Source organism: Indicator indicator, chromosome 12, assembly GCF_027791375.1.
Source record: "Indicator indicator isolate 239-I01 chromosome 12, UM_Iind_1.1, whole genome shotgun sequence".
In the NCBI taxonomy this organism is placed as follows: Eukaryota; Metazoa; Chordata; class Aves; order Piciformes; family Indicatoridae; genus Indicator; species Indicator indicator.
The window spans coordinates 7,989,635-8,132,161 of record NC_072021.1 but is presented as its reverse complement, the minus strand read 5'-3'; the positions used below and the strand labels follow the sequence as shown (position 1 = coordinate 8,132,161).

The following is a 142,527-nucleotide window of genomic DNA, read 5'->3' as shown; positions in this document are numbered from 1 at the left end:
AATAATACAACAAGGCAGGAGGGATTTGGAAAACAAAAAAGATTTATTTTGAAATACACTTTGAAGAAATCCTTTGCCTCCCCGATTTGTTATCGATGTGCATCTGACACGACGATATGAAACAAACAAAGGAAGAAAACCCACGTTCTGTACAGAGCTCTAAAATGAGCTGCAAGTATCTACAGGATGAGCTTGACAGCCTAGGTGTGGGGTGGAGAGGGGCCCGATCCTGCAGCCCTCACTCTCTAAACGAGTTTTGCAGATGTGGTAGGAAAGCTTGGCCCCGAGTCTGCCTGTGTGTCTCTGCGCGTGTGCATGTGCGTGAGCGTGTCTGTGAGCTCCTACAGCACAGTCCTTGAGTAAAATGGGCAAGTGGGAGCTGCCGGAGCGGGTGCGGGTGCCTGGCTGCTCTAGAAGTCCTGCCGCGGGGTGTGAGTTAGACTGTGCCGCCGTAGATCACAGTTTCGCCTGAACACTTTGCCGCACTGCTCACAGTTGTAGGGCTTGATGTCTGTATGGGTAAGAAGGTGAGTTTTCAGATTACTTCTTTGATTAAAGGTTCTTCCACATGTGGGGCATTTGTGTGGAGATTCCTGTTCAGATTTGAAGCAAGCAAAGGATTAATCCTTCACAAACTACCTGGGTTAACGTATTTACTGCACTTTTTTTTCTTATCGCAACGCACAACTTGAAATATCGGGCTTGGACACGAACGAGAGAAGCCCCGGGTGGACAAGAGACCGCCTACCTCGTCCCGTCCTGCCCCAAAAGGCTTCTTTTTTATAGTTCTCGATTCGTGGCATTTCGCGCTGCTGGGGCGCACGAAAAGCGGCTGCCGCGCCGCCCTCCCGCTCTGGGGCTCCACTGTCCGCCGGCGGCCGCAGCGGTCCCGACGGGCAGGCGGGACGCTCCGCACCGCTCCACGCCACTAGGCTGTCCCCCTGTCCCCGCCGCCGCCGCCGCCGAGGCAGGGCCGGGGTCCTCAACGAAAAACGGCTCGGAGCGGCAACTTGGGCAAAACTGAACCCAGGGCTCGCTCCGCGCCGCCAGCCGCATCCACGCTGGCGTTAAGGCCGTCTCCCGCGGCCGCCGTTTTTACGCAGGTCTCCTGCGGCCGGGGAGGTTACAGCCGGCCGCTTCCCTCCTCCGAGGAAGCACGGAACCGTCAAGTGCTGGAACCTCCTCGCTCCCCTCGACAGCCCCTTCCCCGCCGACAGCCACTGCCCCTTTCCCCGCGGCGGGCCCGACCGGGTCCGCGCCGGCGGTGCTTGCGCGGAGGAGGCCGGGGAACGCTGGGCTCACCTGCATGTGGAGGGTTTTGTGGACCGCCAGGGTCCTGGACTGGCAGAAGCCCTTCCCGCACTCCTGGCACTTGAAGGGTTTCTCTTTGGAATGGATGTACCTAGAAGGCAAGCCGAGGGGTGAGCGACGCTGCCGGGAGCGCTGAGCCCCCGGGTCCCCAGGACCCACTCCCCTACGCCCGGCTCCCCCTAAATGCCCCGCGTTGCTCCTTCCTCCCTCTCCTTTCCCTTCCCTTCCCTCCCCCTTCCTTTCCCCCCTGCTCCCCCACCCGTATAATTCTGTTTATGGTTAAACTGCTCTATAGGTTCAAACTATTTGCGGTCACTCGTATCGAGGGGTGATTGTCCTCCCTGGGTACAGATCGGGACATATCTGCTTCTCTAGCGGGACCCGAGCCCACTCTCCCCTGAAGGAAACGCAGGTGTGGAGGTGGAGGGGGGTGAGCCCGGGAGCGCCCCTGTGCCCCGTCCTCCTTCCCGCAGTCCCCTAGGACGCGCTTCAGAAACGCGACAGCCCCGGGGAATTCACCCCAGCCCCGCTAGCGAGGGTGCCTGCCCCAGGCAGAATGCAAGTTTTGACTGCCCGGGCCCCTCCGCGGCGTCGGAGCGGAAATTTCTCCTGCTGCGTTCCCGGCTCAGCCCAGAGCTCCTGCAGCGGCTCAGCGTCACCCCCCTGAGCGGCTCCCCACAGCTTGTCTCCTCACGGCCCGACCCGGTCACGGTGGTCCCTCACCGGTGGTCTCGCAGGTGGTCCTGCCTCCGGAAAGCCTTGTGGCAGATGTCGCAGGTGTAGGGCCGCTCGTCCGTGTGGGTCCGCTCGTGGATGAGGAGGTTGTAGGACTTGGTGAAGTGCCTTCCACAGAACTTGCAGATGAATTCCTTTTTCGTCTTGGAGGGTAGGCGGCCGCGGGAGGGCTTCCTGTCCGGGGACAGCTTGCTGATGCCCGACAGAGGAGAGGCTAGTCCGGGGCTCAGCTTGGCGAGCTCCCCCACCTTTGGGGGGTCTTCCTGCGTGGCGGCCACGGCCAAGTTGGCAAAGTCAAAGCGTGGTCTGTCCTTGTGCAAGGCTGGGAGGACGTGGGCGATGGCCCCTTGCTTGGGGTGAAAGAGGTGCGTGGCGAAGGGAAGCGCAGGGAAAGGAAAGCGGGAGTCCACCAAGCCTTGGGCGGCCGCCATCTCCGTGATGGTGGAGCGGGTGATTTCATGCACATTGGGGTAGCCCAGTGTCCAGTGGTTCATGTGCATAGTTTGCACTGCGCTGAGTCCATACAGGCCTTGCAACTGGTCCACAGCTGCAGGAAAGGTGTTCACAGCCTGGAGGAAGGAGTAGTTGGTGAGTTGGAGGGACGGGTGCAGTGGGATGGGGGCTGGCAGAGCTTTGCTTCCCATCTTCTTGGGGTGGGCGCAGTCTGGTGACGCAGCTGGTGTCTCTGCTGGGCTTTTGAGACGGGGAGAAAATCCTAGGAGGAAAGAGGAAGAAAGGGGATGAAAGACACTTTTACTGAGAGCAGCGTGGTTCCGTTTAGCCGAGACGAACGCAGTGGCGGAGCCCAGGACAAGCCAAGCACGGCTCCGGTGAGCTGCCTTGTTGCGGCCCCAGCGCCCCAGTGCAGTCCCGGCTCCCGTCCTCCGCCAGGGCCGGCGGCTGCCACCGACCCACCGAAGCCATCGCTTCGAGAAAAACGAAAGCGTAAAAAACTTACTACGAAATATCGTTTGCAGAAGCACCTACCCCAAGTTAAAATACAGGTGAAAACGAAAACCCCAGCGCCAAGACAACCGAAAGTACCGCAGGTTCGAATTAAACGAATCGGGGAAAAAGAGACCGGGAACAGAGCCGGGGCTGTCCCGCTCCTCTCTCCCCGCTATCGCCCCCCCCTCCTCCAGCGCCCACTGCGAGGACCCCCAAGGCTGCCTCCTTCCTGCCCCCCGGCACCGACCTGGCCCCCGGCGTCGCTCTCACCCTCCGCCCGGCCTCCCGCGGAGGCCCCGACCCCGACCCTTCCTGGCTAGGGCCTCCCCGGGAAGGAGCAGGGTGCTCACGGAGAGCCGAGGCAGGCCCGGGGGAAGGCGGAGTGGCGGGGGAATAAACCCCGCGCTTCTCTCAGCTAGAGTGCTTATTTTTCTTCCTTCAACAACAACTCATTTATCAAGATAACCGAGGAAAGAAAAGGAGCTCCTGCCCCGCATGCACACCTCCTACCCTGCCCCCCGCGCCGCAGGTCCTAAATAAATCCACTTTGCGCCGAGATCCCTTCCAGATGGCCGGGGCCGCCCCACGCAAGCCCTCCCTGGCCCGGCCGATCCCATCGGCGGCGAGGAAAGCAGCCGGTCCGGAGGCCTCCCCGGCCCGCCGCGGGCTGCCCCGCAGCTGGCTCCTTCGATTCCGCAGGGCCGGGAAGAGCGAGCGCTGCCCCGGCGGGACGGAGCCTTCCAGCCCAGTCCCCCCTTCCCCCTCTCCCCGCACCCCCTCTGCTGTCCCAGGACCGGGAGCTCCGGCGGAGCGGCGGGGCCGGGCCCTAATGAGCAGTGTGTGACTGTCAGAGGGTTTCACTCAGCCCATTCAACTGAAACCGCCGGGCCCGCTTCTCCCGTCGCCCAGGGGACCCCTTGGCGTTCCCGGGAAGGCGCTCTCGTCCCGCGGGGCAAGGGGTATCGGCGCGGGGGGGAAGCCCTTGCTCTCTCTGGTTTTTGGTTTCGGTGAGGGTCCACTTCCAGCAGCCAGGCAGCTGCTGTGATCCAGAAAAGCGGTGAAAGCGAGCGCAGGGGTCTCTACAGGCCTATAAACAAGAGGCAGGGCCGAGGGTGCTCCAGCACCTCCTGGGATTCGGGTGGAGGGACTGGTAACGTTTGGTCTCCAAATTAAACAGGAGAGTCTGTCCCTAAAATCCTAAACCGAAGCCCCCAAATCAATAACAAACATTCGAGAAACTCTCGGGGCTCGGAGCCTGTCCACAGGAGCAGCGCCCTTGCCCCTCCGTGCGCTGCCGCCTTCACCGCTGCAACACGGCTTGGGCCGCTCCTCTGGCATTCCGCAGCCCCTGGGGAAAATCGAGCTCTCCATTTTTTCTCCTAAAATATCTTTTCTCCCCGTTTGTACTACCGCATTGAACTGGCCCTCCGGGGGAAAAAAAGTGGGGCAACAAGGTCGGGTGTGAATGGCAGCGCCACCCGCCACTGTTTTCGTTTTCCTTGAAACCTGCCTCTCCCGGATTTCCTCCGTTGCTGCTCAGTTTTTCTTATTTGTGATTGTATCGAGACCGGGGACAGTGTTATCGATACGATCCTATTGCATATGGAGATTTTTTTTTTTTTTGAGCGCGGGTGGTAATATATAGAAACTTATTTTTAAAGAAATCGTAGTGTGAGTTCCTATTCTCTTTCCGCCAGGAACCGACACGAAGGCAATAAAATCGCTTTTCGCTGGCTGCTACCGCGGCTCCTGCCTTCATCCCGGCTGTCTGCGGCGGCGTTTCGGAGCCACCACCGCTGAGCTATGACCGAGGTAGGTACGGTATTTCAGTAGGGCAGAGCTTCGTCTGTTACAGCCGCGTTTGGTGACTGTGTGTGAGGATGTCATCGCACGGCGCTTGTTTTCATGTGCAAGAACCAAATCCGAAACACTACTCCGAAAACGAAATCCGTATCTCAGTGCAGAAACCTTTAAAGTGACACTGCTATCTGAACGACGGCACAGCTGTTACTATGGGTACTCAGAGGTAACTTCATTTAAACCGATCGAAAAATGCCAGAAATGCCAGATGCCTTTGTGCGTGATTTTAAAGGCTACTTATAATAAAGTACGGGGGAAAGCCAACCAAAAACGGATGTTACCTAAACCTTGGCACTTCCTTTTCCCTCTCCATTCAGAGCGCTTAATTAAATTAAGCCCGATGCCTCAGCAGTGCACCCTTCTCTACCTGCCTGCTTGCTGCCGACCTGCTGGCCCGGTGGGCGCTTCTCTTCCTCTCGCCATGGGGCCAGGGCCGCTTCCCGAGGGCGCTGCTGTCGTTCCCGGGGAGCGGGAAGGCCCTGGGGCGCTTCTGTTCCCCGCCGGCTGCCTGCGCAGCCAGGTACAGGTCCGCTCTCAAGAGCAATCCGCGGGTCAGCTACGTGTTCCGCGCTCGGACCGGCGCCCACTCGCAATGAACTCCGCGGGAAGGACACCGACCGCGCACCCCGTCCGCCGCCGAGCTGTAAACTGAAAGTAAACCCGGCGGTACCACGCTCCCCGCAGCCGACGGGACGCTCCGCTCCAGGGGCCCAAACGCGTCCCTGTCGCCCCGGTCCCGCCGACGGCAGCGGGCAGGGAGAGCTGGGGAGAGCCACTTACCTACCGCAGCCGGATGCTCCTCCCGGGGCAAAGCCGAAGCGGCGGCGGCAGCACCTTCACGGAGACCACATTAGATCCACAGCCGGGGCGCTCAGCGGGGCCAGGGCCCGGCGGCGGCCGGCATGTTGCGGAGGGCTGGGCGGTGGCTGAGAGTTCTGGCTGCAGCAGTCCCGGGGCCCGGCATAGACCGCCGCCCGCCACCCGCCCGCAGCCTCCCGCCTTCGACCCCGGCGAGGCTCGGCGCGCGTCTGAGCCGCCCCCTGCCCGGTCCATCACATTTCAGCGGTGAGTGGCGTGGAGCACTGTCCCCGCCCGCCCGCCGCCGCCGCCGGCCCACCCCGCGGCGCGTACAGCCCCGCGCTCGGGGCCGCGCCGCTCCGCCCCGACGGGACGGAACCGCCCCCGGCCCGCCCCGCCGCGACGGTCCCACTGTTTACTTGTGTTTGGGTAGCAACTGGGTTTTAAAGGGGCAGGACGCCCCCCCGCAACCCCCACCCCTCCACGTCACCTAAGGTGACATTTCTCTCCGAGAGCGGCCCGCCGGCCGCGGTCGCGAGGACTTGAGCCGCACCGCCCGTCTCGGCCGCCCGCCGTGACACACGCAGTGAACCTTCCCTAAATATTTAAATAAGCCCCCCAAACCCACATCGTGGGAATTTTGTGGGCGCCCACGTCTCCGAGGGGCCCTGTAGGTGCAGGTACAGCTCACATCTGAATGGCTCCGCGGCTGTCGCGATCGGTCGCCCTATAGACCGACAACTGAGCGATCCGGCTCTGCCCTTTCGTTGTTATTTGGGCTCCTCCAGGCAGAGCCAGGAGAATCTTTGTGGAGGCATCCCCATGAGCGGTGACTAAGCACACAATCCCTACCTGGAACAAACAGCTTCGAGAGCAGTTTCGATTTATTACCAGGGAATTTACTGCTACATGGGGCCTTTATGACCTCTTCAAATTTCTCGATTAAAGCGCTGTATTCAGTTTCGTCGTTAGCTGCAATACCCATGGTTACATATAACAATTTGGATTTAATTTTTATCTGTAACGTTACCCTTGCTTTTTTTGTGCATTACTTAAATCACAGGTATGGGGAATTTATTGTATAATTCGGACTGGAGATTTGAGGTAGGCTTTGAAAAGTATAAAAAGACGTTAGAATAAATGGCATTTGAAAAAGACTTTGAAAAACTGTCAAGGTGTGCCGTAGAAGAGAGGTGGACATAAGTAACGGCTGCATTGGGATTCTCCCTCCCCCCCCCCCTTTTTTTTTTTTAGTATATAGTGAAAAAAGAAAGAAAGAAAGAAAAAGAAAATAAATAAAAGGATGGAGCAGGAGTCGGCAGAAGAAGGTACGGAAAGTGTCCCTTTGCAGGGCAGCGCAGTCAAGATTGACACTCGTTGCAGTCCGCGGGTCGTTCGAACTGTTTTTCGTTTCTTTTCAGAAAGTCCCGCTTCAAAAATGCCCTATTTTAAATCCCAGTCGCCCAAAATAAATCGTGTTTCATCTCCTGGGCAGTAAGGACACCCAGGTTCACAGTTCCCGGGAGTAGGGTGATTCCTCCGGGCTCCCCGGGAGCGAGGTTGCTGAGAGCGGCCGCAAGAGCTTGCGAGGGGCGAGAGCTCGGCGGCCGCGGCGGTGCTGAGGGGTTCGGGCACGGCGCGGAGAAGGCCCCCTCATGCCCTCGTTGTTTTGTCTTCTCGAGTGAGGCCAGTTGCTTCAAGAACGAAGAGGAAAGGGGACTTTACAGGAGCATTTTCCTCCCCGCACTGCTGTCTTGTGAATGCCAAGGAGGATCCTCCTCCGGCCACAAGGATCGGAGGGAGATTGTTTCGGGAGAACCATTATTTCTTCCCTTTACAGCAAGGAAAAATTACTCGAAATTGCTGTGGGAAAAACCAAAAACCAACAAAACAAGAACAACAAAAAAGAAGAAATAGAAGAAACAAATAAAAAGAAAGAAAATAAAAATAAAATCAGCTCACAATAAAAATCAAGAAACAAAAAACCCCAACAAACAACAGCCTCCCCAAAACCCTAACCAATCACTCCACATGAAAGTCTCAAAGCGGCGGGACTGTGGAGGGGAGCGGAGCGGTGCGGTGCGGAGGCGCTGCCTGAGCTGTTTGCGCCCCGGCAGCTCGTGGCAAGTTTTGGGTACGCCGGGAGAGAGGAAAGACGCTGCAGGCGGCGCGGTGGCCGGTAGCGGCCGGTGACCCCGGAGTGCCGCCGCCCCGCCCGGCCAGCAGGTGCGCGATGAGAGCTGGCGGCGAGACTCGAGGTGGCTCGCACGTCGTGGGGATCCAGGGCAGCGGACGCTCGTTGAGCAAGGGAGACACCACGGGGGACGCGGGCAGCTGGATACGACCGGAGCCCCGCGCTTCCGCGTCACCTTTCCGCTCCCCCCGGCCTGTCACGTCCCCACCGGCCTTCCTCTGCCGATCGGTGCGCTGGGCCGCCACCGACGGCCACTCCGCGGCCTGTGGAGCACGGGCGCTCCCGCCCCGGCAGGTGCTCTGCTCCAACTCTGCTGAGCCCTTCGCTCCGCTGTTCCGCGACGGGAGCGGAGCACGACCAGGGCTGAGCCGAGGGACCGGGGGCAGCGACCGGAGCCCCGCGTCAGGCGGCGGCGGCGGCCCGCGGTGCTGCAGCGACTCCTGGAGGCCGCGTGGAGCCCTGTCCGCTCCTCCTGCCACCGGCGCTTACTTCGGTCCCCGGCAGCCCGGCGGCGGCGGCACCCGGCGGGGCGGGCGTCCCGGCGGCACCCAGCGTGGAGCCCCCTCCGCACCGCCCGGGAGACGGGGGCCGCGGTGCCCTGAGGATGGCAAGAGACAGCGCCGCTCTCCGCGGGTACCCAACCGCGCACCTCACGCCGCCGGCTCCAAGATGCAGTTCCCGCTGCTGCCGACACCGCTGCGGTCACCTCAGCCTCCCCTCGCTCTCTCCCCTCCTCCCCCCGCAAAAATCTCCGGAGCGCTGGACTTCGTCCAGGGCAGCAGGGAGATGAGCAGCGTTTGTTCCCGCGGTGAGGGACAGAGTCCCTTTGCTGGAAGGGCAGCCTGACCCTGACCACCCGCTCCGTCCTGAGCACAGAAACGCATTCGGGAGGGGAAACGGGGATGGGACCGCGGCTCGGCAGCAGCAAGGCCCCGCGGCGGGGCTTGGCGGGAGCTCCTGCGGAGCGCCGTGCGCGGCCGCTGTTCGCGCTGCTCCACGGAGCGGCTCCGGCCTTCGCAAACCGCCGCTGTCAGCAGTGGGTGGCTGCGGTCGCAGGGGATTCTCCCCCGCTGAAAAGAACGGGACAAAATCTTCCGTGGGAGCCAGGGGTGCTCCTACAGAGGCAGAGTGGCGTCTGGTGGCGGAACAACGGGCCGGTGCTGCTGCATCACCGACCCGCGGGGATACCTGGGCCAGCTCCGGCTCACGTCAGGGATTCTGCCGAGGGAAAGGGCCGACGGTGCAGCTTGGTGCAGAGCACTCCGCGCACCCTGGTTCGGGAGGCGCTCCGACAGCTCCCGGGGGCCGCTGTGAGCGCTGCCTGGGCGCGCACAGCAGAGGCGCCGCTCGGCAGCCAGAGCACCCGCGGGCCAGATCCCAGTCCCGGTTTGCCTCCCGCCGACTGACAATAGGTGCTGTGAAGGACTCGGGATGCACACCGAGGACTTAGTTAAAATTCTATCTTTCTTTTGAGGAAAGCAGTGAGAGGCCGCCGATCTGGCACACGATTCCGTCTTTCTTGGTGACTAGATCGTCACCGACTTAACTCACATTTACTTGGGTGGGATTTTTTGTGTTGTTTTTAACGTCCCAGTCAGGAAACGCCAAGGTTTGACAAACGGCGGAGGCGGCCGGAGGCGAGGCGCTAGGCAGGCTCCGGGGTACACCGCCGATGCAATTCCCGCTCAGTATCTCCCTTTTTCCCCTGAGAATCGAATCCCCGTAAAACATCTCCGCGACTGATTTCCGTACAAGAAGAAATCGATTAAGCATACAACGGCCGCAGCGGGTTCCATCTCCCCGCATCTTCCACAGGAGCGCAACCCCCGCTACCCGTTTGCCCGTCGCCCGTGCCCGCGGGGCTGTCCCCGGGCAACAAGGAGCGGGCCGAGCCGCCCTGCTCGCGGCACCGCCAGCTGCCTGCCCCGACGGGCAGCACCGCTGAAACCAGCCCGACCGGGTGCCTGTTTCCTCGCCTTCCCCTCGCTAGGGAACACCAAGCCCTGGGGAGGGGGATTTTGCTCTTCAGCCACCGCCGTGTCCCGGCTCCCCGTTCCCAGAATCTCCTGGCCCCACGTCAGGGGACTGCGGAGCTCGCAGGCACGCAGGGAAAAGTGTCAAAATGTCCTTGGCCGAGGCCAGCTTTGCCATCTATACGGCGGTGGGGTTCCCTAGTCCGGAGGAACTTGCACGCCGTGCCGTGGTGTAATTGCACGGTGGGGATGAGGCCGACACGGCAGGGAACGAAGAGAGGACCTCGCCCGCTGCCGTGCTGCCACCTTGCCCCGAAGGCAGGCACCTAGCCCGTGAGAGCTCCGTGGGCTTCTGTGCAGCAAAAGCTCCGCGGCGGGGGCAGGGGCGGGCACAGCCCACCTGCTCCAGCGAGAATGATCTGCCCCGGCCCAGAGGCCAGGGATGTTCGTCTCCTGCCGGGAGAACCTTGCCCTTTGCAGCAGTCCTGTCCTGAGGTGAGCCCACCCGGCACAGCACAAAGCCGGCAAACTCTCCCGAACACCCCAGCCTGCTGCCTGCTGATCTCCTCAAGGAAGAGGGGTAGAAAAGTCCTTGATAAATGGGCTTTTCCAGCACCACGAGCCCCCACCCCAAAAAAAAAAAAAAAAAAAAAAAGATGTTTTTTGTGGTGCCTGAAATGAGCAGTTGTCAAGACATAAAGAAATACAACGTGCTGTGCCTTATTATAGTTTGGTTTAAGCAACCATTTGGCTAAAGTCTTTCCTGCCGTCAGCACTAAAACACTGAGCAGGGCTGTTGCCTACAGCCGCGGCTGGAAGCCCAGACACCCATCGCACACAAGTGGGCCCCTTTCTCATTGCTCCCTACCTCACTGTCCCTCCCGAGCTGAGCTCAGGGATTGCAGAGGGACTCCGGGCTGGCAAGCTTTGCTTACTCTCTGGTGGTGACATTTTACCTGTTTTGGCAGATGCGCCAAGTAGCAGCCTGCAAGGTAGGGGTCAGCAGGGCTTCAGGGCTACCTGTCTGCTGCACAGACCTGGGCTTGTATGCTTCTCTCCTGAGGAAAGGGGGATTTCAGGCACCAGTGAAGTTCTGCAGCTGCCTCTGGCTGGAAGGTTCATGAAGACTTCAATCTCCAAGCCAACCATTAGGGGGAAAATCTAAGAGAAATATTGTACAAAAGCAATAAATTGGTTTAAGAAATGCAGTTGTACATTTGGTTGCATGCCTCATAACTCACCTAGGACATGAGAACTCCAAGGCAACAGAAAAGGGGGCCCGTACATCTTGTCCTATGATGTATATTAAATAATTCAATTTCCTTTCAAGAACTTTCTATATCCCAGTGAGTAACTTGCTTTTCACAGATAAAATTAATACTGTAGGGTGAAAGTCAGCAAACAATAAAGGAGCTCAGAGGGGGTTTTCCAGTTGTAAACATGCAGAATCCATATGGTCATTAGATACATCTGTGGGTTAAGCACTGATTTGTTTATGCAAGCCTGATGCTTATGATACTCTGAAATGGGGACTATTCTGTCCAATATATGTGTTTGCTTTAATCCCCCTTTACCTACCCTCTGCCTGTGTGTTTCCTGTTTTCAGCATGCATTCTCCATGTGTAAACTGTGGTGAAGAGTATGTTATAAACCAGGATACTACAGAGCACTTCAGACGTTTTCAGAGCTCTACAAGCATGGTGCAAGCATATGCAAATCATCACTTACAGATGTGCACAATGTCCATGTTAATCTCTGCGTGTTTTTTGGGGCGTTTGTGGCATCTAATTCAAAGAAAGGGACAATAATGGCTGTTATGAAAAAGTACCAATTGTTCCCAGGCAGACTCGGCCCTAGAATGCCCAGACAAACCTTATTGATGAAACCCTGCATTGCTTATTAAGATCAGGGTCTTAAAATGCTGATTCCCTCACCTTTTCCTCTTGCCACCTCATAGCACCACTGTGGTCACCATTCTGTTGGGTGAAGGACAGTTGCTACCATACAAAATCTGTGGATGTGGTGCTATTGGAGATTTTTCAGAGTGGACCAGTTTGGACCTTGTGGCAGGGCAAAAAGAGGCCTTTTTCTCTATGAACTCCCCATAGCTACTGTGGAGAAAGATGAGGGCAAGATCCCTCTGGAGTACAGAAAGGCTGCATAGGGCACAGGAACAGGTACAGCTGGGTACAGGAACGGAGCAAGTCAAGAATGCATCTGTATCCCTTTCCTGTTCTTTCTCCTTTTTTTCTCTTTTTCTTTTTCTTTTTCTTTTTCTTTTTCTTTTTCTTTTTCTTTTTCTTTTTCTTTTTCTTTTTCTTTTTCTTTTTCTTTTTCTTTTTCTTTTTCTCTCTTTTTCTTTTCCTTTTTTTCTTTTTCCGTTTCCTTTTTTTCTTTTTCTTTTTCTCTTTTTCTTTTTCTTTTTCTTTTTCTTTTCCTTCTTTTTCTTTTTCTTTCTTTTTCTTTTCCTTTTTCTTTTTCTTCTTTTTCTTTTTCTTTTTCTTTTTCTTCTTTTTCTTTTTCTTTTTCTTTTCTTTTTCTTTTTCTTTTTCTTTTTCTTTTTCTTTTTCTTTTTCTTTTTCTTTTTCTTTTTCTTTTTCTTTTTCTTTTTCTTTTTCTTTTTCTTTTTCTTTTTCTTTTTCTTTTTCTTTTTCTTTCCTTTTTCTCTTTTTCTTTTTCTTTTTCTTTTTCTTTTTCTTTTTTTTTCTTTTTCTTTCCTTTTTCTCTTTTTCTTTTCTTTTTCTTTCCTTTTTCTTTTTCTTTTTCTTTTTCTTTTTCTTTTTCTTTTTCTTTTTCTTTTTTCCTTTTCTTTTTTCTTTTTCTTTTTCTTTTTCTTTCCTTTTTCTCTTTTTCTTTTTTCTTTTTCTTTTTCTTTTTCTTTTTCTTTTTCTTTTTCTTTTTCTTTTTCTTTTTCTTTTTTCTTTTTCTTTTTCTTTTTCTTTTTCTTTTTCTTTTTCTTTTTCTTTTTCTTTTTTCTTTTTCTTTTTCTTCTTCTTTTTCTTTTTCTTTCTCTTTTTCTTTTTCTTTTTCTTTCCTTTTTCTCTTTTTCTTTTTCTTTTTCTTTTTCTTTTTCTTTTTCTTTTCTTTTTCTTTTTCTTTTTCTTTTTCTTTTTCTTTTTCTTTTTCTTTTTCTTTTTCTTTTTCTTTTTATTTTTATTTTTCTTTTTCTTTTTCATTTTCTTTTTCATTTTCTTTTTCTTTCTTTTTATTTTTTGTTCCTTTTCCTTTTTCCTTTTCCTTTTCCTTTTCCTTTTTCCTTTTCCTTTCCCTTTTTCTTTTTCTTTTTCCTTTTTCCTTTTCCCTTTCCCCTTTTCCTTTTTCCTTTTCCCTTTCCCTTTCCCTTTCCCTTTCCCTTTCCCTTTCCCTTTCCCTTTCCCTTTCCCTTTCCCTTTCCCTTTCCCTTTCCCTTTCCCTTTCCCTTTCCCTTTCCCTTTCCCTTTCCCTTTCCCTTTCCCTTTCCCTTCCTGCTGAGCTCTTCAGCTGACAAAGAGAACAGCCAGTGCACACTGGTGACAGTGTCTGGTCCCTGGGTATCCTGTACCAGCAACGGAGTGAAAGCATGCAAAACTAGGGTGAATGTAGCAGTGGATTTCCACCTTCTTTGCTCATGGACTTCTGTTGTCTGCTCACATGGTGATACAGGTCCCTGCTCAGAGGCCTGGCATTCTGCTTGCTCTCTTTAGTTCCCTTCTGCAGACCCCTCAGAAGTATGTGAGAGATCTACACAGACCTAAACAGTAGGATGAAAACCAGTAAATAGATGTTTCCCCTGGTTTGTCCACACTAGATGGCATGGCCCACCTCATAGAGAGGATCAATGATTACTGCAGATCTGCCCTGTCTGCATGAACTATTTCATGTGTTTGATCTGATTACCTGTGATAGGCTGGTGCAAATTATTTGTTGGTTATGCTGCTCTTTCACATGCCCCTTTGGGAACTGTTTCCGAGTACAAATTTCAGCATTAGAACTCATTTTAGCACCAGAGGTGCTGAAAGCTGAGGGCTCTGCAGCAGAAATGGAACTGCCTCAAGGCCTCTTATTTTCAGTTTTTGTGATCAGTGGAGAAAGAGACACTGCCAGCCACACTGAAAACTTTGAAGTGTAACACGTATTCCTCTTTCCCATTTCATTTGCCCTGCTGATTCCTGGCTGTTCAAATGCAAGCCTGAGCTTTTGAACTTCTCTGTTCTTGTGAGCCTGCCTGTCTCTGAACTGCTGGACGGAGCCCACCTGTGCAGGTTCAGCACTCTTCTGTGCCAGGAGGTAACAGTGTACATGGAAAGCAGCAGCAGAGACCCTGGGACAAGGAATGCTCTGGATTGACAACTTTCTGAGCTGTGATGGAAGCAAGGATCAATGGTTTCTGCAAGAGTAGGGGCCTTCAGGGAGCCTAGGACAGTGCCTATGAAGAGTTGTGAGGAAGCCTCCATCACTGATAGAAATTCTCAGGACAGAGAAGTCAAAGCTGATTGTAATAAGTGAATAAGTATTTTCTGAGCCCAAGAAAGGCTGCACAAAAAGACTCATGAAGCCACCAGAAAGGGTTCTTGAACAAAACCCATCTTGTAATCGATCTCTATCTGAAACCTGAAAATAGAGAGTCTCCACGACTTTGTCCAGAGGTCTTTGACCAGCGTGGTGTGGTGTGGTGGTTTGAAACTGTCTTTTTAATTTTTCCTTGCAAAGTTCAGAACAGAGAAAGTGAAAGAATGTAAATAAGTCACTATTGGGTGTAAGAAAGCAAAATACTGATTGTTCTAAACACTTCCATTGGATAGATAGAAATGTTTAAGAACTATTACCCAAAACAAAGTAGGCACTCTGCACATTCTGCGTTCGGCAGTGGGGGCAGTTGCTGGGCTGTCTGGCTGCTGTTTCTTCTTCTCTTCTGGCTGAAGATAACACACTGACCTTGGCAGCTAAGTTAACAACTTTCTGCTTAACTAACTCTGCTTCTCTGTCCAGGGGGGTCTGGGGGGAAGCTCCTGGGAGAGAGAGAGGCCCCTTTGGGAGGGTCCCCTTGGGGGGAAGCAAAGGGAGATCGGTTGTGCTTTTTCTGTTGATTGTATATATTTGTGAATGTTGTGAATTTTGTATATTTGTACATATTCATTGCATTTCATTGTAGATTTTAGACTCTGCTTGTAAATACAGCTTTTCATTTGCTTCCAGACTGAGCTAGCCTGGTTATTGTTGGTGGGGGGGGAATTTCAGCTCACACCGACACACTTTTTATTTTTGGCACTCCAACTCGGGGCTCGATTGCTTGTGATTTATTTCTGCTCAGATTAGGAAGCAAAATGAAGCTGTTTTGGATTTTGAGTAATTTTATTTCATCTATTATCGGTGCAATTGTCTACAGATGGGCCATTTCTTGCATGATAGACAAGATTGTGAGATATGTGGCATATAAGTCATTTCTTTGGGTTAAGAACAAGTTACTGAATGTTGGTGAATTCTGTTGTGGTCTTATTGGGCTAAGAAGCTATGGTAACTCAACTATGGATGTGCTAGCAGACACATTTGAGTTTGTTACTCCTCTTACAACTACAGAGGGTCTTTGGAACCAGTGGTACCCTAGATATCTTGTACTAGCCTTAATCTTAATTTTGTTGCTTCTTGGAATAATCATATGGCTACTGATAGCACTGTGTCAAGAAAGACATAAGGCTACTTGCTCTTCCAACTCTGCTGTGAATGTGAAAACCAAGCCAGTAAATTTGGTGGCCACTGTAACCAGAAAGCGTAAAGGAGATGCAGATGCTGCAGGAGATGGTGCAGATGGAGATGAGGGTCCTTCTACTCAGGGTCCCTCTCTTAAGAAAGATCCTTCTGATGAGGAAGAGAGGGTTAGCCTTAAAACTCTGGTAGACCTCTTGAGACCCCACATGGATGATGGAGATGTAGGTCAGGATGTAGACCCTGGTAGATTAGCAACTGCTGGCAGAGCCTCTGAACTCAAGGAAATTCAACGGAGGATTACAACAGGATTATGGGGACAGCGACCTCAGGATGATGATGATGATGATGATGATGATGAGGATGACATACAGTCAGCTAATGCACCCAGACAGGAAATTAGACATGTGAGGAAGGATTACATCAGAGGAGATAATGAGCCAGTCCTGTCTTGGCTAGCCAGGTGTTTTGATATGGGAGCCCCAGCATTGGTGGTAGGCGACAAGTCGGCCTCTCAGTTGGGGATGCTCTCAAAGGATACAGGCATAGACAGGCACCTAGGCAAGTGCATTGGTAAAGTTTCTCTGTGGGCACGCCTCCTACTGGCAGTCTCGCTGAGGTACCCCAGCAGAGATGATTTACCATGGAACCCTAAGCCTTGGACCACAATAGCTGAGGGAATCAAGCGTCTGAGAGAGTTTGCTGTGAGAGAAGTAATGTATGGAGATCATAAGACTCTGAATCCTGATGAAATTCCTGTTGGAACAGGCCTTGCCAAAAAGCTCATTAAGCTTGCTCCTCCTAATTATGCTACTATTCTGGCAAGCAGGATTGTGGCAAGAAATTATGGTGGAGCACCTCCTACTGTTGGCCATTTCACTGACCAAATGAGGCAATTGGAGGATAGTCTTGCACGTACTTCTTTGGTTTCAGCCAGAAGGGGTTCTTGAACAAAACCCATCTTGTAATCGATCTCTATCTGAAACCTGAAAATAGAGAGTCTCCACGACTTTGTCCCGAGGTCTTTGACCAGCGTGGCATGGTAAGAACTGCTGTTGGGAAGAGCACCAAGTAAATCTAATACAGTCTGTTTATTTCAGTGGGAGCTGGTATGAGAGTCAGTCTGTGGCCACAACAGCATCAGTGACACTCCTGAGATCTGAAAAGGAGACCACCGACAAAGGTCATTAGCTAAGGTTAAGGAGGGTTAACCCTGACCTTTCTCCAGTCTCCAAGCAGACAGCTCCTGAGCAAATACAAACCCACAAAAGAAGCCTTACACAACTACAATAACAAAATAAGTGGAGTCAAAACTGCAGATCTGTTTTATTCAAAGCATAATATTTATAGATGACAGATACTGAAAGGCAGCAGAGCTGTTTGAAGGGCTATCCCTGAAGCCAGAGAGAGAAGGCACACTTGAAAGCATTATGTCTTTTGAACCACAGTGAGACATGATTTTGAGCTTTTGGAAATAGTATTTGCATCCCTAGAGCTTGGCAATTCTTATATGCTTGGGAAAGAAGAATATTAGAAATACCTGACCTTCTGTTAGAGCTACAGGTGGAGCCTGAAATGCCAAAAGGCTGTTCAAAGCATCACTTAAGTCTGATCTAGTTCAGAATTAGTCTCATGTTATCTTCCCCTTCCCCAATGGTTTCAAGAAGATACATAAAACCAGACCAGAGCTTATGTTTACTTTTACAGCTAATGGTTCCTCAAATCTACAAGAACTTCTAAGCAGTAGATAAAAGCAGCTGCAAAAGTGATCTAGAAATAAACATCCAGAAAAAAACAGAACTGCAATCAAAGTTCCAGCTGTTCTTGTCTTAATTCTTATCAGTATTCTTTTTAATCAGGCACATTTTGAAGTCAAAGGCTTATTTCCAACAGCTTTTGTCCATCCATACATATGTATGTATGGAAGTCCCTTGAAATACTACAGAAGTTCTGTTTCACATCAAAACAGTGCACATTGTCACTGAAATTATTAATTTTCTTTTCCTCATCCCCCATGTTCTCTCTGGGCCCCTCTTTTGCATCTGGCATGTGTACTGATACTCAAGATGACAAATACTGATAACTGCAAAGCTGCAATGCTGCATACTTCCAGAAGGCAAAGCTTAGCCAAAGTTAGTCACTGATTTATGTCCTGTGTTCTGTTCAACAGCACAAGGTTGTTCTTTTTTTTTTCCCCTAATTCCATACCTTTAATCCTTGCCACCTTCAGCCTAGTGTGTGTCAAATTTCCATCTTATTGTTGCAGCTGTGGTTTCTTAAAAAGAAAGTGTGCTTCTCGAAGGCAGTGACACATTCTTCAGTTTATTCACAGATTTAAATGCTCTGTTGTTCCAAAGTGCCTGAACTCATTAAAATGTGATGGTGTGGGTTGGTTTTTTTTTTTTTCCCTTATTGAATGGTTGATGCTGAGGTTTTAAAACACAAAGCAGGGATCTTGGGATGACTATTTCTATTCAGTCCAAATCTATAGAACGTGTGGGTAAGGATCATAAGGATCATGGTGGTGTTGCTTTTTTTTTTAGCAAAGAGGTTATTTACAAAATACACCAAGCAGAAAAAAGGTTTCCCACCCCAAAAATGCCTCCCACAGGTGCAGAGGTGAAAGGAAACAAACTTTGCACCATCTAGGTACCATGTTACTTAGGATGACTTTGTGACCCACAGTTGCAGCCAGCCCACAAAGCAGATTGGTTTTGGAAGAATCTGGATGCTTACAGAAAAGAGCTGCAGAGGTTGAGTGTTTTCAGTGTTTTAAGAGAACCCCCAGCTTCCCTCTGCTCTCCCATATTGCCCTCCCAACCCCTTCACATCACCCTTCCAACCCCTTGGACAGCTGTCTGTGAAGGGTTACTCTTCCTCTGAGGGAACTGGTGAGAAGGACCATACCTTTGCTTCAGCCTTCTCAGTTCAAAGTCCAGTGCAGTAATTCAAGCCCACTTTTATTGTCTTTAAAAGCTCAGAGGTTAGTGTTTTCCACCAGAGCAGCTGAGACATGTCCCGTTCCTGGAAAAGGCCAAGAAAATAGCTGAGAGCTGTACAGCTTAAACCACTGCAAAAAATCTGCCAGAGGACATCTGTCAAAGCCCAAAGAGTTCCAGTTACGTATGATTTCATTTGATCCCAGAGGCTAAATAATGTACAGGAAAGATTTAATAATGTTATGTAGCTTATGTGTGGAAATGTGAAAAAGGAACGGGATACAATGCCAGGCTGAAAAACCTTCCTGTGCTCAGAGCACTGTTATTGCTACACAGTCAGAAAACACAGCTTGAGCAGTGGGCTATGATAATAAAATTAAAACCTGGAATTGCTAGAGTGTTTACTCAGGTGAGACTATTTGATTAAAAGAAAAAAAGAAAGATGACTTCATGTTTTCCAGGAAACTGCCAGGAAATTATCAGTGGAGAGAGCCCCATTCCTCTTCCTTCCACATCAGTTCCACTGCCACATGAAACCCTGATAGTGAAAACAGGGTAACCGAGGATGGCTGCTCACAACACTTCCAAACAGCAGTGCAAAGGAGGCTTTGGCTACTAAAAGAACCACCCCAAATGGCCCTCAGCTACACCTTGCTGGTAAGTTTGAGTTACTGCACCTGCTGAACTGCAGGCATGGTCCCTGGTGCCAGGTGACTTCCAGAAACACTCATTTCTGGCAGAGAGGGTGAAGAGGAAGCTGGAAGGGTGATGTGAAGGGCCACTGCAGGGTCTGTCAAATGACATCTGTCAGGTCTTCTGATAGTGTCATGCTCCAATGCCATGTGACACAACTTAAATACTGGCAAAGGAGGGATGATTAAACAGGATTCATAGCTAGGATGGTCATGGGCTGAAAGCAGAAGCAAATGGATCCTATCCAGTAATACCTAAAAATTTCTGTGCAGAGTCTCACAAAGGAAGCAAGTGTAATGTTTCCTAGATTTCTTGAGGCTGGCACTTGTGGTAGTTTTTCTCTGGCTGGTGCTTTTATCTCCCTTGGGGTAGCTGTAACTGTTTTAGCAGCTGAAAACTTCTGCTCACCGGTTTTTCTTTCACTGGAAGGGTCTAAGACTTTTTCTTCCAAGGTTGGGTCTTTATTTGCAGGGAGTTCCAGCAGGTTTCTTAGGTTTCTCATTTCCTCTTGTTATTTCTGCTCTCATCTGTTTTGCAAATGGCCACCATAATGTTAAGCTTATCTAATGGCCAGGCCTCTGGCTGGAATAGTGCCAGCAGTATTCTGAAAATCAGTCATCTGAAAGCATTCAGAGGAGATGGCCATCACCTTCTCCCTGAACCTCAAACATAAAACTTCCCTGATAAGCATATACTCCAATGCCATGAAAAGCAAGAGGTTTCTCTTACATTCAGAATATCATTTTAACCAGCTTCCTCAGGTGACTCAATGTCACTCAGACACTCTGCTGAGTGAATTTCACTCTACAAATAGTTTTCAGTGTTTGGAAAACATACGAGTTGTACACACACACAGTGAGGAGTGAGTGTCTCCAGGGTGGCTTCACAGTGAAAGCAAGCTTCATTGTACAGTTGGCTCTCCTTATTTCATTAATTGAGACCTTCTTTTCCTTCACTGGCAGGATGTTGTTCAGGTCTGCCTACTCCTGGCTTTTGACATCAGGTGTGGCCATGGCAGCTCCTAATGTCAGTGAGGCTTAGGGGCTTTGCCACAAGTCCCGCTGAGAAGAGTGGCAAGGGCAGAACGATTTTCTTTCCCATGTTCGGGGGAAGTCTGCAAAAATGCAAGATTTGTTGCAGGTCTTTTTTGTGCAGACATACACAGAGGACAAAAATCTCATTAATTTTACTATTCACCTCAGTGAGTTCTGGATTCTATTCAAAAGGAGGAGTTCAGTAGGAGTACTGGGTCTCCAATTTAGAAACTTGAGAAGCCCAAAAGCCTGACCAAGGTCTGCATGAGTCACTCTGAGGATACAACATGTAGCAATAAAGATTGATGTAAGAGCTAAGGAGCTTAACCTTGAGAAGAGAAAACCAGAAGTCTGTTATTGTAACATTTATTTAGCTAAGACCTGAGAAGGAAGAACTGAGAGTAGCTCCTAGACGCACCCCGGGAGAATCAGCTTTGCAGGAATGGGGTCTGTGTGGAAAAAACATTCCTCATTTGGACTTCCCATTCCCCAAAGAGAAGGAATTCTGACCTTGTGGGAGATAGAAAAAACAGGCCCAGAGGAGGAAACTGCAGCATGAAGACACCTACACAAGCCTCCAGAGTTACCTTATTTTGGAAACAGGGCTGGATACACAGAGAGAAAGATCTGCTGGTCACTGCCATATCTGCCCGAAGGGCTGATTCAGTCACTACCACCAGAGAGCCCTCCTGAGAGCCCACTGGGAAAGAAGCATTTCCCAGCTTCAAGGGATCCTGCTGCCTCAGCACTGAGGGGTCTGCTACTGGCCACAGTGGCAAGGCTGCTGAGTCAGCCACTGAGCATCAGTCAGACACTTCCCACTCTGATCTAGGAGAGGGCACAGGAAGCAGAGGCAGGAATGCATGACAAAGCCAGAGAAGGTATAGCAGTATGTGAGGCAGAGGCTCTTCTGGAAGGGCCAATCAGACATTTCACAGTGGCTTGGGTTACTTAAGTATGTCAGAACATATTTAGGAGAAAGCTGTATTTCAGTGGCTCTACTGAAAAATTAAGCTTAAATCAATAGCTATTTATGCATAGACTGGCATAGCTCTAGGGCTATCAACTGATGACTTGCATGGGCTGTGGGTCTGCCTTGGCACAGTCATTTATCGATTAAACAAACATTCCTCAGGCTGAGCAGTCTGCATAACAGCAATGAGGCTCCCTCCAGCTTCTGACTTGTGTGATAAGGTCCTGTGCCAGCCTTCCTGTCCTAGGACTGAGACAAACAAACACAGATAGGGTTTCTGGCATGTATTGCAATTTTGAAGAGTATTATTTAAAAACTAGACCGTCAGAGATGATTATCACAGGCCCACCACTCTAGAACAGACTCCCTAAAAGCAAAGCAAGTTTGGGGAAAAGCCTCTCACACACACAATCCCCCTTACTGTAAGACACCTGTTCTCCTTAAACCACTTTTTTTTTTCTTCTTCTTCTTTTTTTTTTTTTTTTTTAGTGGAAGTCACCCCAGCTGAATTAAATTTGTTTCCCTTGGGCCTGCATTTTCTTTAGCCAACACAACAGCTGCAGCATGTGGAGATGAGCCACGAGAAGTGTAACAACACATGTTTGTGATTGCTGTATCAACTCTGGCAGATTTAAGTGCAGAGGTCTTTAGCTGCCTTCTATTAGAGAGCCAGGCTTTACAATACGCACAACATCTTGCAAAGTAGTAGCAATAATAGAGAGTTTTATGCATTTCTTGTACATGCTGGTACAGTAAAACCAGAAAGGATCTGACTATTACTTATAGCCATAAATATTGGATTAAGCACAAACATTTTCTTTTGCATGTAAAAGCAGAAACAGGACTGGAGGATGGGTTAACCACAATGAAACCCCCTGAGACCCTGTGCTAGCTGTTATCCAGTCCTGCAAAGACACTTAGGCATTCAGAATGTGCAGTAACCCTGTTATTTCAAAGCTGCAGTAAATTTAATCTCTCCAAGAAATTGCTGAATTCCTGGAAAATAATGCATAATCTTGGGTCAGAGTGCCCCACCCCCCCCCCCCACCCCCTTTTTTTTTTCCTTCTTTTTTTCCTCATTTCAAGAACAGGTGCCAAAAACTGGTCTTGTGGAGCCTAATTCAATGTATGTTAGTTTAGCAGTTTTAAAGCCTGCTTTTGAGGCATTCAGTTAAAAGCTGTTGAGTATTCCACACCCATTATAATGAGGTACTTGTTTTTGAAAGACTATTTTGAAAGGCCAAGACAGACTCGATGATCTTTGAGGTCTCTTCCAACCTTCTTGAAATGAAATGAAATGCCAACAGCACAGCCCAGAATCAAGCAGTGTTGTTCCTGTTGCTTTGTGCATAATTAGTGCTGTCTGTGTTTGTGGGGATTCTAACACAATTGTGTGACTTTAACCTGCCTGCACCTTTTCTCCTTTAAAATTGCAGTCCCATTGCAGATGGCACAATGTGCATCTCCTATTCTCCACTGATATTGTTCTGCATGATGCACCATGCATTAACATGCAATGCACATTATACAACATTGCCTAAGTGTTCCTGTGACTCCCAACAGCAAATTTTCCCACTGGATTAAATTTCAGATGCTTAGTATCTGTTCCACAAGGAAGGGACCACTTCTACACTGTTTATCTTTCCTGACTGCATCATTTCTAATCAACTGAACCTATAACATATTATTAAAAGGTTGTCAAATAAATGGTAGTGTCTAATATGATCTGCTTCCAGTTTTGACCTTTCCTCCATCCTCCTGGGAGGTGAATTGGGCTGAGGATGGAAACGCTAGTCAGGCAAAAATCCACATTTATATTCACACTTCCATGAGCAAATTAGATAGGACTCTCCTTTGAGAACTGATCCCCCACATAACAAATATGAAAGAAAGACCCTGTAGATGTTAACAGACTTTGTATCAGGTCCTAGAGACATCCTGCCTAGTCTGAACTGCACAGAGCAGGGATTTCCTATCTGTTAATCTTTCTGAAGGAGAGATGCAGTGTGTATTAAAATATGTAGTTTGGCTTTTTTCTTGTTTCAGTTTTTCCTTGTTTTCCCTAGTATTCAAATGAGCACATTAATTTTAAACTTAAGTTTTAAGGAATTTAAACTGTGTCTTGCTAAGTGGATAAGAGCAGCTTGACACAACTGGTGTCACAAATTAGATTATGGAACTACAGAAGGGCTCAAGGATGAAGCAATAAAAGTTGTGTACCGGCCGTTTCAAGGTTACACAAAAACATTCAGCTTTCTCTTGCTTAGAAGACATTGAAATGTGATATATGAACACAGAAGAAGCAATGTCTTTAAATCTTAACGTGATTAGCAGCTTTACTCTGTAGGGATCTTCGGGAGGGGATGGACTCCACCCTGAGGAAGATAAAAGACTTCAGTTTTCTCAACTGGAAGGAGTGATTCATTTTAGGTGGAAGTGGTATGCATGTGATATTCCTCATGTGGTAAATTAACTGTTTCCATTGAGAAAGCTCCTAGCATATGGAGTTGCTCTATTTTCCCCTGCTCTGCACGGAAAACTATACCACCAGAACACATTCTTTTTGCTAAACCCAGCCTGAGTAAAAATGGTCAGTCTTGATGGCTGGTGGTAAACTCTTTTACTCTTTTTTTTTTTTTTTTTCTAAATAAATCCATTAACCTTCCACTGGTGTTCTGCTTGCAATTGAGAAAATTTATTTTTAGTGAAGGAATAGTGAAAAAAGCTCAGGTCTCGAATGTACTGAGGTTCATTAGCTCTCTAGCTCTTGCTTTATGTTTTGCTATGTTTTTCTAGCCTGACCTATGAACACTCAGTCACTTCAACGTTTTATTTTCAGCAGAAAGTTCCCTTGCTTGGTAGTGACAATAGTTCCTGCACTCATCCTGAGCAGCAGTGAGGACGCCATAAAACTCTCCCCTACTGATACCAAACCGAACCTGACTAGACTCAGATCAGGGCACCCTACAAAGCCATTTCTCTGAAACTTTATTATTTGCTGCTTTTCTGTTTCTTTAGAAGGCAGGCTGCTGGGGGGAAGGCTTCCCACTGCTTTTAAGAGCAGAATGGGAACCTAAGTGCAAAACTTAATCTTTTTCTTGTTTTGAAAACATTTCTCCTTTCCACAGGATCTTATCTTGTAATCAGAGCCACTGCTTTACGGTCAGTCATGAAATGGCTGTTATGCCACTGAACCTTTTTTGTGCAGTTTTAAGACCAGAATTGTATTTAAGTCTCCCCCCCCCCACCCTCCAAGTGTGACTGTACATGTTATACGAGTAGCTTATTTGGAATTGAATTATGATCTTCTGGCATGTTTTGATTGGGAAATGTTGGAAAATAGGAAACTGAAATTTTGTGGTTTCTGGATGCGAAAGCATCTAGGATGACTGATTCTTCCACACACAAAACACTCGCTTTGTAATATCTATGAAGTAAGCTGCAGATGTGCTTCAGAAATAAATAGGAAGGGTTTTAACAACAACAACAAAATAAAACAAAACCAAAAAAAAAAAAGAGAGAAAAAATATTTTAAAAGAAAAAAGAGTAACCAGAAAGGGAACAAACAAACAATCAAACAAAAAGCAGCTCCATAACCAAATAAGCTGCAAGCATTTCATGGCATTGCTTTTGTAGTGCTCAGCATTCACAACGTGCTTTCCAGTTGTCTTGGGCTCTCTATATTTGTCTTTTGCTATTCTGTACTTGTGTTTCCCACTTTTTATACTTCTTTTCAAGCACTTCTGTGAAAGGCCCACAGGGCAAGGAAACTTCCCTTCTTCAAATCTGAAAAATGGGTCTTGTAGCCTCTCAAAAGCTGAAGTTTGTTTCCTGTAGTACTGGCCTAACCCAGTAACGACTGAATCATTTTTGAGTTGTTATTGATAGCAGTTTTCACTCCTAAGGCAGGAACTAAGCCTTGCTAGTTAAGTGTTACTTACTTGTTCTCCGGGGTGTGAGCACACCCCTTTGCAGACTGGAGAACAGATGGTCCCCCAGAAAGACAGAGCAGATTTCTGTGTAGAAGGGAGTCCAGTGTAACCCTCAGTATTACCACAACAACAGTAATTGTTTTACAAACCAAAATGAGGTTGGTTGGGTTTTTTCTCTCTTTGTCAAATTGATGGCAATCTGTAGATCCCCATGAGCATAATCAATGCAGCTGTAGCACAGACTGGAATATCTTCTGTGCTTAACTGTAAATAGCAACTCTGTATCCATGGTTTATTTTTACCATGGTGTGCTATAATAGGAAAAATAGCAAATGGTAAGTCTATATTTAGCCTGTTACTAAGAGTGTGAGCTAAAGGGTTAGTCAACAGAAAAATCCTACCCTAATCAACAAATGTAATAATATTTGGGATGCCAAAATGATGTATCCTGGGTGGTGAGAGGAACTGCAGCAGTACTGCTAATATTTCACTATTGCAGGTTTTTGCTGCTCTTTGTAATGTGAAGTGGGGATTTTGTGAATCAGGGTGATTTTGACAGAGGATATCAATGGCAGGTTCTGTACCTGTATTTCCTGATGATTGATTTTCCACATCTTTCTCTCACAGGACCAGCAAATAGTCAATTTCCTTTTGCATGACACTAACTCACCACTAAGTTGTGATTAGTTCAGGAAAAGAAATAAAGCCCCAGTTGTTCTTTATTCCTAAATTTGATCAAAAACTCACCTAAAAAAAAATCTAAATTTTAGTGCAAACTTGAGAATATGCTGCTTTGATATTTTATTTATAACTATTTCATGACTGACAGGGTTAGGAAAGTATATAACAAATTCTTAGATAAGCCTTCAAGGTTACTTCACATTAGACATGATAGGTAGGAAAAAATGCAGGCAGAAGTCAGTTTTTCTTATCTTCTGTATAAACAAGCTGGTATTTCATTCAAGGCCTTTTCTTTAACTTTCAGCATACCAGATTGCTATCAGGCAATCACAAGGAGAGACATGCAAACATGTTGTTGTTGACTATTTGTCTACTGAATTTTTGAATTGGTTTCCAAGGAAATCAGGGGCCTGAATTAATTCTGTCCTTGTGCTTCCTTACCTTTCTCCCCTTCACAGTCATTCGTGCTTTAGCTGGCTAGAACACACAATCATGTCTGACAAAAAGCTAGAGGTCTGTAACTATACTAAGTTGCTCTCTTTTTTTCAGAACTCATAGGTGATGGGTAGAGGAGGTAATGCCTTGTTTACACAGGCTGTCCACCATCCCTGGGCAAGAAAAAAGTAAGGCAAACTCTCTCCTCACGTGCTAGGTTTGAGACCATGCTGTTGACTGACCTGCAGCCTTCTGTGAGCTAAACGCCTTCTGCATGCCAAACAGCAGGATGTGGTGCAGATCTAAGATACTTGAGATTCCACGGGGTAATGACAGGGTGGGCCAAGACACAGTGAGATATCAATGATGCAGAGGGGTCTTAAGGAGTACAGAGCTGGGGGCATGCCTGGGGGTCTATGCAGGCACAAGGACATTGAGGGGTTTGGGACAAGGCAGGGAACGGAGCTATTACAGAACGAAGAGGACACTGAGGGAGAAAGCTCTGAGGACCCTATGAAAGAACTGCGTGCTACCATGGTTAAAGGGTAGAAAGCATAGAGGGGAAAGAGTTAGGCTGTGTAAAGCACCATGGAAGATGATGAAGGACTAGGGAGTATTTTATTTGAAGAGTGCAAGGTGTTTGTGAGATACCTGTTGGAAAAGGTATGCTGATAATCCTGCTGTGTTCTTGTAGCCCCTATTAGTCGCACTGCATCTTGTTCCAATGAGCCTGATCAAATCTCTTTGGAAGGAAATGCTGCTTTTATTTGCTACCAGAGGAACTAGATAAGGTCCCTGCTAGAACACACACAATTTATTTGCATGACATTTAGGAATGACTTTGAAGTATGTATTTGGAATTTAAATCTTACCATTAGTACTACCTGATAGAAACTCAGATGTGAGTTTCTCAATCAATTTTTATCCTTCCCAGGTTTATTATGAATTATGTGCAACTGAGGCAAGATTGACATCTTGCAACTTTTTGATTCTTATATTTAGGGGCTTGGGGACTGTCTTAGTTTGTGGTTATACAGCACCTAATACTTGTCCATGCCATCATGATTCCTGATCCCATTGCAGTATAAGTAATTATACCATCAATTATTTTACCTGTTTACAAACCTACATTATAATATTCTAGTACTCAAAAACTAAGTATGGTCTTCACTCATACTTTTGTCTAAGGAATTATACTTGATGTCGTTGCCAGTTCTGCAGAGAAGGGAATCTTAATGAATGCTGGTAAATGGTGAAGTTGACGAAATATTTTTGAAGAAAGAGAGTAATTTGGTTAGTTTTCTTCTAAATTTTTAAGACCAGGCTACATTAAACTATTTCTTACTCACCTGCTTTCTTAGCAGTGTTGTACAGTTCCACTGTTGGAAGAAATCATGGGAATATTCATGCAGATTGTCTGCAGTTCCCTCATCTCCATGTTGTCTAGACACAAGCAATCTCGTAATATATTCATGCCTCCAGAACACCTAGACTTCCCTTGATAGAAAGCCTAAATGAGGTAGTAGAACAGAGGAAGTGTTTTCCCTTTCAAAGTTCCTTCTTTGCTGGTGGCTAGGTACAGTATTGTAGGGAATACCAAAGCAGGGTAATACTTCACAGCATGGTTCCCCAATTGCAGGGAAAGGTGATGTTGCAGGGGAAAGGTGAGATGGTGTTATTTATACCAGATCATTGGCTAAAAGTTCTATTTTAGATTATAAGAGATGAATAAAGTCATCTTGAAAAATATTATCTTCTTGTTGGTATTTTATTTTCAGCACAAGTGTACTTAGAAAGCATTCTGGCAGTTGCATTAAGCACAACTGAAACTTCTGTGAGAAGGGGATGGAATTAGTCCATGTTCTTTGGCACTGTCTGCTTGACTATGTTAAAAAGCCAGATTATGTAACTTTTTCTGTTTGGGGGCATCTTGGGTGTTTCCACAATTTTCTTTCTTCAGTGGCATAGATGGAGGACACTCCTGCCCTCTTCTTCCTCAATTATCAGGTAGTTCAGGGTATTTTCTGGGAGTGGGGACCATGGTATTAAATAATTTTGTATGAGGAGAGTGAATATCAAAATCTGCTCTTCTTGGACAAGTCTGGTTTGGATTTGTCCTCGTCAACTGTTGTGAAAAGCAGAAGGGAAGAGTAGCAGGTTAGTTTTCCAGAGAGACAAATATATGTCTTAAGGGGGAGAGGGAATACTTGTTGGATCCCTTTCTTTGTCTTGCTGTTCAAACTGTAATATAGTACCTGTAGTTTTTCTAAGAATCCTTTTCCTTGCTTGAACGTGTAATTTGTCGCAGCTTTGGCTTAAGAAACGGAGCTGGAAAAAAACTGTCTCGTCTGAAATAACCCAGCAAAATATTGCCTTAAAGGATGTGGGGACAGCCTTTGCATTCCAGGAGTATCACAGCCAAATAGGGATGCCAGGCTTCCTTTCATTAGGTGAAACTGCTGAAATACAAGTAATAAGTGGTCAGTGGGTATAGCCAAATACCCTGTTGGTGGGTATTGTGAAGCTGGACACCAGTCACATGGCATTTTCTACCTGCCTGGCCTCACTTGTCCTAGAACTGGGAGACAGGAATTCTTGTGGGGTTCTTCCCCACCACTTTCTCATGCACTCATACCACGCTGCATCTGAGGCATCTGCTGGCTGCTTCTCCTGGGTAGTTTTTTTTGGCATCTCCTACAAACAGTTGTCTATGGTATGAACACATCTGGCAGTACGGCTAGTGAGCTACTCTGGCTTGTGGGATGATAGTTGGAAGAGCTCTGCATTAATCTATTGTGCAAAGGAAGATGTTCTATTGCAGTTTTTCCATGACTCAGAAAAACAAAGAAACATAAAAGGTTATATGGTGGTGTGTTTTATGGGTTCATTCAATATTGCCATTGTGCATTTAGCCAGACCACAGTGAGTCAACTGGGTTGGAGTGACTCAGCCAAGGACTGAGGATGGGTACAGCAGCAGGACTTCAGTCATTCAAAACTCCCTTGTTAATGCATATCAAAGAGATGAAATTAGGTGTGGATTTTTCTTAGGGGGAACTGCTGTTGTACATCTAAAATTAAAGTGGAACTCGGGCACCTCAGCAGATGGTATGGATCTTGCTGAAATTCTATTAGGCAAATAAACATACTTTCAGGGAAGGATACAGAAACTGGCTTTAACATTTAAGCCTTTCTCATATTGATGTGGCTGGATCTACTTGGATGCTTTGCCAGTATCTTGAACTTCTACGGCAGAAATTCAGAAGTTGTCTGGTGTAGGATTTGCAGATAATGGTCATATGGTACTCAGCAGCCTAAAATCTGCTGTGTGAGTAGTTTACATGACAGCTTTCTATGGCATTACAGGGTACCTTAAATGTTTTTGCATCAAAAAGTGCCAAGTGCCAGCGTTTTACACCTCAAAGCTGTACTGTCACCTGAGCCATCCTCCCTGTCCTGCCTAACTTCGGACTTCTCTACCATGCTCTGCAGCCAGTTGTCCGTGAAGGTTTAGCTCTTCACGGAAGGGCTGGATGCAGCTTAGCACCAGGCGCGACTGTCCCTTGGAGGGCGCAGACAGGCGGATGAAAGGCGCAGGCCGCCCGGCAGCGTTGCCCTCCGGCGACAAGGCCTGGGGGAGGCAGCTGGAGAAGAGCGGTTCTCAGCCGCCGCCTCGGGCCACGGCTCTGCCCCAGGCCTTCTCCTGCCCGAAGGCTTAGCTCCAAAAGTCGGGGGCTGAGGTGAGCGCGTAGGAGAGGGACAGCTGTGAGCCCCGGCCTCGGGGCCCCGCGTCACTGTTTCTTCGCCTCCCGGCTGGCCTCGCCCGGCCATGCCGCCCCGGGCGCCGCTCCTGCAGGAACGGGCAGGGGCAGTTCGTCGGCAGGACTACACCTCCCGGCGTGCCCTGCGGGCCGCGGCCGCGCCGAGCATCCCGGGAGAGCAGCGCCTCTGCCCCGACGGCGCGGCACCTCCCGCTCTTCCCGTGGGGAGCGGGTAGAACCTCGTGCCTCCTGCCGCTCTGAGCGACTTCCGCGCCGCCCAATCAACGCTTGCGATGGCGCGGGTGGTGACCAGTGAGTGGCGCAGAGGCGGGCCCCGGGCGGCAGGCGGGGTGGTAGCGGTAGTGGCGGCTGCCTGAGAGAGGCCGGGAACGGCAGCGGCCGAGGGAGGGCGCGAGCTCCGCTTAAAGGGCCAGCGAGCTAGCACGAAAGTTGTGAGGAGTTTAGTGGCTACCGGCCGGTGGTGCCTAGGGAGTCGGCTGGAAGCCCCCCGCTTTGGACCCTGGGGCCGGGGGGGCCAGCAGCGGCATGGAGCAGACAGCGCCCAAGAGGTAACGACCCTCCCTGGCGGCCCCTTCCCCTCCCGGAAGCGCTCGCGGCGGCACGGCCAGGATGAGGCCTTGGGCCCGGGGGGGGGAGCCCGCCCTCTCCCCGACCCCGACCCTACTCCGACCTCGGGAGGCTCCGATCTTGGGGGCTGTGAGGGAGGCGGTGGGACGACGACGGGAGCTGAGACTTGCCTGGCGGCCGGAGGGGTTTTGTTGCGGAAAGTCTTCCGTAGGGGGGACATCTCCGAAATAATCGTCGTGGGTAACCGGCCAGGTGCAGGCAAGCCCCTCGGGGCTGGCTGAGTTACAGGAGGAACGTTTTAATGTGAAATGAAAGCTTCATCGCCGAGCAGATTTTGTGGTCGGGGAAGTCTCTGCATTTTAGTTAAGGTTTCTGGAAGCACCCGACAGAAGTTGTTATCCTTCCGCATTAGAAAGTGCCCTTGTGTCCTGCTGGTGGAGGGATGCTTGCGGGGGTAGGGGTTGCATAGTTGCAATTACAAATCAGGGAGTGGGAAGAGGCAGAAATCAAGTGTTCCCACAGTATGCACATTATACAGGTTATCTGGTCATGTTAATTAGGTTGGGGGGAAAGGAGGGGGAGCATTTGTCATTTGACTTCTTGTGTGCATGTGTAATGAGGTGAAACCATGGGCTTTCGTTTTAAATGCAACACCGTCAGCTCGGTGCACAGGATAATTTTGCTTTAGTCGTATTTAATAATATTAAATGCAATCTTACTTAACTTGGAACAATTCTTTCTTGGCTGTAGCTATGCGTTACGTAGAATGTAGCTGTGTGGCATACAGAATGTATTTAGGCATTTTACATAGGTACTTACTGTCTAAGACCTCCTGTCTAAGACTGTCTGGCTTCCTGTTAGTTAAATGAAAAATCTAGGGACTCTACAATATTAAGTCAGTAGTAGAAGATAATAAACCGAATTTTTAATTCTATTTTAAAATATTTCTGCTTTACATTAAATACTTTTAAAATAGCTTTCCGCAGGACCTGAAGAAGAACACAGTTTTGAACTCCACTCTTTGCTCTAATAATTCATCAATATCAGGATGTTCTGCATGAAAGCTTTGGTCAAATATTGATTAGTAGTTGTTATTTAGAGTGTTTTCAGCAGGCAGTGGAACAGTATCTACTGCTGAAAACTCTGACCAAGAGCTGGTTTGTAGTTGTGATGCAGTGGGGCAAGGAGGGCCAGGCCTACAGTGTAGTTTCAGGCTGACAGTGCTACATGTCTCAAATAAAGGAAGTAGGGCAGGCACCAGCAGGGGATTTGTCAGGAGAAATATGAATGTATGAGGAATAATCCATGTTGCCAGTGCAAAGCTTGGGATATCAAAGGATTGAAAATAAAGTTAGCATAAGATTTTTTTTTAAATTATTATTAATTTTTTTTTAAAGATCTAGGATTTGCTCTAACTTTGTTACCTAGATGGAGGTGTGTGTCTGGCCTAACTGAAAGTAAGGAATTGTTTAAATCTTCAGATTCAGTCAGGAAGAACTGGAAAGCTGATGAGAGAACTCCTAAATTCCTTGGCACTATTTTTTTATATTTTTTGTGGGTTTTTTGAAGCTTGTTTCTAGAAATTTGAATGCAGTGAGAACTTGATGGATTTGTTTCTTTCATGGGAGGGAAGATTTGAACTGAATTTTACATGAAAGAATTAACTCAGGTTTTTGTGAGATTTGAACTAAGTTTCCCATAAATGTGCATATATATCCCCTGTTACAGTTTTCTGATTGTTCCCCATTCTCAGCTAATCTACTAGACCATCCCTTTCTCCTGCAAGTCCGGAAGGAGTACAGATTATTTTCTGTGGGCTGAATTGTTTTGATGCCTGCTTTGGATGTAGTAGTGACTTGGAAAGGTCATACCATGTTTTCCTGGCAAAGAGCTGTAAGCCCTAGGCTTCCATGGTGCCTGTTGGTCAAGCATTTCCAATGCCTTGTCCTCAACCCTGCTGGAACCCTTTTGGTATGGATTTTTAAAAATGTAATGTTGATTTTTTTTTTTTTCCTTGTCATTTTAGAAGGTATTGCTCTTCTGAGCAGGTGCAAGTATTCTCAAACATCTGTGGCTGAGGTTAGTGAGTGTAACCATTCTCCTGCAGTTAGTAAAAAGTCAAGTCCCTCCACTCTTCACTTGGGCATCCCTTCTGTTATGTAGCTCTTTGATGAAGTGAAAGATTCAGCTAATGGTCATACCTTCTGCTTTTGAGGCTCTGCTGGTCTCCTAAGCATACTGTGCATGCCTTGTGTTGGTGGCAGGCAAAGAATGTTTACAGTAACCTATTCTGTGAACGGTGCCTTTAAGACTGCAGATAACTTGATAAGAGGGGAAAAAAGAATTTGAAACAAGCAAAATGAATTGTTTCTTTAATACCTACCTACAAAACCCCTCTTCCCCCTCCCTCATCTTCTTTTTCTTAAGTATCTTAAGTGGGTCTACAAGAAAGCTGGGGAGGGACTTATTAGGGTGTCAGCTAATGATAGGATGAGGGGGAATGGAACAAAAGTAGAAATGAGTAGATTCAGATTGGATGTTAGGAAGAAGTTTTTCACAATGAGGGTGGTGAGACACTGGAACAGGTTGCCCAGGGAGGTGGTAGAAGCCTCATCCCTGGAGGTTTTTAAGGCCAGGATGGATGTGGCTGAGAGCAACCTGCTCTAGTGTGAGGTGTCCCTGCCCACGGCAGGGGAGTTGGAACTGGATGATCCTTGAGGTCCCTTCCAACCCTGACAATTCTGTGATTCTTTGCCTCAACAATTGTTTAGTAATGAACTATGTGCTTCCCTGCAAGATTTAAGTTCCATCTTTCTGCTTTCTTGTCTCTTAAGAAGCAGAAAGAGGTAAAAAAAAACCCAAAACAGTAAAACCCAAATCAGAGCTGTGTGTTCCTGTGTTTGATTTGTAGGCTGCTTTTGCAGCTCTCATGAGTTTTCTGGTATTTTTCTTTGTGTTCATGTTGTGCCTTTTCTTTGCTGTGGAGATTTTTATTCTCCCATAAATGCCTGTGCTTTCCAGCTTGTTCCCTGTTTGCTGTAGCAAACTGCATGCCGTTTATAGCAGTTTGTGTACCTTTCCTTGCTGATTGTAGGTGTGTTTTATATTAATGTAATTGCTTTATCTGTGAAATAGACCTTTGATATAAATGTGTAGACCCTTCCCCAGCTCTTGCTTTCCTTGTCTAATGCCAATCCATACAACCTGTGCTTTTGTGCAGTTACTTGAAATTTATTGTCCTTACTTTGATGGTTGGCAGTAACAAGTCTCTTCTGACTCAGGAATTCCTTCATCAGCCATTTAACTTTATTTTTTATTAGTTCTGTTCATCACAGAACGGAGTCTCTTAATGTGAGGAAGTCTCTTTTCATCACTGTTCTTCCAATACTAGGTTTGAGAGTCTTTGCTCTCTGTGCCCTCCTCCCTTCCCCTATTTTGGCTTCATTTCGAGGAAAGTGTCACAAGATACCGTATTTTCCATAATGTGCTTCACAGTTTCTTTCCCTTCTTCCTCCTCCTGCATATGGAATACATTGTCTGTAGCTATCATTATAGCACCAGCTATTCTTCAGCTCATCTTTTACTTCAGTAGTACTCTTGGCTATCATACAGAGTTGTTATTTCAGTCTTGCAGCACAATTCCCTGTAACTTCTAGGCTGAAGGATTTACAGGTTGCAGCCACCCAGCCTCATCACAATGTGTGTGCACTTCTACTTTGCTGTGCCATGTTCAGTGTCAGCTCTGTTGTGAGTCTGTAGCCAAGCTGTGTTCTGACAACCTCCCAGGAGTCTGGGGGGTCTGGATGGATGGGAATGCTGGAGAATGAGGAAAGGCTTGGATTGCTTGAAAAGGAGAAATGATTGTGGTAAGAGTAGATTGAGGATGCTGGGAGAAGCAGTGTGTAATCAGAGATTTTGTTGCCCCTGTCCTTATGTACCTTCACAAAGATGCAAAGGAACTGGCCCAACAACTCTTAGAGTACTCAGCTCCTGGAAGTTTGGTTTTCTGCTACCACCTCTGTAGGTGAAGTGCTGCCATGTGCTCCCAGACTCATCTTGATTCTGGGTTCTACTTTTAGCTTGATGTAACTTGCTGATTTATGAGTGGTGTAGTTCAATGAGTAGATCTGTCACACGAGTGAAGGATTGGTTCCTGCTTTCCTGGGTAACAGCATGATGTACTCTAGGCAGTAATGAGCACGTTGCTTTTGTGCTGCCTGCTTTTTGATGAGAGGTGAGCGTGAGCCTCACTGTATCCTTTGGCTGTTTCTGCTTTAGCAAGGGAAGTAATTTGGATAGTGAATTGGTCTCATGCTGCTTTGAATTAAGCAAACATGAGTGAGATAGTGGTAATGACAAAAATTGTCATAACTTTCTCCATCATAATTGATGGTTGATTAACATTTGTATTACTGCATTTTAATTAGGTATTTTATTTTAATTTGAATTAAAAAAAAAAATCCCATTCTGACTGCTGCTTTTGTGTCTTTTTGTCCCCCCAAAGAACCAAATAGCTTTTGTCTTTCTTTCAGCAAACTGAAGAAGCTGAGTGAAGACAGTTTAACTAAGCAGCCTGAAGAAGTTTTTGATGTTCTGGAGAAACTTGGTGAAGGGTAAGTGCAGATAATTCCACAGGGATGGGATCAGAGGGAAGCTATAACATGTATTGGAATATTCAGTTAGAGGCAGCGACTTCCAATGTCCTAAGCAATGTTTCTCTAGACAAGTGTTAATAATAAAGCAAATACCTCAGTAGGCTTCCATGCTTCCCCAAAGGCATGGTGGAATTCCAGAGTGTGCCTCATGAATCTGGTGGCATTCTATGATGGAGTGGCACTTTTGGCAGGTAAGGGAAAAGCAGCTGCTGTCATCTACCTGGACTTGCACAAAGCATTGACACTGTCCCACACGACATCCTTGTCTCTCAACTGGAGAGACATGAATTCTATGGATGGACCACTTGGTAGACAAGGAATTGGCTGGATGGTTGCACTCAAGAGTTGTGATTAACAGCTCGATGTCCCAGTGGAGACAAGTGACGAGTGGTGTTCCTCAGGGGTTGCTATTGGGACTTAACCTCTTTAACCTCTTTGTCAGCGATGTGGACAGTGGGATTGAGGCACCCTCAGCAAGATTGCTGATGACACCAAGCTGTGTGGTGTGGGAAGGGATGCCATCCAGAGGGACCTTGACAGGCTTGAGGGGTGGGCCTGTGCAAACCTCATGAAGTTTAGCAAGAACAAGCACAAGCTTCTGCACATGGGTTGGGACAGTCCCAAGCACAAATACATGCTGGGTGATGAGTGGATTGAGAACAGCCCTGCAGAGAAGGGGGTGTTGGTGTGTGAAAAATGGAATATGAGTTGGCAATGTGCACTTATTAGCCCAGAAAGCCAATTGTATCTTGGGCTGCATCAAGAGAAGCATGGCCAGCAGGTCAAGGGAGGTGATTCTCTCCCTCTCTTTCCCTCTTGTAATACGTCACCTAGAGTATGCATTCAGCCCTGGGGCCCTCAGAATAAGAAGGACATCAACCTGCTCAAGCAGGGCCAGAGGAGTGCCTCATTGATGATCAGGGCACTGGAACATCTCTGCTGTGAGGACAGGCTAAGAGAATTGGAGTTGATCAGCCTGGAGAAGAGAAGGCTTTGGGAGACCTTGTAGTGTCCTCCTGGTACCTAAAGGGAACACGCGTCCCTGGAACTGTACAAGGCCAGGTTGGATGGTGCTTCGAGCACCCTGATCTAGTGGAAGGTGTCCCTGCCCATGGCAGGGGGTTGGAACTAGATGATTTTTAAGGTCCCTTCCAATCAAAACCCATTCTGTGATATGATGCTTACATATTTTTGATGTCCCTTGTTTATTAAAGTAGCAAAGGTGCTTGCACCTGTGCTGGAGTTAGATACTCTACATTTTGAGGCATGTCTTTCTTCAGGTTCTGATGGAACTGATGTTTTCTCAGCCTGAAAAACCTCTAAAACTTCTGTACAAACACAGCTTTTGTGACTTTTGGAAGTTTCTGTGTAATGGAAATGAGCAGCAGATTATCTTGTTAAAAAAAATCAATTTATCTTTTATTTGTAGGTCTTATGGTAGTGTCTTTAAAGCAATACACAAAGAATCTGGTCAAGTTGTGGCAATTAAACAGGTCCCTGTGGAATCAGATCTTCAAGAAATAATTAAGGAAATCTCTATAATGCAGCAATGTGACAGGTGGGTATGACATTTCTGCTGCCTTTCTGAGAGGCTCTGTGGAAATGGATTTGTGCTTGTGCATACAGCTGAAATATGCTGCTGCAGACTTTTATGTGGAAAATGAAGGCAGTCTGTTTGACAGTTTACCATTTTGTGGAGCTTCTCCAAGAGGAGTGTGGCCAGCAGGGTAAGAGAAGGGATTCTGCCCTTTGACTCTGCTCTGCTGAGACCCCACCTCCAATACTGCCTCCAGTTCTGGTATCCCCAGCATGAGAAGGACACAGAACTGCTGGAGAGAGTCCAGAGGAGACCACAGAGATGATCCAAGGGCTGGAGCAGCTCTGCTCTGAGGATAGGCTGAGGGAGCTGGGGGTGTTCAGCCTGGAGAAGAGAAGGCTCCAGGAGGACCTTAGAGCTGCCTTCCAACAGCTGAAGGGATCCTACCAGAAGGCTGCAGAGGGACTTTTCATGAGGGTGTCTAGAGACAGGACAAGGGGGAATGGTTTGAAGGTGAGGGACAGCAGGATTAGACTGGAACTAAGGAATTTTTTCAGTCTGAAGGTGGTGAAACTCTGGAATAGACTGCCCAGGGAGGTTGTGGCTGCCTCCTTTGTTCAAGGCCAGGCTGGATGAGGCCTTGAGCAGCTGAGTCTGGTTGAGAGGTGTCCCTCCCCATGGTGGGGAGGTTGGAGGAGGTGAGCTCTGAGGTCCCTTCCAACCTGAGCTATGATAGGATAACTGCAACTGTTGAAAGAGCAAGTACTTGTTTCTGCTTTGAATTGTCCTTGTGTGCTTCACTTTGCTTGCACTGGCAAGCCCAAAATTAATATTTCCTGTAAATGTCTTGGGCCTTGTGAATTCTGAGTAACCTATTCCATATTTAAAGATCACTGAAAGCTTTTGGGTTTTGTATGTATATAGAGTAATGCCTTCAGAATTTTATTAAGCAGTCAGACTTTATTCTACCAGAGCACTGGTTAAGTTAATTGCAATTGTAAAATGGATTTGGTTACTCTTGCTCTTTAGCTGTGTCAGCGTGTGTCAAAGTCAGATATTTTTTTTTTTAACAGCACTTGTGATTAATTTTTTTTCTTACTAATAATTAATCTACTTATAAATTATTTTTTTTCCATCTAGTCCCTATGTTGTCAAGTACTATGGCAGCTACTTTAAGAACACAGATCTATGGATTGTTATGGAATATTGTGGGGCTGGCTCTGTTTCAGACATAATTAGACTTCGTAATAAAACGGTGAGTTGTTGTTTTTGTTTTAATCAAAAAATGTATAACACCTATTAAAATTAAACCGTGAATTAAGACTGGAAGCCAGAATAAAAGTCAGAGTTGCAAGACAAGGTCTTTGCTGATGCTGAGGGGCCTGTCTGTGCCATGGTGCCTCAGGAAACACCTGTTCAGTTATTCTGACTATCTCTTTGTCCTTTCCTCTGTGGAGTGATCACCAGCGGAAGCAAATGCATTTTGAAATGTGAAGATGCCATCACTTTATTGAAAAATCACTGCTTTGTACAGGCAAAATGTGTGTGGCTTCTTTCCTCTTCCCCTTTCACCATGCAGTCTGTCAGCAGGCCCTGGTTTGGAGACAGGCATAGAACTCTCACTCAGTAATTAGGGAGTTCCAATCAGAAGTAGCTGTTTAAATGAATGTTTAATAGATCAGTCCTCCCCTGGTGCCCTGTACACACCTTGCATCACAAAACACTCACTGAGTCTTATTCCTTTTACACTCAAGGGTGGAAGCTTAACTTTATTGCTGCCCCCCCAGTACTCTTTTCCCTCTAAGAACCCTATCATTGTTTACCTTGGAGAGCTGGAAGTATTGGCTGAATTGTTGAAGTCTTTTCGGCTTCAGCCTTTCAGCTCTGGCCTCCACTGGTAGAATCTCCAGTTTGTCAGCATTTCTTTTATAGTAGCCTGAAACTGGGTACAGTGGTTCAGATTTGGCTTTACAAGTAGTAATAAAAGGGAAAATTTACTTGACCTGACTTGTTGATCGTGCTTTGCTAATGAAGACCAATATATGGTGAGCCTTCCCTGCTGTGAGAATGTTTTACTGACTCATGTTCAACTTGTCTGCTGGAGCCACCCCAGAACCTGTCCTGCAGCAGTGCTATCTGCCCCACTGATCCTCAGCCCACACTGTTCATGACCTGGGGCTCTTCTGGCCTAGGTGTGAGACTCTGCCTTTGTGGAACTTCCAAGTTTGTTGTCAACCTAATTCCTCCAACTTGTTGAGGTCCTTCTAAGTGGCATCCCTGCTTTTTAGTGTATTGATGGCTTTCCCCTTGTGTCATGACTTCCACAAACGTGATGGGGGTGTGTTCTCACTCACTGTTCAGGTTGTTGATGATGTTGGAAGTACTTAGCCTAGTATCAACCCCTGGGGATGGCTTAGGGGTTACATATAGAGATGGCTGTTGGTTAAGTTTTGAATCACCCTTGAGCCTGGCAGTCCAGCCATTTACTCTTTAACATCTCCATAATTCCCCAGATTTGGCTGAAAAGATATTTTTGGAGCCTTGGTAAGATCAAATGAAGTGACATCCTCTGCTCTCTTTTCATCCTCATAGGAAAGTGGCCAGGTTAATTTGGTGTGATTTCCTTCTAGATGACTTGTGCTGACTGTTTCAAATCACTCTCTAACTCTTTCTGTGCCTAGGAATTAGCTTCTGTGAGGACTTGCTCAGTCATATCCTGGAGACTGAGGGTAAGCTGGCCAGCCTGCAATTCCTCAGGAATTTTATAAGTTATTAAGAAGTAGCCTTGAGTTGGCACTAGCCAGCATTGTGGCACCTTTGGATGTGGCCCATCTGCTCCTATGGACTTGTATTTGTCCAAGTCACTGAAGAAATTCCTAACTCATTCCAATTTGCTACTAGGTGAAGCCAGCTGAGGGCCAGAGAAACCCTCCTGAAGACTGATGCAAAGAAGATAATTTGAAAAACAATGGACAAATTTTCAATAGGTTGATTTATTAGGATCAGACCAATTTACTTTTTCTTTCTATTTTTTCTGCATATAGACCAGTAAGAGCTCCTCTTGTCCTCTTTCAAACCCACCCTAGCCTTGACATTCCTAATTCTGCTTCTTAGTATCCTGGCAGTGCTTCTTTATTTGTCTTTATTAATCTGGTACTGCTCTTTGTATGCTTTGGGTTTTGTACTTTAGCTCAGTCAGGAGTTCCTGGTTCACTCAAGATGGCTTCCTGCTGTGCTTGCTATCTTGCATGTCAAGGACTCTTTTCTTACTTGGAAGGGGTTGCCCTTTGTGCTCGACCAGCTCTTCAAGGTTCCATTGCCCTTTAGGCCAGCATGCCTGAGGATCCCACTTACTGGTTCCTTTAACAAGCTGAGGTTTGCTACCTGGAAATCTGGTTCTGCTACTTGCATTTGTCACTTCCCTCCACTATTTAACCATCACCATCTCAATAGTTGCTTGCCAAGCCTGCCTCTTCCATCCCTGGCAAGTTCTTACTCTGCTCATGAGTTGCTGGTCTAGTAGAACATTTCCTGTAGTGGGCTGTACAGGACCTGCAGTAAAAATTTGTATTGCTCACTTCAGAATTGTGTGGTTTTTTTTTTTTTTTTTTGTACCCTGCTGTGTTGCCCTTTCAGCAGGTATTGAGGTGACTGACTCTCTGACCACCCCACCTCACCCTGCAAACAGTGGCTTCTCATCCTAGTGCTGAGGATGGCAATTATCTACTTCACCTTTCTAATTGGGTGGTTTGCAGCAGATGCTATGGTGGCATCCATCTTTTGGGCTCCCCTTCTGATTTTGACCTCTAAACTCTTATCTGTATCCTGTCTGCCTTACCTTGTCTCAAAAAGAGTGAGAAAGGCCCCTCTGGACCCCTGTCCAACATGTGCTTCCCTGTTCTGTCTTCCTCCGCTTGCCTGAAGGCTTTGGTTTCTATTCTCTGGTGAACCTAGTATAAAGCTCTTTTGTCTAGGTTAGCAAGCCTGTTGGTAAAGCCTGATGCTGTTGACCTCCTTTGTCAGGTAGATGCTGTTTCTCCCCAGTAGTCCTCACTCCTCTGAGGATCCTGTGTTCATAAAACCATTAATGCTTTGCTGCTGTTAGCAGCCCTGCTGGAGGATGAGGATCTGCAGGTGCATCTGCTTTTGCCTCAGGCTTTCCCTTTGATTGGCAGGATCAGGAAGACTGCCACACTGACCCTTGTCCATTCAATGCAGATTATTCAAGGTGTGCCTTGGTTGCTGATGGGAATGGTGTGGCCAGGTGTGTAGTCTGGGAGCCAAGTGATCTATCTGCAAAGAATGTTTTGCATGATGGTAAAGTTGTTTTCACACAGTGGCATCTCAGATGCTTGGTGTGTGGTTATGTTGTTTTAACTGATCCATTGAGGATCCTGACCTGATTCACAAGCTTTGTCAGAAAAGAACTTTGAAAACCAACCTAACTAAATTGGTGCTGGTCACAGCTGTGTGTAGACATGACAGCTGCCTGTCGTTGTGCCAGTGATTCATGGCTAAAATTGCTTTTCCCATGATACCTGTACTGAGAAGCTGAAGAAGCTCTGTAGGGCTGCCCGGCTCTGCTCAACATCTGGTTAGCCAGTTTAGTACTTCATAGGTGTATAGCAGGCTAGAATTTGGTAGTGAAGAATAATGTCTAAGGAGTCCTAACTTCCCTATTCTAATCAATTCTTGATCTCTCTAAGGGTGCTTATTAGTGCTTGCTAATGCTGAGAATGTGACTGTGGGACATGCCTGAGATTTCCTGAATTAGTTTTCTGTACAAGCCACAAGATATGTTTTAGATAATTCTGTGTTGCTGCTAGGCTATAATAATTTTCAAACTGCAAGGAGAAGACTCTGATTTGTTAGTACTGTCCAGAACGATCCAGTATAAAAGTGCTAATTTAAGATGAAGAGAAGGTGGGGTTTGTTGCATACTAGATTCATGTGTGACTGGGATTATATAGTCAGAAACATAGAGCTGAAAAAATGTCACTGTTGATCAGCACCTGCTGCCCCCAGCATAAGAGGGATGTGGAGCTGCTGGAGTGGGTCCAGAGGAGGCCATGAAGATGATCAGAGAGCTTGAGAACCTCCTCTATGGGCACAGGCTGAGAGAGTTGGCACTGTCTAGCCTGGGAGAAGAGAAGGCTCCATGGAGACCTTAGAGCAGCCTTCCAGTACCTGAAGGGGGCTACAAGAAAGCTGGGAAGGGACTTTTTGCAAGGGATGTTGTAATGATAGGACAAGATGAAATGGATTGAAGCTCAAGGAGGGCAGATTTAGACTGGAGATTAGGAAGAAATTCTGTGAAGGTGGTGAGACACTGGAACAGGTTGCCTAGGGAGATTGTGGATGCCCCCTCCCTGGAGGTGTTCGGGGCTAGGTTGGATGAGTCCTTGAGCAACCTGAGCTAGTGGAAGGTGTCCCTGGCCTTGGCAGGGGGTGTTGAAACTAGATGATCTTTAAGGCCCCTTCCAACCTAAACCATTCTGTGAAGAGGCATTGCTGTGTTCATTGACTGTATTTTCTATACGACTGTACATGCAGTATGACTTGGGCTCTGTAAGAAGGGTTGACACTTCCTGCCTCACTTCCTTCATATGTTCCTGTGCCTAACTTACTATACTTGAGTAAAACTGCTAATTCTCCTATGGCAGTGAGTTCTTATTTCATGCATTAGCATTGTACTGACTTGTCCCCTTAGTTGTAAAATAGGAGGAAAAAAGAGATTATGTCCATTAGATTGAGACAGTTACAGTCTTAGATCAACCCATGTCATGGGAAGTAAATTAGATGTCACAACTTGGTACCTCCCTTGAGACATAAGCTGTGATTTTCTGTGAAGAGCACTGTCTTCACACAGAACATGCAGATAAGCTTCAAAAAAAGAAGTATGAAACTTAATTGCTTTTAAAGTGAAGCTCAATGAAAGTGGCTGTAGGAGAGCCTCCCTGAAATTTATAGCAGACAGTGGAAACCAGAATCTAACGGTGACCTCAGGCTAGAGGTGCAACCACAACAGCTCTCTCAGAAGGTTTCTGCCTTAATTCATGTTATACTTCGAATGTTACATGTTGGAAGGCTATCATAACTGTCATCTCCACTGCTCATTTGCTCATCTCATCTCAGCCTCTGTTAGTCCAGCCTTGTCCTCACACAGATGAGGACTACAAGAGGTATACAATTATGATTGGTCATGTTTGAGCTTCATAGCTTCTAGTGGAAGAATGGTTATAGCATGGTGCCTTTATTTGCCATGAGAGTGGACTTCCCCAGAGTGCTTGACCTAATCAAACTGTTTAGATGCAGTAATCTGATACTTCCTGGAAGCAGCAGGCTTAATATGCATGTATTACTTAGTGTAAAAAGAGCAGCTGGGAATGGACGTAGGCAGTTACAGCAATTCAGCTGACCCAGGCCCCTTCAGAGGGGCCCTGGGGAAGGAGAAGGACTGTGAGCAGAAAACCTGTAGTTGAGTTGTCCCAACAGCTGCATAAATTGGATAACGTGTGCTAGAGTGTACAGAGGCACCCTTAAGTCTCTGTTGTGCATGGCATCCATAGCCAGTTAGATGTAAAGATGTGATTATCTGGTCTTCTAAAAGATGTGGAACACCTGAATATGCTGCAAGCTTCTTGCTCCAAATTTCCGTTTAAAGACTATTCTCATGGCTGAGGTTTTTCAGTAGGCTGTAGAGTTGTTCACCTTTATCGTTTATTTTAGTATATAACTCACATGTGGCTTGGCTGATGAAGGATTTTAAGCTGCTTCATTGCTGACTCGTATTTAGAAGGGAGCACCAAGCCATCAAAGGGACACAGCATACAGAATCAGAACTAGCCAAAGATACCAAGCAGAGAAATGTTCTACAAGATTTCAAATGAGCATTTTGACACAACTGGAAATCAGAAGCGAAGTAGAAAGATAATGACTGTGAAATTATACTGAGGTGCAAGGTATAGAATGTGCTATGCTGGTAGAAGAATGATACTGTATGTTTGAAAGCTAAGGATAAAATAAACCTGTTTTAACAGGAAACAAGGTAGTTGTGTGGTTTGATCAGGAATGGTATGATGTAAGAACCATGCATCTAGACTGCAGGATATGTCTAGTATTAAAATACTAAATAGTTTTGTTCTTCTGCTTGTTGTCTGTGGTAGTTATCACTGGCATTATTTGTATGTCCATGTCAAGCTACTGTTAGAACTAGAGAGTACTGGATACTAAGTAGATGACCATGCTATGACAAGGCACTGACTGTGGGCTGATTTTGCACTTAGCTGTGTCCTTTGTAAGCTGCAAATCGCTTGCAGAGATACAGGCACTGCACTACATGTGTGGTGCCTTTTGCCCACCATTATGATGAGAGCCTGTGATTTAGGATAGTGAAGAGAAGAGGCATAATTAGAAAGTATTTTGATGTCGTTTTAAAGAGTTGATTTGTGGGTGTGCAGGATTTTGTGGATCAGTTTTTGTACACTTTGGTCTGTTGTTTCGTCCATCAGTTGCTAGGCTCAAAAAGTGCTTCTGCATCAGGCTTACATTAGCTTCTGTGCCAGCTGGTCTGTGTGATGTAAAAGAGGACTATGTATTGTGTTTTGTTGTGTTTTAAAAACCCCAACATACTGAAGAGAAATCTATGCAGAGTCTTCTGAGCACCATTTCTCCTAATACTTGTTTTGAGATGCAAGCAGGCAGTAAGTTGTATGCCTGTTTGTCATTGCAAAGGATTGGGTGTGGGGCCATGTTCAGGATTAAGTGCATGGAAGTCTCTGGAGATTGAGGATGTTGGCTTGTTTCTCAACTGGGTTGGATTTGGCAAAGCTGTGGCAGAAAGTGTTACACAGTCAGCATGTCATAAACCATATAACATTTGTTAACAGTCAGAGCTTAAGTTGCCTGTAGTGTGAGTCTTCAGATAATCACAATTTTAGTATATCTCCTCTCAAAATTATTGGCTCACATAATGAGAATTGTCTCCAGGTATCCTTCTAAGCATACTTCAGTTTCTCTTACAGTTGATTGAAGTCCCTTCTTGCTTGATTCCAGGTCAGGTAGATGGTTTTTACTCCCTTGATGCAATGCCAGGAAAACCATCTTGTTTGAGCTGTGTGTAGCAGGGTTTTCAGTTCTGGCATACAGTCCCTTGAAGCAGCACAGCAGTCAGCAGAAAGCTGCACAAAAAGGCTTTGAGCTGTGTGCCACTGAACAGAAGGCTCTACAAGATCTCAGAGACAAGCTGCAGGCAAGGAATGCCTGATGTGCAACAGTGGCAGTGGGTGCTTGCTGTGGAGCACAGTGAATGCCACCACACCCTCCTCACACAGGGAAATCTTCATAGAAGGCACTGGCACTCTTTGGGTACTTACTTGGAAAGCAGTGCCAATGTGAGCAGCTCTGTTACATCCCAGACTGCCACGAATTGAATCGGGGAACTGATTTGTTGGGAAAAAGTTGGCAGGTTTATTTTTAACTGGGGTCAGTTAGAGTTGTTTGGTGGAAGGGTTGACACACAGGGGGGGACTGCTGCTGTAGGTTGCAGTGAAATGAGGGACTGGAGACTGCTGTTTAAATAAATAGATGTGGAACTGTGCCCTGGGGCTCTACAGCCAGGTTTTATGAGGCTGGTTAGAGGCTGGAGTAGGAAAGTGGTTCTGTTTGTTAAATAATTACAACTCGTTATTAGTAACTCAAGTGCAGATGCCCTTTCTGAATAATCATTTTTTCCTTTCTGCAGAGTCACTGGGGTGATGCTAAGTAGTTTTTTGTTTCTCATAGGCTTTTTTTGGAGGGAGGTGCAGATGTGCACCAATGCTTTCAAAACTTAAACTGGAAGGGGTTTCTGTGTAGGACTGGAAAAGCAGAAAAAGGGGAAAATGCAAGCCTGTGCTGCAGTCAAGTTAGGGTATTCATCTTCACTCTGCAGTTTCTTGCAGTTCTAGGGGTGTGTCGAATTCATTTGCTTAGTTCTTATATTAAAGCATCAATGCCTGTAGTTAAACAGCATTTCAGTTGCATGAATAGTTTCTTTGTGTTTCTTTCAGCAGTTGGATCACATGGAATGAATTGTGTGGGGTTTTTTTTTTTTTTTTTTTTTTTTTTGCTTTTTATTCTAGAATAAATGATGAAAATCTGAGAAGTGTTCTCAGGGAGTCTGGTACCTGCAAAAGATTCACTCTTTCTCTGATACACTTGTATTTGTTCCTATTGCTTTGATCTAAAGCAGTGAAGATAAACAACTGTAGTCCGTGTAGTTTATTAACCAGATGAGTGGTTTGAAGCTGAGGGAGAGCAGGGTTAGACTGTGTCTTAGGAAGAAGTTCTTCAGTAGGAGGGTGGTGAGGCTCTGGAACAGGTTGCCCTTGGAGGCTGTGGGTGCTGCCTCCCTGGAGGTGTTCAAGGCCAGGTTGGATGAGGCCTTGAGCAACCTGAGGTAGGGAAAGGTGTCCCGGGCCATGGCAGGGGGTGGAACTAGATGATCTTTAAGGTCCCATTCAACCCAAACCATTCTATGGGTCTATGAATTTGGCTGCAAGAATCAAATTAGCAGATTAGAGTTTTGAATTGTAAATTCTATTGGGCATGTTCCTGTATTAAAATAGCTAAGGTACTCTGTCTGTATTAGTTATAATAATCAGTATGAAATGGTCACGTTGGAAATAGTTAAAATACATTAACTCTAGCTGTCTACCTGAAAGTGATTTGATGTTTTCTTGCAGCTAACAGAAGATGAAATTGCAACTATTCTGAAATCTACACTTAAAGGACTCGAATACTTGCACTTTATGAGGAAAATACATAGAGATATAAAGGCTGGAAACATCCTTCTTAACACTGAGGGCCATGCAAAGTTAGCTGACTTTGGTGTGGCTGGCCAGTTAACAGTAAGTACCTGTGGAAAGATAATTTAATCATACTTTGGTGCTCCTAACCATGTTCTTTTGTCTGTCTTCTGCCTTGAATCTTGTGTCTAAGGAGTGACCAGTGGTAGAGCTAACATTATCATGTTGAGTATATAATACATTGCAAGGCTGTTAGGTTTTTAGTTGTTTGTTTTTATAACCCAGTGTACTTCAAGTGCCTGATGATCCACCTTCAAACTTTTGTTTGGGGTTTATGGTCATTGTCTCCTCTTTGGCCTCTGTAGGCTGATAGGCAAAATCTATTTGGTCTGCTACCATCCTTTTGGGGATTAATAGCAGAAGAATCTGAAAATAAACATCTCTGCTTTAATTACCTAAATAATATGATTGCAGGATACAATGGCAAAACGAAATACTGTTATAGGAACACCCTTCTGGATGGCTCCTGAAGTGATACAAGAGATTGGCTATAACTGTGTGGCAGACATCTGGTCCCTTGGTATCACCTCAATAGAAATGGCTGAAGGAAAGCCTCCATATGCTGATATTCATCCAATGAGGGTAAGTTTGTGTGGTACCGTTTTCTTGTTTGTTTGTGTTGGAAAAAACCCCAAACCAAACAAAAAAACCCAGCACTGCCCCCAAACCACAACACAAAAAAAATAGCACCACCCCAAAGACACCACTACCACCCAAACAAAAAAACCCCAAGCCTAAACCAACACCCTGCACCCTAAACTAAAATTTAGAAAAACTAATCCTGGAATGAGAGTAGATTTTGGTTGGATGCTAGGAGGAAGCTCTTTACAATGAGGGTGGTGGAACACTGGAACAGGTTGCCCAGGAAGGTAGTTGAGGCCCCATCCCTGGAGATATTAAAGGTCAGGCTTGACAGGGCTCTGAGCAAGCTGGAGCTTGAATTTTTTTTAATGAGCTGTAGAAGAGTTACACTTATTGCACTGAGCATCAATAATAGCCCTTCTTGAGCTGTTTATTTTGAAAGCCCCTTTGATATTCTGAAGGTACTTTATATTGCTCAAAGAGATTAATTGTTCTTTCATCTTTGATCTGTTGCAAAAGTGGTGTGAATACTAGATCATTTGATTTGATTTTCTTTTGTGGATGCCTCGTGTCAGGATCTTAGTTTAAGGAAGTCACAACTGCCTGGATGAGCTTGTGGCTATGATGCAATCAGCCTGCCAGGCTCCCCCATATTTATATTTCAGCCATCATCCCCCATGCCACAGAGGCTTTGCCCACTTGACCTGCTTGATTGCAGCACACGTTTCACATTCATGGATAACCTGGGTAATAGTGTCCATGGTTCAGTCCAGCCCTTGATCCTGAGCCCATTTCTATGTTGCATTCCTTCTTTGATGGCCTGAGGCATCGTGGGCCCACCGAGCTAGAAATGATTCACTCTTATGTTGCCAGTCCAGATCTACCTGAGCCACTCTAATCTTAGCAGCTTGATCTACCTGCTGGTTGCTGTGATGTTCTTCAGTGGCTCAGCTCTTGGGTACCTGGGTATCTGCATGACATACTTTGATCACTGAGTTCCCTGCTTGAGCAGCAATGTCTTGTCACAGTTCAGCTGCCCAGATGGATTTACCTCTGCGCTGCCAGTTGCTTGTCTTCCATTGCTGTAGATCCCCCTCAAAGCATTTGCCACCAGCCTGGGAACTTGGGAAGAAACACAAAAAACTGGAACAGGAAACTTTCCAAACTCTACAACATATCACGAACCCCATAAACCATGGCCAACCCCTTTCCTGCCATACAGAGAGCATGCTGTAGGACATAGGGTCCAGCTTGCTCTGTGCTACTGTGCTGGGGACGTCCCCCATCCCTTTTCCCTCCTAGTGGGGCCAGTCAGCTTAAACCAATACAGTGGGGTTCTTTTTTGTTCATGTATGCTTTTTGGAGCAGAGATGTTTCCTGAAATTCTATGGCAGCATGCAGCTCAGAGCTAATAAGTGTTTTGCAATTAGCAACATTATATAGTCTTGGAAGCACAGCTTAGTGATTTTCCTGCATCATGGGTTTTGTTGTTGGGTTTATTTATTTATTTATTTATTTATTTTTTCTGTGTGATTAGATATTTTAAAGTTACTGTTCCAAACAAAAATACTCACGCAAAAGCTGAGAACAAAAGACGTATCTCTGAAGCTTGTTATTGAGGAGAGTTTAACTTAAGATGAAATAACATTTGGAAATGTTTTGAAGAACTATTGATAACAAATTGAAGAATTTGATCATGCTGAGGTTTTTGGTTGTGTCCAGTTCTGGGCCTCTCACTTCAAGAAGGACCTCAGGGAACTGCTTGAAAGAGTCCAGCACAGAGCCACAAAGATGCTGAAGGCAGTGGAACATCTCCCTGCTGAGCACAGGCTGAGGGAGCTGGGGCTTGGAGCACAGGAGCCTGAGGGCTGTTGATAAAGATGTGCAGGGCAGTGTGGGGAGGACAGAGCCAGGCTCTGCTCAGGGATGTCCAATGACAGGACAAGGGGCAAGGGGTGCAAGCTGGAGCAGAGGAGCTGCCATGGGAATGTGAGGAGACACTTTTTTACTGTGATGGAGCCACGGAGTAGGCTGTCCAGTGAGGTTGTAGAGTCTCCTTCTCTGGAATGCCTGGATGTGTTCCTGTGTCACCTGCTCTGATGGCGGGGTTGGACTGGTTGATCTCTTGAGGCCCCTTCCAGCCCTAAGTGTTCTGTGATGCTGCATGATTCTGGGCTAATTTTCGTATTGTTACCTGTGCTTGCACTAGCTGCTGAAAGGTGAAGACTGCCTTATCAGAGAGGGCTTTTATATGCTTGACAATAGCTGCTTGTAAATCAGAGGTCATTGAGTTTGAAAGCTTGTGAGTAGGTTTAATTCTTGTAATCAAATGAGTCCTGTCAAAGGCCAAAGTAATTGAACACAACAATCGTGGATTACGTAGAACATGTGTTCTTGTTAATAAATTAGGTTATGCTTTTTAAGGGCTTGTATGCAGTTGGTGATCTTGTATATTTGATACCTACAGTTTTCCTTAATTTTTATTAGTGAGTTGTTACAGTGGTTAACAAGAAATACACAGATTTAAGCTGCAATAGTTTTCCCAGTGTCATTCGATACAGCTTCACAGGACTCTCAGACATATGCAGATGCTTTGCTACTTTGTTTTAGCTGTGACATAAAATTGATACAGGCAGGCATGAAAGCTTGGGCAAATTTTCCTTGCTTTTTCTAGATGTTGCTGGAGTTCTGTAGTATTTATGTAAGGCACAGTTTTGTTCCTTGGGAATGCATGTTGAAATTGCCATGTGAGCTATTTTGCTGTAGGCTGGTTGGCACTGCCACAAAGGTAATGCACTGCCAGTAGGCCATTTCCTTGTCAACTGCATTTACAGCTTAATAGAAATATTACATGACTTCTTTAAACAAGTGTTTTGGCAGAGAGGAAACAGCAGATTCCATGCAAACAAGCATAGCTTCCTCTGCTTAACCACACTTAGCTACTCCAAAGAATTGTACTAGTTTCAGCTGGGAAAGAATGAAAAGTAGGGGGTGCAAAATGGAATTTCATGGAGGGAAAACCATGCAGGATTCTTCTCTTTTAAGTATTACTATGTTAGCATGTTGGACTGCATACGTGTCAGCAGTGGATGTAAAACCTGAGTTTCAGCAGAACCTGCAGTTGTCATACTTGGTTTGAGGCTCAAAGGTCAAGACCATTTGCCAGCCCAGTAAATTTAATGCTTTATTCACATCAGGGTTATGGAATGCCTCACATACTCAGTGTCAGAATCCTTTTGTGCTTTTGCTGATGATGAAAAGTGAAACTTCTTTGGTGAAAACTGAAGAGAAAAAATACAGGACTGTTTCCAAGTAGATTTAAAGGAGGAAAAAGTACTCTAAAACGTGGTGATACAGCCACTAGAAACAGCATGGAATTTGCTGATAAATAAAAAATCATGCAAACCTATCTAGCAGGGCTAAAAGCACGTTGATTGCAGTAGGCCGTGAAGCAACTGGGATTAATGTGGCTAACACTGTTTGCCTCTGCCTTTGATTGCTTTGCTGGGGAGAGCAATTACCAAGTTGTAGGGGAGCTAATTAAAGGGGACTTCACTGTGGTTCTAGAGCAAGGGTCAGCTGCAGTGATGTGTTTAATAGCTGTGTTCTCATGTCCCCCGTTGACTGCAACATGTATGCTGTCCTGTAGTGATGAAGTCCCACCACTGTCTGGATTTAATTCAAGCCATTAACTGCTTTGTTCAGTCTCTCCTTTTTGTGCCTTATCTTTCTTTATTCTTTCTGGCTTTCTAATTCTTTTATTGTTTGTAATACCTGTAATGGAAGCATAAAGGTTGGCACTGTTTTGCTGTAGTAGTTGCTTTTTGGTAACGTGCTGTTAAGATATATTTGGTGTTTGCTAATCAAGCCCTGATCTCAAATTTGGCGTGTAAATGAGTGGCTTCTGCTTGGAAGATGATACCTTAAGGTGCTCAGTTTTTACTTGATTGTAATTTTCCCCTTTATTAAGAAGCAGAGTAACAAGACTTTGCCATAAAGCTACTCCCAAACCTTAAAAATAGCTGGGTTTTAGGCCCTTTCTCTAGGACCACCAGAGTTTTTCCTTTATATTTATGCAATGAAATGATTGCTTATTGCTGTGATTTTTATGACCCGTTGAAGTGTGGGCTGCTGGTTATGGAGACAGCCCATCCTTAGCCAAGAGTTCCTGACCTTTCTGTTCAGCAAACGCTAGCATTTTTGTTGCCTCACATGGTGTTGGATAAAGGAACTGATCTTCTGCACAGTTAAACTGACAGAAGCCTGTTAGAAATGAGCTGGAGTAGTTGTAGGAGCGTGTAGAAGGACAGGGGAAGTGGGTTGAGTGGAGTTACTGCCTTTGGCTACAGCCATGCACTTGTAGACCAGCCTTGTGGACCAACTGTAAAGCTGCAACCCTTGGTTTATAAAGGTCGCTCTTCTTGGCGAGGTCAGCACTTGCCGACAGGTTGATGTGCTTCAGCTAAATGCTGGTAGCTCTCTTTTCAAAAAAAGCCCCAAACACCCTCAAACCCAAACCCCAACCTGCCTGCCCAAACTCTTCTTGCATGCTTCTCAGACAGCTGCAATAATTCGGTAATGCCCATGGCTGTGGGGTGGAAGGAGCTGGTGGTAGATGCTTTTTCAACACATCCCTGTACTGGCCCTAGTTTCTTTCTGGTGAGGTTTGTTGGAAATAGACATGTGGGTATCACATGTTCTGCAGTGAATTAGGGGAAGCCAATTTGAACTGCTTCCATTTGCCTTAAGTCCAATCATGATATTTATTTTTCCATGGCACTTACCCAGATTATCCATGCCTCCTGCTTAGCCTGTGTCATTTCCACTCTGCACTAATCTGTTTGTAATAACCTTTTATTCCTGATATGTCTTAGAACAATCTACCATTTTCCAGGTCTTTTTATTCTCAGCATACTGCATTAAAACTGGAGATTGAAGTGAGAATTACTGCTTTTTAAAGCTGTAACACCCAAGGGAAGATGTCACATTGAGCATCACTGTCTGATTGAGACCAGTATTTCAATCACTGAGGAAATAGTTTCCTCTATGCCTTTTGTGCCAAAAGTTGAGGAAAGGGAAAAAGACAAAGCACTTGTGGAGACATCAGATGTCATTCTGTGGAGTTTCTTCTCTCCAGCAGATGGAATCATCTCCTCGGTTTCTGTTTTCTGTGCGAGCTCACCTATCTTATCTCAGCATACTGCTTTTAATTTAGGGCAGGCTTATAAAAGTACATTAGATAGCTTCTGCTTATCTGTAGAAAAGAGGTTAACTTCTAAAAGGCCTTTTCTTTTTAAGAACACTCTGAAGCACTTCTTGTTAATTTCTCACTTGAGATGTTGCATGCTGTTTCTAGACAGAGTGAACTAATATTTCAAGGGATTTAAAATAGGTGGCTTTGATTGCACATTATTGTTTATTTTGCTACCTATTGAGTATAATGTGCACAGCAGGGAGCTGTGATATGACTCACTGAGTGCAATTCCTCAGAAAGGTCACAACTCCTTGATATTTCTGTTGTGCATTCTGTGTTATGATAGCTTCCTTACAATAAAATACCCTCTGTGCTTTTAGATAACATATCACAATGGTTACTTGAAATCTTAAGGCTTGTAAAAAAAAGCATGTGAGATGCAAACATGAGTGGATATGGCACTTTGGGACTGCTTTAATGGCCACAGTGGTGTTGGGTCAATGGTTGGACTTGATGATCTTAGAGCTCTTTTCCAACCAAAAGAGTTAAATGATTCAATTCTGTGATTCTATGAACACACCCAGTTCTTTGAGTGGTAAAAATGCACGTAGTTACAAGAACAACAAAAAAGTGACTTTTCCCTTCCTCTGGTCCTTGTGGTGTCTTATCTTGTCGTTCTTAAAAGAATCAGATTTCTCAGAAGCAGATTTTAGTGTGTGCTGTCTCACAATCTCATAGTCATTCCAAATGCATAAACAATAACTATCTCATATATAGAGAAGTGTGTATGATGTGTGTTTACAGTGGAGACCTAAGACACTGATGTGATATGGTTGAGGCAGTAGACTGGAACTGGAGAAGCATGTCTTGCTGCAGGCTTCCCAAAAAGCTGCTGCAAGATTTTTGGACCTCTCTAAGCTTTAAATGGATTTTTTTTTCCCATTTGATTTAAAGTGATCTAAATGTAGACTATGGCTGTGAGGAGTCACATAGGAGCACATCCAGGTGGTTTTGAAAGTCTCTGGAGGAGACTCCACAACCTCTCTTGGCAGCGGGCTCCATGGCTCTGTCACCCTCATAGTGAAAAAGTTTTTCTTCTGTTGAGATGGAATTTCCTGTGGCTGATTTTTCTTGTCCTATCACTGAAAAGAGCCTGGCTCCATCCTCATGACAGCTACCCTTCAGATAGTTGTAGACATCGATCAGGTCCCCTCTCAGCCTTCTCTGCTGCACACTAAATAGTCCCAGGCCTCTCAGCCTTTCCTCCTAAGAGAGATGCTCCAGTCCCTTAAACATCCTCACAGCTCTCCATTGGACTCCAGTAGTTTCCTATCCCTCTTGAACTGGGAGCCCAGAACTGGACACAGTGTCCCAAATATGGTCTCACCAGGGCAGAGTAGAGGTGGAGGAGAACCTCCCTTGACCTGCTGGACACACTCTTCTTAATGCACCCCAGTACACCATTGGCCTTATTTGTCATCAGGGCACATTGCTGTCCCATGGAGAACTTCTTATCAATCAGGACTCCAAGGTCCTTCTCTGTTGAGCTACTCTCCAGCTGGTCAACCTCTAACCTGTACTGGCACATGGGGCTATTCCTCCCCCAGTGTAGGACTCTGCTCTTACCCTTGTTGAACTTCATTAGGTTCATCTTTGCCCAGTAGACAAACCTAATGGAGTGCAACAAGGATAAGTGTGGACCTCTTTACCTGAATGCTTCTAGTGTGGTAAGTTCTTGCTGAGGTGTGATTTCTAAGACCTTGCTTAAAGCTTGGCTCCTTTCAACAAGGCTTCTGGAACTGAGATGATCAATGTTGGGCAAATTAAGCAATTGCATGCATTTGAACTTGCACATCTGTACTATTCCCTTTTTTTGGTGAGCAAATACCTGATGTGCACCCCTAAATGAGATATTTATATAAACTTTGCTAGAACCTTAATGTTTAGGTATTAGATCTACTGATCTCCTGCTGGGAGTTAAAATGCCACACTTAGTGCTTGCTGTAATTGCAGTGAGAGTTGGACTTAGCTGCTTATTTTGTCAGCATTATTTAATGGGTGCATAAAAGCAAATTTTCTTTGGGTTGCTCTATGTAACTTAAGGAAACACGTAAGTTTTATGAAATACATTTAAGGCAACTTATCTATTGCAGCAATGTCATTTTTACTAGGTGAGAAGAGCCACTTGTTAGACACTTGGCAGTTGTGTCAGTTTGATGTTAGTTTTCACTGATTGACTTATTTTTAGCAGAGGGCTGAAAGTAAATGAATTGCAGGCTGTGATCCTGTGGAAAAATTGTTGCTGAATTGCACTTGTGGCTCATGGGCAAAGTGCTCTTAGAGCTGTAGAGATCTTCCTCTATAGTTTGCTGTTTATTGTTTTTTGTTTTTAATTTCAAGATGTCTGTGGATTTCCAAACTTGAAATTCTGAATTATGATTTTAGTTCAAATGAGCTCAGTGTGTGTGTAGGATGATCTAGGGAAGGTTGAGATGCTTTCCTAGGCACCTGTCTTTATCCCTACAGATGTAGAACCTTTCAATGTAACTTATTTTTGTAGTATTTCATGTCTGCAGGATTCATGGAGGAAGCAAATTTCAAAAGGGGTTTATTTGCTTACTTGTGACCAGACCTTCTGGACTCGCTGTAGAGAACACAGTGGGGAGTTTTCTGTGTAAATAAATAGGTCAGTCCAGGCAAGTAGCCCTGGGGTATAGTTTAGTTTCTTTTGATACAGAAATAGAGTTTCTTCCCATTTTTCATTGTGCTTAGCATAGAATTTCAATGACAGTTCCTATATACCAAGTACAGCTTACCCAGAAAGATAAATGAAGTAAAAGAAATAGTGGGATGTCTTCAGACAAACTTAGAGGTATCTGGTTACAAAATATATGAAATAAAGCCTGTGACAATGACTTTATTTTCTTCAACTGCAATCAATAATTCAGTGCTGGAATTTATCAGATTGAGTTACATGTATCATGCCTCCTGCAGTGATGTGCTGGCATGGCAGCATCCAGTTCCCAAGACTTGACAGCTTGCTATGCAGAGGGGCAGCAGGCTTAACATCAGCCCAGTTCATCTGGAGATCCTTTTTTGTCGTACTGTTGTGCAAGCAAGGTAGGAAAAACACCATTCATCTTCTGGTGAAACTTAGAGTTGATTGAAGTTTTCTCCCTAATACTGCAAGGAACTTTTTGAAGAGGTTTTTGCCACAATTGCTTTGTCAAGTGCCTGTACTCCCTTTTCCCACAGAAATGTTTGGCAGGTTTCTCTGAGCTATGGGACTCTCTGAGAGTGCAAACAGCATAAAGGGCTGGGTACAAACAGTAGTTCAGTCCTGTTGCATTAGAGAGTCACGAAGGGTGCAGAACTGGCCTGATCATCTCATTTCTTTTAATCAAGTTACTGCCTTGTCAGTATCTGACTTTTCATAGAGAGGAAAAATGATATAGAGCAGAATGTAAGGAGCAGAGGAGAGTGAAAGGAGGGGATAATGGCAAACAGGGTTGGATAGAAGGGTTTGGAGGGCATCGTATCAGGAGCAGCTGAGGGAGCAGGGGTTGTTTAGTCTGGAGAAGACAAGGCTGAGCAGAGACCTCCTTGCTCTCTACAGCTTCCTCAGAGGAGGTTGGAGTGAGGCTGCTGTAGGTCTCTTCTCACAAGTAACCAGAAAGAGGATGAGAGGAAATGGGTTGAAGTTGTGCCAGGGGAGGTTTAGGCTGGACATGAGGAAAACTTCTTTAGTGAGAGGGTGGTGGAGTCCCATCCTTGGAGGTGTTCAAGAAGCTGTAGATGTGTTGCTTCAGGACATGGTTTAGTGGTCATGGAAGTTGGGTTATGGTTGACTTGAGGATCTTGAAGGTCTTTCGCAGTCTTAGTGATTCTGTGATTCTCTGACCCTCTCTGACTGCAAGTGTGCAGAAAAAGGAAACACTAGTCTGGTGCGTGTAACGAAGTAGCAGGAGCTGAGAATACTTGAAATTTGCACTGGAAGTGGGGTTTAATTTGAATTAAATGGAAAACATTTCTTTCATGCTTCTAAATGAGGATTTAATTAAAATTAAATTAGTTCCTCTTTTTAGACTTACTGCTGAATAGGAAATTTGAAACATGCTGCAGTTGATGGTTGGTTTTCTCCGACTTTGATTAATCACTTTCAAAGTAAGTGGAGGATCAGTGCAGTAATTTCATAATTACCCACGAGTGAGTTCACTTGAAACTTTAACTAAAATAACTGTAAAGGAAGCTTCATCTTGGTTAATTTTGTGTAATGTTATGTAATGCTGCATCCAGAGGAGTGTGGCTATCAGGCCAAGAGAGGGGGTTTTCCCCCTTGACTCTGCTCTGCTGAGAACCCCCACCTCCAATCCTGCCTCCAGTTCTGGTGTCCCCAGCATAAGAAGGACACAGAGCTGTTGGAGTGAGTCCAGAGGAGGCCACAGAGATGGTCCAAGGGCTGGAGCAACTCTGCTATGAGGACAGGCTGAGGGAGCTGGGGGTGTTGAGCCTGGAGAAGAGAAGACTCCAGGGGGACCTTAGAGCTGCCTTCCAATAGATGAAGGGATCCTACAGGAAGGCTGCAGAGGAACTTTTCCTGAGGGTGTCTAGAGACAGGACAGGAGGGAATGGTTTGAAGGTGAGGCAGAGCAGGGTTAGACTGGAGCTTAGGAAGAAATTTTTTAGTCCGAAGGTGGTGAGGCTCTGGAACAGGCTGCCCAGGCAGGTTGTGGCTGCCTCCTTTGTGGGGGTGTTGAAGGCCAGGTTGGATGAGGCCTTGATTGGCTGAGTCTAGTTGAGAGTAGTCCCTGTCCATGATGGGGAGGTTGGAGTAGATGAGTTCTGAGGTCCCTTCCAACCTGAGCCATTTTAGGGGTTTATGGTCTTTTGTGTAGGAATCAACTTCTTAGGGAAGGCCCATACCATGATACTGCCTGTTTATTTGCAAGATGCTTAGTAGGGAAATGTTTGATCTGGGTATACTGTTTTTCGGACTTGGAACAGTGATCAGAGGCATGAAAGTGATGGAAGTATTCTTTGTCTTAATTGAGCAGTGTATTAAGCCCTGCATCTCTAGGCATTCCTAAAGATTATTTGGTAGAACTCAGTGTGGGTAAAGCAATGAACGTATTCAACAACCTAGTGCAGCCTAAGTTAACACAATTCTCTACAGGCTGCTTTCTCTTAGAAATGAACAAGCAAACAACCCCTCAACTAAAAAAGCTCCTTCAGAAGTTTTAAATCACTGTAGATCTGCTCATTCGTCACGTTAGCTAAACTGTAAACATAGATCAAAGTGCAAAGCAAAACATTTTGCAGCTTAAAAATCCCAAGAAAACATTGTTTGAAATAGGCAATTGGTAATAAACCATCAAGATGCATTAAAACTACAATCCCAATTTCAATCTGACAAGGCTTTGTTATTAATTGCAGACATTCTTCTTTGAAAAAGCTTTTTCATTGTTTGTACACAGCATTTTCTGCTTGATTTCCTCAATTCCTTTTTCACTTGCACTATGGATTTGGAAAATGATTCAGCAAGGTGTTTATGCTCAGACTTAGGAGAAGTCTTTTTACTAAAAATTCTACAATACTCTGCAGAATATTGTAAAATATAGCACATCCTTAAACCCCTTGCAGTGAAGAGCTGTATATATTTTCTACGTGTGTCTCTATTTCCTTTTTATTTCTCTCATCTTTCAAGTTCCAGCATTAACAGAAAATACAGAAGATTAGTTTTTATTCAGAGGTTTGGCAGCCAGCTTTATTGAAGAGGAGGGAATTTGTCTATTGCTTTGAATTGAAGTAGGTCTCTTTGGCTTTTTGTATGTGACTAGTGTCTTGTTAAGCCAAGAGAGAAGTCAGTAAATAGTTTTAAGAGGTTCTTGGAAGCTTGAATCAACACTTATTTATTGCAAGGAGTTGCATATTGGTTTTTTCCTTCATCTTTGACATGTTTTCTGTCTGTATAGCTAGCTGACTTGGAGGAAGTGCTTTCAAGGGACTTGATTATTATATTGCCAAATTCTTACCATGTTATTACACTTTGAAAAAGCAGCAATATATTTTCTTGGGCTTTAGTTAAAGGGATATTTATTTGACTTTTTACTGATGTGGGAGAAAACCACAATCAAATTAGGGGAGAAAATATTAGGGCTCTATTGCTACTTAGTGTAAGATTTTTAAACACTTTAAGACTACACTGGGTGTTTACTTTGTCAAAAATGCTCAGAATTGCTTAGATTGAAAGGAAGGTAAAAACTGGAATGAAGAGTGTGTGTACCCTATTTCTGTCTTGGTATTATATTGCCTTAAAATGTACACTTGGTCATTTTTAAAGATGCATATTTAATGGCAGAAATTTATTTATTTAAAAAGAAGGATTGCCAATCAGTCTAAATTTGTTTCAGTTAAAACTTGATGGTCTAAAGACAACTTATAATCCTTTTCTTGTTAGAAAGTATTGTCAACTTTGTAGTAGTATCAGTTAAAAAGTTTATGGAAACTTTGTTTTAAGGTGGTTTAAAATGGAGCTAAATTTGAATTTGGATTTGATGGCACCTGTTTTCATTTTGTTTCCCTGGCAACACCACTGGTATCAAAAATTGCCCCTAGACCACCCTGAGTTTGGAGAAGAATGAAACCAGCCTAGCTTTTTTTGTTTTAGCCTTTTACTGACTAAATAGTGAAAGCTCTGCCACACAGTCACTAGTTTGTGGACTGGCTGGAATGATTTGGGTGTGCAGTTTGCCGTTCTCCTAGAAGAATTTTCTCTGTTAATGCCACTTTGGGGTGTTTCACTCTTTTAAAAATGCATTGAAAGATTCTTCAGGGAGGGATTTTGGTACTCATGGCAGAAAAAGCTGTGTTTGAAAGCTGTGTTGCTCACCTGTGGAGAGGTAGAGTGGGAAGTTCATGGTTTGTAGATAGCATGGTCTGGTTTTAAAGCTGTGTGGGTACAAATTTTTATTCCAGATGTAAGTTCTTGTTATTGGCATTCCTCTGGGAAAGAAAGAACGCCAAGAGAGGCATTAGCTTCAGATTTCTATTTTCCTCTGAGCCTTTCTACCATGTCTGATTATGAAGATCATACATCTGATCTTTATAAGGCTCCTGGGAGACCTTAGAGCAGCCTTCTAGTACCTGAAGGGGGCTACAAGAAAGCTGGGAAGGGACTTTTTACAAGGGCTTGTAGAGATGAGAGGGAATGGATTGAAACTTGAGGAGGGCAGATATAGATTGGAGATGAGGAAGAAATTCTTTACCATGAGGGCGATGAGACACTGGAAGAGGTTGCTCAGGGAGGTTGTGGATGACTCCTCCCTGGAGCTGTTCAAGGCCAGGTTGGATAAGTCCTTGAGCCACCTGAGCTGGTGGAAGGTGTCTGTGCCCATGGTGGGCAGCTTGAACTTAGATGATCTTGAAAGTCCTTTCCAACCCAACCCACTCTGTGAATCTCTGAATCTCAAACATTTGAAGTCTTAATGCATTCTCAGTTTCTGCTTTGTTTCAGAAAAGCAAACATGGACATAATTCTTGCAAATACTGCTTCTTACCTGCCTACTTGAAAACCTCTGCTTTCCCAACAAAAGCCTCCTCTGCAAAGTATATTCCTCAACTCCATCCCAGCATCCTGGTGCTGTGGCTGTAGGCTTGGCAAGAGAGGTGGCAGCCCAGTGTGCTCTCACCTGCTGCCCCTTTTCCCATGGTTATGTAGGTAAATGTAAGCCAGGTAGCAAGCAGGAGGTTCATGGGCAAGCTGAGATGCACATGTTGAAATATTCATGTTTCCAGTGGGGTACTCCTTTAAAAAATGTAATGTCTCTGAACTCTGGCCTTGTCTACACTGGGCAGGTGTCTACAGACACAAGTCAGCTTTGCCCATGCTGTCCTTCTTGGACTTGTTTCCAGGAGTTTCTCCAGACAACTGTCTGTGCACTTCAAATACTTTCTTATTTTGTCAGATGAGGGAGGAATGTTACTCCATCTTGATCTTTGTTTATTCTCTGCATAATGTAACTAATTTGTGCAAACTTCAGCTTTTATATTCAGAAGTGGTAAGCATTTGATTTTGGGGGGTGAAAACGAGCATGTGTGAGTTTTAAACTTTTAAAACAAGCTGCAGGAGAAGCTTTAATGACTACAGTGTTGTTTAGCAGTCAGGCTAATTGAATTGTATGGAGAAATCAACACAGTTTCTTAGAAGCTGATCCTTCTTAAATTCAAGTGAGCTGCCCTATATAAATGGGGACTCTGGAGCAACTGGGTATGATGCCATTTGCGTGGTTTGAAAATCTGTGGAGTGTGAAAGTAGCTATCCAATGATTCTGTGAGTCTTGTTAGGCTGGAAATACTGCAGTAAACTGGTGGTACTAGAGAAAGGTCTAACTACCTTAACCTGGGATGAGCAATAGGACAGGCTAAAAGCCAAAGGGCATCCCTGTCTGTCTGGGTGCTCAGATAGCAATGTTCCCAGAGGGCAGGACGTGACTTGGCTCCAGCTCAGGAGCAATACCCTGCACTAGGGAGTGTCTGTATCCAAAGTGACATCCCTGCTCCCTGGGCTCCTTTACATGCTTACCTCTCTCCATGGAAAACATTCCTGCTGTTTGGGCTGTAGTTCATAACCTTTGATACTGGAGCCATTCACAGTGCCTGGGCGCTATGAGTTTGGGCACAGAGTTGCATTTCTTTGTCTGGCTAAAGTACATGCTGCAGGGCTGCTGCTGACTTCATGCCAGTTGAGAGCAGATTAAGATTTGGCTCAGCATAAATTTAGCTGATACAGAGTTTAACCTATTAGATTTCTTTTTGTCATTAACTTACAGGAGAAGAGGGTGAGTTCTGTTGCAGTGTTTCAGATCTGGCATTGTGATTCCTGAAGCTGCTTTAGTGTTTTCTGAAAAGAGCTTTGGTAAACTCCACAGCAGGGTCGCCTAGGGCAGGTCACACAGGAACACATCCAGGTGGGTTTGGAACGTCTCCAGGGGAGGAGACTCCACAACCTCTCTGGGCAGCTTGCTCTAGGGCTCTGGCACCCTCACAGGGAAAAAGTTTTCCTTTCTGTTCCCATGGCACCTCCTCTGCTCCAGCTTGCACCCCTTGCCCCTTGTCCTGTCATTGGACATCCCTGAGCAGAGCCTGGCTCTGTCCTCCCCACACTGCCCTGCACATCTTTATCCCCAGCAGTGAGGGCAGCCCTCAGGCTCCTCTGCTCCAAGCTCCAGAGCCCCAGCTCCCTCAGCCTGTCCTCACAGGGAGATGTTTCTCTCCTCTTGAAAGTGTTTTGCTGGGTCTGGGCTAGGTGACCTCCAGAAGTCCCTCCCAACCCCTATCGTTCTGTGATTCTGCAGCTGAAGTGCTCCCTGCAATGATGATTTTTCATGTGTGGCTGACAGGTGGTTTAGGGAAGACTGTCTGACCTGTATTTAGGCATGCTTTGCTTTTAGCAGCTGTGATATCCTACAAAGCATTTTCCTCCTATTTAACAAAAAAGGAAATCAGTATTTAGTGCCTTTGGGACTTCTTAATAGTACTGTACAGACACACAAGATAGTTTTATTGAAGAAAGATCTCCCCCTTCATTTTTGTTTCCTTTATCACCTCTCCCTTTGTAAATATTTTAACATAACTGCACAGCAAGTGTAAATTTTTTTCCCAGTAACAGTGTTTGAACTCTGGGGTTAACTTCATTTTTTTAATTTTTCTTTTTGAGGCTCTACCATAAACCTCAGGGAACTTCACCAATGTTTAAGAGCCTTTCAGACCAAATTATGCATTATGGCAGATACTTGCTCAAGAGCTGGGCAACTCACTGCCTAAAGGATATTTTCCAGCCAAACAGGTGTTGAGGAATCAAGAAGAAGAAGGTATCTTGATGAATTCTGGCACCTCTCTTGGAAGCAACCTGCTGTTGCTTAAAACTCTCCTTCCACAGAATCTGAGACATCTGGAACATTACAGAGGTGTCTTGAACAATTTTTTTTCATCACTGAACTTGAACAAGTAGCTTCTTAGTGAAGAAGGAAATGGTTCTGAAAGCACACATTATGTGACTGAATCCAGGCAATACTCTTTTGATTAATTTAGTCCTTTTCCACCATATTTTCTTTTGCTCTTGATTCAGTACTATCTGGAAAATTCATAGAAATAATACATACAAGGTTGCAACTCTGCTGCTCAGACTAAGAGGCTTACTTTCCCTCCAGGAAAACTCCAGCAATATAGCATACTTTAATAATAAAAAATGTTTTCTCCCCACAGTATTTTCTGCCATTTCTGAGAAAAGGAGGCAGTGATTACATCCAGAAATATATTAACATTTACTGAGACAGGAAGTGGAAAAGCTGCATTTGCAATTATATTTACTAATATAAAGAGTTGAGAGTGAGTAACTTATATTTGTGAGAACAAGCTGTAGTAAACTTGCTGGACATGAACTGCAAACCCTCTGCCATAACCACACACAGTAGTAATAATAGAAGGCATTCAAGAAATATGCAGCAGTTCTTTTTTCAGTGTGTGTTAGACCTCCAGCAGCAGTATTGTGTTCAGTTTTAGGCATTGTGCTTTCACAGAGTCACAGAATCTTAGGGGTTGGAAGGGACCTTCAGAGATCATCCAGTCTAACCCCTCTGCCAGAGCAGGAGCACCCAGGGCAGGTCACACAGGAACACAACCAGGATGGTTTTGAAAGTCTGCAGAGGAGACTCCACAACCTCTCTGGGCAGCCTGCTCCAGGGCTCCGGCACCCTCACAGGCAAAAATGTTTTCTGCCATTGAATCCTATGATTCAAATGAGAGGGGTAAAACAGTAAATCAAATTCTGGACAGGTTCAGTAGATTAAGAAGAAATTATCCTTCTGAAATGGAAATGTGTCTGTTCAACCTACACTGGTAATGATTTGTGATGATGTAATAACTGGCACCAGATAGAGCTTAAGGAGGATTCTTCCAGGAGGAAAAATATTCCAAACAGACAAAACTCAAATGACAATTATTATTATTTAAAATGAAGACAGTCAAAAGGTGAACTTAACTGGGAGCCCAAGCTGGCTCCCTCTGTTTCAGGTTTATTTATCAAACTGAAAAAGCTCTCCAGCTTTCTCTTTTCCTGTATAAGACCCAAACTCTGAGATGTTCTGTTTGTATTACAATTACAGTAATTCAGTGCAGGTCACTTGCTTTTTACTGAGTCCAGATGACATTTAGTAAGCTAAACATGGGCCAATTAGCTTAAAAAAAAAAGAAAAAAAAAGAAAAGGAGAGGCTGGTTGCCTCTGGGTAGGTCGCACAGTGGCTGCAGAACACAATTGCTTGAATTACATTTTGGCTAACATCAAACACAGAACTGAAGTGAAAAACTACCCCTTTTTTTTTTTTTCTGCACACCTTCTGGATGTCTCATGTTGAAATGTACTCATTTAGAAGCCATCCCTTTCCCACCTCAAGGTGATAGACATGAATAGACTCACCAGAAGTTTTTGTTGTTTCCTCACAAATTTAAGCCCCCACATTTTAATATTGTAAGAGGTACAAGCAGTTTAGTTTCCACTTCATATTTAATATCCCCAGTGGCTAACTAATCCTTTCAAGTCTGCTCATTTTAACTTGCTGCAGTAAAAAACACAGGACTGGAGATTTAATGAACACTAAAAATAATAACAGTCTAGGGCTCTTCTATTTCTGCAATAACATTTGTATTCCTAGCCCAAGCTGAACTGCCATACAATTAACCATACTCCAATCTCTGCTGCTGATGCAGACAAACTAGTTTCAGAGGGGCTGGAAAATCCTCCATCTTCTCTCTAATGAGCACAAAAAGAATATGTTAATGTCAGCTGGGATCAAGAGCTGAATCTTTTCTGACCAAAACACTGGCTATTAAATGATGATTAAGATCTATGCTACTAAATAAAAACATCAATGTAGACTTAGTGTAACTGCCTGCAAATCTGTCACTGCTATTCTTTCTGACCATGTCTGGATTCAGCATTTATTTCCCAGAATTTTCTACTTCTCAGACATTAGTATCAACTGCTGCAATAAAATGTCATCTGGGGTATGAATGCTGACGTGTCTGTGGGAGGAGAAGGGTAAGGCCATTTACATGTAACTGTATAGAGCTGGCATGTCTTGAAGAACCTTTGTATTCAAAATTCCTTCCTCCCTCCCTTCTGCCTTGAGGTCTTTTTGTGTAAACTGGGAACAAGCTGCTAGGAATTAAGAGTATGATATGGCCCATTTATATGATATCAGCATTTCTAGTCACTGCTTTAACTATTGCTGTACTGTTTGCATACTTCAGTGATTGCAGCAGCCACATTACTAAACTTTTTCCAGTAATAGAGGCTGTACATATTCGTCCTTAAACTGTTTTTGAAGGAATGTTATTTCTGTGTGTACCTACAGCAACAAGCTCTTCTCTTCCCCCTCTACTGTGCCCTGCTGAGGCCACAGCTGGAATATTGTGTCCAGTTCTGGGGCCCTCATTTCGAGAAGGACCTCAGGAAGCTGCCTGAGAGAGTCCTGCACCGAGTCACGAAGCTGCTGAAGGCAGTGGAACATGTCTGTGAGGAGAGGCTGAGGGAGCTGGGACTTGGAGCTTGGAGCAGAGGAGCTGAGAGGTGACCTCATTGCTGGTGATAAAGATGTGCAGGGCAGTGTCAGGAGGACAGAGCCAATGACAGGACAAGGGGCAAGGGGTGCAAGCTGGAGCAGAGGAGGTGCCACAGGAACAGAAGGGAAAACTTTTTTCCTGTGAGGGTGCCAGAGCCTGGAGCAGGCTGCCCAGAGAGGTTGTGGAGTCTCCTTCTCTGGAGACATTCCAAACCCACCTGGATGTGTTCCTGTGTGACCTGCCCTGACTGCTGCTGCTCTGGCAGGGGAGTTGGTCTGGGTGATCTTTAGAGGTCACTTACAACCGCTAACATTCTGTGATGGTGTGATTCTCATGATATTCACTGAATAAACCACATGGTTCATGTGAAAACAATCTCAAAGAACATCTTATCAAGACTCATCATGGTTTAACAGCCTCTGCATCTAACAGTTCTTGACAGCATCATGTTAGAACAGAATGAAGACTGAAGCTAGAGTAGGCAACCTGAGTCTCAGAGATGCTATCCAAATTAACTTATGAGCTAGCACAGGAGGTTGATGAGAGGAAGTGTGAGTATGCCTGTTACCGACTGCTGGGCTCTAAAGCCCTGCTACTGGTACAAGCAATGATTTAGGAAGGAATTGTGTACAAAGAAGACAAACAGTTCAATGCTTGACTTGAAAGTCAAGCACAGATCTCTCTCGAAAAACAGCAAAACAAAAGCAGCCAAAGTTTTAGATAGGACAAATCCAGGACATATTCATTCAGAGATTCAGTGCCTGGGATTCTGTTTTTCATATGACAATGTCCAGTGACTGGAAGTAGAAGTTCATGTGTTTGCATGTGCGTCTGCCCAGCAGGACAGATAAATACAGCATGCTTTAACAGGAGCTCTGATGAATTCTGCATCCAAACTCTCCATCTTTTGTCTGTAACAAGCAGCTACTTTCATTTTGACTTAACACCAAGTATATAGAAATGACTCTCGAGGAAGGAAAACCATCTTTGGTTGACCATCATTGGAATGGTTATTTGAAACCAGTAATCACACAGTTCTTTTGAATTCTTACCCTATTACCAACATTTTATCAGAAACAGCTGCAAGCAGCACAACTTAGTCAGAATTATTGAACAACTTTTCTTTCAATTTCATAACAAATTAGGCAACGCTTCGTTGATGCATCTGAAAAAAGTTACAGCATGGCAAGCCCCAAGGCACAAGACTGGGTGTCATAATTCAAACCATCACCAGCTGAAATCCAAAGGCATTAGAAACACAGCATGTTACTATGCAGAAGAAATTTCTCTTGCAGATGAGAATCTTTATTTGTTAATAAATTCTGAACTCTCTCAACAGCAACCAAAAGCTACTGTTTCAATACCAAAAGCCTAGTAGAATTCTTACAAAGTTGATACTAAAATTCTCTGAATGTTTATAAACTAGCACTGAAACCCAAATCACTACATAATTTCATTTGTTTATTAAAGGCCATCTTGGGCATAGTGATCACAAAAAGGATAACAGCTTTAAATTTGTAACACAAATCCCCAAAAATTGAAGTTAGCCAAGGGAATAATGCAGAAGTCACCTCACCTTGTGAAAGTCTGCTGGAGCAGTTGAGCCTGGGTAACAGTTCTCCAAATAAATAGAAGGGAGGATATTTTTAGTGGCTGTCTTTAGCTCCAGATTTGGTGCCTTGGCCCCTAGTAATCCAGGTTATTGCCTTTAAAGTCACTCTGCAAGGTTATTTATAAAAACAAAATTGTCAAAGAAGACAACAACAAAAAAAAAGGTGAAGGCTTTTGCCAATTGCTGAAATTCTGGAGGGTGAAATTGTTTATTTTAGTGTCATGCATGAAAAGAGCTTTTTAGATCCAAGTGATGTTACAGCAGGCAAAACCCAGTAACTGGGTAACTGCCAGGGTTGCCAGTCTCCAGCTAGTCACCCGCTGGCTTCTGATCACTGTTACAAGTTAACTGTTAACAAACACAATTGGAACATGCAGTGTAGACCATTTCCTGCTGTTAACAGTAAAGGTTAATGTCATGGAAAAGAAGTTCCCTTAAAGTCTGATAGAAAGCTGAGCCTGCCATGTTTTTATTTCTGAATAGAGGGGAGTCATCAAGGGAACATCCTAAGCAGGCTCTTGAGTAGCACTGGGGAAAGAACACACTGCATGAAAAAGTGCCTGGAGGATGCTTGCAGCTCTTAGTGGCTTATGAAAATCAACAGTTACTCACTAATCAACAGTATACTCACTAAATAATAGGATACTCACTAAACAGCACTATACTCACTAATTAATAGTATGCTCACTAATCAGTGAGTATATAATACTAAACAGTATACTTGCAGTGATAGGACAAGGGGGGGATGGATCAATGAGATCAAGTGTTCCAGGAAGCCAAAGTGTGCTGTTATCAAAATCTATACCTTTAAGTAAGGATTGTCAAAGGTATGAAGTCAGAGATACAGACTTTTCAGATCACTTGGCAATTATTTTAAAATAAGTTATGAAGTGCTGCCTGTCACTAGCAAAAGGAAAATTTCTCCTGTACAACTGTGTTTAAAAATTCCTTATTTTCCAAGCCTCTGAAAAGTTAAAATTTAATGAGAAAGTTAAACCATTACAACAGATGTTTCTTTCATTCTAAAGACAGCTTAATATCTATTTCTTTTTTTCCTGCGTTAACTCTCCCCCAACTCTTCCCCTCCTCAAAAGAAATCTTAACCCGCATGTCCTGATGAAATGTACCCAGCTCACCTAGTGCTGAGATTGAGGGTTTTTTTCAGAACCATCAAGAATTCATTTGTGGTTTCATTTAGGTTTTCCTTTTGGCAAGTAAAATTTTTGGAAATACTCTCCTAGATAGTGTCTGAATGCTTGTGGATGCCTCCTCCCTGGGGGTGTTTAAGGCCAGGTTGGATGAGGCCTTGAGTAGCTGAGTCTAGTTGAGAGGCATCTCTGCCCGTGGCAGGGGAGTTGCAGCAGATGATCTCTGAGGGGTGGGTGACAGAATGCTCAGTGGTAGGACAAGGAACAATGGGTACAGGCTACAACACAGGAGATTCCATCTCAACACTTCTTTACAGTTAGGGTGACAGAACCCTGGAGCAGGCTACCCACAGAGGTGGTAGAGTCTCCTTCTCTGGAGACTTTCAAGTCCTGCCTGGATGTGTTTCTGTGTATCCTGTCCTGGGTGCTCCTGCTCTGGCAGGGGTTTGGAGTGGGTGATCTCTGGAGGTTCCTTCTAGCCCCTAACATTCTGTAATTCTCTGAAAGCAAATTTTTAAAGGAAATATCAAAGAATCATAGACTGTCAAGTTGGAAGGGACCCATAAAGGCTTGTTGATTCCAGCTCCCACTTTTGGCAGTAAGAGGAAGTTAAGAAGTGAATCTTGAAGCACAATTCTCTTGCGTGGTGCTGCTCACAAGGCAAGGGTTGATTCTGTTGAGTAGATTTACAGTTGCCCTTCACTATTGCAAAATGTTTGAGCTAGGTGAAGAATGTACTGATACCAATTGTAATGCTGGCAAAATGCTGTGGGCTTCCTAGCAATAATAAATACACAGGTCAAGAACAAGAGCTTATCTGTCAGCAACCCATCTTTGCTGCTAATCAGGTAAGTATTCTTTCCATTATGTATTTTTCTCTGTCTTTATTACTTTATTACTTTACATCTTCAGTGAATCAGACTTTGCTTTGAACAGTAAAGGTCAGGATTCCAGAGGGAAGCTTGTGACAGGGAATGGTTCTAACCCACTGGTGACCGTTGTGTGTTGGTGGGGTTTTTGCAGTTCTTTGGGTTTTGTTTATTTGTTTCTGGGCTTTTTTAGTTTGGGGTTTTTTTTTGTTTGTTTGTTTGTTTGTTTTTTCCCCAAATGCTCCTGATGTTAATCTGAATGTCTCTGACTTTCTCCTGAAATAATGTGAATGCAGTTTTGACTGTAGATGTAGTATTGTGTACTTGATTCATCAGTGGGCACTACTAAAGAGCTGTTGACTTGAGCACAACAGAATTGCATATTCAGTGTCTCATAGATTCATAGAATGGTTTGGGTTGGAAGGGATCTTAAAGATCATCTGGTTCCAGCCCCTTTCCAGGGACACCTTCCACTAGAACAGATTGATCAAGGCCTCATCCAACCTGGCCTTGAACACCTTTGGGGAGGAGCATTCATGACCTCCCTTGGCAACCTGTTCCAGTGTCTTACCACGCTCACTGGAAAGAATTTCTTGCTAATCTCCATTCTAAATCTGCCCTCCTCAAGCTTCAATCCATTGCACTTCGTTCTATCACTACAAGCCCTTGTAAAAAGTCCCTCCCCAGCTTTCTTGCAGCCCCCTTCAGGTACTGGAAGGCTGCTCTAAGGTCTTCCCAGAGGTTTCTCTTCTCTAGGCTGGACAGTCCCACCTCTCTCAGCCTGTTCCCATAGCCCTCTGATCATCTTTTGTGGCCTCTCCTGGACACTCCCCAGCGGTTCCATGTCCCTCTTCTGCTGGGGGCACCAGAACTGGAGGCAGTGCTGCAGGTGAGGTCTCACAGAGCAGAGTATATCTTCATGAAGATTTTATTCATAACAGCTACTTCAGTATTATAGCTTCAAAATTTTAGTTTAGATATGGGAGAAACAGTTCTCTATTAAGGGGCTAGAGAAGCTGGAGTGTTTACTCATATTCTCCTAGAGTGGCTCAGGTTGGAAGTGACCTCAGAGCTCATCTCTTCCAACCTCCCCACCATGGGCAGGGACACCTTTCAACTAGACTCAGTTGCTCAAGGCCTCATCCAGCCTGGCCTTGAACACCTCCATCCTCAACCTCCCTGGGCAACCTGTTCCAGAGGAATTAGATGGGGAGGACAGAACTTAAACCCCATCATTTCAGGCTACCTGACAAAGGAATTCTGGGAGCTGGGGGGAGAGGTACACATTAGCCAAGTGCATGGCATAATGAATTTGGACTAAGCATTTGGAGTAAATAGTTGGTATGTATTTTCTTGAAATTCTAGTCAAAAACAAGGCTCTTTTTTTTTTTTTTTTTTTTTTTTTTTACCTCATCCAGCTCATGTCAGTTATCAAGGCTTTCAAAAGCCTTCATTTTAAGCATTAGTCTTCCCAAAAGGGATTGTTGAAAAACATACAAAGCATAAAGGTGGATTTAGGACCCTAACTCTAGCTCTTTAATATCTCCTTTTGTGACTTTTATTGCCTGCCATAAAAGAATGATTCATGAATTCCCCTCTTTCTTCTCCTTGTCCTTTGTGAATTATAAAAGAAGTTTCTTCTTTGCTGTGGCTCTTAACTGCCTGTAGTTGATGAAAATAATTGGCAAAGGCAAATAGTTTTTCCAGAAAACATTGGAGGCGAGTAGGACTCTGAAAGTAAGCTCTGCTTACCTGCAGAGAGGTAAGCAAAGTCAAGGCTCTTTCCCAAGCAGGAGGCACACATCTTGGCACCACGTCAAGAGAAGGTAGCAGCCTCCTGTGAGAGCAGTGTTTCAAGAGCTACTGCAGAGCTGCTGTTAAGAGGAGTTAAAGATAAGATTAAAAGTCATCAGTTCAAAGGTTGGAAGAGATCATTACTTTCAAGGACAGAAGCAGCTGAATTTGTTAGCCACTGCTCCATGGCAGAAGCACTTCACTTGTGCTGACAATTGCTCTGGGATCATAAATGATGTAGGTAAGGCAAATTGCATGGTAATAGAGTTCATATAGAGCAGTTGAGTTCATATAGTCTAGTTGAGAGATGTCCCTGCCCATGGCAGGGAGTTGGAGGTTGGAGTAGAGGAGCTCTGAGGTCTCTTCCAGCCTGAGCCATTCTGTGATAAGTTCCTAAATCTTATTAGGAAAAGCAAGTTTTAAATCTACCTCTAAAGAGTTCTGACTGCAGAAGGAAGCAGCAGTCCTGCCAAAACTGACCACTTCTCAGTGCAGTTAAGAGAGGAGAAGGTGAACTTGGCTTTTCACAGCAGCTTTGTAGGTGTCTGTCTAAGCAAGCAGTGCTCTCATTCTTACAGAGACTTGCCACATGAATAGAATAATCTCTTGAGCTTGATAAACAGCACTAGACACAATGACAAGAGATGTGCCCACTGGGGTACAGCTTAAATAAAGAAAATCTAGTGGGAAGTAGCTACATTAGTTGCAGATGGATTTACTTCCTGAGTGTTGATCTGAATGGAAATCTTAGCTTACTTCAAATTTGTCTTCCAGATTCTTAGCCTGATAAGAAAGGTGGATAAAGCAATTTGCTTACTTGGCTTCAGTGCAGTGATAATGTGTTTTGTTTAAACTCACTATTGTTGTTTGACTTTTTTTATCTAGGCTATTTTTATGATCCCTACAAATCCCCCTCCGACCTTTCGGAAGCCAGAGCTTTGGTCTGATGAATTCACAGATTTTGTGAAGAAATGCTTAGTGAAAAATCCTGAACAGAGAGCTACAGCAACACAGCTGCTGCAGGTCAGTATTGAAGTTAACTGAGAAAATGCCAGTTTTATGTCTCTTCCTCTAGTCTCAAAGCAGAACTGTTGTGAAAGTTTCTGTGGGCAAATTTCATTTGAACTGTCATCACGCCCTAGTTCTTTTCTGCTTTGTGGTCTTTCCTCAGTCAGCTCTTCTATCTCTCCATCCATTTTATTTCTCTTTTGCCACTTTTAAAAATTATTTGTTCTTTATATAATTTAGGGCTGGTTTTTGCTCCTAAAATTGGATCCTTGCTTTGTGGTTAGAGGCCCTCAATAGATCTCAGGATCGAACACCTCCAGGGAGGGGATGTACACAACCTTCCTGGGCAACCTGTTCCAGTGTCTCACCACCCTCACTGGAAAGAATTTCTTCCTAATCTCCAGTCTAAATCTGCCCTCCTCAAGCTTCAATCCATTCTCTCTCATCCTATCACTACAAGCCCTGTTAAAAGTCCCTTCCTGGCTTTCTTGTAGCCCCCTTCAGATACTGGAAGGCTGTTCTAAGGTTTCCCTGGAGTCTTCTTTTCTCCAGGCTGAACAGCCCCAACCTGTTCCCATGTGGGAGGTTCTCCAGCCCTCTGATAATCTTTTATGGCCTCCTCTGGACCTGCTCCAGCAGCTCCATGTCCCTCTTATGCTGGGAACCCCAGAACTGGAATCAGTGCTGCAGGTGGGAAGCTCAGCAGAGCAGAGGGGCAGAATCCCCTCCCTCTGTTGCTGCTCTCCCCGCTCTGGATGCAGCTCAGCACACAGCTGCCTGCTGGGCTGCCAGTGACCATTGCTGGCTCCTGGGGAGTTTGTCACCAACTGACAGCCCCAAGTCCTTCTCCTCCAGACTCTTTTCCAGCCACTTCCCACCCAGCCTGGATTTGTGCTTGGGATTGCCCTGCCCCAGGTGCAGGACCTTGCACTCAGCCTTGTTGAACTTCCTGAGGCTGGCTTGGGCACACCTCTGCAGCCTGTCCAGGTCCCTTCCCTCCAGCATGCCAAGCTGGACCACACAGCTTGGAGCCATCAACAGACTTGCTGAGGGTGCCTCAGTGCCACTGTCCATGTCACAGACAAAGATGTCAACCAGCACTGGTGCCAGTGCTGACCCCTGAGGGGCTCCACTTGTCACTGGTCTGCATTTGGGCACTGAGCTCTTCAGCACAACCTTCTGAGTGCAGCCATCCAGCCAATTCCTTACCCAGCCAGTGGCCACCCCTCAAGTCCATGCTTTTCCTACTTGGTGACCAGGATGTCATGTGGAACAGTGTCAGATGCTGTAGGCATAGGGTCCCAGGCTTCAACAGATCTGTTCCTGTGGAGGAGCTTTTTAATATTTAATAACACAATTCTGAGGGGTTTGGTGTTAGCTTTTGCCTGAATTGCATTTGCATATAGTGCTGGAAAAATGAGAGTTTTTCTAACAGCAGGTGGTAAGGAGGTAAATGGTATCATGCCCTTGAATTAAAAATTAATCTTCCTACTAAAAGCTTGGGTTTTTTTTTGCTTATTCTGCATTTCAGAGTCATAGATCAAGAAATGTTTTATGACATATAAAGTACAACTTTGTTGAAGTAGGCAGCCAGAGTTGCTCTGCTTACAGCCACTAATTTATGCTGTCAGTTTGTTAAGATTAATTAAATTCTGTAACTGAATATCTGCACAAGTTTGTTTTTCTATGTCAAGACAGTCACCACAGTGTTTATTTACTACTTACTGCATGTTTCCTTTGGAAAATTCTATCCTGAACTATAAAACAGTTGTTAGATGATTACATTTCCCAAGGCTTCTTGGTATTAAAAGTAGTTGCAGTACAATTTCAGTTAGGAAGCAACAAAAAGATAGTGCAGATTCATAGAATGGTTTGGGTTGAAAGGGACCTTAAAGATCATGTAGTTCCACCCCCACTGCCATGGGCAGGGACACTTTCCACTAGCCCAGGTTGTTCAAGGCCTCATTGAACCTGGTCTTGAGCTCCTCCAGGGAGGGAACATCCACAACCTTCCTGGCCAGCCTATTTCAGTGTTTCAGCAGCTTTACTGCAAAGCATTTCTTCCTAAATTCCAATCTAAATCCATCCTCCTCAAGCTTCAATCCATTCCCCCTCATCCTATCACTACAAGCCCTTGTAAAAAGTCCCTCCCCAGCTTTCTTGTAGGCCCCATCAGGTACTGGAAGGCTGCTCCCAAGAGCCTTCAATAGTTAGGATCAATAAATTACAACCATCTCTTCCATCACAGTTACAGTAATGCTAGCTACGAACCAAAAAATTGCTGCAATGAGCTCTTGAGTGCTAATACCTTGTCCAGTGTTATGTAAAGCATCAAAGTAACACAGTTCCTGTAGGAACACAGTTCCAGTCCTGTAGGAACTGTGTGGTGTGTTAGTGTAGGTTCTAATTAATGTGTGGTGTGAAATCCTGTTTATCACTGAGACCTGTGCTGGTCAATACTAGTTGTAATTCCATCTGAAGCATAACTCCTGTAATGATGTTAGATAATGTACTGGTTTCGTTTTTTTTTTGTTTTCCTAGCACACATTTATTAAGAATGCTAAGCCAGTGTCAATTTTAAGGGACCTGATCACTGAAGCTATGGAGATCAAGGCAAAGCGACATGAGGAACAGCAGAGAGAACTAGAAGAGGAGGAAGAAAATTCAGTGGGTACCTTTTTTTTCCTATAGCTATCTGTACTTGATAGATAATTTGATGCTTTTCCCCTACTTCCTCCATGAACTTGTGTTCAAATACTTTTCTTTACAAGGTTTGTACCTGGTTGGTTTTTTAGCCTGTGAAGACTGAGTATACCACTCTTGTTTATGATGAGTAGTGCTCTGTGAGCCAGCTACACAAGCCAGCTGTCAGCACTATTCATAGATTCATAGAACAATTTGGACTGGAAGGGACCTTAAAGATCATCTAATTCCAGCCCCCTGTCATGGGCAGGAACACCTCCCACCAGCACAGGTTGCTCAAGGCCTCATCCAACCTCTAGGGAGGGGGCATCCACAGTCTCCCTTGGCAACCTGTTTCAGTGTCTTACCACCCTCACTGGAAAGAATTTCTCCCTAGTCTCCAGTCTAAATGTCCCCTCCTCAAGCTTCAATCTATCCCCCCTCATCCTGTCACAGTTAGGACCCTGTACATCATCAGGTGGGTGCTATGTGGAAGCTGCAGGGACCAAACGATGTCTTTGTTCAGCAATTTTGCATTGCATGGTTTCTGAAAAAGGAGGTCCTGGAGTCCCACTTTATTAAGGGTCATGATATAGGTGAGAAATGATAATCAACATATCACTAAGTTTTTCATCACTTAGAGGCACCACAGGAGGTTGGAATGGCCAACAGAACCAAGAAACTGCCAGCTAGTCTTTCTGGAAGATCAAGTAAGTAATGTCTTAGGAGGCAGGAAAACAAACCATGTAAACTTCTGGCTGTTCAGACTGACATAATACAAAATCCCAATCAAAACTGGTAAGGTTACACTGTCTCATCTGAACCTCTAGTTAAGGGGCTTAATATCCAGTTCAGGGCACCTTTTTTGGGATAAAGTCTAATACACAAAATAGTTAGTTGTGATAGACAGTAAGTTGCAACACCTGTAAAGTGAAAATGGTGACAGCATTTCATTGCTCAGCTGGCAGTGTCAGCATGTTTGAGGAGAGAAGCAGGTCCTGTGATAAACAGAGTGCATTCAGAGTCGTTTGGCAGTGCTGGGAGCAAGTCAGTGTTCCTGGCATTGTTCCTCTCCCTGTGTGATTGATTTGAGGGCAGTCTTGTGCAATGCAGCAGTGTGTGCTTCAAAGAAGTACATTGCCACACATCTCAGGAGAACTAAGGTCACTCTGGAGCAGCACAGGAAGATGAAGCCTGGAACGTTAGTAGAAATCACAGAAGCACAGAACGTCAGGGGCTGGAAGGGACCTCAAGAGATCATCTAGTCCAATGCCCCTGCCAAAGCAGGATCACCTATACCAGGTCACACAGGAAATCTTACAGCTTTGAACAGACAGGAGCAGTGCAGGCTGTGTAGAAGCCCTGTTACATGTCACAGAGGGGCAGGGGATGGTCTGTTTATAGGAATCCTTGTCAAGCAGACCCTGTGGAGTGTTCTGTATCCCAACAGACATCATGGGCTTTTGTTGCTGGATGTTTGCCCTTCTTAAGAGTAAGTTCTAAGAGCATTGATAGCTTAAGTATATAAAGATGGTTTACTTTAGGTTGTGTTTGCTTGGTAATAAAACAGGGAGGGAATGTTGGGATTTTTATTTTTTAGGTTTTTCTAACATTAGGAAATGTTGCCTGTGTGGATATGTGTGACTTGACATGCAGAGCTGATGTTTGTGACTTGATACATTGAACAGTTGTTCTCTGAAGAGACTGGTTTATTGCTGACATAAAACCCTCAAGTCTTTCCCAGCAGGCTTTCCTCCCTGGTATTGCCTTCTGAGCTGCAGACCTCAAACAGCTGAGCCTTGTGATGTCTTCAGCATCAACCCAAAATGTGGTATGACATACTGACTTAGTCTGAGGTTCAGATAGGGAACCAGGTTGCCTTGCATAGGTACAGAAGTCCTTATGTGACACTGCCTTCTTTCCCCCCCTTCACATCCAGGACTGGGGCAGGAATCTGTGTTACCAGGGCAACACAAGGGAGTGGTGCAGTCAAGGGGATGGGTTCAGTTGAAAAGAGAGCAGGACTCTGCTTGTCACCAAGTGTGAAAGATGTCTCACATCTGAAAATAAGAGAAGTCTCTTTAGTTAGCAGGGCTGACAGAGCAGAATCACAGAATGGTTGAGGTTGGAAGGGGCCCCTGGAGGTTACCTTCCTTCTGAGGCAGGTTCACCTAGAGCCAGTTGTCTAGGACTGTGAGAGAGGTTCAGCAGTTTACTAGGCTATGCCAATAGTCCTGTAATCGGATTCGTTTGCTGAGGGAACTCAGCATGAGGCTGTTGTGACCCAGTTGCCAGACCCAGTACTTGGCCTTGTTGATCCTCATACTGTTGGCTTTGACACATTGATCCAGCCTGTCCAGATCCCTTTGTAGAGTCTTCTTATCCTCAAGCAGATGAAAACTCCTTCCTAGCTTGGTGTCAAACTTACTGAGGGTGCACTTGGTCCTCTCACCCAGATCATGGATAAAGAGATGAAAACTGAGCCCTGGGGCACACCACTTATGACAGGGCTGTCTAGCACATCAGTGTTGGAAAATAACCCTTTAAAAGTGGATTTTTCACTGTGAAGTCCTCACCATAGAAGTGTAAAGGCAGACTTGCAGTGAGAGCAAATGTTGATGTTAGTGTTAAGCAGAGTCTGTTTAAGATCTCTCATGGGCAGTGAATTGAGACCAGAAACTATTGAAAAAGAATGGTTTCAGTTAACATATTGGAGGCTTGAATTTATTGATCTAAACCCCCAAGAATTTCCTATGTAAAGCATGAACAGTTGTGCTCATTGCTCACTGCTATGTGTTTTGGGACCTGTTCATTGCTCACTGGTAGATGTTTTGGAACCCATCAAGAAGAAAGGTGAAAGATGCTGTAACTATGATGCTCCTTTTGTTAGGAAACCACATTTGACCCCAGCAGTTACATTTGAATAAGTTTTTGTAGCTTTAATTCCCTCATGCTTGTGTGCTTCCAGAGAGAATAATAATGGAATAATAGAATGGCAGGGGTTGGAAGGGACCTCCAGAGATCATCCAGTCCAACCCTGCTGCCAGAGCAGGATCACCCAGGGCAGGTCACACAAGAACACATCGAGGCAGGTCTTGAATATCTCCAGAGAAAGAGACTTCACAACCTCTCTGGGCAGCCTGCTCCAGGGCTCTGTCACCCTCACCATAAAGAAGTGTCTCCTCGAGGTGGAAGCTCCTGTGTTCCATTTTGTATCTCTTGCCCCACAGGACAAGAAGTGCCCTTCCTTCCTCCACAGATCCCTAAATGTGTCCTGATTTTTGCAAACCATGCCTCTTGCAAACTATCTGAGGTTGGCAAAGGGCTGTGAGGTGTAAATGCCACAGCTGGAGAGGGCACCTTGCAGACAGTGCACCCTGCATCGATTCTCTGCTTCTTAGCAGAGCTGTGGGTGTGCTGAGAACCAACTGCATCTTTGGATAGGTAACTCTTTTAATCAAGCAGAGGTTGCAAGTGGTGTGTTCTTCAGGAGGCTAAGGGCCATCTGAAAGCTGAAATGTGAGTCCGGGCAGTACTGAACACGACCAATCTCCTGTCTCAGGCGGTGAGCAGGATGCTGAGGCTGGGTAGCTGCCTTGTGGGAATGTAAAGTAACTTGTTGCCAGGCAGCTCACAGGAAACGTGTCTAAATATTTATTTCTGGAGATCTTTAAAAGGAATGAGCTAACATGCAGCTCTTACTGTATGCTTTTTTATACATTTTAATCTCTCTATTATGTGAGGAATCCTTAATTAGCATATTCAAACAAGGAATTGCTGCTTCTGTCCAGCCCGTTTTTGATTTTGTTTGACATGTGAAGATCAATGACTGTCAATAACTTAGCCAGCTGTCAATAATCAATTATTGCCACAGGTAGGCTTCTTTATTCATGCAAAAGTTTTTTGTTGGTTGATGATATATTAATTATGAGAAGTTGAAATCCAGCTTTTGAGACATTAAGAAATAACCACTGTCATTGTTGCTTTGTATTTTTACAATATTTATTCAGTTATTTTAAAGGAACTAGTGAATTTATTTTAACTCTGACATCCCAGGCTGTATTTTCTGAAGGGGTTTATATTTGCTTTCATTCATCTTTCATGTGTTGATATATGTGATGCTATTATGTAACTTTGCATGACAAATTGTTAAAACTTTCTGTTTTCATAGCATTTTTCCTTTAAGCCAAAGAACACTTGACATAAGAGCTAATTAAATCTGATTGCAGCTAATTAAATCTTATGCAGTATCATAGAATGGCTCAGGTTGGAAGGGACCTCAGAGCTCATTTCTTCCAACCTCCCCACCATGGGCAGGGACACCTCTCAACTAGACTCAGCCAATCAAGGCCTCATCCAACCTGGCCTTCAATGCCCCCACAAAGGAGGCAGCCACAACCTCCCTGGGAAGACTGTTCCAGAGTGTCACCACACTCCTACAGAAGAACTTCTTCTTAAGCTCCTGTCTAACCCTGCTCTGCCTCACCTTCAAACCGTTCCCCCTTGTCCTGTCTCTAGACACCCTCAGAAAAAGTCCCTCTGCAGCCTTCCTATAGGATCCCTTCAGCTATTGGCAGGCAGCTCTAAGCCTTCTCTTCTCCAGGCTGAACACCCCCAGCTCCCCCAGCCTGTCCTCATAGCAGAGGTTCTCCAGCCCTTGGATCATCTTTGTGGCCCTCTTCTGGACTTGCACCAAAGCTCTGAAGTCAGGAATATGTAAAGATGATTTGTTAAGAGAAATACATCTATGCAAGGGGCACAGACAGCTTTTGAAGAATGTTGTTGTTAAATTCCACAACAATGTAGAGCCAGAAACCAGTGATGGGAAGAGTAAGCATAGGGAGGTAATTGTGTGCAGCAGGTCACCTTTACTAGGTATATCAGTTAGAAGGAGATGGAGAACAAGGTGAAATGCTGCTTTGTGGCTTCTCTGTTGAATCTGGGGGGATTTGAGTCTGTGCTGAAAGTTCAGTCTTCACCTTTTTTGCTGATGGCTCTAAACTTAAATGTGTGTTCAGTATTAGGAATACACTGGGGTTGTAGTTGGGCTTTGTATGTCCGGAAGCTCTACAAAGTCCTTGTTCTTGTGCAGACTATAGGATGTGTTTATGGAGCTCCTACAGTGCTTTTACAGAGAGATAGCTGTGGCTACAGCCCTGCATTTCAAAGGTGATGATGAGGTGTTAATAGTAAATGAAATGATTTTACAGGATACTCACTTTTGCCAGCGTGTAAATCTCTTTCATGGATTGCAGCCTAGGCAGCCGTCTTTGGTGCCCTCTTGTGTTCTTTCTCCATGCACAAACCTAAGGAGATTTTGAAGGCAAGCTGCTGTGCTTCCTTGTCCTGTTCCCTTTTTTTTTTTTTTTTTTTGTATCAGTCTTCACTCCTTCTTTTCCTGTGAATGTTAAAAACATAGCAGGGAAGTCCATTCATTTGTATCACCTTGGGTCAGTTGTTTCTGTCATGATGCAGATTTCAGGTATGATCATAGAATCATTGAATGTTTTGGGTTGGAAGGAACCTGTAAAGGCCATGTAGTCCAGCCCCCCTGCAGCGAGCAGGGACATCTGCAGCTAGAGCAGGTTGCTCAGAGCCCCATCCCACCTTGCTTGGCATGGTTCTTGGGATACAGCTTCTGCCACCTCTCTGGGGAACCTGTGCCAGTGTCTCACCACCCTCATCATAAAACATGTCTTCCTTTTATCAAGTCTAAATCTTCCCTCTTTTAGTTTCAAACCATAACCCCTTGTCCTGTCACAGCAGGCCCTGCTTAAAAGACTGTCCCCATCTTTCTTATAGACCCCCTTTATGTACAGAAGGGTCACAGTAAGGTCTCCCCAGAGCTTTCCCTTCTCCAGATTGTACAATGCCAGCTCCCTCAGCCTGTCTTCACAACAGAGGTGCTCCAACCCTTGGATCATCTTTGTGGACCTCTCTGGAGCAGGAGGGTATTGGTGAGGTACTTGCTTTATGTTATTTTGTTGTCCCAAGTTTCTGTGCCTCACTGCCCTTGCTGTGGCATTTCAGGCAGTCACAGGACTCTCTCATGCTGTGTCTGTGCTGCTCTGCAGTGGTGAGCCAGAAACCCCTGTCAAATACAAGCTTGGTGCTTGTTACTTGTAGACAAGAGAACTGCAGAGGGTTTAATTCCAGAGTTAGCTGCTTTTGTTGCTTGATTCTTGGATCTGTTTTCATAAACAATATGAGAACATGACACTTCAGCTTTAATATCTTCTGCTTTTTTTCCTTGTTAAAAATGATATTTGTTTTTATTTAATCAGTGAGTTTACCTTTTTAAACAACAGACCAGAAGTTCTTCATCAATATTTATGAACCATAAAGCATGAATCAGAATTCCTGTGAAGGGATCACTTTCATCTCTTGTGGCAATGTGCACTTACAGGACTTGGATCCACTGGATGCTTTTGTAGAGTCCTTTTTTCAGCTGGATCCACTGCATGGTTTTCTAAAGTCCTTTTTTCAGATTCAGTACAGGTTATTGCTGTATGAGCTGACTCTCCTAGTTGTGATAAATGCCCTTGTGATAGTGCTGGAAGCAATCTGGCTTAATCCACACAGCTGGGGGGCTGTGTCTGTCTGCTAGAGAGTAGGGAGGCTTTACAGCAGGATCTGGACAGGTGAGAACCATGAGCCAAGGCTGATTGGATGAAGTTCAACAAGACCAAGTGCCAGGTCCTGCACCTGGTTCACAACAACCCCATGGTGAGCTACAGACCTGAGGATGTGTGGTTGGAAAGATGCAACTTGAAGAGGGACCTTGGGGTATTGGTTGATACTTGACTGAACATGGGTCAGCAGTGCCCAAATGGCCAAGGAAGCCAATGGCATCCTGGCTTGGATTAGAAACAGGATGGCCAGCAGGGGCAGGGAGGTGATCATCCCCCTGTGCTCAGCACTGCTGAGGCCACACTTGGAGTGTTGTGTTCAGCTCTGGGCCCCTCATTCCAGGAAGGACATTGAGGGGCTGGAGCCTGTCCAGAGGAGGGCAGAGAGGCTGGAGAAGGGCCTGGAGCACCTGGGCTATGAGGAGGGGCTGAGGGAGCTGGGAATGTTCAGTCTGGAGAAGAAGAGACTGAGGGGAGACCTCATTGCTCTCTACAGCTCCCTGAAGGGAGGTTGGAGTGAGGAGTGGCAGCCTCTGCTCCTTGGTGGCAAGAGACAGGAGCAGAGGAAATGGTTGCAGGCTGTGCCAGGGGAGGTTCAAGCTGGGTGTTAGGAAATATTTCTGCACTGGAAGGATTCTCAAACACTGGAATAGTCTGTCCAGGGTAGTGCTGGAGTCACTGTCCCTAGGGGTGTCCAAGCAGTGTGTGGACCTGCTGCTTAGGGACATGGTTTGGTGGTGACCTTTCAGTGCTGGGTTGAGGGTTGGACTGGATGATCTTGCAGATCTCTCCCAAATAGAAATATTGTGTGATTATTCTGGGGCATGCACAGTCCCTCCAAGGTTTTATGTTGTGCTGAGGTACATCATTCCTGATCTAGGGAAAACCCTAGAGATAAAACTGACAGGTACTGCTCTTTTGGGGACTGTTCTGTTAGTGCTGACCTGTGCCTCTGTGCTCTTTAGGCTTCTAGCTGCTAGAAAATAACTGATCTCTTTGCCAGGGGACAATATAGTGAGATAAAGGCTTTTGAAACTCTTCAACTGGAAAATCAAGTACTATTTTTTTTTAACAAATCCAGATATTTAATTTGAAGCAATAAATTTAATTTGAAGCAATAAATTATATTTTTTAAACAAAGCAGAAGATACAAAAGTCCCTTAGGACTTCGGGGGGGACCTTAGGGCTGCCTTCCAATAGCTGAAGAGATTCTACAGGAAGGCTGCAGAGGGACTTTTCCATCAGGGTGTGTAGAGACAGGACAAGGGGGAATGGTTTGAAGTTGAGGGAGAGCAGGGTTAGACTGGAGCTGAGGAAGAAGTTCTTCAGTCTGAGGGTGGTGAGGCTGAGAAACAGGTTGCCCAGGCAGGTTGTGGCTGCCTCCTTTGTGGGGGTGTTGAAGGCCAGGCTGGATGAGACCTTGAGCAGCTGAGCCTAGTTGGGAGGTGTCCTTGCCCATGGTGGGGAGGTTGGAGGAGATGAGCTCTGAGGCCTCTTCCAACCTGAGCCATTCAATGATTCTAGGACTCCACTCCATGCTTGTTCCTGTTGTTAGACTCAGCTTATTTTCACTGATTTCTACAATAAAAACGTGCATGCTTCAGGAAAATGTTTCATTTATGCTTTCACTTCTAGTATGCACTGCCAGTAAGTATTACCATTAATAGTAGCCAAGCAAAGCTGTATTTTAAGCTTAACTATTGCCTTCAACTCAGGGATTTGCCTGCTTGCATTTTGGAGGTGCCATGCTTGTGTCAGTCTGGTATTGCATTGTAGCACTCCAAGAAGCACTTGGAAATACCAGCTCACTTGTCCTGGCACTTTTCAACTGCAGTGCAAAGATACATTTTTGGCCTTTGCTTTCTGAGTACTCTTGTTAGAAAGGGGAAGAAGAAAACAAAACAACAACACATCGGTGGGGGAAGGGGAGGGTGGTGATGACTAAAGAAAAGTAAAGTTGCCACCAGGAGGAGCAGCACCAAAATACTCTCCTTTATGTCCTGGCACAGCCTCCAGTGCTCTAGCTGTGAGCTGTCAGTGGCTTTGGGGATGGCAGAACATTTTCAAGAGTAGGATATAAATAGAGTGTTGGAGAATGCAATTAAAAGGCGAAGAGAGAATGCAAATAGAGAGTTTAATGTTTCTACAAATTAGAGTCTGGAAAAAAAGGATTCTTACTACATTTGAAATTTTAATCCTAGAATGACTCCGGTCGGAAGGGACCTCAGAGGTCATCTGCTCCAACCTCCCTGCAGGTTCCCAGTGCAGCTGGGTCATGTGGAGATATAAAACCAACAGATGAGCATCTAAATCATTGCTCCTGAACTGTGTGGCTTGTTGATTGCTTGGTTGGGTTTTGTTTTGTGTTTTTTGTTTTTTTTAATAATCAGCTGCGTTCTGTCAACTGTTTCTCCATAGGATGAAGATGAGCTGGACTCTCACACCATGGTGAAGACCAGTTCAGAGAGTGCTGGAACCATGAGAGCCACAAGCACCATGAGTGAAGGTGCTCAGACAATGATTGAACACAACAGTACAATGTTAGAATCTGACTTGGGGACCATGGTAATAAACAGTGATGATGATGAAGAGGAAGATGGGACCATGAAAAGTATGTCATTAATTTAACTTTTCTTTTAATAACAGGTTTTCTCATACTGTAGGATTGTATCATTAGTGGCTTTTAAGTGCCAAATTCTGTGGTTTAAGAGGGCTGTGCCTTAAAGTGTTCTCTGTGGGGGAAAGAAAAGGTGACTCTAGTGGGAGGTTCAAAGCAGAAGCCTGTTTTGGTGCTTTGCTAAGTCTCTGGAGGACTCTAAAATTAGCCTTCTGTAAAATCTCCCTTCTACTGCTTGTCTCTTCCTTTATGCCTCCTGTCCCACATACATTTGGAGCAGTTCCTTGCAGCTAAACTGAATGAAGTGATGTGATTATGTGAGAAGCTGCTGCTTCAGTGTCGGTGTTCTTGGGAACTCCTCATGACTCTCCATGGGTTCAGCAATCAGTAGACATCCTGCTGCAAAATTGTTTTGAAACTCATAATCAGTTAGCAGATTTTTATTTTCTAGGTGAGTTGTTGTTTGAAGGTTTGTTGGAGTGTGATTTTGTGATGCTTGATTTAAGACAGTGATTGTGGAAGCAGAAGTGAGAAGTCCAGATGTATTGCAGCAGCATGGGAGGGAAAAGGTAACAAAAGGCAAAAATATTGGAGGTTGTTTGAAGTCTAAAATTTTAAGTTGCACTGAAATCTGCCTGAACACAAGCTGTGAAATAAGCACTTAGATGCTGGTGTGCTCATTATTGAACTGGAGACCAGTGCAGAGTGAGGCCCATAGAATCATTTGCTTAAGAGAGCAGCCTCGATAGGTGAATCTGACTCAAGTTCTAAGTGCCTGATTTCATGAGGCACAAATGTAACCTTGAACTCCAGGCAGTTGTCTGGGGAGGGAGGCAGTGTGTAAAGCTAATGTCTCAAGAGTGGAACCCAGTGCCAAGAAAGCTGTGCTACCATTCAGCCAGACCTGGACAGGCTGGAGAGCTGGGTGGGGAGAAACTGAATGAAATCCAACAAGGGCGAGGGTAGAGTCTTGCATCTGGGGAAGAACAACCCCAGGGACCAGGATAGGCTGGGGATTGACCTGTTGGAGAGCAGCAAAGGGGAAAGGGGCCTGGCGGTGCTGGTGGACAGAAGGATGCTGATGAGCCAGCAATGTACCCTTGTGGCCAAGAAGGCCAAGGGCATCCTGCCATGCTGGGGGCACCAGAAAGGGACACAATGCTCCAGGTGGGGTCTCATGAGAGCAGAGTAGAGGAGGAGAATCACCTCCCTTGTCCTGCTGGTCACACTGCTTTTGGTGCAGTCCAGGATACACTTGGCCTTCTGGGCTTGGGCTTCTCCCCTTCTACCTCTCTGTATTCTGCATTTTCTTCCCTCCTTCCAGATACCTGGAGCGTGGTCTCTGCTAAGAGCACGTGCAGGCATACTGAGGAGGAAGGCATAAATGCTCTTTATTGCTAGGCTGTGTGGTGTATGTTGGGGTAGGATGACAGGCCTCTTTTTGTTCCAAATCCTAATTTTATCTGGGCACAATTCCCTATTTGTGGAAAAAAAAAAATGTGTTTCTAGTTATTTTCTGTCATGGCTCCCAGAGGCCTCTAAGCATGGGTACTTATAAATAAAAACTTATTATTGTTTCTTATTTTGTCCTTGAGCAGGGAAACAAAAGGCAGAAGGAAACAAAACATGAAACTAAACACAAGAGCAATTTAAGAAAAAAGTTGCCATAAATATTTTGTGTCTCTAGGAAAGAGATTAAATCTTCTTTCTCTAGATCACTTAGGTTTATTTCTCCAAGCTTCTTGTTTCCAGTGTTCTATTATTGAGAAGTATCAAAGAGCACCTTGAAGCTACCTGTTCTGATTTAACAAATCACAGAAACATCTTGGGTACACCCAGCTTGCCTGTAAAGGTACCCTGGGAAAAGCAGCCAGACTCTTGTGCCTCTGAGAAGCACAAAGAAGCACGAGATCTCTGTCGGCATCTCAGGGATTTGCATGTCACTTCCTGGTGACATTTATTTAGGACACTTGCTATTGCTCCCATTTCAGCCAGTAGCACATGAATCACAGAACCAGAGCAGGACCAGCTGCAGTGGAAGTGATTTATATTTATTTTCCAGGTGTGGAGGTACCATTCTTGCACTGCATCACTTGCACAGGTGCAGACACGAATGCAACTTTATGGTTGCTATAAAGTGTTCTACAAAGTTCTTTCACAGCATCACAGAATGTTAGGGGTTGGAAGGGACCTCCAAAGATCATCCAGTCCAACCCCCCTGCCAGAGCAGCAGCACCCAGGACAGGTCACACAGGAACACATCCAGGTGGGTTTTGGATGTATCCAAAGAAGGAGACTCCATAACCTCTCTGGGCAGCCTGCTCCAGGCTCTGGTACCCTTACAGCGACAAAGTTTTCCCTTGTTCCCATGGCACCTCCTCTGCTCCATCTTGCACCCCTTGCCCCTTGTCCTGTCATTAGACATCCCTGAGCAGAGCCTGGCTCTGTCCTCCTGACACTGCCCTGCACATCTTTATCCCCAGCAGTGAGGGCAGCCCTCAGGCTCCTCTGCTCCAAGCTCCAGAGCCCCAGCTCCCTAAGCCTGTCCACCCAGGGAGATGTTCCACTGCCTTCAGCAGCTTTGTGGTTCTGTGCAGGACTCTCTCGAGCAGTTCTCTGAGGTCCTTCTCGAAGTGAGGGCCCCAGAACCGGACACAATATTCCAGCTGTGGCCTCAGCAGGGTGGAGTAGAGGGAGAGAAGAATCTCTCTCGACCTACACACCACAGCCCTTCTAATGCACCCCAGGATGCCCTTGGCTGTGGCCACAAGGGCACATTGCTGGCTCATGGGCATCCTTCTGTCCAGCCATACCTCCAGGTCTCTTTCCCCTTTGCTGCTCTCCAACAGGTCAGTCCCCAGCCTACACCAGTCCCTGGGGTTGTTCTTTCCCAGATGCAAGACTCTACACTTGTCCTTGCTGGATTTCATTGGAATCATTCATCACCCAAAGGAATGCTCAGCACCTTGTGCTGTTCAGTCTCTGTAAGAAGTTGATATCACATGAAGTAACCTCTGGTACTCCCTGTGTGAGCAACTCTGACATGTCTCCTGTGTTTCTCCATGTTGTATCTTGCTACACAAATTTTGTTCCTTGGCCAAGAGCTTTATGCCAAAGATTCTCAGGGGAGGCTTCCCCATATACAGATGACTGTATTAGTTTCTGTAAAATCCAAGAAAATCAACCAATGGAATTTATTTTAGAGTGCAGCAAATCTTCCAGTAGTTGGAACTTTATTCTTTCTTCCTTTCAACTCAGGAAATGCTACGTCACCGCAAGTTCAAAGACCTTCTTTCATGGACTACTTTGATAAACAAGATTCCAAGAATAAAAGCCCTGAAAACTGTAATCAGAACATGCATGAACCTTACCACATATCCAAAAATGTTTTCCCTGATAACTGGAAAGTCCCTCAAGATGGAGACTTCGATTTCGTGAGTACATTTTTATTGTTTGCTTTCTTGCATGCTGTTTACTTCATATCTGCCAAAAAGAGTGAATCCCTTTATACTTTTGTGTTAAGCTCCAGTCTAACCCTGCTCTCCCTCAGCTTCAAACCATTCCCCCTTGTCCTGACACCCTCAAGAAAAGTCCCTCTGCAGCCTTCCTGGAGGATCCCTTCAGCTATTGGCAGGCAGCGCTAAGGTCCCCCAGGAATCTTCTCTTCTCCAGGCTGAACACCCCCAGCTCCCTCAGCCTCTCCTCAGAGCAGAGCTGCTCCAGCCCTTGGATCATTGTTCCCTCCTCTGGGCTCACTCCAACAGCTCTGTGTCCTTCATATGCTGGGGACACTAGAACTAGACACAGGATTGGAGGTGGTGTCTCAGCAGAGCAGAGCCAAGGGGGAGAATCCCCTCTCTTGCCCTGCTGGCCACATTCCTGTGGCTGCAGCCCAGCACACAGCTGCCCTCTGGGTTGCATGAGGGCACTGCTGGCCCCTGGAGAGCTTTTCAGCAACCAACACCCCCAAGACCTTTTTTTCCTCTCAACCCTCTCTGCACCCAGCCTGGATTTGTGGCTGGCATTTGTAGATCATTATACCTGGGTTTCAGCTTTGTTACGTTTTTTGAATGTTTGACTGAATCTAATTTATCTGTTGTGGATTAACCATGTTCTTAATTAAAGAGCAGTAGCTAAATATCATCACAGGACCCTGTTTTGAAAACCCATTTTGGATCTGGAGAAAAATGTTGTGGTTAATTTTAGGTGACAGCTGTAGGTGTGGGATTTTTTTCCCCACTTTCCACTCACTGCATTTCTACATGAAGCTGACTCTTAAATTGGCTGGGGCTGCTGGAAAGGTTTTAAAGTTAGATTTTGGTTTGGGTGGAGGTTTTTGGTCTTTTCTGTTTTCGTTTTTGACTGTAAAATGCAATAATCATCATCCTGATAGCTGACTCACAATACAGTTATTTGCATTATTCATTGGAAAATAACTGGCTGTTGTTTAAGTGGGATTATTGTGGCAATGAAATTGCCCTTAAAGCATCCTATCTCTTCCATTACTTGGGAAGAAATGCAAGCAAAAATTACTCTTCTTGCAAACACTAAGTGAGTGAATAATTGGTGAAGAATTCTTGCATGGATAATCCTTTGGAACTTGTTGGCATTGCTTGTACATTTGAAATTGCCTTCTTGAAATAGGAATTTGTCCTAGAACAAAGCCTGAGGAGTTTTGTGGTCTTCAGGAACATAACTGCTCTCTGTCTGCTAGTGGCCGTAGAGTGGCAAGTCAAAGACTTCAGAATCACAGAATCATGAAATGGTTATGGTTGGATGGGACCCTCAAAGGTCACCTAGTCCAGTTTCCCTGCCATGGGCAGGGACATCTTTCCCTAGTTTCTCAAAGCCCTGTCCAGCCTGACCTTGAACACTTCCAGTGGTAGGGTGTCCACAGCTTATCTGGACATCCTGTTTGTGATGGTTTGAAACTGTCTTTTTAATTTTTCCTTGCAAAGTTCAGAACAGAGAAAGTGAAAGAGTGTAAATAAGTCACTATTGGGTGTAAGAAAGCAAAATAACGATTGTTCTAAACACTTCCATTGGATAGATAGAAATGTTTAAGAACTATTACCCAAAACAAAGTGGGCACTCTGCACATTCTGCGTTCGGCAGTGGGGGCAGTTGCTGGGCTGTCTGGCTGCTGTTTCTTCTTCTCTTCTGGCTGAAGATAACACACTGACCTTGGCAGCTAAGTTAACAACTTTCTGCTTAACTAACTCTGCTTTCTGTCCAGGGGGGTCTGGGGGGAAGCTCCTGGGAGAGAGAGAGGCCCCTTTGGGAGGGTCCCCTTGGGGGGAAGCAAAGGGAGATTGGTTGTGCTTTTCTGTTGATTGTATATATTTGTGAATGTTGTGAATTTTGTATATTTGTACATATTCATTGCATTTCATTGTAGATTTTAGACTCTGCTTGTAAATACAGCTTTTTATTTGCTTCCAGACTGAGCTAGCCTGGTTATTGTTGGGGGGGGGGGGAATTTCAGCTCACACTGACACACTGTTCCAGTGCCTCATGAAAGTTACGGGATGTGCAGTTTGTTCTTGGCTTCCCAAAAAGACAGTGTTGGAAGCCTTGTGGCTGCAAAATGGTTTTGATTGAAGACCAAAGGATTTAAACCCAAGAGAACAGTGATTTGCATGGGCAGTGTATGGAGTTGGGAGGTGGTAGGGGTGGAATTGTAAGCATGACAAAACCCAAACACATCCATAGAGAAGCCAACTTCAGAAAATTAGGAAGACTCTTAAATAATGGATGTTCTGCTTCAGAGTAGCCCACTCAAGGATACATTGCTCTGGTTCACACAAGATACTGGCTGTAGGAGCCTGCTGCTTTCAACCATGGGCAGTCATTTTTTTATTTAGATATTCTGGAAGTCCTTCTAATTACATTTTAGACAGTGAGTGGCAGTATTGGTAAATGACCTGCCAGAGACTTTCTGAAAGGAAAAATCAGTGGGCAGCATGCATAAAATACTGTTTACTCTTTGCGAGGTCGATCTGAGCACTTCCAGTCTCTAAATGATTCATGGAAGAGATAACTAACAGAAGCTTCTTGTATTAAAAATTGGCCTTGATGTGATCTAGAAAGAGATCCCAACGTTAACATCCTCTGCTCTGCTCCCCTGAGATCCTACCTGGAGCACTGTATCCAGTTCTGGTGCCCACAGCACAAGAGGGAGCTGCTGAAGCAACCTCATGTAGTGTAGATGTCCCTGCTGATGGCACGGGGGTTGGACTAGATGCCCTGTGGGGGTCCCTTCCAACCCAGTGCAATCTGTGACTCTGTGGAAGCAGCAGTCTTTGAAGGGGTAAAGGTGCAGTCAAGCTGTGTAGTGTGTGGATGGGGCTTAACTTAACCAGCTTTTCAGAATGAGGCTTTACTGATTCATTGGCCAACTCTAGTCTCACTCACAAGCCAGCAGTTTGCTGGGTTAGAGCAAATTATGTTTCCTTCACCCAGCTAAGTGACCAGTCCTTCTAAGAGCAGCTGTTAAGTACTTGTATGCCCATGCTGCTCTCCTGGTAGCTTTGCTCTTCCCACAGGGGTAGAGCTGTGGAGGAGCTGTGGCTACACTGGAGAGAGCTGTGCATTACATGAGCAGTACAACTGCAAGGTGTGGTTGAGAGCAACTTGCTCAAATTGGGGGTTGTCTTTCACAAGCTGTGATATTTTATGTAGCATCTGTCACATTTTTGTGGGCATTCTAGAAGGCAGTTTTCACCAGAAAAGGTAAACTAACAAGCAGGAAGTGCTCAGAATTTGTATCATGAGGGGAAAGCAGGTAAATCTTAGCTTGCTAGATGGATGTGCTATGGGTATGTGTTGTTAAATAAACTACTGCTTACATTTGTACTGTGTCATGAAGTTTAGATCTCATTAAGATATAAAATTGCTCTGTAAATCCTCTTACCCCTTACCAATACATCTTCCTGTGGGACACAATGTTTAGATGAGCTATAGGGAAGTGGTGTCTCATGGATGCTAACCTGTGAGTAAGCCTTGCTCCAAATGAGCTGCTGAACTTCATTCACACCTATTGGATGTATTATTTCATTTTAAATGAGTCATTTGCTTCTTGCTATGAGATGATAAAATGTAAAAAAGGCAAATCTATTTATTGTAGCAATACTGGGGTAATGATTTCCTTCTCTAGCAGAATTATTTCCAAACAAGAATGTTCTCCAGATTGTTAAATATGAAATGGTGAACACGTAGATCATGGTTTGCAGTAACTGCAGTATCATGTTTAAGTAGATGCATTTTGGGTGACTTAAAGATTCTGGAATAGCAACAAAAATTTTAAAAGCCATCTGTTACCCTAAGCAGAATATTTCCCTGGGTTTCAACCAGAACAAATAAGGAATATCAGCATTGAGAAATAATTGTATTGCAGATACCAAACACTTTACTTAATGTTTATAAACTTATCATGTCACAACTGATTTGGGAAAGACGTCAGTGCTAGAAACTGACTGCAGATCACATAGCATTTAATTTAAAATGCAGTAATGAAGCTAGGCTGGGTTAACTTCATTGGAAATTCTTTGTTCAAAGCCTTGGCTGGGCTTACTCTGATTTTATTTAAGCAGCAGATGAGTTTGGTAGAGGCTTCAACTAATTAATGGGAATGAAAATAACCCTAACCCAGCAGTGTGCTCATGCAGCCCAGGAGGCAAATTGTGTCCTGAGATCCAGCAAGAGGAGTGTGGCCAGCAGGGCAAGAGAGGGGACTCTGCCCCTTGACTCTGCTCTGCTGAGACCCCACCTCCAATCCTGCCTCCAGTTCTGGTGTCCCCAGCAGAAGAAGGACACAGAGCTGCTGGAGAGAGTCCAGAGGAGGCCACAAAGAGGATCCTCTGCTGTGAGGAGGAGGGGGTGTTCAGCCTGGAGAAGTTTCCACAGCGACTTCAGAGCTGCCTTCCAATAGCTGAAGGGATCCTCCAGGAAGGCTGCAGAAGGACTTTTCTTGAGGGTGTTTAGAGACAGGACAAGGGGGAATGGTTTGAAGGTGAGGGAGAGCAGGGTTAGACTGGATCTGAGGAAGAAGTTCTTCAGTCTGAGGGTGATGAGACTCTGGAACAGGCTGCCCAGGGAGGTGGTGGATGCTCCCTCCCTTGGGGTGCTCAAGGCCAGGTTGGATGAGGCCTTGAGCAGCTGAGTCTGATTGAGAAGTGTCCCTGCCTGTGGTGGGGAGGTTGGTAGAGATGAGCTCTGAGGTCCCTTCCAACCTAAGCCATTCTCTGATTCTCTTTTCAATTATTTGAGATTCTTTTCTGTGTAATTTGAACATTTTAAGTGAAGTATTAACATATGTTCATCTTGCTTGATTTTTAGTTAGTTACTTGAATATCATGAAGCATTTCCAGATGCTGTCAGGAAGAATTTTTTCTTAGCTAAACAAATGGAGAACTTCGGTTTCTGGGTTTGCAGGTCTGTGTGTGTGTGAGGTAAACAGAAGATTACTCACAATGTCATGTAGCTAATGAAAATATTATTGGTGTTGGCAGTCTGCATGCAGAACTTGATTCAGTTCAGTTGAGGGATGGTTAAGAGAGTGTTAGACAGGAGCTTAGGAAGAAGTTCTTCAGTAGGAGGGTGGTGAGACTGTGGAATAGGCTGTCCAGCGAAGTTGTGGCTGCCTCCTCCCTGGGGGTGGTGAAGGCCAGGTTGGATGAGGCCTTGAGCAGCTGAGTCTAGTTGAGAGGTGTCCCTGCCCGTGGTGGGGAGGTTGGAGGAGATGATCTCTGAGGTCCTTTCCAGCCTGATCCATTCTAGGGTTCCATGCAAACACTCTACAAGTCAGATAGTGACCAACTTAACTAAATCCCATATTGAACATAGGATCTTTTCTTTCTGTCCCTTCAATTAGGATAGAAGTAACAAGCCTAACAATTTGGTCTCACATATAACTGAATTGTTTAGGCTGTAAAAAGAACCAGCTCCTTCTGTTTATCTTAAATTACAGGATTCTTTGATAGCTCTGCTCCCCAGTCCGGTTATGCCAGGGTGTTAGTGCAGCTTTGGGAGGTGAATCATGCCATCTGACAAAGATTATATCAGTGTGGTTTGCTAAGGGAGCACAGAAACGCCCTTCTGGGCCAGAAACCTTTTTTCTTGCACTTTCAAATGTGAAAAAGCAGAATTCAAGGTTTTTTACTTAGAAGAGAAGGCAAGAACTTAGGCTGGAAATGCAGCAGCGGATTTGGAGTTAGGTAGTAAGAAGAACGTCTAATAGGTTGACAGCCTACAACAGCAGATTCCCTCCAGGGGTTGGAGGAGGTTTTGCAATTATTTTGGGTGTTGAAGGCCTGGTTAGATAAACACATCAGGAACAGTTTTGGTAGGGTCAATCCTACATTGAGCAGAGGATTGTTGCAGGTAACCTTTTCCTGTGAACGCTTCTGACGGCCGTATTTCCTGTGATTATTTAAGCTACTGCTGGTGGCTGCTGTTTGTAATCAGAAAAGATGTTAGGAGCACACAGGTCTCACACACTCAAGCTCTTGAAAATAATGAGGCACTTAATTTGTTTATTAGGAAAGTCAATATTTTGGAGGAGGTAGACCTTGAGCAACCTCAACAATGCTCGCAATTAGCGGTCAGCTCTTATTCCCAAACATCAGTCGGCCTGTGGAAAATTGTAGCCAAGATTTGGTCAGTGAAGCTTAACCACGGTGTCTCTCCTGAAAGCTGAAAGCATCCCTGCCATCTTATTTTATAATGTCGAGTAGTTCCCATTGTTAAGGTCAAGAGAGGGACTTCTGCCCCTTTGCTCTGCTCTGCTGAGACCCCACCTCCAGTACTGCCTCCAGTTCTGGTGTCCCCAGCAGAAGAAGCACACAGAGTGAGTTGGATTGAGTCCAGAGGAGGGCCACAAAGATGGTGCAAGGGCTGGATCTGCTATGAGGACAGGCTGAGGGAGCTGGGGTGTTCAGCCTGGAGAAGACTCTGGGGGGGACCTTAGAGCTGCTTTCCTTCTCCTGAGGGTGTCTAGAGACAGGACAAGGGGGAATGGTTTGAAGCTGAGGGAGAGCAGGGTTGGGCTGGAGCTTAGGAAGAAGTTCTTCAGTTAGGAGGGTAGTGAGGCTCTGGAATAGGTTGCCCAGGGAGGTTGTGGCTCCTTCCTGCCTGGGGGTGTTGAAGGCCAGGTTGGATGAGGCCCTGAGCAGCTAAGTCTAGTTGACAGGTGTCATTGGCCATGGTAGGGAGGTTGGAGTAGATGATCTCTGAGGTCCCTTCCAACCTAAGTGTGTCGGTGTGAGCTGAAATTCCTCCCCCCCAACAATAACCAGGCTAGCTCAGTCTGGAAGCAAATGAAAAGCTGTATTTACAAGCAGAGTCTAAAATCTACAATGAAATGCAATGAATATGTACAAATATACAAAATTCACAACATTCACAAATATATACAATCAACAGAAAAGCACAACCAATCTCCCTTTGCTTCCCCCCAAGGGGACCCTCCCAAAGGGGCCTCTCTCTCTCCCAGGAGCTTCCCCCCAGGCCCCCCTGGACAGAGAAGCAGAGTTTAGTTAGAGCAGAAAGTTGTTAACTTAGCTGCCAAGGTCAGTACGTGTTATCTTCAGCCAGAAGAGAAGAAGAAACAGCAGCCAGACAGCCCAGCAACTGCCCCCACTGCAGAATGCAGAATGTGCAGAGTGCCTACTTTGTTTTGGGTAATAGTTCTTAAACATTTCTATCTATCCAATGGAAGTGTTTAGAACAATCAGTATTTTGCTTTCTTACACCCAATAGTGACTTATTTACATTCTTTCACTTTCTCTGTTCTGAACTTTGCAAGGAAAAATTAAAAAGACAGTTTCAAACCATCACAGTCCACCCCTTCTAAACAATTCCATTGGCTGCTACTATCATTTATCTAATCTAAAATAATATCTACAACAATAGGTGAATAAAGACCATAGTCCATTCTGGCTATCTCGGATGTAGATGATTCAAAAGAGTCAAATCACAGGAAAAACAGCAAACAGCTTGTTTCCTCGCAGATGGAGCGAAGAAAGGAACAGGGACTCTCAGGTGACTCAGGGCTCTCAGGGTTCGTGCACCGTAGATCTCATGGACTCTCCTCTTGGGCGCGATGCTGTATCTGCGCAACACTCTGAATTTAACCTCTCTCAGCCAAAGTTAGATTTCTTTGTGGAATACACTGAATTTCACCATTTTCTTGCATCACCCAATAGGTGTGACCAGGACCTTCAGCAGAAACCACCCCTCGGACAGGTTTGGCCTCTCCTGAAGGAGAAAATACCCAAACAGTTTTGCCTAACAGATTCTTTTCTCTGATAACAGGAACTCTATCACCTTCTTCCTTTCGCAACAAATCTGATTGGGCAGGTCCAGCTCGATTCACTGAACCTCTACTATTCACCAACCAGGTTGCTTGTGCTAAATGTTTCTCCCAGTTCTTCAAAGATCCACCCCCCATGGCTTTGAGAGTGGTTTTCAGCAAACCGTTGTAGCGTTCGATCTTCCCTGCAGCTGGTGCATAGTAGGGAATGTGGAATATCCACTCGATGCCGTGCTCTTTGGCCCAGTTTTTTACAAGATTGTTCTTGAAATGAGTTCCGTTGTCTGACTCAATCCTCTCTGGAGTTCCATGTCTCCACAGGATTTGTCTTTCCAGACCAAGAATGGTGTTAGGTGCAGTTGCATGAGGAACTGGATAAGTTTCCAGCCATCCAGTGCTCGCCTCTACCATAGTCAGCACATACTGCTTACCAGATGGAGAACGAGGTAGAGTGATGTAGTCAATCTGCCAGGCTTCACCATACTTGTACTTGGACCATCGGTCACCGTACCACAAGGGCTTGATCCGCTTTGCCTGCTTAATAGCAGCACAAATGTCACAGTCATGGATGACTTGTGTGATAGCATCCATGGAAATGTCAATGGATCTGTCACGAGCCCATCGGTAGGTTGCATCTCTGCCTTGATGTCCTAACGAGTCATGGGCCCACCGAGCTAAGAACAGCTCACCTCGGTGTTTCCAGTCAAGATCAGGATCAGGACCAGAGTTTGTGTCCACCTGGGAAACTCTTGCAGCTAGATCTGCCTGATGGTTGTGTTGTTGTTCTTCAGTAGCTTTGCTCTTAGGAATGTGAGCATCGATGTGTCTCACTCTCACTGGGATTCTGTCGATGCGAGCAGCAATGTCTTGCCGCAGATCTGCAGCCCAGATTGGCTTTCCTTTTCTCTGCCAGCCATTCTTCTTCCAGTCTTTCAGCCAACCCCACAAGGCATTGGCTACCATCCACGAGTCAGTGGTGGATAAAGCTTTGGCCATCTCTCACGTTCAGCTACGTTAAGAGCTAGCTGGACAGCTTTTACCTCTGCAAATTGACTGGATTCTCCTTCTCCATCTCTCGCTTCTGCAACTCTGCGTGTTGGGCTCCACACTGCAGATTTCCACCTTCTCTTGTTCCCAACAAGACGACAGGAACCATCTGTGAACAAAGCATATCTCTTTTCATCATCAGACAGATCACTGTAAGGAGGAGCTTCCTCAGCACGAGTTACTCTCTCCTCTGGAGGTTTTGCACAGCTTGTGCCTTCTGGCCAGTTTGTGATCACCTCCACCAAACCAGGCCTTTCGAGATTTCCCATTCGAGCTCTCTGTCAGAGCCATCCACTTAGACCAGGTAGCATCTGTTGCATGATGTGGTGAAGAACCTTTGCCTTTGAACATCCAATTCAGAACTGGCAATCTAGGAGCTAGAAGAAGTTGTGACTCAGTTCCGATCACTTCAGAAGCAGCTTTCACTCCTTCATAAGCAGCTAAAATCTCTTTCTCTGTTGGAGTGTAGTTTGCCTCTGAGCCTCTGTAGCCACGACCCCAGAAACCAAGAGGATGTCCTCGTGTCTCCCCTGGAGCTCTTTGCCATAAGCACCAGGTTGGACCATTGTCACTCACAGCTGTGTACAGAATGTTCTTAATGTCTGGACCAGTTCGGACAGGTCCCAGACCCATCGCTTGGACTACCTCTCACTTGATCTGGTCAAAGGCTGCTTGTTGCTCAGGACCCCATTGGAAACTGTTTCTCTTTCGAGTCACATCATAGAGAGGTTTCACAATCTGACTGTATCCAGGAATGTGCAGTCTCCAAAATCCCACTATGCCTAAGAAACGCAGAGTTTCTTTCTTGTTGATGGGATTTGCCATGGTGGAGACTCTGTTTATCACATCCATTGGGATGTGACGGCGACCATCTTGCCACCGCACTCCCAGAAACTGGATTTCTCTGGCAGGTCCTTTCACCTTGTCTCGCTTGATAGCGAAACCAGCTTGCAAGAGAATGTCAAGGATTTTGTTACCTTTCTCGAAGACTTCTTCAGCAGTCTCACCCCAGACGATGATGTCATCGATGAACTGAATGTGTTCTGGAGCTCCACCTTTCTCCAAAGCATCATGGATCACTGCATGGCAGATGGTTGAACTGTGAATCCACCCCTGGGGCAAACGATTGAATGTGTACTGAATGCCTCTCCAGGTGAAAGCAAACTGAGGCCTGCATTCCTCTGCTATGGGAATAGAGAAGAAAGCATTAGCAATGTCTATGGTAGCATACCATTTGGCCTGCTTGGATTCCAGCTCATATTGGAGTTCCATCATGTCTGGTACAGCTGCACTCATGGGTGGAGTTACTTCATTCAAGGCACGGAAATCAACTGTCAGACGCCACTCTCAATTCTGCTTTCTCACAGGCCAGATTGGACTGTTGAAAGGTGAATGAGTTTTGCTGATGACCTTCTGACTCTCCAACTGACGAGTCAAGTTTTGAATGGGCACCAAAGAGTCACGGTTGGTTCTGTATTGTCTGTGATGCACAGTTTGAGAAGCAACCGGCAGCTTTACATCCTCTATCTCATGTTGTCCCACAACTGCAGATTCATCTGAAAGCTCAGGTCTAATAGACAACTTCAATTTTCCTCCATCAATTTCTACAGTTGCTATTCCAAAAGCCCATTTGTAACCCTTAGGGTCTTTAAAACGCCCTTCTCTCAGAAAGTCAATTCCAAAATACAAGGTGCATTAGGACCTGTTACAATAGTATGTTTCTTCCACTGCTTCCCAGTTAAGCTTATATCAACCTCTATCTTAAACAACTCTTGAGATCCACCAGTGACTCCCTGAATAGTTATAGATTCTCCCCCTTGATAATTTGATGGTATTATGGTGCACTGAGCTCCTGTGTCAACCAAGGCCCTGTACTTCTGAAATTTTGAAGTGCCAGGCCACTGGATGTACACATCCCAATAGATTCTGTTATCTCCATTATCCCTTACCTTCCCCTGGCGGAAGGCAGGGCACCCCTAATTGTGGGAATTACCTCCACATGTACAGCTGGCACAACGTCCAGCACCAGAATTAGGATCACTGTTGGAGCTATCAGAGTTGTTCTGGGAAACTGAGGAAGCGACAGCTACCCTCCTGGTATTGCTACCTCGGGATCTGCCCCTCTGCAGCTCCCGTAACCTCTTGAAAAGATCAGAAGTTGGTTGACCATCCCATCTGTTCATGTTCTCACCAAACTGATCACGCAGAGTTATCCAGATACTGCCACGTGATTGCCTCTGCTGTCTGTTTTGGTTTGACCTATTCTGGAACGGCCTCCTTGGAGCACGTCTGTTTCTGACAGCTGAAACTTGTATCCATCTGGAGGAAGAGGAATTAGAATCATCCCCCTTCATCAAGTTGGATATGGAGGTTTTAAGTTCCTCCTTCAGCTCTTTCATGCAATTCTTCATTTCTCCAGACAAAGTTTCAATGGCTGAAACCAAAGAAGTACGTGTGAGACTATCCTCCAACTGCCTCATTTGGTCAGTGAAATGGCCAACAGTGGGAGGCACTCCACCATAATTTCTTGCCACAATCCTGCTTACCAGAATAGTAGCATAATTAGGAGGAGCAAGCTTAATGAGCTTTTTGGCAAGGCCTGTTCCAACAGGAATTTCATCAGGATTCAGAGTCTTATGATCTCCATACATTACTTCTCTCACAGCAAACTCTCAGACGCTTGATTCCCTCAGCTATTGTGGTCCAAGGCTTAGGGTTCCATGGTAAATCATCTCTGCTGGGGTACCTCAGCAGGACTGCCAGTAGGAGGCGTGCCCACAGAGAAACTTTACCAATGAACTTGCCTAGATGCCTGTCTATGCCTGTATCCTTTGAGAGCATCCCCAACTGAGAGGCCGACTTGTCACCTACCACCAATGCTGGGGCTCCCATATCAAAACACCTGGCTAGCCAAGACAGGACTGGCTCATTATGTCCTCTGATGTAATCTTTCCTCACATGTCTAATTTCCTGTCTGGGTGCATTAGCTGACTGTATGTCATCCTCATCATCATCATCATCATCATCATCATCATCCTGAGGTCGCTGTCCCCATAATCCTGTTGTAATCCTCCGTTGAATTTCCTTGAGTTCAGAGGCTCTGCCAGCAGTTGCTAATCTACCAGGGTCTACATCCTGACCTACATCTCCATCATCCATGTGGGGTCTCAAGAGGTCTACCAGAGTTTTAAGGCTAACCCTCTCTTCCTCATCAGAAGGATCTTTCTTAACAGAGGGACCCTGAGTAGAAGGACCCTCATCTCCATCTGCACCATCTCCTGCAGCATCTGCATCTCCTTTACGCTTTCTGCTTACAGTGACCACCAAATTTACTGGCTTGGTTTTCACATTCACAGCAGAGTTGGAAGAGCAAGTAGCCTTATGTCTTTCTTGACACAGTGCTATCAGTAGCCATATGATTATTCCAAGAAGCAACAAAATTAAGATTAAGGCTAGCACAAGATATCTAGGGTACCACTGGTTCCAAAGACCCTCTGTAGTTGTAAGAGGAGTAACGAACTCAAATGTGTCTGCTAGCACATCCATAGTTGAGTTACCATAGCTTCTTAGCCCAATAAGACCACAACAGAATTCACCAACATTCAGTAGCTTATTCTTAACCCAAAGAAACGACTTATATGCCACATATCTCACAATCTTGTCTATCATGCAGGTAACAGCCCATCTGTAGACAATTGCACCGATAATAGATGAAATAGAATTACTCAAAATCCAAAACAGCTTCATTTTGCTTCCTAATCTGAGCAGAAATAAATCAAACAAGCAATTGAGCCCCACGTTGGGCGCCAAAAATAAAAAGTGTGTCGGTGTGAGCTGAAATTCCCCCCCCACCGACAATAACCAGGCTAGCTCAGTCTGGAAGCAAATGAAAAGCTGTATTTACAAGCAGAGTCTAAAATCTACAATGAAATGCAATGAATATGAACAAATATACAAAATTCACAACATTCACAAATATATACAATCAACAGAAAAGCACAACCAATCTCCCTTTGCTTCCCCCCAAGGGGACCCTCCCAAAGGGGCCTCTCTCTCTCCCAGGAGCTTCCCCCCAGGCCCCCCTGGACAGAGAAGCAGAGTTAGTTAGAGCAGAAAGTTTTTAACTTAGCTGCCAAGGTCAGTACGTGTTATCTTCAGCCAGAAGAGAAGAAGAAACAGCAGCCAGACAGCCCAGCAACTGCCCCCACTGCCGAACGCAGAATGTGCAGAATGCCTACTTTGTTTTGGGTAATAGTTCTTAAACATTTCTATCTATCCAATGGAAGTGTTTAGAACAATCAGTATTTTGCTTTCTTACACCCAATAGTGACTTATTTACATTCTTTCACTTTCTCTGTTCTGAACTTTGCAAGGAAAAATTAAAAAGACAGTTTCAAACCATCACACTAAGCCATCCTAGGATTCTATGATTGTGCATTGTGGGTTTTGTTTACGAAATAATTTCTAGTGAGAATACATTTTAGGACTTATTTTTCATCCAACTTTCACATTTTTAATACAGCATTAAGAAGGAAACTGCTACCCTCTCCTTTGGTTTTACTCCTCAGCTCAGATGGAGAGTCTGAAGTGTAGCTTGAATTCATGTATTCAGCTCTAGGGCACATCTGTCATTTGCACAGAGTTTAAGTAGAGCAAAGGAAAGAAATGAGTGAAGCTGATGAGCTGGGGCAGTGCTGGTGGTTTAAAGTAACATCTTGTTACCATAGTAACCACTTGTCTGCACTAAGACACCTCCTTGAGATCATTGTGTGATGGCTAAGCAATGTGGATAGCCTAGAAAGTGCTTGGGAAAAACAATTGTGGCTGCACAAATTGTGTAGATGATCCTTTTTTTTCTATCAAACCAATTCAGTTTCAGGTCTATTCTGTTTTTCTCTTACAAAAAAGGAAAAAAAAAAGAGGGGAGAGGTGGGAGATACTTAACCCAAATAGTTTCCATGTTGCATGAATCACTGTTCGTGTCAAGACAGCCTGCCATACCTTTATGCGTAATGTCTGATCCCCAGCTGAGTGCTGCACTGAACCCAACCAAACCACAGAATTCATTGGCAAGTTTTTGCACCTGTTTTATACCCATCTCACGCTTGCAGAGCTCCTACTGATGCCAATATTAAGTTCAGCTGCTCAGGTTCTTAAAGAAACCACTTTCATTTGTGTGCCTAAAGGTGAAGCTGCATGGTTGGAAATGTCACAGCTTGGATTATTTCTCTCAGTATTCCTTAGTTTAGGGCAGGTGAAGCTAGTTCCAAGGAAAGAAATACCTGGAAATTTAACAGTTCTTTAGCATCTACTTAAAGATTTTGCTACTGCTTACCTTTACCTTTGTGTTGACAGTAGGAGTTGTACAGATATAAGAATACTAGTAAGAAAAGGTGGGGGTCTTAACCTGAACAAGATGCACTAGAACCTCTAAAGATACAGTAGCATAGTTCTAGCTGCTTCAAAACCAGTGCAACCCTGACTGCATGACACTCTGTGAGCATTCTGTAATGCTTGAAGATTTGAACTAAGTGGCACTTACATGTTTGATTATTTTTTTCCCTCATGGTGTCACTACAGCTCAATGTATTCAGTTGTTTTTATATTTGAATATCCTTTTTTCAAATAAGAATGGAGGAAAAAATGTACATCAAAGACACTCACAGAACAAACTTCCCCAGCACATCAAAATGTTGTTTAGATTCAAGAAGTTCTCTTGGTCATTTTGGGTCATCTCATTTATCGTATGGCTCTTATTATATGTCCTCTTTGAAGATTGTGGGGGTTGACAGAGAGAATTCCTTCAAAAACTACATGAGCAGGACAGGAGAGACCTGGACAGGCTGCAGAGATGGGTGGGGATAAATTGAATGGAATATAACAAGGGCAAGAGTAGAGTCTTGCAGCTGGGGAAGAACAACCCCAGGGACCAGGATAGGTTGGGGATTGACCTGTTGGACAGCAACTGCTCGGGGTCTTGATGGACAGAAGGATGCTGATGAGCCAGCAATGTGCCCTTGTGGCCAAGGCCAAAGGCATCCTGGGGTGGATTAGGATGGTGGTGAGTAGGTGGAGAGAGGTTCTCCTCTCTCTACTCTGCCTGGCTGAGGCCACAGCTGGAATATTGTGTCCAGTTCTGGGGCCCTCACTTCAAGAAGGATTTCAGGGAACTGCTTGAGAGAGTCCAGCACAGAGCCACCAAGGCAGTGGAACATCTCCCTGGGTGGACAGGCTGAGGGAGCTGGGGCTTGGAGCTTGGAACAGAGGAGCCTGAGGGCTTTATCACTCATTCCTGTTGATAAAGATGTGCAGGGCAGTATCAGGAGGATGGAGCCAGGCTCTGCTCAAGGCTGTCCAACGACAGGACAAGGGGCTAGGGGTGCAAGCTGGAGCAGAGAAGATGCCATGGGAACAGAAGTGAAAACTTTTTCCCTCTGAGGGTGCCAGAGCCTGGAGCAGGCTACCCAGAGAGGTTATGGAGTCTCCTGCTGCTGCTCTGGCAGGGGGTTTGGACTGGGTGATCTTTGGCTCCTAACATTCTGTGATGCTGTGAGAAAGCAGAGGAATTGATAGGAAGATGTTGATGGTAGTGCAGCTTGGTGTGTACAAGCTTGGTCCTTTGCTGTCTCGAGCTGTCATGTGTTTCAAAGAGACCTGCTTTGCAGTGCTTGGTTTTCCCTACATGAAGTTTGCTGACAGTTCCTGGCATGTTTTGACTGGAGCGTTTTGAAGGAATCCAGTTATGGCCAAATCATGCACCAGGAACACTCAGTGCTTGGTGGGATTTAACTCCCAGATTGTGCAGTGCCCTTTTATTTTCCGAACAGACCATCCTCCTTTCCCACCCTTCACCTTACAAAACCCAACCACAGAGAACCCTACAAGCAACCAAACAAAAGCCCCAAACAGTTTTCAGAGATATTTACATAGAGAAAGGGATGGGAAAACAGTGATGCCCCTGACCAGGGTTTCTGAAGGATTTGGGAGAAAGAGGAGTAGGTGGAGGGAGGCCAAACTTGCTGTTGCTTAAGCATCCCTGTGGCCTGTGAAATTCAAGAGCCTGGTTTTCCCTTCTCTGTTGGCTGATGACTCTACAGCAACAGCCCACTGATCATCTCAGGGGTGGGCTGCTTCAAAACCACAGGGCAAACAGTGCCATTGCAGAGTGGTTAGTTTGAAACTGCCTAACCTGTTTTCTGTGTTTTGAAGAGCTGTTGCCATAGCAACTCACCAAGAGCTGAGTGAGCACTGCTAAGTTTCAGAGGTTTGGCTGCCATGTGTGCATGGAGGGGCTGCTTCACTTCCAACCCCAAGCTGTGTTCCCTGCACCCACTTTTTTTTTTACACATACCTATGCTTCCCTAGAATGAACCAGATACTGCAGAAAGAATATTGCCTAAATCCTAATGCAGCCATTGACTCAACAGCTTCATTTCACCTGAATTCTTCCTTTGTTTATCTTCTCCATCTTATTGCAGCTTTCCAAAATAGAGCTCACATTCACAGATTGCATCAGATTGAAAGGGACCCTCAAAGGTCATCTTGTCCAGCCCTGCTGCAGTGAGCAGTGACATCCCCAACTAAATCAGGTTGCTCAGAGCCCCATCAAGTTTGACCTTAAATGTCTTGAGTGATAGAGATATTCTTGTATCAAAGCCTTGTGTGGCTTCTTCATCCAGTTTTGGTGTCCCCATCACGAGAAGGACTCAGAGCTGTTGGAGTGAGTCCAGAGGAGGCCACAAAGATGATCCAAGGGCTGGAGCACCTCTGCTATGAGGACAGGCTGAGGGACCTGGGGGAGTTCAGCCTGGAGAAGAGAAGACTCCAGGGAGACCTTAGAGCTGCCTTCTAGTGCCTGAAGAGATTCTACAGGAAGGCTGCAGAGGGACTTTTCCTGAGAGTGTCTAGAGACAGGACAAGGGGGAATGGTTTGAAGGTGAGGGAGAGCAGGATTAGACTGGAGCTTAGGAAGAAGTTCTTCAGTTAGGAGGGTAGTGAGGCTCTGGAACAGGTTGCACAGGGGGAGGCTTGTGGATGCCTCCTTTGTGGGGGTGTTCAAGACCAGGCTGTATGAGGCCTTGAGCAGCTGAGAGGTGCCCCTGCCCATGGTGGGGAGGCTGGAGGAGATGATCTCTGGGGTCCCTTCCAACTGGAGCCATTCTAGGATTCTCTTGCAGCATATCAGCATTTCTTCAGCCTCAAGTTCCCTTTGTTGCAATATTGACACAAAATCAAAGGTTTCTGAAAATACTGCTTCAGGCTTCGACAGACTGCAGCTGGTCAACTCCAGGTTTAGTCTAACACATTACAAATACCAGTAGTGTGAAGTTGGTGTGTACCTGTGGAACTGTTTATAGCAGGGTTGAAATTGAAGAGGGATTTGCATTACTAATGAGGGAAGCCCTAGGAGTGTGTACAGATGTTTCCTGGTGCAGTGAGGCTGCTGCTCCAAAGCCATCTCATCACATTTGGAAAATTGCTGTTGCATGGCTTGGCAGTTGGTTAAAAACTCCAAACTTGAAGTTAACTGGGATTTGGATAGACTAAGTTCAAGGTCACTTTTTGTTTAAATGCTGTTTTGTTTTCAGTAATTAGACCATGCCAGGTGTATTAAGTATGTAATTAAAACCACAAGGTTTGCCTAATTCAGAGTAAATGAGAATGAAAGACAAGGTCATTATTCGTCTCTAGCGAGGCTCCAGAGGAACAGCACACATGGAACTATTTATAAAACATTTTGCATGGTCAAAAATTGCTTTAGGTTGTTGTCCATGGCTTTTAAATTAAACTGCTCACAGATTTTACAAAAGTACCTGCAGCATAAAAAAATGTTCCTGTGTCCTGTGTTGAATTTGAATGGAAATCAAATATCTATGATGTAAAATGTTATGGCATAGAGTTAAAAAAGAAGAAAAGAAAAAAAAAAGGAAAAAAGAAAAGTGGTGGTAAGAGAGCCTGTGAGGCACTCTGCAAAGGGCTACTAGGGTGAATTTCCACCTGCCTGCTATGTGTCCATCTCACAGCTGATGAAACTTCTGTGCTGGCAGATAGCGAGGCACTGGGAGACCAGAAAGTCTCCATGCACACACTGAGCGCTGCATTGGCAGGGTCTGTAACCATGCAGCTCCTGCAGCAGTCCCTGGCTGGGCACATGCAGTCTCCTTTGCAACAGTGTTGGTGCCAGAGCCATGGGGATGCCTCCCTCTCTTACCAGGCCTTGATTGTGGAATGCATGAAACTTGAAATGAGTGTCTGATGTATGAAACTAGGGACTCAGGAGCCTGGTGATCCTGCCAGCTGCTTTTGCAGGACTGACTACATTAAAAGTGTAATCACAGAATCCTAGAATAGCTCAGGTTGGAAGGGACTTCAGAGCTCATCTCCTCCAACCTCCCCACCAGTGCAGGGACACCTCTCAACTAGACTCAGCTGCTCAAGGCCTCATCCAGCCTGGCTTCAACACCCCCAGGCAGGAGGCAGCCACAACCTCCCTGGGCAGCCTATTCCAGAGTCTCACTAGCCACATACTGAAGAACTTCTTCCTCAGCTCCAGTCTAACCTTGCTTTCCCTCACCTTCAAACCATTCCCCCTTGTCCTGTCTCTAGATACCCTCAAGAAAAGTCCCTCTGAAGCCTTCCTCTATTGGCAGGCAGTTCTAAGGTCCCCCTGGAGTCTTCTCTTTTCCAGGCTGAACACCCCCAGCTCCCTCAGCCTGTCCTCACAGCAGAGCTGCTCCATGAAACAAAAAGCTCCACAAAACCAAGTAGTTCTCACTTTGGAATCTGCTGTCTCTGAGAATATCTAAACGCAGAGTGTAACTCATATCTGAAATAAGATTTGGTTTGCCTCCTATTATCAGCAATGCAAAGGTGAAAGATTAAAATGAGGCACATTCCATTCCTGAAGTTAAATGAAAGCATGTTTTTGCTTGACATGATGGGAAATAGCTCAAAGAATATTTTATTCTTTTTTATTAAAAAAGAAAAGAAAAAGTAAAAGGGTGTTTTAAAGCTGCCAAGAACTTTGGATGCAGGTGGTTATCAACTGAGTAAGTGTCAGGTATTTAAATGAAAGCTGGCTGGCTTACCCATATGTTTTTTTTGTTTTTTTTCTATGAGTAGTTTTGGGGTTTTAACCAATTGTGCCAGCAAGCTTCATGCTTCATTTCACCTTTGACTCATCTGAGTACATAGAACTTGGTGCCAGGCAGCCCTTGCTCACAGCTAACCTTTAGTGCAGTGGAGCTAGAATTGCTGTGGCCCATGTGTTCCTCACCATGGAATGTGTGTTTTTATCTCCCAGTAGTGCCTTGCATACTTGAATCATTCTTGAACACAGCTTTTCTGCTTCCTGTGGTGGTTGCTGTTGAATCTTTGCTACATCTGTACATAGCAAAGCAGATGTTGATTGATGAGGGAAAACAGAGAGTGAAAATGCTGCTTTTCATTACTTCTGTGAATAGCAAACTTGTCTACTGGTGAAGCAGGTAAGAGAGAGACTTGTGAGACATACTGTCCAGATTCAGCAAAGGTGGAGATTTCAAAGGAAGTTGATTTGCTACAAGTTCAATACTACTACTACTACTACTTTGCCTCTGAGAAGGGGGATCCAGATCAGTAGCTATGCTGAAGCACAGGTCGTGATCTTGTCAGCCTGCTGGTGAATTGCCCTTGGCCCCTGTAGTTAGGAACCAGGGATAGATGGATGCCATCTTACCCCAGACTTAGTAAGGAGATGAGGTTTATGAAAAGAGAGAGGCATGGCAAAAGGGAGGCATCTGCTCATTTCTGTTGCTCTCCCTGTATCAGTCCTAGCAGTCAAGCAGCCAGAAAGCTGGGGCAGTTGGCCATACTCAGCCCTCTGGCACCCCCTTGTCCACCCCTCTCCAGCTCACCCTGCAGGTGCAGTGTTGCCAGATCTCATGCAGGGAAGCAGTCAGGAGCCCAAGGGTTTCACACAGCAGGACTGACCTTTTTGGCTACCTCCTGTCATTAGATCACATCAAGTGCAGGAAGAAGCTTTTTGAGACTGCTCCCAAGGCTCTTGTCTTCAGTGTGGTTGCATCTCACCTGAGCTAACTTTTGTATTCCAGAGTTCCAGTCTTTATATAATGGTTTCCATACGTCTCAAACCTAAACTGACCATCTTTGGGTTGAACTCCCATCCTAATCCCATCTGCTTTTGTGTCCTCCTTTGAAATGAGAGAAGTGAAAAGAACATGGTTTTCCTTGATTGTGCTCTCCATAGAAGGCAGTGGATAACATCCAAAAAGGAGTTTTACTAGAGAGAGCTTTGATTTTGGCTTAGTTAATTCTTTAAACAAAGAGCTGTAAATGTATTATTTCTTCTACTGTACATAAAACTTTGATTTGCCTGTTCCATGTGCTGATTCCAGCTTTGATACAGAGACATTTGTACAACAGTTTTATTTGGGGAGAAAGAAATGCATGAAAGATGTTTTGCTGCTAGGTAGGAATGTCATATTAATCCAGCCTGTATGACTTCCATGTTAAACACAACTCAGGCTCCAGGATGTTTTCTCTGAGAGGTCGCTGGCAAGGTGAGGAGCAGAGATGAAATGATATCATCTCATGTTTACATTTATTATACAATGCAGTAGTGGGTTGACCTACAGGAAAATAGATCCCTACATTTGAATTCCTTGTTAACTTCCTAAATCAATTGTTAGTTCCTTCTGCTAGAGGGAATTTCAGGGAACCATGTAGAGCTGGCAGCAGTTTAGCTCTTACTGTACTTTGCTTTTGAGGGCTTTTAACTGTTTGTGCCGTGCAATACTGCAGCAGCATTGCTGTAAGCAAGAGATTTAAACAAGCAAGTTGCTCTCATAATCTCTGCTGAATTTTTATCTAACACCTTCCTGGCCTGGATGAAAATCCGTATCTAGCAGGAGTAGAGCAGTGATGGTGCCCCTGTACATGGCCCTGGTGAGGTCACAGCTTGATCACTGGGTTCAGTTCTGAGCACCACAGCATAAGAAAGACATTGAGGGGCTGGAGGATGTCCAGAGAAGAGCAATTAGGCTGCTGAGGAGTTTGGAGGGCATCACATGAGGAGCAGCTGAGGGAGCTGGGGTTGTTTAGTCTGGAGAAGAGAAAGCTGAGGGGAGACCTCATGGTTCTACAGCTCCCTGAAAGGAGATTGGAGTGAGGCTGCTGTTGGTCTCTTCTCCCAGGGTCCCAGGTGAGCAGTGACAGCACAAGAGGAAATGGATTTGAGTTGTGCCAGGGGAGGTTTAGGTTGGACAAGAGGAAAAACTTCTTTAGTGAGAGGGTGGTGAAGGGTTGGCAGAGGCTGCCCAGGGAGGTGGTGGAGTCCCCATCCCTGGAGGTGTTCAAGAAGCTGTAGATGTGGTGCTTCAGACCATGGTTTAGTGCTCATGGTAGCTGAGTTATAGTTGGACTCAGTAATTTTAAAGGTATTTTCCAGCCTTAATGACTCTCTGATTCTATATAATCTCTGCTGGAGGACATTGGCAGTATGCCATGTAACTGCCTTGTTGCTTTCTCCACCTTAACTGCCCTTTTCCATTTCCCCACCTCTTCATAATTCTGTCTATTAATTGTTTGTGCCTAAACTCTTCCTTAAGGCCAGTGCTGACACAACTTCTTCTATTCTTATCTGTTTCTATGGTGTTTCATCCTTTTATTGCTCAGTGTTTCCTTATACAGTTTTCTGTGGTTGTCATGGCAACAATAAATAGCAAATTTGTCAATTTTCAGGCAATGCTGCTTTTAAAATTTTGATGGTTATTAAGTTGCTGAGCGAGAAATGAAATCTTTTCCACACTGTTAAGCAAATTAATATAATTAAATTACCTCGTAGTTTTGCAACATTGCTGCTTCTAGGCAAGGTGTTATACACTGAGATGCTATTTGGGAGGCTATAAATGAAACACATTTGTGGAGGTAGGAGAAATTGTTAATTTATTGGAACTACTCCTTTGCTGTTGTTATTCTAATGGCCAGGATCTGGTAAGTATGGTTGGCATTCTGGCAACATTGTCATCAACCAGGTTAACAGGCAGGTAGTTAATAATGACTGGGGTTCTCCCTGTAATGCAAACCACCAGTGGCCTAAGTGTGAACAGAAGATCTTCCCAGAGTGGAAGATGTTTGGAGATACTAATTGCAGAAGCAACAGAATGAAATGTTGCCTGGGGAAAAGGAGGCTCAAGGAAGACCTTATTGCTCTCTGCAACTGTGTGAAAGGAGGTTGTAGTGAGGGGGGGCCGGTCTCTTGTCTCAGGTAACAAGCAACAGGGTGAGAGGAAGTGGCCTCAAAGTGCACCAGGGATGTTTATGCACCAGGGATGGATATGAGGAAAAGAATTCTTCACTGAAAGAGTAGCGAAGCATTGGAACAGGCTGCCCAGGGAGGTGGTGGAATGGCCATCCTTGGAGGCATTCAAAAACTGTGTAGATGTGATGCTTAGGGACGTGGTTTAGTGAGGGGCTTGGCAGTGTTAGGTTAATGGACTTGGTGATGTTAAAGGTCTCTTCCAACCAAAACAATTCCATGATTCTCTAAGGTTGTGTTCAAAGCAAGAGAAGATACTCATGGTGGTTTGGGATTGAAATGAGTGAGGACTGCAAGAAGCCAACACACCAACTCCATGAATGGGTGTTTAATGCCAGCATCCCTAAGGAAAGTGGAAACAGTCCAAATGTGGCTGACAGAATTTACTCTAGAGACGCGGGAGTTCGACAGTGAGCACTGTAAATTGGGACTGGGATTAATGAACAGAGCTGGCACAAAAGCTTGCACAGCACCTGTTTGCATTGAGTGGTAAATCACAGTGAGGTGTGCAGGCTGTCATCTGAAAAAAAAAAACCCTAATTAAATAAGCCAGTGATGTTCTATACTCTGTGACAAAGCAAACAGATCAAATGCTGTAGACCTTCCTAAGCGGTATTACTGTGAAGGTAAAAGGTCTATGCTAATATTTGGCCTGGTTGCATGAATGTTTGAGTCACAGACAAAACACTTGATAATTAAACATGTCTTTGGCAGACGATTTTGGCAGTTGTGGACTCATTAAGTGAACGTGCCACTGAATCATTGAGCCTTGTTCAATGAATAAATGGAGTTTCTAAGTTAATAGAGAACCAGCATCACACTTGTCACAGGGTGGATTGTTTCAGAGCACAGAACAAGGTATGGTTAAGTGTTGAGTGCTGGGGTAGCCTGGATTTCTTGGGCTGATTTTGTAAGTTAATGTTGCTTTTAGGCATGTGTGGGTACATGAGATTCTGGAGTAAAGTGTTTTGATGTCAGTGATGATCGATTATTATCGTGTTCTATGTTTTCCTACTTTGGGGATATGTCTTGGTGTATTACTTGTAGTGAGAGTAGCCTGCTACATGCATGTGAAGGAAAAGGTTCTGTATGTTATTCAGAAGCTGCTAAGCAAGTGGTGCTTTTGACAGGTTATCCATTTCTGTCTTTGTTCTCTTATTTTAGGGCTAATTTAGTCTGGATTAGAAGCAAGACAGTAGCTGTCCACTAGACTGAGGCATTGCAAGGTGGATTTCATCAGGCTGATTAAAGGTTGTTTGATGGTGCTTGTTTCAGCTGTGTTTCACAAATGTGAAGCTGATGCATTGTGACAAAACGAAAACTAAATCCACTTTAATGAACCAGTGGAAGCTCTGCAGTATCTGACTGGCATGGTTTATAAATAAGACTTAATAAGAAGGCAGCATTAGGTCAGGTTTATAAACTACTGCTTAAAGCGTAAAGAGATTTTAAAAGAGGCTGCTCAGTTCTTGAGCACAATAAAAAATGTTTCCAAACAACTTGAATCAGTTTTGATAACATCAAAGTGGTCCTAAGGAAATGAGATCTCCAGCCCCTGTGGCTAGTGGGCTGTGGGATGAGGAGCAGGAGTGGGACAGAGCCCTTCTCTTCACTGGGGACTCTCTGAGCTGTGCTGCTGCTATGGGGAACCCAAATCACTGTATGTCAGTGCTTAGGAAAACTGAGCCACATCAAACCAGACCAGAGGAAAAAAGATGTGAGTGAGTAGAGACAGACTCAGGCATTCTGTAACAGCCAGCAGTGATTCTCTCAGAGCTTTAAAGCTGCACAGAAGATGAAACTTGGTGCTGTCTAGCAAAGATGCTTGGAGCCTCCAGCTAGGAGATTGCTTCTCGCAGCATCCACATGCTGTGTATTGGTGCCTAAGCTCAGGCAGGCTCGGCAGCTGCCCTCTCCCAGGGCAAAAGGCTTTGCTGAGGCAGGGATCTCCTCCCTCCTGCGACTAACAGTTCAGTTAAACCTCCCTGCTGAGCCCTGGCTTTCTTCAGTTGCTGCATTCAGGTTCTGCTCTTTCTTGTACTTTGCAGGCCTCTGTCAGCTGCTGTCTCACGTAATACTGTTTTTTACTGTCTTTGTTGTATTTTCTTCCTTTTCCTAGTCATGTAGAAACCTGCCATATGTTGCTTGTAAATTGCTCTAAATTTCTGGACTGTAGGGTTTTTCCTGTCCATCTTGCACCAAAAGTGACTGAAAGCCATCCTGCCTTGTTTGTAACTGCCAGAATGCTTCCTGCATGAAATAACCCCCAGAACAGGATTGCTGTCTTTTTCACATTTATTAAAGATGTTGTTTTATTCTCATAGATCCTTTCTGAACTGGCAGTTTTAAACTCAGCTGAATTTTCTTCCTGATAAAGAACAAAACTAAATCCTTTTCAATGTAGATTTGCATTTTAAAAATACTTCTGTGAAATTGGGAGCATTTTTTTTATTATTTATTTTATCTTTAGAATGTTTTGGGGGACTCTTAACTTAATTATTTTGATTTTTTTAAAAAATTGCTTTCATACCAGAAATTTTTATCTTCATTCCAGCATTTCCATTACAAAAATGTAACACTGAACATGTTAGAAATGATCTTGTCATGGAAGAATCAGATGGGAAGGAGGCAGTGCCTTCATTTGAAAACACTTTTTGAGTTTGAAGGTAGCATTTGGGGTTCTGTAGCTGAATGATAGCTGCAGGTTGCTGAAATATGATGTGGTGAAGTCAAGGGCACTGTAACAGAGCTGCTGCTGAAGGACAGCTAAAAAACACTGGCCTTGGAGAGCTACTGATTAGCAGAGAGAAATTGCTCACTATTTGATGCTGCTTAGCACACTGAGAGCTCTAGGTGAAGAATTCCTTTTTATTTTAGTGTTCTGTATCTTTGTTTGGGGGTATTTAAAAGGTGTTTGGTGGGTTTTTGGTTGGTTGTGTTTAATTCTCACGCTTTTTGGAGAGAGGGCCAGGGGAAAAATCTTTTCTATTTTTAGGTCAGGTGTGGTGGCTGCTTTGCTATCAGCACTTTGTGAGTCTATTTGCAATCAAGTTTAAACAGCATGGTGAGCAGCCAGATGGAGTTTTTTTTCCTAAGCTTGAGATGATTTACCTTGTTGGGAGCTCCAGCCAGTAAACATTTATAGTGTTCTTGGGAGCAAACTGTACCATGAAGCTGGTACAGAAAAATGCCTGCTATAGAAAATCACAGTATATAAAAACCAACTAAAATCTTCTCTAAGGCATTTCAAAGTGTGAATTTTTGCCTGTAATACTCTCAAAGTAATTAAAAAAAATCTGTGATGGGTGAAGCAATTCTGACAAGAAGGTGATGGCAAAGTAAGTGTTGTGCTTCAGCAGACTCAATTTAATGTAAGAATACACTCTGTAAATGACATACGGAAGAGGGAAGAGTAGGATTTTATTTCCTTATTTCCACTTAAATTTATTTATTAAACTCAATATCTATCAGATGCTAGATATTTGATCTCAAAGGTGCTTATTAATGTACATTTACTGCTGCCAGATACATTGCTTGCAGTTTATTTTCCTGTGTTCAGATGTTTCTGGCTTATTTATTTTGGTGCAAATCCTATACCTCACAACTACATGAACTTCAGCTGCTACAGTAGGTAAAAAAGCCAACATTAATTATATCTAAACTGCTTAGGATGTGAGAAGCCATTAATACACACTACAGTAATACACACTGCATGCCTGGTTTGGTCAGGAGCAGGGTAAGATTGGGACAGGCAGCAGTTGTTAGCATTATTGCTAATTTTCCACTGTGTTTTGCAGTGATTTGTGCTTTGCCTTGAATTGCAGGTCCTCCAGTCAGAATTGCTCAGTGAACCTTTTGGCTGCTAGGTTATATTTTCCTTAACCTTTTAGCCTCTTTAATTGTAGAAATGTTTACACTCTAGCTGCCTCCTTGTGACTCAGAAATGAAAAGGTAAAATAAAATACATCTCCCTCCTCCTAAAGCTCACTTATTTTAGGAATCTAATTTTTAAGGGTAATTTCAATAAGGTGAAGAACCCAGCTCGTGATTTTTGGATTTTAGGGCTGCCAGTACTTAACGTGCTCAAAGGAGAGAGCCCTGCCTGGTATTCAGCAAAGGTGTGCAAATGATAGCGTACACTAATGCTGCAGAAAACTTCTTTTCCCCTTAGTGGTTTGCTGTTGAAATGTGACTTTTATGCAGCTAACAAAATCCTTCTAGTGCTGAAAACTTTGATGATGGTGACTTAAGATTTTTAGCTTTGTGTTGTTAAAGTAATTAAAACAGTTTTAATGTCTCAACAGAGAGAATTCTACTAGTGAAAGCAGAATTTTAATCATGGGATATTTATATACAAGTTTATCCCTAAAAAGACTTTTAAAAATGACATGAGGTTGTCTGTCTTTAATTTTCTCTTAGTCCTGTGTGCTTATTTTACTCCCCAAAAAGCTTTGAGACCACTGCAGTCATGTGGAATGAACTTTGGCTTTTGGAAGTTAGGTTGTTGGGCCTTCTCTGTCATAAATTGTCAAAAACGATGATAGGAAATTAGATCCTTTTTATATTTGTGTAACTCCTGTGTTTTGCAACAAAAACTCAGCTCCCCAGGCATTCTGAAATGAATGCTTTTGCTCCATGCCCTGTCCAAGCTTGTTTCCACGACTGATTTGCTCGCTGTAGCAACAGCAGGGGTGGGGATGGCAGCAAGTCAGAGCTCTGATGTGGTTGCCTGAGACAGCTCCTCACCTGACACAGCTTACACAAGGGCAGCAGGACTACCTGCACAGGCATACACAGGGCAGTTCTCCCTGCTGCTGCACAGGAGCAGCTGAAGACAATAGGAGCTGTGGAGCATTTCCTCGCACACAGCTCTGAGGCAGCTGCTACCCAAGTGGGATTCACAGATTTTTGGGAGTGAATTTGTAGATGAGAAAAATTAGAATCATTTAATCACAAAATGTTAGAGGTTGGAAGGGACCTCCAGAGATCATCCAGTCCAACCCCCTTGCCAAAGCATGATCACCCAGGGTGGTCCACACAGGAATGCATTCAGGTGGGTTTTGAAAATCCCCGGAGAAGGAGACTCCACAACCTCCCTGGACAGCCTGTTCCAGGGCTCTGGCACCCTCACTGTAAAGAAGTTTCTCCTAATGTTGAATTGAAACCTTCTGCTTCAAGGTCAGAAAGGCTCACCTTGAACCTTTCTGATCCTGACTCAACTCTAACTTCCTATGCCAGTAAAAAGAGTTTCAAGTCATCAGTGAAGCTCATTCTGCTAGAGAAAAGAAAACTGCTCAGCAGAGGGGACAGCTGGAAAGAAAAACGTTTCTCTTCCTTGAGGCCACTAAGAACACAAACCAATCCAAGGCATGCACTGGTTAAATCTTAGAAAGTGCTATAGGCAACCCACTTCTGCAATTGCCATAGAAAATGATTGTTGTTAGCCATTCTGTTGATAGTTCATATTGTAGGAATTACTAGCAGATGGGAAAATAGATGACTCAGAATATAGCATTAACAATCCATATTTTTTTAATCAAAGGCTTCTAATAAGGCATGCTGCATCTGCAAGATTCATTTAAGCAGTTGCTAGGAAGAATTTGTTTTTTTCAAGTAAACACAACAAACTTGATACAGATTATTTTTTGACTGAATATCTATTTTCTTAACAATTTAAAACCTGAAAATGTATTTACTTGTTTTCCTTGCACCAGCTCAGTGGCAGTATTCCATACCTTAGTTTGATAGTCTGGGGCTTTGCAGTGGTAACTCATGCATTATAGAGTTACTAATGACATCTAATTTTATCATATTGGAAACATCACAGGCCTAGAGCTTTATTTACCTCTGTTAGCTGTCAAGGGTGGATTGAGATTATAGTGTGCTACATCCACCAAAACTTTGGCTTTTGGCCCCTGCAAGCTTTGGATGGCTATGGATATGTGCTGGCCAAGAGTGGCTAATGAGTTCCAGACTCTCCTCCAGACCCCTTTGCCTTAGTCCATGGAGTGCAAGCACCACTGAATGTCTCAGATACATGTCCTTCCTTCTGGCTGCTGTACTGGACACAGGTGGAAGGTAGTAGTCAGGATTTGCACTGCACCCTTTGCCTTGTCCTTGCTTCTGGCTGCTGTGCTGGACACGGGTGGAAGGCAGGAGTCAGGATTTGCACTGCACCCTTTGCCTTGGCTTTCCCTCTGACTCCTGTGCTGGACACAGGTGGAAGGCAGGAGTCAGGATTTGCACTGTACCCTTTGCCTTGTCTTTCCCTCCGACTCCTGTGCTGGACACAGGTGGAAGGCAGGAGTCAAGATCTGCACTGCACCCTTTGCCTCGATGACTTCCTGGGATATCATTTTTTGGTTCTGCTTTATCTCCTTCCCTCTCAGCTTTTTGCCACAGCACTTGGCTCTCTAGAGAAGAACACAGATGTATCTCCCAAGTGCCCACATTGGTCTGAATGTTTGTCAGTAGGATTTGATGAGGGTTGTGAACAAAAACTGCAAGGTGTGACCTGGGTCCTCCTGCAGGCAGAATTACTGCAAGTAGTTGTTACTCGGTTTGCTGAAAATAGGGATCCAAATGAAGCTGATCCAGCTGGGATGCAAGAAGTTATACTCGAAGACTGAAAAAAGGGAAAATGGTTACACTTCCCTTGCTTAAGTTTGGTTCTGGGAGATGACTGCATCAAGAAAGAACTCCTCATGTGTCACTGTTTGAAAACATGTGAAAAAAACAATTAACCTGCAGTCAGCACTGACCAGAGTGAGAATGGTTTTGCACAGGAAAAATTCTTCTGGCGTGATGCTAAACTGTGCTGCCTTTGCCCAAGCTTGCATGGTAACACTCAGTTATTTTTCCTTCAGCTGCAAAACTCAATGGCTGCTTCTTAACCCCCCAGATGGATCAGCAGTGGTTCCTGCCACCTTCTCACAAGGGGAGTGCACCTCTTTCTGCAGCATTTGTAGCTCTGACCTGTGCTCTGTGCACTGGTGGATCACTTCATGTCTAGAGCTGCCCCAGCTTCTGGATTTGTACTGTACCCCAGCCTAATGAGGATGGGCACATTAAGGCAAGCTTGCTAATGATTCTTTATCTGTTCTGCTGCTTTTGAGTAGCTGAAAACTATAGCTCAGTTAAAAGGTTATTTGTGCTCTGATTATCTGCTGGTTGTCTCAGCTTAAGTTGGTGTTGCTAAAAGCATCTTCTGTCACTGGAAGCTTAGGCTGATGGAGCTTCTTTCTGCATGGGTACCTTTCTTCCACCACGATTTCCCCTGCATCAGGGAGAGGAGAAGGTGGAGCAGGAGCTTCTGGCATTCAGCTTATAGCACTGGGAGCCTGCCCCAGAGGGATGACTGTTAGCTGGCCTTTTTGTAGGCAAAGTCCTTTGCTGTAGCAGATTTCAGTGGGTCTTTCTTGAGAGCAACTGTGTCTTGAGAATCCACCAGCTTGTAGAAAAAATTGTTCTGTGTTACCTGGCTCTGGAGGCAGCTTTGCTTTTGTTTTCCTCTTCCTCACTTCTTTTAAGTATTGTAATTTCTTTAGTGATGAGATTAACAAATAGACCTTTCAGGAGAAAAGTTTTTTTTCCTGTACACATCTAATTTTCCTGCCAACAAAGTAAGTTTGCATAGCCACTCTGAAAGACTGCACGTGTGTGCAAACCAGATGCACCCCCTGTCTGAATAGCACATACTGTTGCATGGCATTCAGTCATGGCATTAAAAAATAACCAGCCAGCACACCTAAGTCTCTTTCTTCAGAGCTACTCTCAAACCACTCTGCATCCCACCTGGATTTGTGCCTGAATGTCCCAAGCAGCGTCCATTCACCCTGTATACTGAGTCCTGTGGCTCCCTGTGTCCCCTGGGTGATATGGCTGAGATAGTTCGGAAAGATTCTCATTCTCAGCCTTCAAAAATTAATTCTCTTTCTATTTTATTTTCCATCCCAGCTGTCTGTGATCTATAAAGAATATTTAATTCTGTTTGCTGGCTCTGCTTCTTGATGTGAAATGTAAATAAAAGCTCACCCATCACATTCTTCTCTGACAATTTATTAAAAGGAAAAGTTTCTCAGTGCAGAACGATTATGTGTTTGCATCAGTTGGAGTCTGTTCTGGGCAGTCTAAACCTGATGTCTACAGTGGTGGCTGAGAGGGAATAAATGGCTGCCTGGGCTGGCCCAGAGCTGGCAGGAGAGTTCATCAGTGGCAGTGCTCACAAAGCACACAGGATTACTCCCAGTGGCTTCCTTGTCCCTTTGCTTGCCCATGAAGCCTCAGGTACGTTTCTCCTGTCACACTTGCTAAACACCATAGTTTATTGCTTCTCTCATCCATGCTGTGGTTGGATCAGTTAACCAGGGGAGTTGGCACTGTCATCTGTTCATATACTGCAAACCTCTCTGACATTGCACTGCTGCAAAAGAGCATCTTCACTGAAGGGTGTCTGTCATGTGCTGGTTACATTTGCCAGTGGAATGAAAATGAAAGAAAATGGTAGGGTTTTAATCTTCTTTCTCTGAAAATGGAAACAGGTTTCGCTGCAAAAGTTCTGGTGACTGAGGAATTTTGATTCCTTTTCCTCATCCTTTCTTGTGTATTTCACTTGGGAGGAATACAGTAAACCCGTGGATATTGAATTCTTTGGGAGGCAACTCGTTCTTCCTCCTACTGTCCAAGGGAGAGAGAGAGACTGCTGATGAGAGGTCTCTGAAGCTCATGCAGGTCTAAGGATCTTTGGTCCTGGAGGATATTTTGGCACCTGGGGTTTAATTCTCATCCTCACTAGGAACCTTCTAGTTGAAATGAGGTTGTATGAAAATGTGCATATTTTCCCTGATGCTCCTCTCTGAATTTCTGAGCTGCACACCCTCTTTAAGGCAACTTGAAGTTACCTATTTACTAGGTACAATGTAGCCTATTAGTAGGAGTCACAACACTGGGCTTTGCGCTGTGTGTAGCAACGTGTGTTGCTAATTTCTGTGCCTCAGATGCTGATAAAAATAAAGATCAAAAGCAGCATTTCATTCTCAGGGAAAAGAAATGAGACTGTCTGGATGGAAGGCTGCCCTAGATTCCTGAACAAAGTACTGACTCAGTAGTAGGTGGATTCAGAAAAGGTTTTCTTCCCCCCACCCCCTCGAGCTAGGTGGTGTGCTTGTTTGTGGTGTCAGAATATTTGCAAACAAAATACCTCTTACCCCTTCCCTAGGATGAAATTATTTGTGCTATTTGAAATTTGCTGCTATTTGTCATGCTCAGTGAGGAGTAATTGGCACGTAGGCAATGCTGACAATAGAAATGCAGAGAGGCACCAAACTTCATCAGCAGAAAAATATATGGGAGAGCCAAGGGGAGCATATGTGAGAAGTAGATTTATGGCAGTTTCCCTTTGACACCGTTTCCCATGGAATTCTCTGGACAAAACTGCTGCTCGTGGCTTGGCTGAGCACAGGCAGTGCTGGGTCAAACACTGCCTGAGCCCCAAGAGTGCTGGGCAGTGGAGTTCAATCCAGCTGGCAGCTGGTCACAGGTGGTGCTCCTCATGGCACAGTGCTGGGACCACTTCTGTTGACCACTTCTCTTCTCACAGGTAATTAGCAATAAGAAGGGAGAATGGCCTCCAGCTGCACCAGGGGAGGTTTAGGCTGGATGTTAGGAAAAAATTTTTCCTTGCAGGAGTGGTCAGGCATTGGAAGAGGCTGCCCAGGGAGGTGGTGGAGTCACCATCCCTGGAGGTGTTTAAAGGTCATTTAGATGTGGCACTTAGCAACAGGGTTTAGTGGTGAACTTGGTAGAGTAGGGTTAATGGTTGGACCTGATGATCTCAGGATCTTTTCCAACCTGAATGATTCCATGATTCTATGATTTTAATGTGCTCCAACACCTGACAAGACTCAAACCTTTTATTTGCAGCATCCAGGGAGCCAATTAAATGAGTTCCTTCTTATATCATCTGTCATTTGTAATGGATGAAATCTATGGAACTGTTGAGCATTGTGAGAAAATGGTTTTATGTAAAGAAAAACCCTTGCTCAAAGGTAGCTTCCTGCCATGAGTTCAGGAAATCATTTCATGGATCATTCAAACACACTTAGCAATTTGCTTTGACTGCTTCTGGCAGCAATCTGTTGAGGCAAATAGGTGCCTTGTCTTTCTTATCACAAAGTACCTCTGAATGCCTGCCCTGCTGTTCCCTACAGCAGCTGATTTTCAGGCCTCCCTGAGAGGCTGCAGTTCAGTAAGTATTTGATTAAGCAAAATAATTTACCTACATGACTCTCATTGTGCATCCTTTGGCATGCTTTATTTCAGTGCCAGTTAAACTGCAGCCCTGTGTTTATTTGCAGCCTGTTTGTAAGGTTTGAAAAGTGTTTGGCTTGTTGGTTTTTTTTTTTTTTGAATGAAATGTGCTCTGTGTTTGTTTTGATAATGCTGTCTGATTACTTCCTGGCTTTTGGTCACATAAACAGTTGTATGTGTGTACACATGGCCTCCAAGTGTGTAAGAACACTGCAGCTGTAATCTCCTGGGCCTCTAAGAACCAGCAAAGAACATCAGTGTCTTCATGGGTGACATATATTAATTTAAAATTTAATTAATTAATTTAAAAATAATTAATTTACAATGTGAGTTTGATTTCAGCTTACTATTTTTAAAAAACAAAAGAAGAAAAGACTTAATCCTAGAATGGCTCAGGTTGGAAGGGACCTCACAGCTCATCTTCTCCAGCCTCCCCACCATGGGCAGGGTCACCTCTCAGCTAGGTACTCCAGGCCTTATCCAACATGGCCTTGAACAGTATGCTCCACCTACAAAACTTGCCTCCAGCTGCTGATTTCAAGGGAAAAAACATTTTGGAATCTTTCACAAGGATCCAGGAACTGCCAGGAAGTTAAGAGTTTCACCTTTGGCAATGGCTGTTCACTTCAGGATGTGGTTTAATGGCCATGGTGGTCTTAGGTGGAAGGTTGGACTGGATGATCTTAAAGGTCTCTTCCAACTGAAACTCTTCTATGACTCTCTGATTCTAACTGTGAGTTAAAGACTTATGAAAGGTGGTGGTTTTCATTTGTGTTGTGTTTCATCCTTTTTGTGTTTTGTTTTCTGTTGTTGGTTGTGTTGCAGTTAAAGAATCTGAGTTTAGAAGAACTACAGATGAGATTAAAGGCTTTGGACCCTATGATGGAGCGAGAAATTGAGGAGCTTCGCCAGAGGTACACTGCAAAGAGACAACCTATCCTAGATGCCATGGATGCAAAGAAAAGGAGGCAACAAAATTTCTGAGCTCCTTTTGCTTTCAGAGTCAGTACTCTGAGTCAGTGTGGCCACTGGGAACTTTGTAAGTCTGAAGGAATTCCATTATGAGAGTTTTCAAAAACCCAATGTTTTGACTTTTCCTTCACAAGCAATGACAATTGGAGCAGTGCAAGAGAATACATCCAGTGTTCTGCAAGAGCAGTGACACACAGTACCACCTGGCTGTGTTTTCAGATGTCCAATGTAACAGATTCTACGATTTAATCTGTTACTTCCCAATCTCTTTCAGGTGGGTAGTGGTAACTTGGTGTTGTACATTAGGAGTTGTGTTTGGGAGCACCTGGAGCTGTTTCTCGATTGTGCAACACTACAGGGCCTTATGTTGCAATATATTTTCTTCCCACTTAGTAACATATTTATTATGTAATCTTTGGTTATCCTATTTATTTTATGCCTGTTTGTTTGGGGTTATTTTTTATGAGGAAGTATTGAGGTAATACTGTGGAGAGCAGAGCCCAGGTGAGAGAAAGTCATTCTTGGAGCAAAAGGAAAAAAAAAAAAAAAAGCTCACCACTGTGCTACCTTTTAAAACTTCAGTTTCAGCAAGCATCCCAGTTCAGGACAGCACCTGAACATGTACCCAGCCCATTCATGCCATTAGGATTTAAGCATCAAATAAGTATTGAGCAGGTGTTTTCCTGCTCTGCTGAAGCAGAAGCTGTGGCTGTAGCTGAGCAATGCAGTTATGCTGCAGGACATCCTTCTAGAGAGCCTTTCTGTCATTCTCACACACACCCAATGATCTCTCATTGAACAAAACAAACCAAGTGCCTAATCAGTCTGGATTCTTCTGTTGCTCAGGAGAAGCAATACTTGCAGTCACTCCTTCAGTGGAAGTTTCCAATTGCTATTGCAATTCTGACCAGTATAAACCTCTATATTGCACCCTAGTTTTGTAATGAAGTAGCAGCTACACTTCCTGGATATGTTTGTTGGTTTGGGGTTTTTTGGTTCATTTAAATTTTCATCACTGTTTTGAGGGGAAAGGGGAGTTATTAGTGGTTTAGGTTTGGTTTGTTTTCACGTTATAGATAGGAAGGGATAGTAATTTAAAAGCCAAAGAAAATAGAATTAATACTTCTAGATAATAAGTACTGAAAAGAAGCAACATTTGGCAGTCGCCTGACGGTGTTCTGTCCTGCAGTTGCTAAACATTCAAAATTCCTGTAGTCTTCCAGTGTAGATTTTTGGGGAATCAGAAATGCAGGACCAAGCTCTTGATATCTTCTGACAAATTCTTCTGTCTGGTTTATATTGTGGGCTGTCTGGTAGGTAGAATTTATAACATTGCAAGAACTATTTCAGGCTTAGCAGAAAGTGTGATCCACTTTGTGAACAATCTGCTGTGTTCTCTGTTGATCTCTTTCCTGGGGTTGCCTTTTGTCTCAATAACCTCACTGTGATAGCCATGCTTGTATGTAAATGACAGCTGAGAAGATCTTTGCATTCAGCCTTCACCTGTTACACTTTTAAGGTGACTACAGTATAGGCATCTTTTGCTAAATGCTTTGTGGAAGTCAGCAATCATCTCATACCTCTGAACATTTACTGTCAGCACACGTGGACCATTAGATGGAAGAGTGGGGTGCATTGCATCATAAAGCTTGTGCAGAAGAAAACCAAAAGCTTTTGCAGGCTTAGCATCCTACAGCCATGCTGGGCCCATGCTTGGGGTTGAGCTGTGCACAGCCATTGCTGTCACTGTCATTCTGTGTGGGGGTATTGGCTTGCACACCACACTGCCACATGTAACTCCCAGGGTCACACAGATCCTCATTGTGATTATTAGAATATCCTTACCCTCCACTCTCTTCATATCTCATACAGTAATGAGCATCCCTTATGAAAAAGCAAGAACACAGAAGATCTATAAAAATTGCTTTAGGCAAGATAAAATGCACTTGCTACTCTCATGCCTCACATTTGTACAACAAAGGGATGGCAAGGCAAAAATGGTGTAATGCTAGCACTGTGCCATTGGATTGTGATCATCATGGAGCAGCAGAACAACATCAACCTCCCCCTGTTGCTATGGGGTTATTTATTTAAAATTAATTTAGAATTCATGGACTCCACTGTGTGTGTGCATACAGATACTTCTGTATGGGTGCACACACATGTAAGCATATCTCTATATAGAAGAAATAAATATAAACCAGACTGAAACCATCAGGAGAGGAACCCAGCTCGCTTCTTCTTGGTGTGCCTTTTAAGCCAGGTGTCATTGTCCAGACACTCCTGCTTGCATCATTTGCAGCTTTCTTTTCCTTTACTTTCTCAACCTTTTCCCACCCAAACCAAGCCTTTGATTTGCAGTGTAACAGACAAGGTAACAAAGTGCTCACAAATGTCATGTCCTGTGTATTCTGAAAACTTCAGCAATGCAGTGCGCTAAGCAGAAATTGCCTCTCCAGAGGGACTCCAGTAAAAGGCCTTTTTAGCCTAGAGCTGTTGCAATCTGAAAGGTATCAGAAGACAAAGGACATGCTGCATTGAAACAAGTCACATTCTGTGCACATGTATGCACACAGGTGTGGATTATACATGCAGGAGAAAAATATGAAAGCCATGGAATAAAGTAAAAAAAATCATAGAATCCCAGAATGATTTGGATTGGAAGGGAACTGAAAGATCATCTAGTTCCAACAGCCTACCATGGACACCTGCCACTAGACCTGGTTGCTCCCATCCAACCTGGCACTGAAAACATCCAGGGAGGAGGCACCCACAACTTCTCTGAGCGACCTGTGCTGAGCAAGCTGCTTAAACTGAGTGAAAAATGCCTTCTGATACACTGTAAATGGGGGGGATCGAGAACATTTGTGACGAAAGAATGCCTCCAACAATTAATATTAACTCAGTAATGTCCTTCTGGCTACAGTCAGTGCCAGGGCTGGTTTCTGGCTTCAGAAGCCAGTGGTATTTGGCTCTAAATTATGTGCCAGCACAACATAACAGAAATACATTTTATACTGAGAGAGGGAGAGAGATGCTTTCTTTTCTGTCTTCTGGTCATATAAATGAATCAAGTCATCCATGTTGTTGACTACAAATCTCTACTGGAGGATGAGCATCTCTGTAAAGAAAAGCCAGCAGTACAAGAAGGAAGACATTTTAAAAGCAAGCCTTGCAGGAAATCTGATGGAACTACTGACAAGTTAACCTTCAGTAAAATTATAGCTAAACAATTTCCTTGTTTGCTCTGGTTTTGTATGTCTAGGTTTAGTAGGTAAAAAAAAAATGGAAAAAAAATTGAAAAATCCTTACCTGTTACTAAACATTTGTAATAAAAGCTACTTTTTCATGTATGATTGCTGTCTTGTTGTTCATTCTAACTGGAGTGATACTATGTGAACAGGAACCATTCATGTTCATTTCAGGAGTCATCTCTCATGCTTTTAGCTCCTTCCTGTGATACTGTGAGCCCAGCTGTGAGTGCAGAAAGCCACATCTCTCCAAGTCAGCTCTGGAAATGTTTTGGTTTTTTTTTTTCCCAGCTCAAGAGATTTCTGCCAGCTCTACAAGTCTGAGGATCTCAAGAGATCAGTGTAAGGACAGGAATCCTCCATGCTTTGTGGAAGTCCCTCTCTCTGCAGTCTGAAGTTGCTAAAGGCCTAATCCTGAGAAAGCTGAGCACCATCCTAAGACACTAGCAGTCTTCATAGAAAGCCTTTACTTGGAGGTACCAGTAGACATGAGCAGGCTTAGATGCTTTTCCTAGGTTTTCCTAGGTTTTCTCAGAAATTTTCTTAGATTTTTCTGGTGTAGTGAGATCAGCCATAGGCTTAACTAGGAAAAGTGAATGCATTCAGTCTTTCAAGGTCCCTTCCAACCTAAACCATTCCATGAATCTTTCCCTAGACAAGTCCCAAGAGAGAAACAGAGCCCTCCTAGTGGTGGTTCTCCCCTCAGGTTGCTGAGCAGTGTAATAGTTCTTTAGCTGTACATAGGTGTGCACAGACACCCACCCAGACACCCCCTCTACCTCCTACTCATCCTTCCACTCCCTTGGTGTCACTGAAGGGACCAGTGCATGAGAAGACGGCCCTCAGATATTTGCAACCCTGCTTTTTCCCCTCCCTAGATCTTTCTGTTGCTTTGCCCTCCTCCTGGGCTTGTGTGGTTACTGTTCAGGGAAACCTCACAGGCAATACATCAAAGAGGGAGACGAAAGCTTTGATTTGATTTATCTGACACTGAGCCTTTAGTGTGATGCATCAATTGCTATTTCATTTTTATTACAGCACCATGGGGCAGGCAGACTTAGCAGCAAGAGGTGGCTTTTTGATCTCTCGGCGCACATGCAAACAGGTGTTGGAGCCCAGAGATTAGGGAGGTCAGAGATTATTTGGAGAAGGATTAAGCAGAGTTACCATTTTTCTTAGCAACCATATCCAAAAGCTTGAGAGGCTTTTTTACATGCAGGCCTTGTTTCAGTCTGTAGATAAGTTGTATCTGTTTGCCACACACTGGTCTCACCAGAGCAGAGCAAAAGGATGGATGTGATGTGGCTGAAAGCAATGCATTAGGTTTGATAAATAAACCTCTTTCTCCTAGTTGGTGTAATTCTAACTCTTGTTGACACTCAGATGTTTCAACAACCCCCAAATCTGTAATTGTTTGGATAAATAGGGAATTGAAGCTTTAGGGCCAACAATTCAGTAGCTCTGCATTGCAACAACTGATGTAAATTTATTCTGAGTGTGTTTAAGTGTAAAGCCTTTTAAATGTGGTTAACATTGATGTATTCAACTGACACCATCTTTATACATCTCACAGCACTTCAGGTACTGAAAAAAACATGATGGCTTGGTCCTGCCTTGCAGCTGAAGTAGGAAGAGGTCTTCTCTGTTTGCCCAGTATTTAGTTCTGTAGGCAGATGCTGGACTGTTCTAGAACAAACAATCATAGAGGTGATTACTGCTGCATTTCTGAGCTGTCTTCCAGCTTCTGTCTTTGTTAATGGGAATGAAGCAGCTCAGGGCTGAAGGAGCACCATGCTGCAGATCCAAACAGCTGCTGTGCTCCCTCATCACAGCAAGCAGCAGGAGCTGCATGGTCTTTCTTTGCCAAAATACCACAAGACTGCCAGCTTCAAGTTTAAAGCTCCCTGTTACTGACCCAAGCGAGGGGAGAGTATCCCTAACACCCCTGGCTGTGCTTAAAAAGGGTGGAATCTAAACTTTGGAAAGCTGGTCTCTGATGTTTGGTCCAGATCCCTAAATTAAACCAGGCAAGGCACTCTGCAAGAAAAACTTAACATCTGGAGCTGCCAGCCCATGATCTGGAGTAGGAATAAATTAGAATTTCCTTAGTAATTAACTGGCTGGTAATTAAAGGGGCTATGCTAAGTTGTCAATGGTCAGAGCATTTCCTAGGATGGGACAGAACCATTTAAAAAGTTACATAATAATTGAAAAGGACAATTCCCACTGAGAGGTGCTGCAGTTGACACTCCCAAGTCAGGAACTCCAACCACTGGTTCTGCTGTCTCATGACCCCACCACGTCACCCATTCAGTGGAGGTGATGTAGGACAGGAGGCCACAGGAGCAGCAGAGAGAGGGAAGCAAGGGGTACAGCACATAGGATGGGCAGAGCTGTGGCTGCTGGCAATCAAACCACTTTGGTATCTGAGTACCACTCATCTTACAGACGGGACTGAAAGCTGTCTTTGAAGGCCAGCAGTGCAATCAGTCTGCACAGAACTGTGCCCCACACAGAGCACCTGCACCCATGATGACAACAAGAAGATGCTGGGAGTGGGCAGCTCTCTTAGGGTGCTTTAGATGGAGAGAAGAAATTGGCAGATTTGTAGCAGACTTTGCCCAATCCCCCCAAAAACCTTAGCCCTGTTTATTTCTGAGCAGGGATCAGTGGGAATCCAAACCCCACTGGTACCCTGAAATGAAGAAGAGTGGGAGGTGCTGATGTCTCTTCTACACTTGTGTGAAGCTGAAGTGTTGGATTTGTGCCACTGCCTGCTGCAGCCAGATGCATCATTTATCCAAGTGACAACTCAGGTGATTCAGGATTGTCTGTAAAGGGTGAGACCATGGCAGACCAAAATGTTTCTGCTGTGTCCAGTGGGAGGTGAGTCCGAACCTCAGCACCTCTGGGACAATTCTCCATGCTCTGCATGAGCAGGAGAAATAAATACCAGAGCCAGCCCTTTGCTAGCAGTGTCATGCTGTCTTGGAAACACTTTCTAGGCTGTTCGGAGGTTGTCCTCTCTAGCTGATAACCCATAATTTTATATGCAGGAGGTGAAGAGATCCACAGTCCTTAATGAAGATGGTATTTCTTAACAACTGCAAGGACTGCTCTGAAGGCACAGCTATTACAGCTGTCCCTGAAGCAGCTAAGCAGAGAACTGCTGCTTTGGATGCATTGCCCATTGCTGCATTGTTAACCCAGCTCAGGTCAGAAGCATCATCCTTTTTTTTAATGTTATTTGACTTCTTTTTAAAGAGAAAAGGCAAAATCAGTAAAATGTCTTTTGGAAACAGCATGGAAATATTCTTCTAGCCCTGCCTAAACGGTGAGTGGCTTGAAAACAAGCTACAGGAGATCAAATCAATTTCTGGTGTAATTTAATGGGAATCCAGGTGCATCAGCTGCGGGGAAAGAAAAATAACAACATGATGAGAAAAGAATGGCTCTGGTACAACACCTCACTGAGGGATGTGAGTGGTGACTGTAGGGTGAATGTTGTTTGAAAGTACCATCAAAGGTACTCTGAAAGTCAGGAGCGTTGTGAGAGGAAATGGATAACCAGCACAGCAAGAGCAGTTACTCCAGGGGCTTTCTGCTGTTTCTGTGTGCACAGCTGGGGCCCCTAAGGATGGGGGATGTTTTGGAACAGATGAAAGGTCATGTCAAGTTGATTTAGCACCTATGAGTGCTGTTGGTATATTGCTTAGTCCCTAATCTGCAAGGTAGAGAACAAGAAGCTTACACTATTTGCTCAACTGAAAAATGTGAGTTCCCACCACAGCCACCAGCTAAGAGCATTTTTAAAATTAGAAAGGTAGCCTGATGTTTCTGTCTCAGAGAAACCTATCTCCACAATAAGACCCAGGCCTCGCTGGGGTTGTCATATATGCTCAAAATATCTTGAAATGTCAACCAGTTCTTCCTCCCTGCTGAAACAGACTTTTAACATGCATTTAATTTCCATTTTGTGGCACAAAAATGAGCTCTCCAGCATGCTCTATGCTACTGGCACGAAGAGTGCCAGGTACAGCACTGCCCTGCAGTCTCAGAAAGTCCCATACAGAAAGGTAAAAATGTTGGAGGTATTCAAGGTGGAAAATTGAATGTGAAGTTCCTTAAGCCTGCAGTGTGAAGTAGTTCCTGCTATATAGAATATGTGGGGCAAAACCAGTCTGCTTTCAGAACGGATAAAGTAGCCTGCAGGGAAAGAGAGAATTAGCAGCTGATGAAAGTGAATCATAAACCAGGCAAGAACACAAAATCTGGACATATATAGAAAGCTGAATCCCAATGTATATATAGATTTTATATCTTAGGAAAATAAGACAAGATGTTGCTTCTCAAAAATATCTCTGACTCTCATAGTGGCCTACATTTGTACTAAAAATCCAGCTTCTCTAGCAGCTTATTCCTGGCAATAAAATGAGTTGCCTCACTTGAAATGTTGCCATAAGCCTCATTTAGGCAATTCCAAGCTCTCAGCTGAAAGAGAGCAGGAGCAGCATTTTCACCAGGGCCAGGAAGGTGCCAGTCAGAAGGCAAGAAGAGCAGGTGGAGTGAAGCATCCCTCATTAAACTGCACATCCACAGTGAGCAGATTTCTGACCATTACACTTTCCAAGTTTCAAACACAGCAGAGGGTGGCTCATTTGTCCTCTCTGCCCTCATTTCTGACCTGCTGGTTCACAGAGGTGAAGATGGCCCTGCTCTTACAACACAGCTCTGGCAAAAGCTCTGACTGCTCACAAGCACACCACCTCTGCTCCTCTGCCAGGCTTTGGCGAGGTCTGCTTTGTCCTTCAACATGGAAACATTTTCCTGTCACTTTCATTTAATGAGAGATGAGGATTCTCAGCACTTCCTTGGCCTGAGCCCTAGAGCAGAGGTTACTTGAGCATCTCCCCTATGAAGAGAGATTGAGATCCCTGGGGCTATTTAGTCTTGATCTGATCAATGTCTCTCAATATCTGAGGGGTGGGTGTCAAGTGGAGGGGACCAAGCTCTTTTTGGTGGTTCACAGTGATAAGACAAGGAACAGTGGGTTCAAACTTGAACATAGAAGGTTTCAGCTCAACATGAGGAGAAACTTCTTTACAGTGAGGGTGACAGAGCCCTGGAACAGGCTGCCCAGGGGGGTTGTGGAGTCTCCTTCTCTGGAGACTTTCAAAACCCACCTGGATGCATTCCTGTGCAGACTACCTTAAGTGATCCAGAGGCGTTGGACCTGATGATCTCTTGAGGTCCCTTCCAACTTCTGATAGACTGTGAGACTGTGATAATTCGTATCAGGAAAGATGTGCCTCATTCTTCCTTACCCAGGTATTTTGGGGGAGCTAAACCAACAGCATTCCTGAAGTCAGAACTGTTATTATCCCCCTCAGTGAGAAATTCTGTTAGTCATGAGCAAATATCAAAGAGATAGAATCCTGCACAGTGCAGGCTCAAACAGATCAAATCCAAGCAGCAATGCAGGAAAAAAAAAAAAAGGTTACATCCCCATGGATGGTCAGGGGAACATGACTTGCAAAAGGAAAACCAAGAGGAAGCTTGACAGGTGTAATCCTGTGAAAGTAAGGGCATGTGGTTGCTGTCTATAATCACACCATGCATGCAAACACTAAGAGGAAAATGAAATATTGAAGGTAAAGAACAGTGGTGGCATGAGGGGGGAGAAAATAATCTAATTTAAAGCAGCCATTAATAAAGTGCCACTGAAAGCTGCATGAGCCTTGTAGAGCAGCATGGCTCTGGAATGCTCCTCTAGAGGAGGGGGCAGCAAGACTTTGACTGCTTTTAAGGTGGAGTTAGTGAAGTTTGTGAAGGGAATGTCTGTTTGCTGTGCAAAGTTGTTGTCCTGCTAATAAGAAGATATTACATTTCAGTGCTTCATTTATTTCATGTCTTTGATCCACAGCACTTGTAGAGAAAAGCAATAATGAAAAATTCCTTCCAACCAGGGCAATAAAAGTCCTCGTTCCTTGGGGTATTTAATTGTCTTTAGTAAGACACGCTCTGGGCATGTCCCATTCGATGTTTGCAGGAATGACAGAGTAGCAGCCCCACAAATAATAATAACTCTAGAAGGTAAGGTAAACTTTAGGTTAGGGAAAGGATGTGCTGCGAGGTTTGGATCCAACCTGTGCAATGCTAAACTAGCAACAGCTGAGGGCATTTGTGACTCTCTGGCAAGTTGAGGGGGCTTCAAGGAACTGCCCTGAGAGTCATTGGCTTTCAGCTGCTTGTGAAACTGAGAGAAAACCACTGCTTGCAGCTGAGCTCTTCAAGGCCCCAGGCAGCAGACCTAGTGAGAACCTGCTTGTCCTTGACATCAGTGGGAGAGTGTATGTGCTACACAGGCCCTCCTCTTCCTTCCCTCAGACCTCCCTGGCCAGTGTATGTGCTACACAGACCCTCCTCTTCCTTCTCTCATACCTCCCTCGCCAGTGTATGTACTACACAGGCTCTCCTCTTCCTTCTCTCATACCTCCCTGGCCTGTGTGTACTACACAGGCTCTCCTCTTCCTTCTCTCATACCTCCCTGGCCTGTGTGTACTACACAGACCCTCCTCTTCCTTCTCTCATACCTCCCTGGCCAGTGTATGTGCTACACAGACCCTCCTCTTCCTTCTCTCATACCTCCCTGGCCAGTGTATGTACTACACAGACCCTCCTCTTCCTTCTCTCATACCTCCCTGGCCAGTGTATGTGCTACACAGACCCTCCTCTTCCTTCTCTCATACCTCCCTGGCCAGTGTATGTGCTACACAGACCCTCCTCTTCCTTCTCTCATACCTCCCTGGCCTGTGTGTACTACACAGACCCTCCTCTTCCTTCTCTCATACCTCCCTGGCCAGTGTATGTACTACACAGGCTCTCCTCTTCCTTCTCTCATACCTCCCTGGCCTGTGTGTACTACACAGACCCTCCTCTTCCTTCTCTCATACCTCCCTGGCCAGTGTATGTGCTACACAGACCCTCCTCTTCCTTCTCTCATACCTCCCTGGCCTGTGTGTACTACACAGACCCTCCTCTTCCTTCTCTCATACCTCCCTGGCCTGTGTGTACTACACAGACCCTCCTCTTCCTTCCCTCATACCTCCCTGGCCTGTGTGTACTACACAGACCCTCCTCTTCCTTCCCTCATACCTCCCTGGCCTGTGTGTACTACACAGGCTCTGCTCTTCCTTCCCTCATACCTCCCTGGCCTGTGTGTACTACACAGACCCTCCTCTTCCTTCTCTCATACCTCCCTGGCCTGTGTGTACTACACAGGCTCTCCTCTTCCTTCCCTCATACCTCCCTGGCCTGTGTGTACTACACAGACCCTCCTCTTCCTTCCCTCATACCTCCCTGGCCTGTGTGTACTACACAGGCTCTGCTCTTCCTTCCCTCATACCTCCCTGGCCTGTGTGTACTACACAGAACCTCCTCTTCCTTCCCTCATACCTCCCTGGCCTGTGTGTACTACACAGGCTCTGCTCTTCCTTCTCTCATACCTCCCTGGCCTGTGTGTACTACACAGACCCTCCTCTTCCTTCTCTCATACCTCCCTGGCCAGTGTATGTGCTACACAGACCCTCCTCTTCCTTCTCTCATACCTCCCTGGCCTGTGTGTACTACACAGAACCTCCTCTTCCTTCCCTCATACCTCCCTGGCCTGTGTGTACTACACAGAACCTCCTCTTCCTTCCCTCATACCTCCCTGGCCTGTGTGTACTACACAGACCCTCCTCTTCCTTCTCTCATACCTCCCTGGCCTGTGTGTACTACACAGACCCTCCTCTTCCTTCCCTCATACCTCCCTGGCCTGTGTGTACTACACAGAACCTCCTCTTCCTTCCCTCATACCTCCCTGGCCTGTGTGTACTACACAGGCTCTCCTCCTCCTTCCCTCGTATCTTCCATAGTATTTCAGTCCAACAGGCAACCTAGTGCTGTCTTTTGGGTGGGTGTTTGTAAGTATGTGATAGTTTGCACACATACAATATGAAGCAAGGGCAAGACTGTTAACTTCATACCTGTGACCCAGCAGAGAACTTCAACAAGCCCTCCAGAAAGGAAAACCCTAGGAAATTGGTTCACATTTGGACACCTAACTCAGCTTATGGAAGTCTAACCTCAGGCTCAAGGATCCAGCTCTTCAGCTTTCAGGGACAGCAAACATCCTCTTGCCTATTGACTTTGCAACTTGTGCAGGCTATGTAGAAATCTCCAGGAGCTTTATTTGGTAAGGTTAGAAAGGATCCATTTCCCTCACACTTCATGGCCAAAATCCACTGCTGACTGATGTGTAAGGAGGGTGTTTGAGAGAAATGGGGACAGGTAAGTTATTTCCCACTGTGTGTTCTGTGAGGGATCACTGGGCAAGCAGGAATCTGATCCTGCTCAGCTTTCTGGGTTTAGGTGGAGCTAATACAGCAACAATGACAAAAGGTTCAGACCAGACAGCAACCTCTCACAGCCTGAAAAAGGGAACTACCTATCTGTACCATATCAGCTTTACTCTGCCAGCTGGGCCACTCCTTGTTGTACCCAAACACAGGCTTCCAAAGGTGACACGTTTTGATTTAGTGTTTTAATGCCTCTTCTCACTAGTTCAGATTTATTTTCTGAACCTCTCTAGTCTTCACAAGTAAAACAAAGAAACAAAAAATTAACAAATCATGAATTGGGACATTCTCTGTAATAAATAGGATGGAAAAGCAGCAGCATCTGAAGAGAAATGCTGCTCTGCCCACTGAGAACCAGTTCCATAGCACGGATCCTCTGAAGTATAAGGAGAGGGGAGCAGCAGCTTCTGCCTGTTGGCTACAAGAGTCTGATCTCTGTACAGCTGTGTAAGGGAAGAGATTGAATCACAGAATATCTCTGGTTGGAAAAGACTTTCAAGATCATCCAATCCAACCTTCCACCCAGCACTGAAATGTCACCACTAGACCATGTCCCTAAGCACCAGGTCCACAGGCTGCTTGAACAGCCCAGCACTGCCCTGGGCTGACCATCCAATGTTTGAGAACCCTTCCAGTGAATAAATATTTCCTAACATCCAGGCTGAACCTCCCCTGGTGCAGCTTGGAACCATTTCCTCTGATCCTGTCTCTTGCTACCAAGGAGAAGAGGCTGCCCACTCCTTGCTCCAACCTCCCTTCAGGCAATGAGGTCTCTCTCAGCCTCCTCTTCTCCAGACTGAACACTCAGCAGTGTTCTGTTCAGACTGAACAGTCAAAAAAGCAAAGCTTATGCAGATTCAAGGCTACTATTGAAAACCCAAGAAACTCTCAGGAAAACAAGCAAGCAAGCAAGCAAACAAACACAAACAAAAAAAGTAGAGAAATGGAGGCCAGCACAAGGATTTAACCAACTCTGCCCCAGGAGCAGGTGGGAGGATCTGCCCATAGTCAGGGCAGTATGAAGCTCTTTATCAGTTCCTTTCTGAGGTCCTTACACTCTTCCTCAGCCCTAAGCTGTGAGTTCCTTTCTGAGGGACAATGTGTCTTACAGGGTTGTTGGTTTTTTTCCTTAGAGATCCCTTGGCAGAAAGCTTAATGGACTTGTCTGCCATCAGCACCTGCTTTCAAGCTTTCCTGTTAAAATTAGATTGGCTATCTCAGCACCACATATGGCATCTTTATAATTAGTCTTTTGCAGCACACGAATGTCAGTTCCTCAAATGCTGCCTGCACTGTTGGTGTGGGAATGTTTTGCTTCATTAAACAAACCCAAGCTTCTCATTGGAGCTTCTAAGTGTTGAAAGCCCACAGGTTTGTGAGTCTGAGCTCAGAACCATTTGGATGGACTGAAATACAGCACATCTCCAGCTTCACTGGAAGCCAGCTCTGTGCAGGTCACTTCTAGAAAAGGAAAGATGAGATGCCTTTGTGAGCTTTCATACCTATAGTCACCTGTGGAAATGTGGTCTTTGAGCATGTATCTATATGAAAATGAGAGGTGGGCTTCTTCAGAGGGCTCAGTGCTGACCTGGTCTTGGAAGCAGAGGTAGGTTTACACTTAGGAGCTTCTGAAAAATACCATACATAACATTTTGGAACAAGAACACCCAGATTTTAACACACATGCTCCAGAGTAAGCAAACTTCCACTGAAATGTGAAGCTCAGAGGTGTTTTCAGACACGTGAGGATCAGAATTACTAGTTGGGAAGGTGGGGAGGAGTGCTCCTGTGTCAGTGATTCACAGATGATTGTTTTAAACATGCACGGAGAGTCCCACACCAGTACAGATACCAGTACAGGTGACAGGTGATTTGTCCATGACCAGTGTCACAGCTGAGAATTTTTATTCCACTTGGGTACATTCATTTCTCTGCTTAGATGAGGAAATGCACAAAGTAACAGCTCACTGCCCTGCTAAGGTCAAGGCAGTAGTAGCATCTGTATGGAAAAGTCAGCACTTAGAACTTATGCAGCAGGATGGCAAAGTGCAAACTGTCAGCTCATCATAGAAATGTCTTTACTTTCTCAAGTGCAAAGTTGTGTCAGCAACACTATCCTCTAGAAAAAAAAAAAAAACCAAAAAGAAGACAAAGAGGAAAACATTTATCAGCACAGCTCTGGATAGCTCTCATGCAAACTGCTGTCAAACACTAATGCAGTGAATCATTCAGGCTCAGCTCACTGGGGGTACTCCTGCTCATATTGGTAAGACTGGCCATGAGAGATTTAACTTTATAAGCATAGTAGTCCCTTAAGTTGACTGATGGAACTTCTTTCATGCCATCACCAAAATCACAGCTCCTCATGGCGCTCTCTAACTGCTTCTGACGCCTATAGAAGTGTGAGAATTTGTTGAAGATGAGTGTGATGGGAAGCACAACCACCAGGATACCGGCTAGGATGCATGCAGATGCCGTCAGCTTGCCAGCTGTGCTCCCTGGTACCACATCCCCGTAGCCAACTGTGGTCATGCTAACGGTAGCCCACCACCAGCAAGCAGGGATGGTGGCTAGCCCCTCATTCTCTTCTTTCTCAATGGTGTAAGCCACTACTGAGAAAATGGAGATGCCAACAGAGAGGTAAAGTAAAAGAAGCCCCACCTCTCTGTAGCTATACTTCAGAGTGGCTCCGAGAGACCTAAGACCTGTGGAGTGTCTAGCAAGCTTTAAGATGCGAAAGATTCTCATCAGTCTCAGGACTTGTGCAACCCTGCCTAAATTTGCTAAAGTCGGGCTGCTTTCCACCACCAGGTTGACAATTAAGGTAATATAAAACGGGAGGATAGACATTAGGTCGATCAGATTAAGGGCATGCTTGAAAAACTTCAAAAAGTCAGGAGCTACTGCAAATCTCGCCACCAGTTCAAAAGTGAACCATGCAATACCAAAGTGTTCCACGATCTCAAAGCGAGGGTCTTCCTCAGGAGTCCCACTGCTGTCAACCAGCTGAAAGTCTGGGAGGCTGTTCAGGCACATGGTCACGATGGAGCCCAGCACCACCACTATGGAAAGCATGCTGAAGATTCGACTCAAGACCGAGTACCCAGGGTTATCCAAAGCAAGCCAGAGCTGCCTCCTGATGTTTCCAAAGGGCTGTTTGTCAAATTTAGAGGCATCATTGTAGAATGCCAAAATCTCATCAAAAGAAGATGTGGTACTTTCCTGGTCGCTTTGTTCCTCCCATTTCTCTTGGTCTGGTTCCATTTTCCTCCCATGGTAGCTGTAACTGCAGCAGGAGTCTATGAAGAACTCATTTATTCCCCAGTACTCAATCTCCTGGCTGAAGGAAAACACACAGAGCTCACCCATGACGTGGAGCTTGCCAGTGTTGTAAAAATGTAGCACGTAGGGAAAGAGCTCGGGATTCCTGTCAAAATAAAATTCATTCTTGGTGTCATCATAGTCGTCGCAGAGCTCCAGTATCGACTCCTTTGAGTGGCAGCTCAGCAGCTTCCCCAGCCTGGTCTCGGGGAACCTTAACAATGTGTTGGATCTCATCTTTTTCTTAAAGCCTCCAACATTGATGCTGATCTCATTGTCTTCGAAATTTCCTTCAGATAAAGCCTTCAGACTCTGTCCTGTCATAGTGAGCTCCTTCCAGAGGTGTCTAGGAACTGAAAACCTAGGATGCAATTGCATGGAAAATCGGCAGAGTGAGCAAACCTGCAGCATGGTCACCTGCTGATGCTTTCGTTGGTTTTTTTTTTCTCTCTCTTTTTCTTTATTTCCTCTCTCTTTTCTCCCTTTTTCCTTGCTTCCCCTCTTTTTCCCTTTCCCCCCCTTTCCTTCTCGCCCGTTAACGACACTATGGGGGGCTCCTTTGTTCTCACGGCAGGCTCCTGTCTCCCCCCGCACCCTTCACCTGGGCTGCGGCTGTCGCCCCGTTCCTCACGGCCTTTGTGCCACCGGCTCCACGCGGCCCTTTCCCTCCCTCCCGCCGCCTCCGGGATCAGCCGGACCAGGACGTCCCCCGACTGCCCGTCCGGGGCCCCCTTCTCCCCCACGCCGCTCTGCCGGCCGCACCCCACGGGCCGGAGCCTCACGCCACTGCCTTCGCCCGGCGCTCCGCTCAGCCTCGGGGGCGCCGCCTCCCCCACCCCATCTCCGCCCCGCCCGGTCCCCGCTGCGGGGGAGCCGCCGCGTCCTGCCCTGCCCCGCTCCGCGCCCACCCTACCTGCTCGCTCAGCGGCCGCGGGGCCCCGCCGGCGCGCCCTGCTGCCCCCGGCCCCTGCCCGCCATCACCGTCGCCCGCGGGAACCTCCAGGGCTCGCCCCGGTGCCGGTGCCGGTGCGGGTGTATGTGCGGGTGCCGGTGCGGGTGTATGTGCAGGTGCCGGTGTGGGTGCAGGCGCGGATACCGGTGTGGGTGCGGGTACCGGTGGTGGTGGCTGTACCGGTACCGGTGCGGCCGCGGACGGGCGGCGCGGTGCTGAAGGGACAGCGGCCGCGCGCCGCCCCGCTCAGCGGCGGGAGGCGGTGGCACGCGCTCTCGTCATGGCGACGACCCCCGCGACAGCCGCCCGCCCGCCGCCGCTGCCGCCTTCTCCCGGACTCGACCCCGCCGGGGGATCGGGGTTGCCGCCGCGGGAAGTGCAGTGCAGAGCCGGGCCGCGGCGCGGCGGGCGGCTTAGGTGGCCGGCCGGGTTTGGGGGGGCCTGGCGGCCACGCTGTCCGGCGGACGAGGCTCGGCCCGGCGGTGCCAGTGCTCCGGGGGTGCCTCCGCTCGCTCGCTCGCTCGCTTTCGCCCCCGCGCACGGCAGCGGCGCCGCAAACTCGGGTTTCCTCCTCCCCGTGGTCCTGCCTCACGCCGGTTCCGAGCGGCACAACTCCCTGTGCGGGGACGCCCACCCACGCCCGCCGGGGCAGGGGCTGGGGTGATGCTGCTCCCCCGCCACGCACGGAACGAGCGGGTCTTGCTGCGGCCCCTGCGCTGCTCCCCCGCTGTGGCGCCTGGGCACTGCCAAAGGATGGGCACCGTCGTCAGAGCAGTGTGGAGTAAGGAAGCGGGGATGCCCGCAGGGACTGCCCGCCGCCCCCTCAGACGCCGGCTGGGAGCCCCCGGCTTCCGCACACGGCCCTGCCTAGCCGCTTCAACAGCGATAACGGTGACAGACTGCACCCAGGCACAGGAGCCGGGACCCCGCACCGCTGTTCCCGGCGGGGCACGGTTTTGGTGCTGGCATGTGGAATAATTGCATGGTCGCCCACGGCTCCGTCTCTACCCATGCTGGAGGCAGCTGTGAAGAAATCTGCCTCCTCCTGCGGAGCTCGGCAGGAAGCCGAGCGTGCCCGGGGAGACCCTCGTCCCGGCAGCAATGGAAAGCGGTGGCAGTGCCTGCGAGCAGGAGCTGGCTGTGCACCTGAGCCCTCCTTAACAGGCGGCCGGCAGTGCAGAAGTTGCATACTCTGAGGCAGGGGCTTTCTACCAGGCCAGCCCACAGCATCTCCTGCCAGCTTCCTCATGGCACCTCTCACGTGCCCACATCCAGAGTCCGGCTCCTGGAAATGGGTTCTGTCAACGCTTTATGGCATTAGAGGCTGCTGGGGCAAGAAGCCTCCTTGCTTGTTTTCCCCAGCCCTATGCATCTCTCTTGGCTTATTCATCAAAGCTTTGGAGGTGGAGAGAGGTTATACAGCCCGGCTCCCGCAGCACCTGAGCCCTATTTACAATTAACCTCTAAGTATTAAAGAACAGCCCTAGAGGTACCTAGGTAACAGTATACAGACACGGAGTTGGGCTTGGAAGTCTTGCTACGTGCCAGTGGCTGTGTCTCCATACCTCTGAGAACAGTCCCACTGGGGTGTGCATGGACCCACAGCACCCTCAGTTCCGCAGAGATGCTTCAGGGATGCTACAGAGGCTGCCCCGGCTTGCCTTTTCGTGAGTGGTGCTTAGTCTTTCTTTGCTTTCCTGACGGTAAACGCCTCCTGGCTCTCTTTTCCCCTGCGGCCTCAGGAGTGTCCCTCCCTTTGCTACAGATGCCAGCGTGCTTCACTGCATGTCGGATGGCATCTCCCGGGACGCTGAATCCACACCGAATTAAGCACACCAGGGCTGCTCTCCTGGGCAGAGGAAGTGCTGCTGCTTCAGTACCCACTGCTCTTCCCCTCCTGGAAAGGGGCACACGTGGGACGCAAACTGTACATAGCAGGGAGGAGGCTTTGCAAATGCAGTGGCGACTTGCACGTTTCCCTGCCACAGCGGCTTGTCCTCTCCACAGAGGCAGCTCTCCTGCTGCTCAGCCGCAGCAGCGTCATTAGGTTACTTCGTGTCAGCTTCCCGCTCTCAGGGCTCTGCTGGCAAACCGCTGCTGGGGGAGCCCTAATTATACTGACTGCTAACGCCTGGGGCAAAGGGCGGCAGGACCACGTTGGGATTTCTGAGCTGGATGCCCAGCTACATTCCCCAGGGTTTAGATAAACCACAAGACTTCTCTGCTGTAATTTCCCCCTCACTGTTGGGAGCACAAAAATAACATCTATCCCTTCGTGACGCTCCAAGGAATAGCGAGCAGCTGCTGGTAGTGCACTCAAGCGAAGTCTGTGTTTTCACCACCTCTGCACCCTCCTCGGTATCTCGTGGGGGTACTGAAACATCTTTAGCAGAGCTGGTGAGAAAAAATGTTTTTCATTATCTTTCACTTTCATTTTTAAATTAGATTTCTATTTGCCCCCCTGTAATGCTGCTTTGGATGAAACTAAGTGGCAACATGCTTAGAGGATTTTCAAGCTTTTTTATATTCTCAGCTTCTAAGCCATTTGGGCTAGAAAGAAGGATTGTAGGCAGCCTCCTACTCATTTATCTGTTTGTGTTCTCTACCCTGAAATCCCACTGGTCACTTTCTAACCTGTATTGTCCTTAAAAAGCACAGTGAGGGTTATGCAAAAACACTGGAGATAAACAGCAAATATAACTGCCTAAGGATACAACTCTCCCTAGTCTAATATAGCTGTAATTAGGGCTAATTGGCTCAGCCAGGGCATTTTGAAATGAGGCTAAAATTCTTCCATCACCCAGGACAGTAATCTGAAAGCCACCCAAATGTTTCTGCAAGGCATGCACACCGTTCCACAAGCAGCTCTGTTGCTTTTGATTTTGCTTTCCCCAACAGTGAGTGGAGGATGAGTTGCTGTGGGCATACTGTCACTGGTGGAATCCAAGGCAAAAGATCCGCTTTGATGTGTCAAACGGTATCAGCTGCACCATTTTTGCACAAAGCGAGCTTGTGGTGTGTTGGATAGGAACAAATTCTGAGCTGCAAACCAAATAAATACAGAGGGAACACTTTATGTTCACTGCCCTGTGGATGCTACTTGGGCTGGGGAGAGTGCAGGGGGAGTGCTGAGGTGGTGAGGGTGGGAGGGAATGTAAGGAAGCCTGTGAGAATTGCCTACTGGAGTGAAGAAATAAAGGAGTGACTCATATCACCCTAGGGCAATATCATGAAAGCTCAACCAACTTTGAGCCTGCTGATGGTAGTTGTTGACTTCTGGGCTGTATGAGAGAGTCAGGGCTTCTTTTAGTGGTACACATGGTACTATGCTATTTAAGGAGCACAAGGAGGTGCCAGCACTGTGTAAAAACATGGGTGAGGAATAGGTGCCTGTCACAGCCAGTCTAGGTCTGGAGACAAACTAACTGCTCTCTGCTCTGGGCTTGTGGTGACCTGAAGTGTGAGGCAATGTTCAAATTCCCTGCTAGTGACTGACTCAGTGAAGGGAGCTGCTGCCTCAGAAGTCATGTCCTTGGGCAAATCTGTCCTTGTTGGCTGTCCTACCTCTGCAGCAGGTGTGTGACCTCACAGTGAGCTTTGTGCTGATGAGGACATCAGTGGTGATCTGGTCCACAGGCATGGCACACTTGTACAGTGTGAGATTTGAAAGCAGTAAAACCACTATGACTGCCACTGCTTCTACAGTGTTAATGAAGTGTTCAGGAAGACCTGAAGGAAGACCTGGGACCTGAGTCAGTGGTTTTATTGACACTTCCACTGAGTGGTAGATAGACTCACTTTGGGCTTGAGGACACAACCATCTATCAGACTGAAGGTGTAACTTCATTTTGAACTTAGTGGTGTCAGAAAGTGTCCCTCTGGCTCTGGGGCCTGATTCAAAGGTACATTCTTGACTACTATTTCCTTTTGCTCCAGATTGGGAAATCCTGGGATCTTAATGTGTTAGTTTAAGATCAATAGATCCAATATGTTTTTTTTGCAAAGCATCACAGCTGGCTGAGAGCAGAGCTGACATCCTTTCATGGCAGCATTTCTACTGACACAGCCACTGATTGTGGCCCATTGGTGAATAGGTTTAAAGGAAATCAGGGTGGTTTTGCACATAACACTCATTTAAACACTGGGAAAGGACTGATACAGAATATTGCCAAGTCTAAAAGAAAGGATAAGTTGAAAATGGTTTTAAACAAATTCATAAAGGCTATGTCCATCTCTGGGTATTTATCCAAATGATCTGAACACAGCCTGAGTTTGACAGAAGCCCTGACTGAGAGAGAATTTTGCACTGCAGGGACCCTTCTAAACATGCTCTGTTCTTACCCCCTCACATCCACAAGGTAGCCATTCCCATGATGTTGGGTTGCTGGCAGTCTACAGCCAAGAACTGGCTTTCTAACTGGGAGCTTAAGGAAAGATGGGGTTATCCCTGCTGCACGATCTTTCAGCTGTTCCTAAACCTCCCCTAATCACAGGCAGTAAGGAAGTGCCATTGTTTAGGAATCTGCTCCTTCTGTAAGCACCCTGACAGACACCCCTGCTTTTGTTAGGAGCCACAAGCCCCTGTGGCAGTTGGAGCACAAAACTGGGGAGGGAGGAGTATCAAACACTTCACTAAGCTAGGAGTTAATGTGGCAGTGATAAGGATGTCTGAAAACAGGCTCCTGCTGTGGCAGAGTGGAACTCCAGTGGAGCACAGAAAAGCCACCTGGTAGGTGAAGGAATTGAGCCATGTGCTGAACATTTCATTGTGGCTGACAGTGCCTCAGTGGAGTGGCAAGTGCTGATCTTTCTCAGTGCATTGACTGCATGAGCAATGAACTTGTGCTGTGGTGGCTCTGCAGGCTCATGCCTTTTGTGGTGAGCTGACCTGCTTAGTCCTGCTCTGCCTGCTCCACCTGCTGCTTCTCTATGAGGGACACATGACAATATTTGCTTTGCAAGCCCTGTGGGGAGCATCATCTTCTTTAATGAAATCACCTTATCCCAGAACCAGAATCACAGAAACATTCAGGTTCGAAAAGACCCTCAGGATCACCAAGTCCAACCCAGAACCCTACTCTACAAGGCTCACCCCTAAACCATATCCCCAAACACCACATCCAAACCACCTTTAAACACATCCAGGGTTGGTGGACTCCAATCCCTGACTACTCTTCCTGTGAAAAATTTGTTACTGGGTAGGTCTAAACCTACCCAGTGTAGCTTGAGGCCATTCCCTTTTGTCTATCACTGATTACCTGTGAGAAGAGATCAGCACCAACCTCTCCACAAAGTCTTTTCAGGTAGTTGTAGAGGGCAATGAGGTCTCCCCTCAGCCTCCTCTTTTCCAAACTAACCATCCCCAGCTCCTTAGTTGCTCCTCATAAGATTTATTCTCCAGGCCCTTCCCAGCTTCCTTGCCCTCCTCTGCACTGCTCCAGCACCTCCACCTCTCTCCTGCACTGAGGTGCCCAAAACTGGACACAATGCTTGAGCTATGGCCTCACCTCCCTGCTCTTGCTGGACACAGCATTTCTAATACACGCCAGGGTGCCACTGGCTTTCTTGGCCACCTGGGCACACTGCTTGCAAGGCAAAAAAGGATCACCAGATAATTGTGACTTTATTTTAGTGTAGCTTGTTGAATGTCATCTTTTTGTCCCCTACTGAGGACTGATGTCTGAGATGGGTTAAATAGACCATGTGTTCAGCCCTCACTGGCAATGTGTTAGAGGACCCTGCAGAATGATTCCATGAGTGTTTCACTTGGGGTCTGGGCTCTGCTTTTGAAGTGACCCTCCTGATCAGCTCCATTACTTTGATTTTTTTTTTTTTTTTTTAAACTCTGAGTCTGAGAACTATATTCCCTTAGGAGGAAAACAACCCAAATGCTGATCTACAGGAGTGAGCATTGCCAGCAGCACAAGCAGTGGGAAAGAAGGAGTTTCAGAGCTACAGTTTTGGATGTAAGATGATGACATAACACAGTTCAGTGGTTGCCTTCCCAGTGGCACCAGTAGAGTCAGCAGCAGGCATGACCTCTTTGACATTTCCCTGAATGGAGATGGGGAGAAAGAGGATATTACTTGGATTCAGACTGCAGCTATCAGTTTGAAATTCTGACTAAACCCCCCTAGTTTTGTGCTGTCAGCCAGCCAGCTTGGAGCATTTGAAGGCTATTTCTGTACTTGGATCCTGCTTGTGTGTTTCTTCCCTTACACTTCTCATGTGCCTGTGCATCTGGAAAACAAAGCTGTGGAAAATCCAGCTCCAGCATAGCTCCTCTGGGCAGATCCCCAGAGCTGATGTATTCTCACT

At 45.4% G+C, this 142,527-nt stretch overlaps 3 protein-coding genes across 4 annotated transcripts; 1 reads left to right on the top strand and 2 right to left on the bottom strand.

The window, feature by feature from the left end:
• Nucleotides 1-410: 410 nt before the first annotated feature.
• OSR2 (odd-skipped related transciption factor 2) lies at nucleotides 411-2,690 on the bottom strand. Its single transcript, XM_054385489.1, has 3 exons — nucleotides 2,035-2,690; nucleotides 1,303-1,402; nucleotides 411-593 (listed from the first exon to the last, which is right to left on the bottom strand). Exons 1-3 carry the CDS (start codon nucleotides 2,688-2,690, stop codon nucleotides 411-413), a joined length of 939 nt encoding a protein of 312 aa, XP_054241464.1.
• A 27,804-nt stretch (nucleotides 2,691-30,494) lies between these two features.
• STK3 (serine/threonine kinase 3) lies at nucleotides 30,495-120,298 on the top strand. 2 transcript variants are annotated; one of them, XM_054385351.1, is made up of 11 exons: nucleotides 30,495-30,517; nucleotides 35,069-35,149; nucleotides 36,621-36,749; nucleotides 37,869-37,983; nucleotides 46,454-46,618; nucleotides 46,991-47,158; nucleotides 71,280-71,417; nucleotides 73,944-74,069; nucleotides 83,132-83,324; nucleotides 86,589-86,764; nucleotides 120,140-120,298. In XM_054385351.1, exons 1-11 carry the CDS (start codon nucleotides 30,495-30,497, stop codon nucleotides 120,296-120,298), a joined length of 1,473 nt encoding a protein of 490 aa, XP_054241326.1. The 2 variants fall into 2 exon arrangements, with proteins under 2 accessions (XP_054241326.1, XP_054241327.1); XM_054385352.1 differs by lacking the exons at nucleotides 46,454-46,618; nucleotides 46,991-47,158.
• A 13,849-nt stretch (nucleotides 120,299-134,147) lies between these two features.
• KCNS2 (potassium voltage-gated channel modifier subfamily S member 2) lies at nucleotides 134,148-135,602 on the bottom strand. Its single transcript, XM_054385530.1, has one exon. The coding sequence runs from the start codon at nucleotides 135,579-135,581 to the stop codon at nucleotides 134,148-134,150; it is 1,434 nt and encodes a 477-aa protein (XP_054241505.1). The 5' UTR covers nucleotides 135,582-135,602.
• Between the last annotated feature and the right edge of the window lie 6,925 nt (nucleotides 135,603-142,527).

Coding starts and splice junctions, on each gene's coding strand:
- OSR2 (XM_054385489.1), bottom strand. CDS start 2,690: ATGGGAAGCAAAGCTCTGCCAGCCCCCATCCCACTGCACCCGTCCCTC. Junction 1,403..2,034: donor GACCACCTGCGAGACCACCG/GTGAGGGACCAC, acceptor CTTGCCTTCTAG/GTACATCCATTCCAAAGAGA. Junction 594..1,302: donor ACAAAACCCTCCACATGCAG/GTGAGCCCAGCG, acceptor AAATCTGAACAG/GAATCTCCACACAAATGCCC.
- KCNS2 (XM_054385530.1), bottom strand. CDS start 135,581: ATGACAGGACAGAGTCTGAAGGCTTTATCTGAAGGAAATTTCGAAGAC.
- STK3 (XM_054385351.1), top strand. CDS start 30,495: ATGGAGCAGACAGCGCCCAAGAG. Junction 46,619..46,990: donor GTGTGGCTGGCCAGTTAACA/GTAAGTACCTGT, acceptor ATATGATTGCAG/GATACAATGGCAAAACGAAA. Junction 71,418..73,943: donor CAGCAACACAGCTGCTGCAG/GTCAGTATTGAA, acceptor TTGTTTTCCTAG/CACACATTTATTAAGAATGC.